Below are 140,217 nucleotides of genomic sequence, written 5' to 3' on the forward strand. Positions count from 1 at the left end.
TAATTCATGTGCATGAGGCGTCCTAGTCAAATTGAGGCAACACGTATGTGGTTTTACACATGATTCTTATACCCTTCAAACATTCAGGTACTACATGATTTGACTAATCACTAGCACTCAGACTATTGATTACTAATCACAGTAAAACTCTGCAAAGCAACTATAATTTTGCAGCATTGTTGCTGCTTATCTATTGATCCATATGTTTCTGGAGCCAGTCTTGCCATAGTTACTTATCTATGATGCCAGATGATGCTGGGAGGGTTTCAAAGATGTGGGCTAGGATGCTTCTTAGTTATCCAGGGGTATCCTTTATCTTTCATGGACAAAGCAAGCTTCCAAGAAGCAAAGTCCTTATTTTCAGGACTGGGCTGCCCTTAAGATTTTTTACTAAGGAACAATACTACCATCTTCAGTAAAGTTTCACTACCTCATGACAATACAGTGTATAATGTGAACTAATACATATATTAACAAAGTTAATACACTGTCATACTATAAAGAATGGTTGATATAATAGTTAAGAAAGGGAATTTTCATAACATCAGATACACATACTTAATAACATTAGTCATTAAAAATACAGGTGCATGCACATTCAGCTAATGTAGGTTGGGTTGGTTTTTTTTTTTCCCTCTCCGGTTTAATTTTCATTAAAGCTCAGGAAACAATAGTCTAAGCAGAAGTGAGTAATGGCAGAGAAGGACAAAACAGAGAACAAGCCTGTTCTGTAAGCAGAAACACTGCTTATTTCAAGGGAGAACTGAAACCTGTAAGAAGCCTCTTTACTTGTAGTAAATATTATTATTTGTGATAAAGATTAAAAAATAAACAAAAAAATGCATGACTTTGTACTAATGACTAGCAAGAGCCAGAGTAGAGAATGTGAATCTGCAGGGTCTGGTCTTTCACACTCCATCTTGGGCTGCTTCTCAGTCCTTTTGCACTTCTGAGCATCCCTAAATTATTTTCAGTTATCTCTTATAAATTTTCTGTAAGCTTCTTCTCTTTCTATAGTAGGCTTTCTTAGGGAGAAAATACCTTTATTCACCAAACACGTCAACAAACAAAACAGGGCCATAATACATGGTATCCAGAAGAGTATTATAAGGTTTTAATTTACTGATCCATATGATTATTTTTCAGAAATCTGGAAAGGAAAAATGTGCTATTTTATATTTTTGAAGTGATAAATCTGCCCTTGAGAAAATCTTCTTGAAGATTTTGTCCCCTGAAAATAGTTCTGCTTCAAAACTGCCTGTCAAACATGTCCTCTCATGTATAGTATAATAGTACCCTTCTTACTCTTTCCTCTGCTTGCTATTCTACTTGATATTCCCAGCTCCTCCCTTTCTTCTCCATATCCTGTTCTGTCCTTGTCTGTCTTTAATAGTTCATCTGTGTGTATCTTGCTTTCTCTACCTCCGTCTCCCACCTCTCTCTCTTACCCTCCTTTTTCTCTCTTTTTCCTTTGAAACTCTATTCCCCTTGTCTTAGCCTCACCCCTCCCTTTTATCTTCCTCAGCTATTCCCTCATGGGTGGTTTTCTTCTCTTTGGTTTGTGTGGTCTGCCCTGCACATTCCTACTCTCTTCTCTTCAAGACCTAACATGTTTCACACAGTGAAGAGGTTAGTTATGAAATGGATTATGTTTTGCTGTTCTGACCATTGTTTTAATAACTGCACCTTTTCTTGCTTTAATTATTACAAGATCTGTTTGTGTGTCTGGATACTTGCAACTCGCTATTGTGTGGAATTCTGTGTCTATAAAATGAATGTCTGTCTATGTAAATTGGAGCACATGATTGTCTGTATCAGTGGTCTCCAAGCTTTTTTTATCATGTACCCCTATTGATAAAAAACTTTAGCATACACCACCAATATATATATATATTTACTTATTTACAAAATACATAAATGTACTACTGAAGTTCTAATATTTTATTCCTGCAGCCCAATGGGTCATTTCACACACCCCTTGGGGTGCATGCACCTCACTTTGGAGACCACTGATCTATATCATGCAGCCACACTTTTGCATAAGGTATGGTAGTTTTGTCACATTTAAGACCGACCTGAGAATCTGATCTATCCATGGTAGGTTGGGATGGAGAGCTTTTGTTTCTCTGTTTCTGTCATGTCTAGGCTGTGATTGTTTACATTTTTGAGAGGGGTGAGTTTTGAGGTATGATAATCTGTCTAGTAGAGGAAGGTTTCAGAAACTGGAAAAGTTTTTGAAGACATAAACGCATACACTGCAAAATGCTGCAGCTTGAAGAAAGAACAGTTAACTGCCTTAAAATTAATCCCTAGTAATCCCTAGTTGTCTTGCCTTCCACCAAGAAAGATTTTAAACAGGGTTTGGATGTTGCACGTGCATGTGTGCCTCCTTGTAGCACAGGAACTTTTCCCAGACTTCTCCATTCAGAGTAGCAGCTCGCTTGTGCTTGGCTTTCCTTCTGTAAGGAGGAGGATGAGGTTTGGGGGGGAATATTCCATTACCATAAAGGGGAGGAAGTGTTTCTGCAGCTACTGAACAATGCGGCTACTTAACCTCTTTCCCAACCCCGGTACAATGGTACAGTCCCACTGCTCCTTTCTAGGAGCCAGATGCTCCTTATAGTACTAAAAGGAGGAAGAAAGGAAAATGTGTAAAAATTTACTACCGAACTAAGCAAGGGCCAGATTCCAAGAGGAGCTGAGTACCTGCAATTTCTCCAGAAGTCAATTTATTTTATAATCCGACCGAGGCGGAGAGGGGAGGATTGGGGCCAAGGAGGGAGTTGGAAGGAAAGAGATCTGTTGTAATTGGTGTCTAGAAACCCCCACAGAGAGGATTAGGAAAGAAACTATGCTGTCTGGGAAGAGGTAGGTATTTGTGTTATTCTGCATAAATACAGAACTACTAGAAAAGGCTGTGATGTGTGTAAACTAATCCTAGCTTTTTGAACTCAGAGATGTGGCACTATCTGCTGATAGTACTTCTCCTAAGCAGAAGTTTATACATTTTATCATGCAGTGAGGTGTCTAATGTGCATTTGTGCTTTTGTATGTGTACCAGTGTTTTACACTGAAGGGAATCATGGTCACTTTATATTGTCTGTAATGTGAAGCTTGTACTTCAAACCAAGTTACTTTGGCAGGAGAGGCCCAAAATTCTGCTCAGTGTTATCACAGAGGTATTTGTGAATTGTAAGCCACTGAGTTTTGATATATTTTTCCACTGAGTCCAAATAGGCACACTCTGCACTGTAGCTCACAGCATCCTCATTTTCTGCCAGCTGTCCGTGTAACTCACTGAACGGTAGGTATAATCAAAGGGTTATGCAGCATGCCTCATCCTCTAACATTTCTCTGTGTTCAGCCCAGTGACATTTGTAGATTGGGTAGGTATACTCTTTTTCTTGCACCAGCAGCTGATAAGAGTGACCCAGAAAGATGCTTCCAGTCCTTTCTCTCTACACTGGAAGTGGAGGTCCTTCTTTAGGAGAATTAAGGAACCCCGGTTGATTTATCCACCCCATTGCTTGTTGAGCTGAAGTTTGTTAGTACCTAGAATCAAGGACGCAGATAGCCTCTGTGACATTTGACCTTGAGCATTTGGAAGCAGAGTGCAAGTAAGCACCCCCGTGCTAACTTTAAGCTGGCTTGCCACAGTAGATGCCATACAGCAACACGGATTCCCACAGCCCAGAGAAACCGTCCAAGGATCGGCAATTGCTGCTGCTCCTCCAGCACTGCCACACCGCACCTTCTGGCACAAACCTAGCAGGGTCACGCACACCTCCAGTCACACCCGGGCAACCCCCCCCCCCCCAGAAAAAACCCTGGCCCGCAGCTCGGAGCCTCCGGCGAGGGAAGACCCACTTGGAAAATCCCCCCCCCACCTCTGGAAGACACCGGGTGGAGGAAGCGTGAGCAGCGGAGCGACCCGCGGACGGAACCCGGTGCCGCCCGGCGGAGCGGCTGTGAGGGGAGGCCTCGTCCGCACCGCGCTCCACCCCGGCCAGCCCCGGCTGCGGCAGCCGGCAGAGCCGAGAGCGCGGCGGCGGGGGCCGGGGGAGCCGGCGAGGCTGGCAGGGAGGACGGTGAACGCCGCGGAACTGACAAGCAGGAGCGGCCGCCGCCGCCTCAGAACGTGGGACCGCGCAGCGCCCGCGTTTGCCGCCGCGGGCCGCTGCGCGAGGCTGGGCCTCCGCGCGGGAGAGCAGGTCGGCGGGGGAGGGGCGGGAGGGGTGGGGGGTTGCGCTCGCTGATGAGGGGAGGAGGGGCAGGGCGAGGAGGGAAGGGGGGGAAGCGTGAGAGCCCGGGGAAAGGGGACAAGGCAGATCCTCCTCTGTAAGTGGGGGGGCGGCCTGGGCGGGGGGGGGGAGTGGAAAAAACGTTCACAGAGAAGGGCCTGGAGAGGAGCGCAGGGATCGGGACTGCTCGCAAGCATCCGACCTGCTGGAGGCATCGGTCGCGGGCCAAGGGCTGTGCCCGCGGCCGGGGGACAAAGCGGCGGCGGGTGCGGAGCGGGAGGGGTTTGGCGCTGAGCCCATCGAGGTGGTGGAACTCCGACGGTGAAAATGGTCTTTGTCCAACTTTTCTGATGCCGGTCGGGCACGGCTCTAGCAGGAAGGGGCTGCTGCGAAAACTGCTTGAGTAATGCTGGGAAGTGAAAGGGGTGTTGCTGGAGTCCTGCAAAAGGTATTGTGTCGGGCGAGCGGGCCGGCGGGGAAGGATGTTGTGAGCCTGGCCGGAGGGATCTGAGGAAGAGGGGCCGGGGCCGAGGATATCTTCAGGTCTATGCTGGCCGTGGCGGCGGGAGACGCAGAACAAACGAGTACTACTTATGAAAGGGATAAAAACTCCTCAGGTTTGTTTTTTTTTCTCCTTTCCTGGTATCTGCTGTTTAAAGGCTGTGTTACTGGGACTCGAAGTGCCCAGAAAGACACACACACACACACCCCCCGCCCAAGCGCCTCTCCTGTCAGGTGCCCGTGTGTGGTCAGGGAGAGAAAACCTGTATGAAATCGGGCCACGGTTTCTCTGCTCGCAGAAATCGCCATCAAAACCAGATGTCTTCCACACTTGCATGGTGTGTTTGGTGTGCTTCTATCCGTGTTGTTTCTCTCTAGCTCCTTGAAGAGCCGTAGCTAAATGCTGCCTTTGAAGACTGAAGCAGGAAGACTGGGGTAGATGCATGCTTGTATAGGTTTCTGATCCTCATGGAACGATACAAGGAAGGCTTTGTGGCCTGCTTTGTGGATAGGGTTGTTTAATGCTCTTACGGGGGACAAATGGCTGTATGAGTGCTTGTGGCAGAGAAGAGACACGTTAACCTATTTTTCAAGGAGATGAGGTAAGGTACTACTACTTCTGCTAAATAGATCTGTGAATATGGGAGTGGCTGTTTTGATGGGTAATTTAAATTTGGCTTTCATGTATCTGCTGAGATGATTTCACTTACTCTGAAGGTTCTCTTGCTGCCACCACACTCATTCAGTTGGGGATAAGAGTGAGTATCACCTGCTTCCCCCACAAATTCTAGAAATAAGAGAGTAGAGATAGGGAAGCAAATCCCCCCACGTGGCATCCTTTATTAGCAGTGATATCAAGTCATGCAGATTGATGAGGAAGGAGAGTGAGAGGGCAAATGGAAACAAGGTCAAGACAGTGGGAAGAGTATCTGGCACCAGACAAGTCTGTTACAGGGGCAGATCTGCAGCCTCAGCTGGGATGAACACGGAAGGCTCCCTTCTTCCTTGTTATGTAGGTTCTGACCAGAAACATGGAAACTGGGCATGGGGTGCACCTGTTTAGTCACAGCTGATCCACCTGCCCCAAGCCACTAACACAAGATCTAGTGACTATTTTGGGGTCTTTCTTCATTCCCAGTTTGAAATAATTCCAATGCTGAGGTTCATTTGGGAACCAGAAATAGATAATCCACAATCTAATAATCTTTTTTCTTTGACGATACTTGATTTCTGTGCTGAAAATAGGATCTGCTTTTTTCTAGAAGTTCATTCCCTAAATTTAACACCTTGCACCACTTCAGTTTATTTTGCTAGTGTTTTGGCAAGCCTCAGAAAACTGCACGTAGTTATATCCTTTCCCTTACTGCCTTTTGTGTGTATGCCCTCTTAGCCAAATTATACATGTGCAGTTTTTAATTCCTTGACATGTCTGTGTGCCCCTCTATCCACTAAACATTCTTTCTTGTCTTCTGAGTTCTATCCTAATTGACTTTCTTGTGCTTGCACTGAGCTACACAGTATTGTTTGTATGGTCATGTGTTTTGATACTTGGAAATACCATTATTTTTGGGCATTGGAGCTTGTATGCAACAGGTTTGTATCATCTCTAGTTTAATCACCAAAACCCTGCAGAAAGGCATGTTTTCTTGCTCTGTTCTGAGCTTCTCAGCTCTTCCAATCTGTTAGCTGTGGCAAGAACAGCTTGGGCTATAGAGACATTTTCTGGAGTGGGTTGGGGGAGAGATGTCTCCTCTCTTTTGCCCAAGGCTGCTACTGTCATTGCCTTCTGTATTAGACTTGCAGGCTGACCGATGGCACAACACTTTTTGGAGGAGAGGCAGCTGGTGGCTCCAAGGAGACAGCTGCTTATTCTCCAGCATGCTCCCATAGGCTGCCAGCAGATGTGTCTGACAGAGAGCTGATCCCTCAGTCCACTGAGAGTTGCCTTCTTTATGCTTATACAAATTCACTGTGTACATTCCTCTTTGTGTCCAGATGCAGATGTCTTCCCCATCTCCCCTTTGCTACTGCACGTGACACACGCAGAGTATCATGTAAGAAAGAGATCACTACAGTTTCTCACACCTTACCTTGTGTGCCTTCATTAACATAGAGTTGCTTCATGGTCAAATCTCCTTCCCTGGATACTTGCACTGTTATGAGATTTATGCATGCTTTTCCTCTGACTTAAGGAATGTTTCCCTCTATAGGTCTGCTCCCCCTAAATCCTGCTTTTTCTTGTTAGCCATGCATTATCCCTTGGCAGGCCCTGTGCGGAAGGTTCTCCTAAAGTCCCTACAAATGAGTGCAAAATACCTTTAGAGCACATTTAAGGTTGCACAGTTTATTTCTCATTTCTGCGGACATATTGTGTATGTTTACTGCAGACATGAACAGTAGAAGATGGAAGAAGAAGAAACTGGTATGTGTGATCAAGCTAGATCTTTATAATGTGGCTTAACCACCAAAAAGGATAGCAGTATCACCCAAGAAGGGCACTATTGTGAAAAAGTGTTTGTAAAGAATATTCCAAATCAGCTGTTCTTGGTCATAAACATACAGTGATTTTTTTCCAAAAGCTAAAAGGCTCATTTCTATAAAGATAAAAGTTGATTACAGCTATAGGAGGAAACTTAAAAGCCTCCTGTAGTTTTGTCATTATTTTCTCTTACATTTTTTCTTAAGCCTGCTTTAGTATTATATTACTGTTCTGTCCTACTGTTTCAAAAAAGCAAAATTTTTATTTTGTTAGGAAGTTTTATATCATCTTACAGCAATACAGTTAACATACTTTTTCCAATTACTGACTCCACAAATTCAGCAGAATTCCAGCTTCTTGCAACCTTATCATTTAGCTTCTGCCTGTTAAGTCTTGGACTTGTGAGAAACACGCTCATGCATACCAAAAAAATATTTTATTCAAAGTCAGTGGAGCAAAGAATACAGCACTGGGCGCAATGGCGTGCACTCCGCCCCAACAGGGGCTTCTTTTTATAGAGCAACCAGAAGATTTCATTGGTTGAGCGAAAATGGCGGGTTTTCTCCTCTTTACGCCTGCACAGACAGCTCCTTTTACTTTGTTTCTCCGAGGCTGTCTCTCTCAGAACTTTTCCACTGCCCTCGGGAAGGGGTGGGAGTTTCGGTGGATATGGGGGTGTTGGGATGGAAATGGGGGGGGGTTGGGGTGGAGATGGGGTGGGACGGCAAAGTCCAGGTTGCTCTTCATCAGGAGTTCTTCACTTAACCCTTTTCTGCCGGCTTCCATTCTTCCCCGGCCCCTCCCATCCAGGTTCCCCTTTCCATGACACCTAACCACAGACCACCCCCCCATCCTCTTGCTTGACCAGTTCCACACAATGCCCAACCATATGCCTAATTTTGTGATCAAAAAAGGCTTGCTTAACTTTTATAATTTTAACAATACTAATTTAATAACACCTTTAGCCTAACTCAATAAAAGTAATTGTTTAATTACTTTTAGAGAAAGCAAAATCCTTCTGTTATTTATAACAGACTGGACATCCCTCTTCTCTCCGTATTTTCTCTCTTTGGCAACCATGTAGTGTCATGGACATAACTTATGTGTATTTTGTAAATAATTTTGTAGGTGTTCTGCAGCAGCAAACTAGCTCTCTGTCTCGAGTGGTGCCAACTGTGCTATGTCAACAGACCCCAAAAAGGATAAGAACTCCTTAATGACTCATGTCAGCCATGATATTCTGATATGTGAGCAGCAAATCTGCTGAGTAAGAAAATGCCATTTCATGCTGTCACTCTTCTTACATTTGATTTATACAAACTTAACAGAGAACTACACCAGTACTTTGTGTTTTCAAGAAATATTCCTCTGCCACGAGGAACAGTATTTTATTTTAAGTATACTATTAATACATGTGGTATTAAAAAAAAAAAAAAAAAAAGAAAATTTAGAAGTATGTGCTTTATGGAGGTACTGGCACAATATTTTATATGGAAGATGCTGTCTTCCCTTTTAAAAAGTTACCATGGAGTAGGCTGATCATCCTGTCACAGACGTGGTACTTGAAGATTGTTCTCAAGACCACTTCTGAGAAAAGAAGCTGCTGTGGAAGACAAGGTCTTCTAGTTAGTGTTTTCAATTTTTCATGCCTCCAGAGGCCCCTGTGCATTCTGCTACTTACGGCTTGCTTGTTAAGCAAATGTTTGTTCAAACGTTTCACGTGCACACACACCCTCCCATATACATGCATACATGCACACAGCAACAGTTAAAGAGGAGAAAAAAAGTACTATCCTGGGAGTAGCTTGCCAACTAAGTGATTCCTCCGCTGATTCTGCGGTTTCCAAATGCAGTGTTTTTTCCTCTGTGCCATGTCTCTGGAAAATATCCAGTGTGTCTAAATCATGTAATTAAACCCTAGAAGCCAGAGGCTGAGGCCTACTGACTCTTTGTAACTTATTTCTGGTTTAGTATACTGATGTTCCTTCAAGTTACTGTAAAGCTTTCAAAGCTCCCTAAATGACCTGATCTGTCTCCTATTTACTGACATTCACATGATATGAATCTGTTTGGCCCAGCTGACCACTTCAGGGGCAGTGTGTAGGATACAGATGCCTGTGTGAAGGCATTTACCATAAGGCTTACCACAAGTTCTCTCAGATACTGAGGATGTCTACATACAGAAGCAGGATTCCTTGGCAGGACTCTTATCATCCTAACTATTATTTAAGAAGAAGGTAGGATGTCACAAGAGGGATATTGTTGCAGAGATTTCTGGGCAGGTTTTGAATAATTTCAATTTGGAAATTCAAACTGGACCGCTTTTAATATTATTTGAATTTCCAAATGTTAAGTTTCACTCACAGCTAGGATCAATTTAATTCCAGTAAGCAGAATTTGAAATGCTTTCTGCACCAGGAATATGTTTGAAATTACTCCTTCTTGATTTTGAGCCAGGAAGAAGCTGCTTGGAAGCACAGCTGGGTTGGGAAGCTTGTCTGCAGTTGTCTGTTGCTTGCTAATGTCAGTAGGTGCTGGTGCCAGCAACAATGGGAATGCAAATATGTACTTTCACTTTTCAGTGAGTTTGCTAATCCCTTTTGGAGTGTGTGTTGTTAATAAAGGGGCTACCTATCAGTAGTTATCACTGCCATTATCATGGTATCTGGAATGGAATAGTTCTGTTGAGAAATGTTAATTTAATTACTAGTGCAGAGAGGACCTTAGTGGCTGCCTCCTCCTCCAGTGTCTAAGCATGTTAGAAATGGATAAAGGTTCAGTACAGTGTGATTTCAGAACAAATTGTGCTGACCTGAGCATAAATCAGCTGTCTGTTAAAATCTAGAAGATAGAGGCTTGACGGAGGGAATTTTCTGTAGTTTGCATGTGTCTTGGTGTTGTTTTCTGCTGAGACACGTATGTGCAGTCAGATGCTGAAGAACAGTTAGTTTTCTTTTGAGCCTTACTGTAGCACCTTTTTTGGTCAGGGCCCCAGGCTGAACACCAGAAAGACATTTGGTGAAATAGCATAATGGGAATGATGCCTCACTTGTGCTCCTTGCTTCAGTTAAAAGTTGTCCTAATGCTGATTTGAATAATTGTGTTGGCAATTGAGTGTTTCTCATGGATAATTTTACCCATCTTGAATTAGAAGTGACTCTGGAGAGCTTCAGGTTTCTGCAACTAGGGAAATCAAATTAGTGACAAGATTCCTGTTACCTGAAGAGAATGGCTTAAGAAATTGTTTCTTAAATAGATCATTTTGATTCTGTCCAATGAATTAACCCCAACAGTGCGTGTGGTGACAGGGTGTAAAGAAAACAGATCAGTCTTTGGAAACAGAGTAAAAATAAAAATGTTAAGTTCTTTAAAGGTCATCGTGTCTCAATTTTACAGAGTTGTGTGGCTAGAAATCAGAGTGGGAAAGGGGAACATGACCTAAAACCTCATAAAGTTCTTTTAAAATTAGTTTTTATATGATTCTTCTGGAGTAGGCCTTGCTTTTTCCACCCCAGATCACTGCAGATCAGCCCAGTGTTTTCTATATTTTCTCCTGTGCCTCTGAACCTGTGGTGTTGAAATCCTTGACTTTATGGCAATAATGCAAATGCACGTGGGCTATTTGTATTTGTGAACTTCTCTGCCATGCACTGATTAACTGGGAGCTCAGTGAAGAGCAACAGCAGTGATGAGGAGACTATAGGGAATTTTTGACATGCTATTAGAAAGAACTAGCTTAATGATGGCTGGAAAAGGGTTCCTCTGGAGTATCTATAGTACCTGGGAGACTGTTGGCAGGATCCTAGGCAATGTGACTAAAGTAAAAGGGCTAGCTCAAATTGCACAAATTAGATGATTTTGGGTTCAGTATTAAGGCATGTTTTCTCCACCAAGGGTCTAAGTAGATTGCAGGGAGTCATGGAAGCTCTATTGCTTATGTCATTTAAAAATATAACTAGGAAAGCCTAAAGGAATACACAGACAAAAATCCTGCAGTTGACTGGGGACTGTAGGCTAGATGTTGAATAAATGAAGATGCTCATCCCCCTCTTTCAGTTTCTATTATTACAGCCTTACCAGCAACTGGGGGAGGGGCTACCTTCCTGACAGAAAATGCATCTTGGATCTACAGTGTTACAACCAAGACCAGTTGGTACCCAAGGAAAGGAAGTGGAGTGTTGTCTTTGCTCCATTTCAGGTGTAATCCTTTGGTTTGAAGTTGGACATGGCTGTAACAAGATCAGTGAGCTCCATCATTCACATTGAAATATAAATAAGCCTTTGAGACACAGAGAAGGCAGGATGAGCTCTGAGATATGTTATTGGTTTCATATCTGGCATGAAATATAATGCAAACATGCATTAGAAAGAGATGGTATGAGCCTGAAATATCTTTCTGCTGTATCCTGCTTGGCCTTCCGCTTCAGACTTTTTCTGTTTTGCTGAAGTGTTAGTGGCACATAATGTTCCTATTTCCTGCGGGTGGAAACAATGAACTGGAAATGCAGGATAGAGGAGGAGGGAAGGACTTGAGAATGGATGGAATTGGCTGCTCTGCAGGCTCTGCCAGTGGCAAGTTCAAATTTTGGTGGGGCTCTGTAACCCACTTTCACTACACATGGGCTCCCTACGATACTTCACTGAACTCAGCTAATTGTTCCACCCAGTGATTTCCTTTAAGGTCATCTCCCTCTTCTTTGCAGCCTTGATCTCACTTCTCTTGTTCAAGCTGCCTTTTCTGCCTCATTGCTCTCTCAGCTGTCTCTTAGACAAGAGCCAATTTGGGGCAAGCTGATTCCAGAATCAAAGTGAGAGCGTGGTCTAAGCCTTGAACCTGCATGAATCAATAATGTTGTCCTCTAAATAAGTAAATAAATAAATATAGATATCACTGACAAAAGGTAGAAGAAACTTAGTGTTAAAGAAAAGTCAGATGTTTCTGAAGTTGAATAGGAGAATTATATTGCCTGTTCTTGTTACTTAGTTCAGTCATTTTAACAGGAGACCAAGGTACTATGAGGGAAGGAGACTGAACGAAGATTATGGATTTGGAGGCTAGAACTGAAGAGAGCAAAACTGGTTAAATCATCTATTTTCTTAAAGTTTTCCCAGAATAAGTTCTAGATTTCATGGTTCCTGTCTCTGTGTTCGTGCTGTCTTGAGAGATTGCTACCAAGGTAGCTCCCTGGTTGCTTGCTACTGCACAGTGCAGTGACACCTCCTGCAAAGATGGTTATAGACAGACTATTGTTAGTGTTGATGTGCAGTTCTGTAGAGTGTGATCAGTGCAGCTGTAGGATTATTTTGTAGTGTTTTAGTGCCTAATGGAAACATGAGGCTGAAACTAATGGTGGAACAGATAGTGTTCCCATCTATGCAAACAGTGGTCATATGAGGATGAAAACTGTGGTAGAACTCTTCTCTGTGCCATTTCTCCCTCATAGCTTCCTAGTTCTGTGCATATATTTCCACATCAAATACTCTAATTTACATACTGGAGCCAAAGCTTGTGTATTGTATAGCCTGTTGGTGCAGTCAGCAAAATTTAAGAGAATCGTCTTGGCTGAAGATAATTTCTTATTCCCATTCCATTCAGGGAATATATCATGTCACAGGCCTCTGTTAGGGCAATCTTACGAAGTCAGAAACTTGTATTTGCAATAGATGTGGGGGTATAATTGGGTGGAAGCTAGCTGGTAATCAACTGCATGAAGAGTTTTGGACAGCAAGATCAAGGCAGTTAACAAGTCAGTAAAGTGATTCAGTGCTTTTCTTCCTTCTGTTTTACAAATAAATATTATTTCCTTGTTCTCTTAACAGGAATAAAAAAATATGATAAATAATGCTAATAATTCAATAGTTTTTTAAAACAAAAGTAGCATCTAACTGAAAATGCATGCAGCCAACAATTTGAGAACCAAGCTCTGTAACAGCCTAAGGCTGTGAAACTGATTAAAATGGAAGAAAGTATTTATAATTAACCCTTAAGTCAGGAAGGACATTCTCTGAAAACCCAAGTTGCTTCCTTGAAGCCAGAGAGGAGATTAATAGAAAGAGCAGCACTTACATGAAGATGTTTTAATATTCTTAGTTCTTTCTGTAGTCTGTTTTGAAATGTCAGTTTATCTCATGGAATGAAAGGCAATTTCAAAATGCAGGCATTTCTCATAGAAGAGGACCATTATCTTTTAACCGATTGCCAGTGCTGTCACTACCTCCTAATGGATAGCATAAGTTTGGATACTGTGAATATGAATAGCATGCATTTTCTGCTTATGCTAAATACTCCTTACTGTAAAGCCCTCATAAAGTCAAAAGCAAAATGTCCCAACCCAGGAAAATTCTGGTCAGGGGAGATTCATTGTTATTCCCACAGTGAGATTAAGACCAAACGAGGTCAAATGCCAAAAAGAAAAGAAGTTTATTAGTTACATCAATATTCGTGTAGATGCAAGAAAGAGAGAGAGAGAGAGAGAGAGAAGGAAGAGTTAAAAACAAAGGAAAGTAAAGATGCAGTAGCTACCACAACGGAGCTGGGGCAGTCCCATCAGTCCGAATTAACTTCACATCAGGTGGGGAATTCCATTTGATGCTGGTCGTCATGGCTCTTATATTGAAGTGTTGTCGCTCTTCCCGAGGATTGATTGACATATCCTAAAAGCTGTCTTGTTCGCATGCACTCATCACTCAGTGGTGGTGCACATGCCCAATACCGTCTCTAGGGGGGGGCGGTGTTTCAGGGTCTTTTTTCTGTCCCCAGGTCTGGGCGCGTGTGCAAGGGTAAGATTGTTGCAATTACCTTAATAAAATAGCTTGAATCCTAGAATACTGTTTTGATTTTAGTTTAAAATATTACTTTGATTTAAAATGAAACTATAGCAGCTATGAGAATATAAAGCACACTAAGGCTCTTAAGATTAGGTAGCTAGTATGCCATGTGCCTTGAACACTGTACGAATCGTTATGGACTCTGAATCAAACCAGTGGGTACTGGTTATGGATCTTGATTTGAAACAATAGGTACCAGAAGAAACTGGTCTTGGTTGGGAAGATCGGCCAAAGAAGAAATGAGCATTGGCCAAAGATGAAATGAGCGTGCGCAGGGATGGAGTTCAACCAGCGGACACAGGGAGGAAGACTATCGACGACCACCAGAGGACCCCCGTCCAACATAACCACGCATGCGTTAGGGACATTTGCATATGATAATGATTTCCAGGAAATAGCATGAATATGCTAATCATTACCCTCCCCCCATTCTATTCAAATCAATCAGTAAAGATGACCAATGATTTCTGTAGAATAGGAATAGAGGTCAGGTGAGGTAACTGAAAGCCAGTCATTAATAAGGTCAAACTAAACTTTATGAATTTTGTTGATCTTATGTAACCATGACTCTGCTGAAAAAGTGTATAAATATGTTGTGCTTTGTACCTGTCGGAGAACAAGTCTTTGGTGGAGCTATCCCCCATGTTCTCCAGCACTGGAATAAAGAAGTGCCTGCTTATCTGCTTGGTGTAGAAAAGTTCTATTTGCGATTGCGACCACTAACAAGGTTATCCATATGCATAGGTTTTCCGGGAAAGGTTTGGGGATTTCCAAGAAATCATTTACATGCTCTATCAAATGTGGTGGTGGTCGTGGGGTATCCTTTGGTGGTTGACTAATGAAGGCTCAGCATCTTCCTCCTGATTGAATGTTTGACTTTAACTGGATTTGCATCCCTAAGTGGTTCAGACTGGTCTAACAGGATTGATGCAAGCTCAGGGTCTCTCTATCTTATCTTCAAGGTTGTCTTGCTTCCTTTATCTTCAAGGATGTATTCTTCTTTGTAATGTTTTCTGGTTGTCTGGGCTTATGGGGGGTGTAGCAGTTTCTGTGACTATGTTTGCTAAAGCATTAGAAAGTAGCAGGTGGGTTGCTCCAGCAATGCTGAGGCAGACATCCATTGGTGGTTTCGACACAGTCCAGCAGTGTTGAGACAGACATTCATTTGTATAAACATCTTTTAGACACCGTCCTTTACACAAAGTTAGAGATGAAGACAGTAAGTATACTTGTACAAAAAAACATAAGGTTCTTTGCTGCAGCTGAAGAAAATCTTAATCCTTACTAAAGGGCTTTACAGACTTTTGTCCAGAGAGATAATTGTAAGAAAAATATCCTCAGTTTGCTTTTTGCCCTCCATCGTATGTTTTGAGTGTTTGTGCGGAGGTCTTGATTCATATATTTCTAGCCATGCTATGTAAGGCTACATTCTTAATTTAAAACAGGAAACAGCACTAGCATACAATATCCCTTTTCTTAGGCTTATCCATATCTTACTTTTGTAAGCCACTCTCACTTTTCCCCCCACTCAACCCTTCAGGCCCATGGTTTCTTTTCCAGTGTCCTGACAGTGCCTTTAAGGCCCTTTGGCAGCTCTGTGCTTGGTTTGTCTATGCATATTTGCAGATGCTCTCACAGACTGGGTCAGCATACGTCAGGGCTATTTGTCTGATTTGTGGTGTTGCTTGTCTAGCCGATGCTAACACTGTGCTCGGCCTCTGTATCATTTTCCATCCATCAGCAATCAGAACTTGATATATAATAAAGCTAATTTCAGATGAAAAAGAAGCAAGATCATCATTGCTGAGTAGGTGAGAACATGATTTTAGGCACATACGCTTTGTGTCACACATCCTTTGTTTAAATGCTGTTTGTGAAAAACTTTGATTTTCCTTCCCTTTCTTGATATTGAAATAGTATGAATCTTTTTCCTTGTTGTTTTCAAACTTGTTATATCATAAAATTACTGTGAAATTTGAAGTGTTTACTTAAACTTAGATATTGATAGTTGAAAAGAAAATGGCAATTTTCAAAGAATTTTACTACCACAGAATTTTTTCACTTAGAAATTAATAATGCAGCCATCTTTAGGGATACTTAAGTCAAATCCCCTAAACATAAAATTTCATGTTTAGGATTTTGGAAATACAACCTTTTACACAGTGCTTGAGGAAGGTTTGGTGCTGTGTCCTAGAGCTTGTAAATTACCTATTTTTTTCCTCTCTGATGCCTTATGCCTTCTTTTGTACAGATAAAAGTATCTTTGTTAAAGGTAAATCATTCTTGAAGTTGAAAACTTCATATTTATTTCTACATAGAAAAAAGTACATTGCAAGGATCTGTGCATAGCTGTACTGAGACAAGTTTTCTGAGTAATTAAAGTTGGTAAGATCACACCCTATAGGTACAGCTGTTACCTTCTCTGTCCATTAAAGAGGATAAATGTGTTGGCCACCTCTTGATTATTTTTCTCCCTCTTCTTTCTGCAGTCTCATTTATTTACTGTATGAAAATTCAAAGGGAGTAATTTCTGTATCACTCCAATAACTATTACTTTTAAGGAGGGTTTCTATCAGGCAAGTGTTGGCTAACATACTGTCCTGGGTTGAGTGAGTGGTGGAGTTTTTTGGTGGCAGGGGAGGGGGCTATCGGGGCGGCCCCCTGTGAGAAGCTTCTCGAAGCTCCCCCAGCTCCACGTCAGCTCCACTTCTGTTTGGGAAATTGAGCCAATCGGCTGCGCCTCTGCGATAATGTATTTAAGAAGGGACGTGGTGATGGGCAGTGGGACTTGTGAGGAGGAGTTGCTGCAGCTGCATGAACACCAAGGTCAGTGGAGGAACGGAGGAAGAAAGGAGGGAGGAGGTGTGCCGGAGCAGAGACCCCCCTGTATCCTGTGGGGAGACGGCAGGGCGGCCCCCCCCTGCCACCCACAAAGATCTACAGTGGAGCAGACATTGATTTATGGCCTGTGTTTTTCACGTGGATGATCAAGGTGCTGTGCCCGATGAAGGCCGGGGTCTTTTCGGAAAAGGTAGCCCCGCTGCTGTAGTTCAGCACTGGGAGGATGGAGCAGGGGGGAACAAGTTCTAGAAGCTCCCCCCACTGTAGATGGAAGAAATGGCAGCACTGACTGCACACCCCATTCCCTGCCCCTGCGCTGCTGCGGGGAGGAGGTAGAGATATCGGGAGCATCTCTAGCATCTAGCGAGAACTGAGCCCAGGAAGAAGGGAGGGGTGGGGGGAAGGTGTTCTCAAGATGTGGCAATGCTTCTCACTGTCCTACTCTGTTATGTGTTGTTAGTGTCTGTAATAAATGTATGTTCTTCTTTTTTCTTCCCCTAACAAGTCTGCCTTTTGCTTGTGACCATAATGGGTGATCTGTCCCTCCTGGTCCTATCTTGAACCCCAAGCCTGGCTCATCTGCCCCTTCTCATTGCCAGAAGAGAAGGGAGAGACAGTGGCTCCGTGGCTGCTGACCAGGCTCAAACCACGACACATATACAGCAATACATTTCTTCACATTTTTTCATGCTATAATGTTATTAATATTCTAGAGCTGGGATTTTTCTTCCAGGTGTTAATGTTAGAAACTTCAGTATAATTACCATTGTTTCTTTGAAAAGTACGTGAATCACTATAAAAATTGTCAATTAAGTCAAATCTTGTGAAGTGGGAAGAGATTTTATTTTGGAGCTTTGTTATGCTTAATATGCATGTAATTCAAGTACCTAATAAGCAGGTTGGAGAAAGATTCTGTATCTTTAATGAAAATTTTTTTTTTCTAAATTGCAAGTTTCAAGAGATCAGTGTCCCTCTTGTTAGTCATAGCAGAAACATAATGGGGAGGCGTTATGAGAGTCTGCAGAAACACAGAGCAGCGGTGAATGAATTTTTCGTTAGAAAGATAAACTAAAGTCACAAGCATAGTTGTGAGGCTTCTCTAGCCAGGCATGTGTGTCATGGCAGAGAAGAGAGACTTAAAGGAAAGCACTGTGGTTATCTAAAGAAATGCTGATGTGGACACCTGTATGTGTTGGAAGACAGCACAGAGGCTCAGAATCTCCCCAGATACCTTTAGGCTGCACCAAAGGAATCATATGGAGGTGGCTGTCTGGCAGTCCATAGCTCCCTTTTTTAATTAGCGCAGATCTTAGGTACCTACTGAAGATGATTCAGCTCAGTCCACTGACTGTAGAGGTTGTTTGAGTGATTATGCATCTAATTTGGACACCCTGTCTGGGACTCAAAGGCTTAATAAAAATTCAGGAAAATAAGCATCTCTTCCCTTTAAGGGCTATGGAATTTCTTAAGTTGGATCCCACTAGGAAATATATAATCAGTGTGGAAGATCAGCTTCAAGACTGTGGTGTTTCCATGGTAAACGAGGAAATAAATCCCTTTCTTTGGAGAGCATTCAGAATCAACCTTTGGATTGCCATTGTAAACTTAAAGAACCCCAAAAGGCACAGACACAACCCTATTTAGATAATCTGTAAGAAACAAATTATCAAGTCAGCTAGAGGAAATCTTTTAGGAAGTACATTGTTGAGGGAAAAAATCCTTTAAGGTTAGTTATACATTAGCACCTAGAGCCCTTCTCTCAAGATTAAATAATAAACTGAACAGAGCATAAGGACTCCACAAGGCTTTGTTACAAATTCCACTCTCTCAGATATTTTTAAAGTATTTTGGAGTAATTCAAAATAATCTCAAATATTATCAGAGGATAAAAGGATATACAACTACTAATGAAATTATTTATATATTTAATTAAACACTTCTCTTTGCTGCTATATGCCCCAGTGATAAATTTTTGAAGAAAAACACATTAACTTGATAATATTAAAACCCTAAGTGATAAATTATGTGTTGCTCTCCCCTCCATTCACTTCTTGTTTAGGATGTAGAAAGATTTGTATGAATAGCAGTTAATATAATTATAGTCTAAGAAAGAAGCTAGGCAGTATTATGTCATGCTCGAAGTGTTACCAAGCATTGAGTGACAGCTTTTCACAACAGCATTGTGAGGATTACCCTAGTGAGATGCATGACCATAGCTGCAAGGGCATCTCAGTGGCAAAGGAACATTTATAGTAGGAAGGAACTGGGGGGAAAGGAGGGGAAAAGGCCTCTTGCTTGATGGATAACACCATCATGGTTCCCTATTTATCATGAATGAGAAGAAGTATCAATTCCACTTTTTGTACTCTGCCTAAATGTGATGAATTAGTGTGCAGCACAGTTTAATTGGAATAGTAGTTTATTGACTCTCCTAGGTGTTGTGCTCATTTATCTTTTTTATGCTTCTGATAGATAATATTAAACTGTTATGATAGTGTAAAATGTGCAAAAAACCCCACCACTCACTCAAACCCAGGACAAACAGGAGAAAAGACTGTGCCTGCAAAGGTACAGCATTTTCTTTGCCCTGAAGATTTTTTGAGGTGCATTTATTTTGCATCTAGATGCTTTGTGTGAGGAAGTTATATGGCAAATATGAGGGGAATCTGTTGAATCAAGTGTAGCAGTGTGAAGCTATACCCATATGATTTCTACTGTGAAATAGGCCTAGAGGAGTCAGTTGACAATGAAGGAGGGGGAAGCATTGTTCCAGTGGGAGGAAACAAGATGATTTGGAAAAGTTCTTGGGACAGTTAGGAAGAATAAAAAGAGTAAAAATCTGGCATTATTACAATTTCAGCTTCTATTAGTAGAACAATTTAAAATACATAAAAGTACTTTGTTACACAGGGATAGATACCTTTTCAAATCTATTGCAAGTTCAAAACAGGGTTTAGATAAGTTCATAGTGATACTAAAGGAAATGAATTGGGGTATACTCTCTAGTAACCCTAGTCCTGTGTTTGTGAATGCTGGAGGAATAGTAGGGGAGTAGATGACATAGAGGCCAGGCTTGCAAGCTGTCTCCAAATAGCACCTCTTCCTGGCACTGGAGACACAGAGGAAACTTGGGTGAGATGGACACTGATCTACTTCAGTGTTCTTTCTTGTGTTTTGAAATATAGTTTGCACTAAAGCATGCAGAATTGTTATTCTCTTGACTGCACATTCAAAACCACAAATGTTCTTCCAGTAAGGAAGGCTGTCAGAAACTGTCGATTAAGAACTAACAATATTTATGTTGTGTTGACAGACCCATTGCTTCCATTTGCCTCCATGCCTCCTGGGAATGAGATACTTGGACAAATATTAGAGTTAGGATTTTTACAAAGTAGTGCAGGATGGAGCATCCTCTCTATAGTGGATCAAGCTCCTGTCAGCTTTTAGGGAATAACATATTAGAACTGCCCTTAGGTCTCCTGTAGGAACTGGGGTCTGGAACTAATAGTTCTTCCTGATGCATCTGGTTTGCTCTAATTTCACAGAACTCAAAGAAACAGCTACATTCCATTCATGGAGAGGAAGAAGCTGTCAGGCCCTCATCTTTTCTCCAGGAGGTTTGTGCAGTGCCTGAACAATCCTAGTTTTTATCTTAATCCTAAAGGCGTGCCTAAACTCCTCCTGCAGAACTCAGACAGGTGCATGGTTTGGATGAACGCTTAACTGCTATTTGATGTCAGGTTCTGCAGGTGGTATCTGTCAGAGGGGAGTAGGATCAATGTGCATTACTTTCTGACCTGTAGCTACATGCTGCCCGCATGCTAAGCTAAAACATGCTTCAGCAAAGGTCTGTCTAATGATTTATGGCTGGAATCAAAAGGATTAGAAAGCAAAAGGTTTTACTTGAAGCTTAGGTGCATCAGAGCCTGTGGCCAGCAGAGAATTAATACAGTTTATCTAGCTGTCACTGTTCTTGCTCAGTCTCAGAGTGCCATGCAAACCCAGAAGGAAAAAAGCAGTCCATTCTAAGGAGATCTCTCTTAGGTTTGTCATGTGCCTGACCACCTCCATCAAGACTCGAAGACATATGCCATTGATGTAGTCTAAAATAAGTGACTACACAAACCTAGTAGCAAAATGTATTTCCCTTCTAATAAAAGTACATGCAGTGATGTAAGAGAATTTTGAATCAATGCTGACCCATTTAGCAACACTAGTGTCCTGTGGCTCTTCAGGTGTTGTTGTTGACAGTGCTTGAACTTTGGGGCAATCCTTTATTTACATACGGAAACTGCTGCAGAGATACCAGCTGCATGAAATACTTAATTATTTGCCACAGTTTGGGTACAGGATGGGTGCACAGGAGCCCCCTTTGTGACAGAAATCTCATGAGCACAGACCTGAACAAGTGTCAGTTGTCCTAGTACATATGTGAGCGCTATCGCTATCTATCCTGTAGCACTGAGCATCATTTGCCTGGAGACTGTAGTAAAATGTTCCCACTTCAAGACTGAGTTCAGAAAAGAGAAATTACAGCACTGGCTGTCTGGTAAGAAGAAATAGGCTGTAAAAAGTGCCAGTGAAGCCAGGCATACTGTGTTTCACATTCAGGGCTTTCCAACTAAAATGGTTTGTGTTTGCAGTCTTGTGTAGAAGAAGCTTTGAGATGCTAGGCAAGAGCTGACTCTCCTCTGTTGAGATACACAACAAAAGAGAGCAGGGAAGACTCTGACTATATAAGGAAGAAAAAAAAAACCCAACCCAGCAGTAGTTCAGCACTAGAACAGATGCCCAAAGAAGCTGAGGAAGCTCCATTGCTTTGACAAGCTTCCTGAAAAACTCTTCTCCCTCACTGGTTGTTTAGCTAAGAAACCAGGATTCTTGAAAATACTGGTGATTTTATTAATCTATGTTATTGGGATCCTGAACAAAATTAAATTTTGGCAATCTAGCTAACACAGTGATGATGCCAAAGTAAACAATCGTGATAGCATTGGTGAATAATGTAAGCAGATAACCTGTAGACTTCTGTCTCCCATCTCTTGGAGCTTGGTACTAAAGCAAAGACAATATACAACTGGTCTTTTCTGACTGCTTGGAATTTTCACTGTTTTATAGGGTTGAATCATTAAAAAACATTTGGATCTTCGGGAACTGTCATGCTTTTCAGGTGCTTTGTGATTTTCAGGACTTCCAAGGAGTTGGAGATCATTCCACTAGCCAAGGAAGTGTATGCCCAAAAATTATTTAGAATCCTTTATGGAAGGGTTAACATAAGAAGGATTGACAGCTGGTACGTGGGTTGCAAGGTCTATGTAGCTGGCAGAGAGAAAGGATAAGAAGGGGTATTTAATGAGGTTTGTTAAAGGATCTTGTGCAGGGAAGGACTATGACTTTGCAGTTGGATTTGGAGGAAAATGGTAGATAATGGATTTTGTAGCAAGGAGAGGTAATCTGTCTGAAAGTGGTTTTGGAATAAGTAACAAGCTGAAAAGGCCATGGAAAGGTGCTTATGTGGACAAGAGAATAGGGTGGTTTAGAAGTTGGAATGGTTTGAGGTTTCTGTTGAAGTAATTTGGTGTAGGGAAGGAATAGTAGGAGAACTGAAGAATGAAAGATGAGTGTCTTTGGCTGTAGTCAGATTCTGCACACATCAAGTGCTGGGAGAAAGGGCAGGGCAGTGGTTAGCAATGTAGGGGCTTGGTACTCTTTAATTCAGAGAAGCTAGTGCTTCCATACTACTCACACTTAAATGCTTCCATAATGTTCTCCTATATCCTTCATTGTGCAGTAAGCATTTTTCATTGAGGTGTAGAAGAGGTAGAATCAAAAAAAAAAAAAAAAAAAAAAAGACAAATTTACCTTTTTTAAAAAGCTGGTTTTGATTTAGGAGTTGGTTTAGCCACAGTTTATTTCAGGGAAAAATAATTTTCCAGTCTAATCCAGACAAAGGCTGTATGATACCTCATGAAGAGCAGTGCAACAGTGCTGAGATACGGGATCTATCAGGATAAGATGAACAGATGTTGTGAGAGAGATGTGCAGGTAGGAAGGACAGGAGAATATTTGTTTTCCTTGGAGCCAGAAATTATTTTATGTCTGCTTCTTGGTAGCAGGGTTTTTCTAGTTCTGTTTTGTGGTAGCAAATTCATTTCCTCCGTACCTATTACCTCATAAGTTCAAGACTTTGTCCTGAGATCCAGCAGCCAGAGCATATTTGGGTTCTGTTTCCTGCTCTACCGCTCATAAGTTATGTGACATTGAAAAAGTCTGAACTGTGGGCTGTTTTCAAACCTTCTGTAATGAATGCAGTCCCATTGGCTGAAATGAAAGTTTTCTTCAGTTTATTTGACCTCTGTTCCTGCATTTATTTGCACTCAAAATGAACGTTTAAAAGTCCCCATCTCTCAGGAGTTGGCTGGCCTAGAAAGGCTTTTAGGTGTTATAACGTTATAGATTGACTGGCAAGACAAATGCTGAGTAATTATGTCTCTATGTAGAGTAGTCATGCAGGCTTGATTCTGGTATACCAAGTCTTGGTTTTGGTGGCTTGGGCAGTAGTCTTCAACCCCGTTCCTGGAGAGCACTTCCATGTGCTTGGATAGTTTTTTCTTTATAAAGAAGAGTTTTCTGAATTGTTCAGCCTGGAATTTTCTCCTTTTTACAGTTTCATCCAGTGGTGTCTTTCTTCTGTGGTATATACATGCTTCATAAACTAATATGCAGTACCTGTATTATATCCATCATCCCATTTAATTTTCATTTTTCCTCAGTTACACTTAACTGATTTTATTTTTCTCTTTCCTCATAAATCATGAATCAAAGTTTTTGCTTCTTCCTCAGCTCCCTTTAGTTTCCATACATTTTAGTGATGCTCAGGGTGCCTATGTTTTATCTGTGTTTGGTGCTGCAGGTTCTAATTAGGGGCAGTGTAAGAGACAACTATTCCATATTGTCCAGTAATTTCTCCCTTTCTTTAGTAAAGCAAATCAAGTTGAACTCCATTGCCTTTTCTCATACTCCCCAGGCTGCTTTTTTCTCTGCTACAGTGAACATACTCAAATCCTCCACTGCAAGATTTTCAGATAATTGCAGTGAAGTTGCCTCTTTTAATTACAACTCGTCTCTCCCCTATTTCATCCAGGTTACTGAGCCATTTCTCTATATTGCTTGAGACATTTTTCTTTCTGCTTAGCTACGCTTCACTGTCTCACAGAAGACATTGACGTGTTTTCAATGCTCTGTGCAAAGAGCACCTAAAGAAACAAAACATACTAGCTTTTTGCATGTAACCTACATATTACCACAATATTTCTCCGGTGGCCTGAGAACTGGGCAAATGGAGCCAGAAATACCACACTTAACAAAATTATTGTGCTGGATTGATATGGTGCTCCCTGACATGCTGCTCCCTGACTGTGAGATGAGCCTTTATGTCAGGTTCATAATGGTGGTGGTGGCATTTTGTTTGGATTTTTTCCCACTTAAGATAAAAAATTTGGACTTGTGTGCTTTTCCTGGCTGTAACGCAGTCTCCCTGTTTGACCTTAAATATCACAACATTTTCTTCCTCACCTTTGACAGATTAATGGGAAAAATACTGTCCCACTTCAGTAGTGTTGTACAGTCATATGCTTAAAGGGACAAATGCCTGCATCTGAATTACAGTTACAAGTGTATCAGCAGTGCAGATTTGTATTGTCATAAATGGTGAAAACTCTCCTGTCATGGCTACTGCCCTGCAGAGTCCTTAAAAAGCAAAGTATAATTTAGAATTTAAGAGACAGAATTTGGAAAGCATGCAGAGGAAATGGAATGGAGATCTTCCAAGAGGCGTTGTGAAAGATGCAAATGGTCAGGACTTAAAGTAAGAATACAGCCTATATTGTGGGACAGATTAACATTGATCTGGGAACACCATTCTCCCTGATGCCATGAATGTCTCAAAATCTGTGTGTACTGTCACAGTGTACAAAACAACTGGGACTGAAGTCTTGGGGAGTGGGTGTATGTTAAGTACTGGGTCTGCACTACACTTTTTCACCTGTATCTCAGAAGTAGTAAATGATGGAGTGGGTGTATAAAAACTGCCAATTCTGTATTATTGTGATCTGATTTCTGTTTCTACATTCTGTTTTCTCTTAACCAGTATTCCTGTGTGAAGGCCTCTGTGCTTTGATTTGGAAAGATATTAAAATACTCCAAGAAATCTTTGGCCATTACAAGGGAGTAGTGTGTGGTTTTTTGGAGATGGTGGTACCTACAGAGAATCTTCATGGATTCTAATGCTGGCATCAGTGCAAGAAAAGTGGCAGGAATGGGTTGGCTCTGGATCATCTGCTTCTTTCATCTGGCCACCTCGCTAGAAGGTAAGAACAGATTTTATATAATGCAACAGTATTGCAACAATACTGTTGAATTATATATACCGTATACCAGTATGCGTATCCTAGTCTAGATGAACATTGAGCACATCTTCCTGTCTGATAGTTGATCACTATCTCATGAGGTGTAAGAAGATACCTAGTATTGTTTCCAGCAGGACAAGCAAACCCACTTATGAAGGACCATGAGTGAACTACTAGCTATCTCAGAAGTGACAGTCTCAAAGCATAATTTTTTTTTTTTTTTTGCCTCAGGAATAAGCTCCTTGTTTATGCTTTGTCTGTATTTGATTCTTGTGCTCCTGTTCTTGTATCATGTTTTTTTTTGCGGAACGCTCTCTCAGTGTTTATGCTGTTCTGCAAGGCAGCATCCAGAGGGCTGAAATCAGGAATTTTTGTCCCTGTCATCTGAACAGCTTACCTCATGTAATAAAGATGGAGATAATACTTTGCATTAAAAAGAAGAGGCAGTTTGTATTCATCCAGCAGAGGCGAGGAGGGAGAGAGCAGTGAAGACAGGATAGAGAAAAGGTGGGCAGGGGACAAGAGAGGCCAAGAAAATGGGAGAAGAAAGGACAGATGGTAGGAGGGAGGGTGATGAGAACAGGAGATAAAATGAGAGCTACAGGAGAGAGTTAGAGAAGGGCAGAGGTATTGTAAACAATCCTCTTGTTTGTTCCAGGAAATATCCTTGCAGCTACATGTGCTCAATGAACTGCACTGCTTTGTGACGAATGTTCATCTCTTGCATATGTGAAAGCCTCTGAAAAAGGAGGGGAAGGAGAGAGGGAATCAGAGGGAAACAAGGAAGGAAAGACCTAGAGGAAGGGAAAGAAGAATAGGGTGAGATCTAAGAAAAAGAGAATACTGTTTTTTTCTTATTAATAATGAAGAGGAAAGCTTGTTAAAGGATTTCTTCTATTAATAGGAGGGGAATGAAATGGAAGGAAGTTCAGAGAGAAAATAATTGGTGTAAGATTATAATACAAATTCTTAAATCTCAACAACTTTGTTAATTGCTTATGTAAAAATGATTTTACAAAGTACTATGTTATTCCTTAGTGTAACTGGTAGAGGAACTGAGGTAGATAAGGGAGAGAAAATGTCCCTTGTCTGAAAATACAAAGTAATTCAGTGATGCCTGTAGGAACTGCCATTTCTGGAATTCAGTAATCACTCCTGTAAGTTTGTAGAGATAAAAGAATTTAGAAAACACTGTGTGGTACAGCTTCACAGATCACATGGTTGAATTGCCTGCATTAAAATAGGACAGAAAAATTCTGCCTATGGAGGTGAAGCAGTAAAGGCACCCGTGAGCTAAATTTCAACTCTCAATTAAGTGAGGGGAGTCAGCACTGTGCATTGTGACTGTACTACATGGTCCTAGGCTTGCACTCCAAAACTAACTTGCATCTCAGAGGTAAGTATTTTTGTTGTGGTCAAAGAAGAATTATGCATTAGGGGAAGGAAAGTTGGATGATAGTTATGTAGAATGCTTTGCTTCACTACAGTTATCCATCAGGGAGAAAAAAGGCCCATGGCCATTTTGTTGACTCATTATATATAGCAGAAACTTGAACTTAGGGTTTCAGTTTTAAGTTGAAAAATACAGGGAATATCCAATTTGGTCTTTAGTTTTTGTAAGGTTTCTTAGAAGTTTTATATGGTGTCTAAAATACATCTCACCTCTAATTGAAGAGGATTGACTGAGTGGGAAAATCAATCAAGGTAATTTTTCTTCCAGGTGTTTCTCAGGCATTGGAGTTCAGTTTAAACAGGCTGAATGTAAATTGCTTTCTGTCTCAAACTAATCTTTGTTTGAAATTTTCTACCAGGAGTAAACCAATATTGATAAAACCTTAATGTAAATTGTTAGGAAAAGAAGGAGAAGCTATAGAGAGGGGAAGAAAAATAGCCAAAGTATTCGAACTGTCTTTCTGTGCATTATGAAGAAAGCAGATAATTTTTTTGCATAATGATTTTCAAATAGAAGGAAAGTAAGTACCCTTTTACAGGGCCTAATGGGATCTTAAACCCCTTAATGAACCAGAAGTAAAGCAGATCTTGTAAGCAATTGAAAATATTTTTGCTGTTATTGTTGTTTTTAATGCATAAAAAATAATCATTAGGTTCAACTTACTTGATACAGATGTAGTATTTGGACACACTGATTTTAGGAATGAGAATGTCTGTCCAAAATTTTCCAGATACAATTTTTAGACTAAAAAAAACTGCATGGGAAGCATGAGGGAAAACTGTTTTGCTAATGGAAGATATTTGTAAACTTATTATTTTAGCTTTATAAAAGGAAACAAGCTTGGGTGAAAGTTTTAATTAAGACTGCATTTTCCAGTGTTTATAGCTCTGCGAGTTTCTGAGCTTTTAGTTTGGGGAGTGCTATTTTTGTGCTACATGCTGGCTGAAAGAAAATAATTTTTCATTTTTCTTAAAAATATGTAAAGAAATACAGAAATTTTATTTCTGTGAGTATCTATGCATGTATATAATTATTGTCTACAATTTACCATTTAACATTTTTGTAAGTTAACGCTTCTGATTGTAAAAGTTGGTGAAACATAGAATTTAAGAATGCCCGATGGGCTACATTAAAAATAGATGAGAGCAAGTGATAACTTGCTAATGAAATAGCTCTTGTGAGGGCACAGAGTTGATTTTTCTGTGGAATATTGGTTTTGCTTTGACTGAGTTATAAATATTTACAACTGTAAACACAAGATCATTTTGCAGAACTCAGAACAGTTTGTATTCAAGAAATACTGATTGCTCAGATTGTCTTGTCTTTGAAGTGAAGTGAGCTATACTTTCCTCAGAGGTAATCCTCAGAGTAAAAAATACCATTGCCTGTTGTTTTATTATATACAAAGGAAGTTTTAAATGGATGTTATTTTACTTCAGGGAAAAAAAAAAAAAAAAAAGTAAAATTAAGTTTTTACTTCAGTTTCTTGTGATTCATATGGGTTATTAAAATCCTAGCAAAGGTTTACTGTTGTATTTTTCCCAGTTCTTTTCTAAGACTTCCCTGCATGCCAGAATCTTTGCCACATGCTTGGAAAGCCCAGGCAGAGGATTATCCTGTTGTAGACATTCAAAATGTGAATGGAACTGGGCTGGATGTGCATCTTGTTTGTAAGAGAAGGGGTGTCTGGGTTATCCCTTTGGTCAGTCTTAGCAGCTCCACTTGATTTGTTTTCTCCCATAATAGATTACTCTGTAGGGCCTGTGGTAGGACATCCCCATTCCCAGGTATACACCATAGCCCTGTGATGAAGCTGTTCACAAGCTGCAGGCTAGCTCTTTCTGCTTGGAGGCCAGTAGGACAGTAAAGGCTATTCATGCTGCAACTAACACTGTTTATATTCAACGCTAATTAAAGCTTCAAAAATATATATATGGTATCTGGGACTTTCAATTTATCCTTCAGTCAAACCAGACCCAAGCTCACTTTTTAATGTTTATGCAAAAAAAAAATAATCAGGAAAGCATAGATAAACTTTCAAAATCACACTGTACTCTCATATAAAGTAGCCAGTTTGATGGCAGTAGCATTTGGGTGAGTTCTATACTCAGTAGTGGATGTTTGAAGAATGAATCCCTTAAGCCGTGTCAGAATACATATTGTATTGTATTACTAGGAAAGTTATAGATAATACTTTAACTTAATTGCATATGCAGAGTTGAAACTAAGCATTTAATGTAATTTAATTTATTTCCTGATGTTCGCATTTCCTGACATCAGCAGAGGAATTAGTACAACATGCTAATCCTGGCAGTTTCCCTAGAGCTTTCACAAAAGGATAGGGAAGGTAAAGAGAAAAACACACAGTCATTCGTAAAGCTTAAAAGCTGCGCTACCTTGCACATAGATGTGTATTTCCATATCCTAGACCATTTGGCTGTCATCTTTCACAGATGGTATGTAACTCCTGATTGGAGTTTGAGAATTCCTCCATGCGGATGACAGCTTTGATGTTTTGATAGTGTCAGCATTTTGCTCTGACATAGGAAGTAGTTAAAAAATACTATACTTCATGGAACTCCCTAACTGCATTATCTCATTGGCTCCAAATAGCTTCCTTTATTAATTGCAAATACAGAAGTAAACCAGGAACATTAATTGCAGGAGTGATAAAACTATAGGAGCGGTAAATCTATATTCACAATATAGATTTATCCAAGAAAAAAATCAAACTCATTTGTCTCATATAGGTTGCTTTTGTATATAAACTCATATATTAGGAGGTATATTTTACAACTTTGTAGCTTGTATTTTCATGTTAAGTCATAGCTGAACTGTAAAAAACACATTTTTTGTTAAAAAATAACATCAAATCTATTTTTGTTTGGTTTTTTGATTGTTTCATCCACTCATTCTTGAAAAATAAAATACTTGTTGCAGTTGCATATGTCACTAACCACTGATATATTATTTACTTCACCACAATAGCTGTTTAGTTTTAGAAGAAGTTCTAGTGTATTTACGGCTTCCCAAAGGTATCACTGTATTCAGTTGCCAAGTGATAGCCTCCGTATATAAATATATTTTTTTGGTTGCTTGATAAAAGGCTCTTCTCCCCACGCTAAGAGGAGCACAGAGGAACAATAACAGGCAGGGGAACCCAAATAACCTAACAGTAATAAGCACCCTGACCCAGCTTCTCCCAGGGCTATCACAGGAGTGTGGTCAGACCATTGAGTGGGAATGGAACTCATTAAGATAAGTCAGTGGAAGTGCTCTCTGGAACACCGTGAAGATTGAGCGGGATTACTACCAGCAGGGGCATGGGATTTATTATGGGGTGTAGGGAAGACCATCTGAGGCTTCTGCAAAATTACCATGGGTTGTTTAGGGGAGGAACCATAAGTGGACAAAATGAGGGATCGGGGTATATTTGGGGAGGATCAAGTGTGAGAAAATAGAGAGATAACGGGCCAGTCGTGGAAACAGGCTGCTGGTCATTACTCCTGTCAGGCCTTGACCTGCACCTGATCACCACAGTCTATCCTATCTTATTATAAAATTCGATTTTTCATTAGTTAACCTGGGTGAGAGGGCTTTATTTTGTGTGTATGTGAATGTTTAAATTCCAGCAATTGGATTTGAACCACAGATCATAGGGGCCGATGTGTCAGTTCTGCAGTAACTGGAGAGCCTAGAATGGATGAAAATCAAGTGCCAGGAACTCAAGTTGGACCATGAGTCATAGGATCTGTGCATCGGTGGTGCCAGCAACTGGAGTGAGTGAGCTTATATAAGTATAGAGAACAATATGATCTCTAGCAAATATCAAGTCAGACTAGCTGGTTAGTAAAGTAAGTGGGTTGGGAAGCCAGGGAGACACCACAGAGCCTGGGGGATGAACGAGACATTGCTGGGTAGGCTCAGTGTCTAAAGTAAGTTACGGGAGGGATCCATAGTGTGTGTGCCTCTGCATGTGTGTGTGTCTAAGTGGGGTTCTGTGGAGTGTGGTAGCACTGCAGCAACTGTCTGCAGACCTTGGGGGCTCACATGTCCAAGTGCCAGCAACCTAGGAGAATGGGAACCCAGGACAAACTACTGGGTAGACCTCATGTCTAAAAAGTAGAGGATTCATAGTGTGCCTGTGTATGTGTGTGTGAAGGGATGTATCGGTGAGTGAGGGTGTGTGGATACTAGGAATACTAGTGGGGCTGCAAGCTTCAGGTGCTTATTTGTGCAGGGGCCAGCAAATGGGTAGTCCACAGATGCAGGGGTCAGCGACTGGAGAATGAATGTTTAAGGACAGTTATTGTAGGGATCCACACTGTATATAAATACATATATATTTCCCGCAAACAGACCTTCATCCTGAACAGCCAGAAAGGAGATCAGGATGAGGCTGTTGGTGCTGTTTCTGTTTGCATGATTAGTGAGTGTTTCTGTCTGTGTTGATCTTTATGGCTGGCCGTTTGTGTATGTGTAGTGCCTATTGGGACTACCCCCTGTTGCTACTGATTGGTCCTGGGGACATGGAGCTGCAGCAGCCATACTTATGTAAGGTTACTGGATTTGGCAACCCCTAACAATATTTTTGCACAAGCCCAGAGAATGCTTTCTCTTTCCGGCCCTCTTAGAGAGCACTCACAGTCTTCCTACTTGTTCATGTTCAAGGCATGATCATACAAGGCAGAATAAGCTCAGTAATATTTAAGTTCTTTGCAAGAAGTCTGTTAAGCCAGAGAGCTTTGCTGCTTGAGGTATTCAGCTGCATAACAAAGAAAATTCTCTGAATGTTACATTTTACCCTAGTGCCCTTTTCCTTATCTGCTAAAGTATGTGTACATTTGGATATATTCAGAATCAAATTGGAGAAGGCCATGAGCAACCTGGAATTGAGAGGAGTGTTGATCAAGATGACCTCTATACTTTCCTTTCAGCTTGTTTCATTTTGTGATTCTATGGTCTGGTCATTCTTAGCACCAGCTTCTCATCCCACAGGTAAAACGATTCTTTCATTGGCTTCTCAGGGTCAACTTTCTTCTCAGTGGCTATAGTTTGCCTAGACTTGGGTTGTATAATTCCTATTGTACCACTCCACTGCTAGGACACTGAGGACAAGTGTTCTTCAATCCAGAGAGCTGTTATGCCATTTTTGCAACCTAGAATGCTGTTAGTCCATCTCTGCCTTCATGAAGGTTGTCAAAGGGCCAGTCATCCTTGGGTAAATTGTCATCCTCCTGCAACAGGGGAACATTTTGCCTGTAACACTAGCACTAGTGTCTTGCTTGAAAGTATAAGCTAACCAAAATCTGAAAATCATTAACATGCTTATTCTGAACAGCCCAATCTGTAATAACAATGTGTAATCACTTCCAACTTCTGCCCAGTTGATCTTGATGTTGATGGGTTTTTTGGTAGCAGAGGAGGGGGATACAGCGATGGACTTTGTGAGAAGTTTCTCGAAAGCTCCCCCAGCTCCAAATTGGACCTGCCTCTGGCCAAGGCCAAACGAATTAGCAGTGGTGCCTGTGCCTCTGCAATAATGTATTTAAGAAGGGGAACCTGAGAGGGGGTTGGTACTTGTGAGGAGGAATCGTACGAGGAGGACACCTATGTGAATACCCAGGTCAGTGGAAGGAAGGAGAAAGAAGTAGTGGAGGTGCAGAGCAGAGACCCCTGTATCCTGTGGTGAGATGGCAGGGCCGTCCCCCCTGCCACCCATGGAGGTCCATGGTGAAGTAGAGCCTGACCTGCATCTGTGGAGGAGCCCACACCAGGACAGGCATCTGTACTTAAAGGAAGCTGCAACTCTGAGGGGACAAGAAACCTCGCTGTTGTAATTGGGCACTGGGAAGACTGCAACACATGGGGGTGACCCATGATGGATCAGCACGGGAATGGCTGCATCCCATGGGAAGGACTCACACCAGAGAAGGGTCATGGAGGACTCTGTCCAGTTAGATGGGAGCCACATGGAACAGGGGAGGAATGTGCAGCGCTCACCCCACCTCCCGAGGAGGAAGAAGCAGCAAGCTGACTGTAACCCCAATCCTCTGCCCCCTGTACTGCTGGGGGAGGAGGTAGAGAGATTGTGAGCAGAGTTGAGCCCAGGAAGAAGGGAGGGGTGAGGGGAGGTGCTTTTGGATGTGGTGGCACTTCTTACTGTCCCACCTTGTTTGTTAAGTGTTGTCTTTGTTAGTGTTTGAATTAAAGCGATGTTCTTTTTTTCTTCCCCTAACGAGTTTGTCTTTTGCCTGTGACCACAATGGGTGAGCACCCGTCCCTGTCCTTATCTGGATTCCTGAGCCTTTTACTTTATTTTATCCTTCCCACTCCTGAGAGGGAGTGAATGGCTGCATGATGCTCAGTTGCCCTCTGGGCTCAAACCACGACAAATATGTATCAACACATGTAAATGCCTATTTGACAGAGTCTTTCTCTTCCGATGTGTCCTCACTATAAATGTGCACAGAAAAACACACATGCTTGCATACCAGTAACTTCCAGGGTGCTCTCAGACCTTGACATTCACTTCTGGAGAATAGTGTGTGTGTATAGCTGGCATTGTCACCATCTCTACTGTATTTCTTTGCACCTGAACAGAGAATAACATCTCCAAGAGCAGTGGAGCCTAGTACCTGTCTCCAGTGGTAGGTTCAGTAACAGTGGAAATGCAGACTAGTTCTGGGAATAAACTAGGCCTGTGAAATTCTACATGTACCCTACCCCTAAGCAGTATAATTCAAGAGACTATTTAATACTGTTTTTCTGATAAAACTGGGACTCGTACACAGGCTTGCAGCCTAATGCCCAGCTCCAGAACAAAGTGAATCCGTTACAGGATCAAACGGGTCATCATCCTAAACTCCCACAGAAATTTGGTTCCAGAGCTGGAAACAAAAAGTCTCTTGGCCTTGTGTCCACATTTACACCTGCAAATGAAATGGGCAACCATGGTCCTGAGGAGACTGGCATGCACGCATATAACTCATCTCTTTGTCCCATCCTTTCCTTTCCAAAAAGAGGGTGGCTTCATCTGTACTGCTGATTATGATAACTCCTATCCATGCTGTCAGTGTGCTTATGCTTTGCCTGGCAGTTTTCATCTGACCAGAATATTGCCAAACAACTTGCTAATCATGAATTAGCATTATTATGTGCCCAGTGCTTCTGCCTCTCTCATGGCCCTGCTTAATTTACTAGTATGGATGTAGCTTATCATATTTAATAGCAAAACATGAATGTACATTCTGGGTGTGTGGAAGCCCTCTACAAGACATGCTTTTGGGTGGGGTTTTTTTTTTTTTTTGCAGAGACAATCTGGTGAGAGCCATAAGATTTTAGCCTGACTTGGAGTACAAAATACTTTTTTTTTAATTTCATTTTTTAAAATATAAACAGAAATACTTCTGGATACAACTGGAGAGACCTCGGAGATTGGCTGGACCACTCACCCTTCTGATGGGGTAAGCATTTCCCTCGTCCTCTTCTTGACCACACCTCTGCTGGGGGGCATACATGCATCTGATGAAGAAAGGGAAACTGGAACCAATGAGACTTGTTTTATGGATATGTACATATGAACAATTTGAATGCGGTACGTTGTGCAAAGGCAGATTGTTGAGAGAGGAGGATACTGGGTGGGATACTATCACCACCTCCTTACTGTCTTCCTTCCACTCTCCTTCAGAAATACTCATGAGGTCTTCAGCCATCCCTCCACACAGATGGAATGGAATGGAATGGAATGGAATGGAATGGAATGGAATGGAATGGAATAGAATAGAATAGAATAGAATAGAATAGAATAGAATAGAATAGAATAGAATAGAATAGAATAGAATAGAATAGAATAGAATAGAATAGAATAGAATAGAATAGAATGGAATGGAATGGAATGGAATGGAATGGAATGGAATGGAATGGAATGGAATGGAATGGAATGGAATGGTTGAAAGTGGCCTACTATGATCATCTAGTACAACTGCCTGATCACGACTGATCAAAAGTTAAAGTATGTTATTAAGGACATTGCCCAAATATCTCTTCAACACTGACAGGCATGGGGCATCAACCACCTCTCTAGGAAGCCTGTTCCAGTGGTTGACCATCCTCTCAGTAAAGAAAAGTTTCCTAATGTCAATTCTGAACCTCTCCTGGATAGCAGGGAGAAGATCTGTCCGGTTCCCCTCCTCAGGAAGCTGCAGAGAGCAATGAGGTCACCCTTCAGCCTCCTTTTCTCCAAACTAGACGAGCCTAGATTCCTTAGCTGCTCCCCATTGGACATAACTTCCTGCCCTTCCATGAGCTTGGTTGCTCTCATCTTGACACATTCAAGGACCTTCACATTCTTCTTAAATTGTGGGGCCCAGAACTGCACACAGTACTCAAGGTGAGGCCACACCAACACTGTATATGGCAGATAATCACCGCTCTTGACCAGCTTGTTATGCTGTGTTTGATGAACCCCGGGATGCGATTTGCCCTCTTGTCTACCAGGGCACACTGCTGGCTTCTACTGAGCCTGCTGTCAACCAGCACCCCCAGATCCCTTTCTTCAGGGCTACTTTCCATTTGGACAACTTGTCCAGAATATTGCTGTGAGGGACAGTATCAATAACCTTACTAAAATCTAGAAAATCTACATCTACCACCTTCCCTTCATCCACTAGGCAGGTGACCTTATCATAGAAGGATATCAAATTAGTTAGATAGAGCTTTCCCTTTGTGAACCCATGTTGACTGTGCCTAATGATTGCATTGGTCTTTAAATGCCTTTCAGTAGTACCCACTATGATCTTCTCCACAATTTTTCCAGGTACTGAGGTTAGACTAACAGGCTTGCAGTTCCCTGGGTCTTCCCTCACATCTTGTAAATTGGAATAATACTGGCTATCTTCCAGTGAGCAGGGACCTCCCCAGACTACCAAGACTGTCGGTAGATCATCAAGAGTGGTCCTGCTGTAATATCAGCTACCTCCTTCAGTACTCAAGGATGAATCTCATCAGGCCCATGGACTTGTGAACATTCAGCTGATACAGCTGGTCCCTTTTGCCAATGTCCACAAATAGAAAATCACTGTTCCTGCATTCATGGTTCACCAACTCAGGGGACTGGGCAGCCCAAGGTCTATCACTGTTATTAAAGACTGAGGCAAAAAAAAAGCATTGAATGCCTCTGCTTCTTCTCTATCCCTATATGTCAGGTAACCATCTGGAAGAAGGTTTGGTCCAATGTTTTCTTTAGACCTCCTCTTGCTATTAATGTACTTTAAAAAGCCTTTCTTGTTGTCTGACACAACACTGGCCAATTTCAACTCTAATTGAGTTTTGACCTTTCATGTCTTCTCCCTGCATATACAAACCACAGCTCTGTAGTTTTCCTGTGAAGCCTGACCTTGCTTCCAGAGGTCATTTAATTTCTTTTTCCCCTTGAGCTCTGCAAGGAGGTCTCTATTCAGCCAAGATGGTCTTCTGCCCCACTTAGTTGAATTCTAACACATTGGAATTGCCTGCTTCTGTGCTTCTAAAAGGTGGTTCTTAAAAACTGACAAGCACTTATGGACTCCTAAGCTCTCAAAAGCAAATTCCCAAGGGACACTGCTGAGCGGCTCCCTGAATAGTTTAAAGTATGCTCTCTTGAAATCCAGGGTAGAAACTCTGCTTTCCTTTTCTTTCATTACACCAAAAACTTTAAACTCAACCATTTCCTGATCACTGTGACCAAGACAGCCACCTACCATCACAAGTCCTTTTCTAGTCACAACTAGCAAGTCTAGGAGGGCATCTTTTATAGTTATCTCACTGATGACTTGCGACAAGAAGTCTTCTTCCCCAAGCCAAGAATTGCCCAGACTTGCTTGCCACAGTAGTATGGTGTTCCCAGTTTTTGATGTCTGGGAAGTTAAGATCTCCCATAAGGACAAGTGCTGCTAATCCAGAGCTTTCTCCTAATTGTCTATAAAATAACTCATCAGTGTTAACATCCTGGCTGGGTGATCGGTAGTAAACACTACAACAATTCCATTGTTTTCCATCCCCCTAATCCTCACCCAGAGATTCTCAATCACATCATAGCTAACTGTAAGGGCTGTACAGTCAAACCTCTCCCATATATACACTGCAGCTCCTCTACCTCCCATGCTCTGCCTCTCCTTCCTGAACAGCCTGTAGACCTCCATCTCAGCACTCGCTTATGGGACTCATTCCACCAAGCCTCACTAATATCAATGATATAATAGCTCAGGGGACTGACCAATGCTTCCAGTTCATCCTGTTTGTTTCTCATACTGCATGTGTTGGTGTACAAGCATTTCAGATGTGCTCCTGAGCCTTCCATGCTCCCAGGAGCAGAGGAAATCTTCCCATTAGCATTACCACCCTCAGACGATGCTATGCCAACCCTTGGCTTACCTTCAGCTCACCTGTTGTATCCCCTGCCCCCATCGATTCTAGATTAAAGCCCTCTCAATCAGTCCCGCCATCTTATGAGCAAAGATGCATTTCCTGCATCAGGACAGGTGGATCCTGTCAGGACCCACCTTGTGCCTCAAAGACACCTCCATGGTTATAAACCCAAAAGTTTTGGTGGAGGTGCCGGATATTGATATCTCAGGATCATCTGTTTCATCCAGAGTTTCTCCCCATTACTGGAAGGATTGAGGAAGACAGTACCTGTGCTCCTGGATTTTTTAGCATTCTTCCCAGTGCCCTGAAATCTCTTTTGATTGACCCTAGGCTTTTTGTTGCAACATCATTAGTACCCACTTGAAAGAGCAAGAGTGGGTAATAGTCTGAAGGCTGTACTAAGCTCTTCCATCATCTGGTAACATCTCTAATCCAGGCCCCAGGGAGACAGCGAACTTCCTGAAAAGATGGTCCAGTCTGCAAATGGGTGCTTTTGTTTGAACAGGAGAGAGTCACCAAAGACCGTAACCTGCTGTCATGGTTTGAGCTGGGTCAGCAGCCAAACACCACGCAGCCGCTCACCCACCCTCCCCCACTTGGGAATGGGGAGGGAATTGGAGGGGAAAAGGGGGACTCACAGTTTGAGATAGAAACAGTTTAATAAGAGTAATAAAATAAAATGGTGACAGTATAAACAGTCAATGTACAATACAGTTGCACACCACCCACCAACCGACAGCCCACCCGCTCCCGGCTAGCGATCCTGAAACACAAAGACGCCGCAGCAACAATCCCGGAAGTGAGAGCACCTCTTCCCACCCACTCCTTCCCTTATATGGTGAGCATAATGTCACATGACATGGAATATCAGCCAATCTGGGCCCAGTGCTCCAGCTGTGTTCCCTCCCTGCTTCTTGCATACCTGCACACAGGCAGGGCACACGGAGCTGGAGAGTCCCTGAAATTTCAGTGTGCATCAGCACTCCTCCAGCTACCAAAACCAAACATGAACTCTATTCCAGCCTGAACCAGGACACGTGCCTTTGTTCCTCCTCAACACTGGTCTTAATGCAGGTCTTGTTACGAGGACTTGGTCAATGTGACCTTGGCAAGAGCTTTTGCACAGGTTCCTTCTCTTCTATCTCATTATGTGCTTCATCTGTCATACCCAGGGCCTTGTACCTATTCTGTAAAGCTAGTTGAGAGGGTGAGGAGGGGTTTCTCTTACACCTTTGTGCAGTAACCTGCTTCCACCCCTGCCCTACCCCTCCCCTTTGCCTTCCTCCTGGCACAAAACAGATACTGGGCTTGCCCCTGCAGTGGCCCTGCTGAGTTGGTTTGTGTGCAACAGAGATGGAATAGCACAGCTCCAACTGTGATAAAGTTGGGTAGAAGGGTCTTCTGCTTTAATGTTTTCTCCAAAGAACAGTCTTGTTTCTCTGTCTCATTTGTTTGTGTTGTGTGTTTTGTCTCTGGAGATAAGAGATGTGGAAATAGGAGGGTAGAAAGTGTGACTCTTTGATGTTAAGGTTCTCAATGCCATGCGACAGCTTTGCATGAATTATGTTTTCTGTCACAACAGTTTTTATTTGCAAGGTTCAAGAGTCCTTCTTTACAGGGTCATACTTTGTCCTGCCTAGAGTGCTGTGCTGCACATGCCATCAGCAGGTTCAGGTCTTGTCATAGACATGACAAGAAGGAAGGGGAAGAAGTACTGTCCTGTATTTTTGGTGCAGTTGAACACTGAAGCCATATTCTTTTCACTGTTTCTTCCTTTTCTTTCCCATATATCCATTACAGTGGGATGAGGTAAGTGTCCTGGATGACAAGAAGCGCCTGATCCGAACCTTTGAAGTCTGTAAAGTGGCTGAACCAGGTCAGAATAACTGGTTGCGTACTCACTTCATAGAGCGACACGGAGCCCACCGAGTCCATGTCCGCCTCTGTTTCTCAGTGAGAGACTGTGCCAGCATGCGCACTGTGGCTTCTTCTTGCAAGGAGACTTTCACGCTCTACTACCACCAGTCAGAGGCTGACATAGTTTCTCAGGAACTGCCAGAGTGGCGGGAGGGCCCCTGGACCAAAGTGGATACAATTGCAGCTGATGAAAGCTTTTCCCAGGTGGACAGCACTGGGAAGGTGGTAAAGATGAATGTTAAAGTACGTAGCTTTGGGCCACTCACCAAGCATGGCTTTTACCTGGCCTTCCAGGACTCAGGAGCCTGCATGTCCCTGGTGGCAGTCCAAGTCTTCTTCTACAAATGCCCAGCTATGGTTAAAGGATTTGCCTCCTTCCCTGAAACTTTTGCTGGAGGGGAGAGAACCTCACTAGTGGAGTCACCAGGGACATGTGTACCTAATGCAGAAGAGACAAGCGTAACTGGGTCTTCAGGTGTTCGGTTGCACTGCAATGGAGAAGGGGAGTGGATGGTGGCCATTGGACGATGCACCTGCAAGGCTGGCTACCAGCCTGTTGATGGTGAACGAGCCTGCCAAGGTGAGATACCCTTTTTCCCTACCCCTTAGGCAGACACTTCTTTGTTGGTTCTTTGTGTTAGTATTTGGTATTTGCCAAAAGTTCACAGAGCTAGGAGATGAAATCGTTTCTCACAGAGAATGCTTACTAGCAGCCTCCTCTGACAGCACTAGAGACAGACTGTTAGGCTACATATACAGAATTAGCAAGAGTTGCAACTAGCCATATCTAACATAGTTCTACTTCTTCACCAAGAGGCAACAGCATTAGAGGAGAGATGCCACATGGAGCAGAGCTGAGCCCAGAGCTAATACACTCTACCATCCTAACTAGTTTGGGCCCTTTTGCTAGTGCTGTTGGAACTAGGGATAGAGAAAGAAAGGAATGGCAGCAGCCTGGTCATGGGACAGGTAACGTGCAGCAGGGATCTATGAGCCTGGCTTGCTAAGAAAAAACAGTCATAATGTATTATTATTACCTCTAATGTGCTCTCTACCCTGGAGCTCATGGTATTTTCTGTGAAATGTTTCTAGGAGGAAGTATGTATCACCCAGTAATAGTATTGGACCAAAATCTGTCCAGGTTTGAACACCCAGTCTGATGTCATTACTGCCTTTCTATGTCAAGCTTAACACAGTCCATTAGACCAAATTGCTTACATTGGTTACATAATTTTGTGTATAATGTTCTTCTGGTGCTTCCTTGGTTTTAATGTGCATCTACTCAAGATATCGTAGCAATGTAAAATGTTGTTGCATCACACTTAGTACCCTAAAAAATAAATGTAATGTGGAACCCACTCAAATTGCTGTTTTATTAAGTGATTGGTGTCATGCAAAATAACTTTATTAAAAAACAGTTCATTGTGCTGGAGACTTACAGAGCAATTAAAATTGGTAAGTGCTTTTTATTTGTTTAAGTTTTTAGAATGATTAAAATGTGTGTGCCTTTTCATCTTGCTCATCCTGAAAGAAATGTAACTACATTCACTCCTGAGACAGAAAGCCCAAATGGACGTAGAGCAGCTCTATATGGCACTTAGCTTTGTGGTCTGCATCAGTAGCATGACTAGTTCACAATCCAGGTAAATTGACAGTCAGTTATTTAGTATTAGATAGTAGTTTTGAGCACTAAAAAGTCATGGAAATTAGGCTTGGCAAATAAAAGTAGGGATTTTTAAAAAATCTTATCTTCCCTTTTTTATAGCATTTAATGAAAGCTGATACTTCCTTGAAGCCCCATTATCACAGAAGCTGGAGACAGATGAAAATGGTAACTATTTTAAGGAGGAATAACTGAAATAATGATAGTCTATCAAACTACAAAACACTGTTCCTTTCATTTACTTCCTGAGATTTCATGAGCAGCTTAGAATGGCCAAAGACAACCAAATAATAAACCTTAATGTTAGAAGGTATTTTTTCTTCTCATGTTTCTTGTAAACTCCTCTGGCTTGTTCACCATTTTTGGTGTCTTCTTCTGCCTGGATGGAGTCAAATTCAGCTAGTGTAGTTTGTCCCCTTGCTTGGTGTTTCTTTGCATGGAGTCCTTTCCAGGACTGCTCTGTGTGTTCTCCCTTCCCAAGAACAGAATTACACTGTGATAGAATTGCTACAGTGTTCTTTATGAAATACAGAAGAAAAGCAATAGGCCAAGGGCAGATTTCTATTGATGCAGAGAGCTCTTCTTAATAAGATTGAAGAATGAACCAAAAATAGGAAGGAGAAGCAAGTTTCCTTCTTACACTTTAGTAGAAGAGTGTGTGGGCATTGCCTTCCCCCTCACCGTATGGAAGCCTGTGGAGTCCTTCCTGGACCAGCTGTTACCTCTTTATTTAGAAGAAAGAATCTGACAAGAACCATTTGGAGCAGACAGAGAGCCCCCCATCTCCCCCTTTTTTTTTTTTTTTTCCTGCCCCCTACCATGAATTAAGATACTTTCTTTCATTAATTTCATAAGACTGCCTGCTGTTTCTTACTATATAGCCAAATTCTCCAGCTAAATACGGGAATGAAACAACGTCCTTTAGTAAGCCCTCTAGGTAATGTGGGATGTGGTGTGTGTGGGATTCATTTTTGTCTATGTCCAAGTAGACATTTTCTCATGCTGAACACTAAGGTGAATGGCAGTTTACTGAGGAAAAAGGAAGGTCAGGACCTTAGCTCCTTATCTTTCTGTAGATGTATACACACAGGGTGCCTTGCCTTGCAAGGTTTCCTGCAACTCTAGGTGTTTTTCCACATAGAAGGCTAGAAATGGAAAGTTCTGGGTGATTAGGCCGTCCTAGGCTACTGGTTCACAAAATTCTGGACTGATTGGATGTTCTCCCAAATGTTCTCTCAGATCAACAGCTTCATTACTGAAAACAGTTGTTCCTGGATTTCATCCCCACAAACCATTTTACAATATAATGTGTTTATTGGGATTCGCTGCCCACAGCTTATCATTGACTTTTATCTAGAAGTTACATGGGATTTAAGTTACCAGACGCTTTTGAAATAGTGCGTAGAATTTGTGACAGAGACATCAGAAGTATTTCAAAAATGATAAAGTAGAGAACAGCGACATGCCTACTTGATAAAATGCTAAGCTGACTTCCAAATGAAGAAGTAAGGTCAAGTATTAACTGGAAAAATCACTGAAACAGAACTATTAATTTAATAACATGGAGTTTATCTTTTTTTTTTTTTTTTCAAGCCCAAATACATATTAATTCCAAGTCAGTTTTGCAAATCAAGTTCCATGTCTGTTTTTCTGCTCAGTCCCATAGCAGTGTCCAATAGGATGTTTGTCCCACATCACTGAAAATGTGCCATTACTGTATCAGTATACCTCTACATTTGCAATTACTCTCCATCTACCCACCTGCTGGTTTTGTAGCTCAGAGGACTGACTCTTCTTCCTTTATCCAGCTTTGACATCTGAGGGAGATAAGATCACGGGAGTATAGGAAAAAAACATGGATGAAACCATATTTAGAAAGGGATAGAGTGGAAGGAGCTATTTCAGTCATGAGATTGGGGGCAGGGCTTTGCATCCTTGTGAAGTCCCCTTGTTGGGCTTGGGCAGCTGATCCCCTTGTCAGCTATTGTAGTGTATTAGATTTATGTGGCAAGGTTGTGGTAGTGGTCGGGTCTGACTAGGTGACCTCTGTATCAAGAGGGTGCTTTTTGGTGCTTTTCAAGTAGTTTGCTGCTTTACCTATATCCACTGGTTGCTCACTACTCATATTCCATCCTTCCCTCGCCCAAATGTTACCTCTCTTGTTTTGCCTTTTTTTCTTCACGCAGCCCCTTCCCTGACAGTCCTCCCAATATATAACTACCTACTCATTGCTTCAGTTTCACCTCTTTTACCTAAAAATCCTTCTCAGATGATCTCCTATCAACAGTTCAGCAGGAAACAGTTTTTAGTCACTTAACTTATTTTATTCCCATTGATTTGATTGTCTTCTTTTCCATTTAAAAAACCCAAAAGCCACACTCTTCTTTCCTGTTTCTTTCATTTTCCACTATCTCTTCCCCACCTTAACAGTTCTAGAAACTATGAAACTAGATCAACCTGGGGCCCTTTCACTTCGCCATGCCTTGCTTCTAACTCTGGCTGATCCTACCTTATTCAGAACAAGATGCAAGATATACACAGTAAGAGTCACTGTGGAATAGCCTGCCCCAGTGGGAAATTAGTTCCTGACACCCTAAGCTAGTCATAGGCTTATTTCTGGGGAAAAAAATAAACCAGTATTTTATCTAAAAGTCACTTAGATTTTTCTTCTCTAGTATGCCTTTTGCATGCTAATTATGCCATCTTGCATTATAAGAGAGTAATGTCCAAGTCATATTTTTACAATATTATAAATTATTAAATCCTTTCCAACATACTGCCCTCTGTAACTGCCAAAGTTCATCCCTCTTTCCAATTGATTCAGCTCAGGGCTTATTCTACCAGTGCCTCCCATTATCTAGCTAAAGCAAGTGGCATGACCCATACCAGTCATCTCCTGTTTTAGACTCCGTGCTGATTCTGCTTTGCCTAGAGTCATTCTCATTTGAGGCCTTCTGTAGCACTGCACATCCAGTTTTCCCTAGTCCTCAAATTCAGCTATGTCCATTCATCCCTCTCGGTTTGACTCCAGTGCCGGCTTTGCCACTGTTAATTTTTGATACTCTCACATCTAGTATTCATTCTTGTTGCTCCACAGTACATCTGGGAGCAGAACTCCCACATAAGAAACAGATCACTTGTCTCAGTGAGGAAGAGAGCAATTTTATGCTCTTCTAAATGTCTCCCTATGTCCCAGCTCAATTCCAAATCATATCTGGGTACAAAAAGTCAGTGTCACCTGTATCATGTTTCCTAAAAGCACTGCTGGCGGTACATAAAGCTCTGCTGAAGTTTCTGACTGCCCTTCTTGGTCCCTCATCCCTTGCTGTATTTGGTTTTGCTCTCAGAATATTTCCTCTCTGCCCTTACTGTCCAAATGAGCTTTTCAGTGCCTCTTTCTCTGTCTTAACTTCTCTGATTCTTGGTCTGTCCCTTCCCCGTTTTCATTTTCTTCATTCCCCTCACACCCCACAATTCCAGCACTCTTCTCTGCTGGTTTTGATATTTTTTACTGTTAGAAGTCTCAGAAACTGCTCCTCTGGCCTCCTGGCTGGAACTTGTCTCTAGTGAGCAGCCAGGCAAATACAGGCAACACAGGGCCAAGTGTTGTACTGGGGAACTGCGGAAAATTAGGTCAGTGTCTCTGAGATGAGCTGTGCCCAGCTAAACTGCTGTGGCATTCTGACACTGTGCCAAGATATGAAAAATGACTGAGACAAGCTGAGAGTAAAGCGCTTGCGCACTCCGAAATCTGCCTTCTCCTTTCATAGTAAACTTGACATGATGGGAAGCTTGCACCCCCTGAGGTGCTAGCTCTGCGAAACCTCTGTCCATGCACTGAATATTGTCACTCAATGAGAGCTAAATCTTTGTTTTACTGGAAAGTACTGGGGAAAACATGGGGGATGATCAAGTTGTACTATCCCAGTGACAGGGCCTGTGGCTTGATTGGTGTTTTGTGTGAAGTTGTTCTGCAGGCACAGAGTGGAGGTGTTGCAGGAAAAAATGCTCTTTTTCAGGCTTTCTCAGGAATCGTCCTGAAACAGCAATGTTCACTGAAGGAAAACATGCTAGTCCTAGTGATGATGGGCTTGCTTCAGCCTGGATACTTGTTATGTCTGTCTCCAGTGAGCACAGTAGTCGTCTGCAGAGATTGTAGGACCACAGCAAGTGGACATGATGTCATGATCTGCAATAAGAAGGGAATGTAAGGTACATGAAAACTGAAAAATCTCATTGTGTGAAAAAAGGGATCCTTCAGAAACAAATGAGATATGGCTTCTGTCTGTGTGTGGGAAGATAAGCCTAGGCTCACTGTAACTGCTAGAATAAAAGGAAGTGGCTTTTGCCTATTTAGATTGCCAGGGGATTTTTTTCTCTTTCTTCCTTACGTGACCTTTGATATACTATTTATAGAGTCACTGGGCTGAGGTAATCCCAGGAAAAGCTCCATGTCATGGGAAAAAATATTGTTGCCGTCTGTGGGCTACGGTCCTGAGTGCAGTGAGCTAGCATATCTTAGGAAATTTTGGAAAGGGATAAAGGTGCTTGTGAAGGTAAGCAGCTCCCTGACTGGATGAAGAGATAAGGGTCACGGTTTAGACATATGTATCATAGCTAAAGTCCCTGCTTGTGGAGGCCATTCTTTAGCTACATGAAGGCCAGTTAGTGTCTACTGTAGTCAGTCCTGTCTTATTGGCCAAAATTGCAAATCTAATATATAAGTATGAAATGAGATGTAGCCTAGTATCAGGAACTTTCCATTCATTGTTGCCTGTCCACTCACAATCATGTATGTAGTGAAAAAGCTGGCAGTGAAGCAGCCAAGACCACAGGGACCTATCCACACGTTTTAATTTCCATATGTTTAAGACAAGTCACAAAATAGCTGATCTCTGGAGGACATCTTCTCAAACCCACCCTGCTCAAGCAGGGTCACCTCGAGCAGGTCACCCACGACCACGTCGAGAACACACTTGAATTTATTTGAGGAGGGAGACTCCACAACCGCTCTGGGTAACCGGCTCCACTGCTCAGTCACCCTCGAGGTAAAAAGTGTTCCCCTGTGTTCAGGGGGAACCTCCTGCTTTTCAGTGTGTGCCTGCTGCCCGTGGGCCTGTCACGGGGCACCACTGAAAAGAGCCTGTCTTTGTCCCGTTTGCATCCTCCCTTCTAATATTTGTGCACATTGATGAGATCCCTGCAAGCCTTCTCTTCTCCAGCCTGAACTGTCCCAGCTCTCTCAGCCTCCTCTCCTCCTCCAGCAGATATTAGGGTGGTTGAAGTCCCCCGTGAGGATCAGTGCCTCTGAACATGAGGCTACTTCCAGCTGTTAGCTCTCAGCTCCATTCAGTTTTTCACGTGTAAGCATCTAAGGCCGTCTGAGACACCCCGGTGTAGCCAAGGCATCTGTCTACTCAGGGCTAGCAGATACGACACAGGAACAGTAGAAGATCCAGCACCTACTGGAATGCCATCTGGGTGACAGAGAGGACAGATAGAGGAGGCCTCTCTAGTGCATGGACAAGTGAATTGCTCCTTGGGTCTTTGCTTTAGAGTGAGCCAAATTGCTTATTAATTTCCAGTGATTGTACTGACCGGGGATGGGATTCAGCTGCCTGACATGGGTATCTGCACAGAATATGGACTGAATGTCACATGCCAGAGACCTTCATGGTCTGCTGAGAATGGCACTTGGCTGTGCCCTGCATAAGTGGGGATCGCCATGTACTAGCCTCCTCTCAGTTTTTTTCTTACAGGTGGCCTTCTTAGCTCACTTCTATCTGTGATGTGGTAACTTAACATTTTAGGGTTCTTTTTTTCACACAGAAACTAAATTAGCCATCACAGTTGTTGTTTTTTTTTTATACTTGATTCATCTTGTAAAAATGATACATCTTAATGGAGATTTTAACTCACTGTTTGTACTCCTCTTTCATATGTTTCTTTGGATCACTGAGGAGGAACATGATATCCAAAACGGCAGAATTTCCACCTCTTCTCCGTGTGAGAATAGAAATATTACTTAAATTTGTTTTGTTGGTGAAACAGCTGCAGCGGAATTTCATTTGTCCAGTTTACTCAGGTATAGTGGAGTGCTTATAAATGAGCCTATGTGGCTGCTTCACACTCTGTTTATGTTAAATACAGGACAAGGAAGTATTGGACCTGGAGACATTGGGAGGGGGAGATATGTTTATATTAAGTCTGCTACTTTGCTCTCCATGGCAACTGTATCACAAAATCAATTCAGAAACAGGCAAGGTTCCTTCTTAAATATGGTTACGCTTTTTTTTTCTCCTGTGCTTGTATTGGGAGTTTTTCTCACAAGCTTCCTGCCTTAGCTTGTGGAAGCATTATTCTTGTTTAAATTTGTAATTTAATGTAAAGTTATCTGTTTTCGTGCCGACATTGCTCTTCAGCATAAAGAAACAATTCTTCATTCACTGACTTTCACAGTTCTGGGATTACATGCAAGAATAGGTGCTCCCTCAGTGAGTAACAGAGAGAATAGATAGCAAGAAACCACCAAAGTTTGACAGCACAAAAAGCATAACACACTGGGCAAATGCTAGGGGAGACAGCACTAACCTGCCCTTGCATACAGTGCAGCCATATAATGGCAAGCATAGTGCATGGATGAAGAAATTAGATTTTGTGAGGCAAATATGAAAGAATAGCTAAGTATTTGATCTCTAGTATTTGTTACAAGTACCTTTCCCAAAGTATTGTCTCTAGTATTGTACTATATCAGTAGTATGTGTAGATAGCATCATTATCCATTAGCAGACACCGTGTCCCTATATAAAGGTTTGTATTCTTGCTGCATTGGTTGGTTGGTTGGTTTTTGTAAGCAGCTGTTGAATGCTTCTGGTCACTTGGAGTCCATAGCATTAATGAAATCTTGCATGGCCTTTTAAGCAATAAAAATGCTCTACCTTATATAAGCTGGCTCTCTTTGCTGAGGTGGTAGTTCTGCTGGCATGTTCATTCCACTACGTAAAATCTACAACATTGCACTTCTGCTTAATACCTTTGTCTAACTCATCAACAGTGTACCATCCCTGCAGACCCAATCTCAACAGTGAGTTTCCAGTAGACTTCAAAGCAATGTGTAAAAATACATGTTTGTTTATTTTTAACACAACCATATTTATTTTAAAAGAAATTGTATTTACTAAATACCAGACAAATTCTTCTTCATTCACAGCTTTGTCTAGTTTTCCATATGATTTGCAATTGGACTAGAGATTAACCTACCTCAGTTCTCTTAGCACTACTCTTGTAGGGTAGATACATTTTTGAACTTCAGGGGTAAATTCTGTATCGTCTACAGATTTCCTTTAGCATTACATAGACTGCAGGCATTATCATTACCTGTTCATTTTCACTACTGTGACTAGCAGCAAGGTCATTTCCTACTTGATGTCAGGCTTTAGTACTGAATGAAGAAAAAGAACCATTCTCCAAGGGTCTACCTTGACAGGTGGAATGAATATGCCATTACTTCAAAGCCTTGACAAAATCTTGAGAAGGGGTTTGATGCAAGAAAAAACAGATGAGGTAAAATGACTTGTAAGAAAATAATAAAGAAATAAAGATCCCTGAAAGTGGTAAAATTTGGTTGAATGACTATTCAGTGAGTTGGATGAGAACTCCCCATTCATAATACTCATAGTTTTAGTACATGTGCATTTGCCAAGAAATGTGAAAATTCTATATCTGTGGCTGTTATCAGAACCCGAAACTGAATGAAAGGGATATAATTCATAAAGTGGACAAAATCTTGCTTACTTATTTGTCCACAGGAAGATAGGGACAAATCTTTCCATATAAAAATAATTTGATTTTTCTGCTGGATAAAGGCCAGAGGGCAAAGGCAGTTGCTCTTTTCTTACCATCAGTCATCATATGCAAAATTACAATCTCTTATTCCCTCTTCCTTTCTGTATGCCAATGTATCACACACTGAATATTGTTGTTTTCTGACTGCTGAGAAGCATCAGTGTTCTATCTAATAGCTATGATTCAGAGTTATTGAAGTCCCTTTTATGGTCTGACCTGTTCCAGGACTTCCCACTCTTATCACAGTACATGTGGAGATTACTCTGCAGCCAAGAAGACTTCTGACAGAGAAGATAATATAACAGGTGTAAATCTGATGGGCCTCCACAGATGTTATTGGCTGTTATGTCTCCTTTTCAACTTTGTTAAGGTTTGCATATCTGCAGTCAAACAGTATACATCAAAGTTCTACAGTGGGCTTTGAAAACCAAAAGCAAAGGCAGTTGAAAGCATATGAGAAGAAAATTAGATAAGCAAACTACTCTGTTTTTGTGGAGATGTTAAGAAATAGGCATCAGTGGCCACTCAGCACCTATGTGGATTAGAAACTTTTCCAAATAATTGCCACTGGAGGTGGAAGCCTGTAACTACAGCAAGTAGTAACCAGATGGTCTAACTCTGCAGCTTCTGGTGTGATGTTCCATTTTAGAACGTTCATTAGGTACCCTAACTTCATATTAACACCTGTATACAATATTCTTCTCTTACACATTTTTGGGGTTTTTTTTTATACAACTTTTTACTATTCACAATCCTTTGGAATGTTCTGATTATGGTAACCACTAGGACAGTTCTTCTCAAATGTGTTCCTTGAGTCTTTTTATATCAAACGCTCATCTGGGGTCTACCTGAAAGTTTCCCATTCCCTCTAAATGCTCTTTATTGTGAACTCAACTAATGAAATGTCAGTCCACAAATGAACTTTCACCTGAGTTTGCTGGTCCATATAATCTAAAAGAGCTGTATCTATTTATATAGAAAATCAGCATTAGAAGACTTACATAAAAATTGTAAAATCTCTGTTGTAGCACTTCCGTGTAAGATCCAAGCACCTTCTATAAGGTAAGTCAGCATAACATCTTTGCCAAATCTAGAATGTGCCATACTCCCATATTGTTAATAAGTTATTTTTTCTTTTTCTTTCCCTGTAGGATGGATTTCCATCCTTGTTTCAGCTTTTTGCATAGGCATGTTCCTATGCATTTGCAGATTAAATTTGACTAAATTAAGAGGCTTTCATCCAATATTGGGAATTTTCCAGACCTACAGGAAAACAAAAGGACTGCCAGTCTGAGTGCCTGCTCCTAATGTTGATGCAAAATCAGCCATGGTGGTTTATATTGGTTCAAGCAATTAAACTGTTGAAGGCAGCATAAAAATCCATTTTTGTGGCTGTGTCGGGTGGGAAGGAGGTGGTGTGTTTGGAAATGGTTGTTTCCAAACAGATCATGTGACTATGATCTTTGGCTTTTCCAACTGTCGTGGCTTGAGCCTGGTTGGCAGCCAACCACCATGCAGCCACTCACTCCTTCCTTCTCTTCCGGTGATGAGAAGGGGCAGATGAGCCAGGCTTGGGGTTCGAGGTAAGACTGGGAGGGGCAAATCACCCATTATAGTCACGGGCAGAAGACAGACTCGTTAGGGGAAGAAAAAAAAAGAACATACATTTATTACAGACACTAACAACAACACTTAACAGAGTAGGACAGTGAGAAGCATTGCCACATCTTGAGAACACCTTCCCCCCACCCCTCCCTTCTTCCCGGGCTCAGCTCTGCTCCTGATATCTCTACCTCCTCCCCCCAGCGGCGCAGGGGCAGGGAATGGGGAGTGCAGTCAGTGCTGCTGCTTTTTCCATCTTCAGTGGGGGGAGCTTCTGGAACTTCTCCCCCTGCTCCATTGTGGTCCCCCTCTCACAGCAGACAGTCCTCCACAAACTTTCTCTGACGTGAGTCCCTCCCACGGGCCGCAGCGTTTCCTTACACTGCTCTGCTGTGGGACACCAGCTTTCTCCGACTGGATTCCCTCCCACGGCTGCAGCCCTTCCCGAGCTGCTCCAGCGTGGGACACCCCCGCATGCTGCAATCCTCCCAGCGCTGAACTACAGCAGCGGGGCTGCCTTTTCCCACGAGAACCCAGCCTTCTTTGGGCACAGCACCTTGATTATTCCAAGAAGAAGCCACAGGCCATAAATCAATGTCTGCTCCACCGTAGATCTTCATGGCTGGGCGGGGGGGGGGGGGGGCTGCCCTGCCATCTCACCACAGGATACAGGGGGGTCTCTGCTCCGGCACACCTCTCCCCTCCTTTCTTCCTCCGTTCCTCCACTGACCTTGGTGTTCACGCAGCTGCCGCAGCTCCTCACAAGTCTGACTCCTCCTCACCACGTCCCTTCTTAAATATATTATTGCAGAGGCACAGCTGATGGGCTCAGTTTTGGTGCAGAGGTGGAGCTGACTTGGAGCTGGGGGAGCTTCGAGAAGCTTCTCACAGGGGGCCACCCCTATATCTCCCTCCCCTGCCACCAAAAAAACCCACCACTCACTGAAACCCAGAACACCAACACTAGAGCTCTTTGATTGAGTAATGAGAAGACAATTATTTCAGATGGCCAGAGTGGTCTCTGGAGTGTTTCTCTTTCATCTGCCAGTGAATCAATTTAATCAGCTATTGTATAGAATAAAATAAACTGTTCTGAAATTGCAACTTTAACTATACATGCTTCATAGAGCAATAAAACCAGTAGTAGCTACTCTATGTAGCAGCTACTTCCTACAGCAGCAGCAGCATGAGTTAAATGTAAATAAGATTGCGTTGTTTCTGGAATCTGAATTAATGAGTTTCCTGCTTTTGTCTCTTTCATTTTCCTCCTCTTAGCCTGTCCCCTTGGTTTCTTCAAAGTATCTGTGGGAGATGACCCCTGCCATCTATGCCCTGCCAACAGCCATGCTCCACTGACAGGTTCCAGTGAATGTGTGTGTCAGAACCACTACTATCGATCTGCTTCAGACAATCCTGATGCTCCCTGCACTGGTAGGTATTTGAATGGAGCATTTGAAAGCTTGGATGGACCAAGAAGGACAGTTAATGAGAGAGAATGTGCGTGAATGATTCCGGGGAGTTGCAATTCACGTCTTCTCATGACCTCTGAAATAACCCAAAACTTCCATTTGTTCCTCCATCTGACTCCAGGCTATATCCACTCACTGAATGTAGATGAGAAGGCAGAAGTGTTCCCACATGCTTTTTGCAATGTTGATACATTGGTAAAACTGTGTTTCGAGAATACTGGGATGTTGTAATACTAGATGCTCAGAAATTTTAAAAAAGTCAAATTTTAGATGACTCATTCAACCTTAACTAAGACCATTGCTAATATTTTCTTCCCTTTATCATAGAAAGTGTGAAGACCATATTTACAGCACAGATTTCAAATTCTGCAGTTTATTTATGGGAAAATAATTCATTTTTTCATTGGCATCTCTGTGGTTCCCATCAGTTATGACTTTGCACAGCCATTTATTATGAAAATTAATAAGTCACAAAAGAATAGTTAGGTGCAGAAAATGAAATAATATTGGTGCTTAGCACTCAAAAATATAGTTTAAATAGCACATGAAACATCACCCTTGAACTTTGTGAAAGTGACAGGGAAAAAAATTAAATTCCTAAATCATCTTCCAAACACTTTATGGCTCTGAAGTGAAACACTCAGAAATTAGGAAATGTGACTGTGGCTTTTTTTTCTGTAATTCCTTGCTTCTTATACTGCACAGAATCCATCTTCAGCAGCATCAAACAATCTTTACTTCACAGGGATTCTTCTTCCTGAGCAGTGGTCTATCCTTTGCATTGACTGTGATAAGAATCCTCAGGGAAAGCTAGTATGTGATCATACAATAAAATATCATATCACAGTGCAAATACTGAGTGGCCCAGTTAAGATCACAAAAGAAAATTACGTTCTGACGTTTCCTGATGCACAAATGCTTGCTTCATCTTGTTAGTTACACATTTTTTAAAGTCTTCTGTATGCAATTTTCCAGCATAATTTATTTTTTTTAACAACACTGCAAATGTGAGTCCCCAGGGAAATATAGCTATTGGAAATACTCAAATGCTCCAGCCATGAACTAGATTGCAGACAGAAAGATTCCCAGAAAAACCTCATCCACATGTACTAATAGAGGGTGTCATCCTTAATATCGATCAGCATTAGACAGAGAAAAGGCTTTGCCCATAGTTTTCATTAGTATTTCTTGACTATAGAGTGATGGTGAGAATACCTATTCTTCAATTTCATTACAGCCTTCGGATGGAAATGTTTGGTAAATCATGTTTCCCTTGCCCCTCCCTGTTACTGAGCTCAGCCTCCCTGTCCCTGCCCTTCCAGTCTTGCTTTGTGTCTATGCCCAGGTTTATCAGTGCAACACTGCTGCTTACTTTTACCCGTCTAATCTTTTCACTTTCTAGCTCCAGTGTATTGTCTCATTCTCATCCCCATGCCATCTTCTCACCCTCTGATTTTTCTTCCTCTTCACTGTCTCTGTGCCAGCAGGGGAGGTGGTAGATGCACAGAATGTGCAGTTTTTCAGCTGTCAGAGTTTGATCCCGATGCCATTCAGGAATCTGGCTGGCAGCAGGAATAATCATTGGGAAAATGGTGTTCAGTTCCTGCAATAGATGGAACAGGCTAACTGAAGTCTGAGAGAATTGAGAGGTACAGGGTGCCAAAGGAGAGAATTAGAGGTCTCAGTAAAGACAAATCTTAACTAAGCTTGTGCAAAATGTAAAATTTCAAAGGCTTGGAATTTTCCTAAACACTGGCTGCTCTTTTAGGGAAAAGTAAAAGTCACACCCATGAAAGAAAGACCCTTCTTCATAATTCTGTTTGTCTAAAATGTGATTGTATAGTTGCTCCTTCATGTATATAAGCATATGTTTGATACAGCAAAGAATATGTTTTTCTTAGCCTTGTTCAGAGAAACTACTAGAGAAGAGTAAGAATGAGAAGAAAAATCAACTTGTTCTTCTGTTCTTTTCCTCCCTGCTTTGTCTTCTTCCCTCCCCCACCTCTCACCTGTTCTTTCATGGGATTTTGATCTTTCATTCTGTCTTCCAGGCATCCCCTCTGCTCCCCGTGACCTTAGCTATGAAATTGTTGGCTCCAATGTGCTCCTGACCTGGCGACTCCCCAAGGACCTGGGTGGCCGCAAGGATGTTTTCTTCAATGTCATCTGCAAAGTATGCCCAGCAGGGTCCTCAGGGCCATGTGTGCGCTGTGGGGACAGTGTGCAATTTGAACCACGCCAGGTGGGCCTGACAGAAAGCCGCGTTCAAGTCTCCAATCTCTTGGCCCATGTGCAGTACACCTTTGAGATCCAAGCTGTCAACTTGGTGACTGAATTGAGTTCAGAAGCACCGCACTATGCCACCATCAATGTTAGCACCAGCCAGACAGGTGAGGAGATCCTGCATCTGAGCCCCAAAATTTTCACTTTTGACTCATTTGATTTGCTTTTATCTTCTGAATCCTGGAGCTTTCACTTCTTGTGTGTTGTGACTTTTTTTTATCTTGCCCAGTTCATTCCATGATTTCACTTCTGCCTTTCTCATCCTGCTTTCTCTGAATGGGCTTTCCTTTCTTCCTTCTTGGCAGAAAAACAGTTTAGCAGCTAACGTGGTTGTATATGGAGAAGAGTTGTTGGGGCAGAAGCTGCACTGGAGAAGATGGAAATGGGAGATGTAGTCCTGTGGGTCAGACAATGCATGTTACTTCATTGTGCAAGACAGGACACTATCAGGGTTTGACAGGGATTTTGTGAGCATCAGCTTGCCACAGCAGCTCTTAGTGAGCATTTCCTCTTCACCTTCTCTATCTCCTACTCTTCTCCATTTCATCTTCCTATACTTCAGTCAGTCTTTCCAGCATTTTTCACCTGTTCACTTTTTTGTCTTTCTGTGTTTTGAGATACACTTTTTCCATCCTTTCTTGTCCCTATACATCACTTTTCATTCCCCTCCTTTCACTTCATACTCTAGTGCACCTCTGCCTTGCTGCATATCAAAGTAAGGAAACTGGAAAATAGAGAGACAGGTAGGCACTGTCTAGAGATAAAGATACAGTTAAAGGTACAGATAGGCTCTGTACGACAAGAAAGAATGTATACATATTTGCTCATCACCTAAATATAAGTGTTACACTGTGCCATCTTGTGGGTCATAAAAGAATAGGAAAACTACAATTCTTACAATTCCTGGAGAGGTGTTAAATAGCATTTTGACAAAGGATCCATAAGCAGAATCACCATTCCTATTTTACTGAAATTGCTCTACCTTCTTCTGCGTTCCATGTATTTTCTTCTACCTTGTTTTGCCTTTTCAACCTTGCTGTTTTAATAAGTGGTCTTGGAATATTATTCTTCTGTCAATAGGAAACCAATATTATTCGATGTTTTTTTTGCCTTTTACACAGTAGAAATATTAAAATGTGTTGTACAGTCATATCAAAGGTGTTATGATCCTTGTAACTAGGAACTAAACTGCAGGCATGACTAAACTAAAATACTAATGGCTTGTGTAGTCAGTCAGAGGAAGGGGAGAGAGATTAAAGACTTGAAGAGTAGGTCAGACTGACGGATAGCATACAGAAGGCATATATATATATATGGAAGAAAATGGAGAACAGCATCAAGCAAATTCTGATTTTCTGTAAATATATACAAGCTACAGAGGGACACATGAATACAGGCATATAGTTCTGCTAAATGTCAGCAGTAAGAGACTGGGTATATGTTGTTCTTTACAATCATGTCTAAGCTAGTATGGAGAGGAATTGTACATAGCTTGGTTAAGAGGATAAAATGAGTAATGTGATGAGGAGGAGAAAGAGGGAGAACAATTTGAACTTAGTGACAGAAAATGTCTGTAAACATTTAGAGATGTGTAAGTATTAAACTCAAACAAAATCCTAATGATATTCCACAGTGTAGTCGTGGAAACCCCTGCATAACCAGGCTTCAATAAAGCTCAATAGAAATGCTGTGAAACCAGATGTGGCATTATGATCTTGGTTAAATCACATCTTGTCATTTCCGCTTTGATGCTGTGGAAAGGGAGGGCATATATATACACCCCAAGTAATTTCCTACTGGTAGCAAATGCCAGGGGTTTGACAACGTCTGTTTCTTCCCTTTGAAATGTTACCTGACATGCATTGTGTATCAGAGCGGGTATAGAATACCTGGTCCTCTTAAGAGGCTGGCTGCAAGTGGGCGATCAGTTCTTGTTTAAATAAAAAGATATGGATCAGTAATTTGTATGGTAATTCCAGGCAGTTCCTTTGGCTTCTGCTGAAGACAGGTTGGTCTTCTATTAACATCCTAAAGAATTTTCCTTCTTTTTCTCATCTCAGCCGTATTCATCTATATCTGAGGTACTTTAATTGAGTAGCTTCTTCCTTCTCCTGCCTGGAATCACTAAATCTACTCTCTTCTTTTGCTTCTGTTGGACTTTTCTGACCAGTCCTATTCCTCCAGGTGCTTTCTGGTCTCTTTGGGGGTGTTGGGCATGCACTGAAGCAGTTTCAAGGGAGGCCAACTTTCTTAAACATCAGTATGTACTGAATGGCTTCTTTCTGTGTTTGGGCTTGTTTTCTTTTTTTCCTTGCTCTTCCTCAAGATCTTTAGGAGTGAGCTTGAGATGAGCTGCCCTTGATTCATAGTGACAGCTCATACTAACGAGGCCCTGCTTCCTCCATCACGTGGCCTGTCTCATCCATACTTCCTCCCTCCCTTCAATCCCTTCAGCAGTTTTTCACTTTAGCATGGCTTATATTGTTCTTGTGTTGTTTTTGTTGTTATTATTATCATCATCATTATTATTATTGTTATCATTATTATTATTCCTATTCTTATTATACAAGCAGAGATGGACATTTCAGGGTCATATGTTCTGAAAGAGACAAAGAGGGGACAGGAAGGCATGAAAGGTATGAAAAAAGCAAACTGGAGAAAGATAAACTTTCAGAACAAATGATCATAGCAAAAATTATCTCTCTATTGAATTAAAGGTGACCAAAGAAAACCCTGAAAGTTTCTGAATATTCTGCTTATTCATATATCAGTTGGAGTTCTCTTCTTTGAGTTGCTGATCCAAAAAATCCTCCTCCCTACGTTCTGCTCCATTGTTAGAGGTATCTTAGGCAATATTCTGTGCTGAAACAGTTCTCCTTTTCTGTTTCCCCTGCTACCTCTTCATTCTTCATGTGTCTCTAAAACACTGTTCATCCAAGTTTGCTTGCCCTTAACAGTCTGCTAGCCCTGATTCAAAGTATAGTAGGATTCTTTTGTTATACAATCACATCTTTCCATGGAAGCCTCTTTATGATGTTCCTGCTCTTCAGGGACTATGTGTCTGAAGACATAATAAAAAGTACTGGTGCTGGAAAACTTCCGTTAATATATTAAATTAATCTGAATAATAGTAATTTAATCTGAAACCTGTTTGGATAGTAATTGTATGACATGCAAATATGATATGCAAATTACCAGAAGGAATAACAGTCCAGAGATGAAACAAGAGAGAAGGGAATTGCTCAGGTTTGAAGTGGTGAGGGTGAATACCTAAAGAAGTGAAAAGATGTGTGGAAAGATGTTGGGAAGCTGTTCTAGATAGCATGAACTACACGGGGAAAGTCTATTTATGTAACTGTAGTGGAATTACGGTTCTTTACAGAGGGGAGCCTGACACAAAGAAAACAAAGGACTTAAAATCCAACCATATTATTAAAACAAAAAAATTTAAACTGACTAAAATTTTAATGATTATTTTAACATCTTCGAGTGTACTTTTCAGAGTAAAAAAATACCTCTTCTCATGTCTTACAACAGAAGTCATGTTGTCATTTAAAGGACTGTGATAAAACTTTCTCTATGCACAGCTGTAACTACCTGTCCTTTTTTTTCTCCTACACCTTCCACTGAAGCATGTAGTAATGTCTGTTGCCAGAGACACGCTACTGAACTTACTCATTCAGGCAGTTGTTACATTCCCAGAAAGAAGAGGAAGAGATAAAGACCTCAGAGACTCAAATACTGGAACAAATCTATGTAGACTTTTAAAATCAAGTAGATTTTTTTTAACTGAATCCAGACATTATGAGAGCTAATGGAGATATGTGAGGATAAAGCTTATGTGACCAGGTTGCCTTGCACATGTGAAAAGATGTGTATCAGCCTTCTACAACAGTTGAATTCAAAGGAGTGGGACGTGGCAATACAAAAAAATTGTAGAACTGCAGAAATGAAAGCTAGACAGTCTGAAGGCTTCTGCGAGAGTCTGAATGGGGACAAGGACAGTTATGGGTTGTGCCAGGAAATTTAAGAGGACCTGACAGAAGATTTTTAGGTGAAATGGTGAGTGAAGAGGAAAAGAATTAAATGCTAAGTATGATTATGAAGGGAAGTGGATGAATTGCTTGAAAATGTTTGCTTCTCCAAGGACAGACAAAAGAGTTCAGTAGACTTAGTTGTCAAGAGCAGGGACAAGGGCAAGTCATTTTCTTGATCAAAACAGGAAAGAAATAAAAAGAGCTGTCATAGGCTACATACTACTGTATTTAGCCAGGCTAAAACTAGCAGGTAAAGGAAGTGGAGTGTGAACTCTGTGCATTGTCCTCCAAATGAACTACATTAATTTTCAAAGTAACAAGCTGTTTGTTTATTTGCAATCTAATTCCCAACTCTGAACACTTGACAAAAGTCCCTAGAAAAAATAGCTCTGTTGTTTTCTTCTTATGTAGGAACAACAAAAATACTCTTAAGGTTTAATTTTACTCATGGTGCCATTTGTCAGCTTTGCCAACTTCAGCAGATTTGCCCAGTTGTGACTGGGACTTAATACAAATTTTTATGGTCACTAAAATAAATTATTCCAGTTTCTCTCTTTACCATGCCCTATCTCTGCAGCATGAGCAGAGAATAATGTGCTTGTTTTCACATTTCAGATTTCAGCAACTCTTCAAATGAAGACAGAAACTTTTTCAAATAGAAATAGGAAGTGCATAATAAAGCATGACACCTTGTGGCATAAAGGATTTTTTCCTGTTTATTAGGCATAAATGAAACCCATACACAAAAACATAGTAATAATAGAGGTGAGGGAAGTGAAAATAACTAACAAATTTGCCATTCTAAAGCACTCTTTGTCCACAGGAAGTACAAGATTATGACAGAAGATAACCCAAGGTACTTTTAAAAGATTTTCAGCTATTTAGAGAAAATGTCAGAACTAAATTGAAGTCTGTGGAAAAGACATAGGACATTTTCAAAATAAAGATAATATATTAAACACATGAAGGTGGGAACTCCCATGCTGTATGCAGACTGATCATCCCTGAAGATAATATGTGGGAAGACGTGTGGAACAAAACGAGGGTCTTCATGGCATTTGCTTAGAATATGAAGATAATAGAATACTTGAAGAGGTAATGAATGAGAAAAAAGAATGTGAGAATGGTAGATTTGGGTCTACTATTAGAGAATATAGAGGCATATTAGAGAACATTAGAGGCATAGCTGAGCCTGATCAAACCATGTGGAATACGAGAGAAGTACTGGATGCTTTCAGAAGCTTATGAGGTGAGATGGAAGGGGAAGAAAAAAACATAAAAAACTAGAAAGAACACAGAGGCTCTGGCAGCGTTTAATTTGAATCCAGTTAACCTGTGAGCCAGCTGTGTGAGCTCCTGCTGTAGTCTGTGGATGTCCAGACAGTACTGCTGAATGAGTAGTTCAACTGCCTGGTCAGAATCAGAAATGGCTAAGCTTAGAAGAGATCTCTGGAGGACATCTTCCCAAACCCACCCTGCTCAAGCAGGGTCACCTCAAGCAGGTCACCCACGACCACGTCGAGAACACACTTGAATTTATTTGAGGAGGGAGACTCCACAACCGCTCTGGGTAACCGGCTCCACTGCTCAGTCACCCTCGAGGTAAAAAGTGTTCCCCTGTGTTCAGGGGGAACCTCCTGCTTTTCAGTGTGTGCCTGCTGCCCGTGGGCCTGTCACGGGGCACCACTGAAAAGAGCCTGTCTTTGTCCCGTTTGCATCCTCCCTTCTAATATTTGTGCACATTGATGAGATCCCTGCAAGCCTTCTCTTCTCCAGCCTGAACTGTCCCAGCTCTCTCAGCCTCCTCTCCTCCTCCAGCAGATATTAGGGTGGTTGAAGTCCCCCGTGAGGATCAGTGCCTCTGAACATGAGGCTACTTCCAGCTGTTAGCTCTCAGCTCCATTCAGTTTTTCACGTGTAAGCATCTAAGGCCGTCTGAGACACCCCGGTGTAGCCAAGGCATCTGTCTACTCAGGGCTAGCAGATACGACACAGGAACAGTAGAAGATCCAGCACCTACTGGAATGCCATCTGGGTGACAGAGAGGACAGATAGAGGAGGCCTCTCTAGTGCATGGACAAGTGAATTGCTCCTTGGGTCTTTGCTTTAGAGTGAGCCAAATTGCTTATTAATTTCCAGTGATTGTACTGACCGGGGATGGGATTCAGCTGCCTGTCATGGGTATCTGCACAGAATATGGACTGAATGTCACATGCCAGAGACCTTCATGGTCTGCTGAGAATGGCACTTGGCTGTGCCCTGCATAAGTGGGGATTGCATTTAGTGTTCTACTAGTCTGCAGTTCCTTCACATTCCTTCCTCACCTAGTTTGTTGATTTAGGTACATTTTCAGGCTTACAAGCATATGTTGCTCATATGAATAGATACTACAGTCAAGGACATCAGCTTTATTAGAAAACAGCAGAAACTTGTCAAACATTGTTAACTCGGAGAATGTAGTATTTTCAAGGTACTCAAAATATATTAAATCCACCCCTGTGTGCTAACAGGAAAAAATTTATCTCACCATGTAGAAGAGTTGCAACTGACAGCCCACAAAAAGTAGAATTTGGGGAGCTATATTTATCTGGTGTTTGGACTACTTTACAGCTTTAATTAGATTTTATATCTGCAACAATTTCCCATATATTTGCTATTTTATAAATAGTTTATAAAAAGCAGTCCTTTGTCAGTCCTTAGAGGTCTGATCACAAATGTTGCTTGCACTCAGTGAATAATAAGAATGGACTAGACTAGACTAGACTAGTTCAATTTGGTTGGAAGGGACCTACAACGATTATCTAGTCCAACTGTTCAGACTGAATTGAATCAGGCCCTGCGATTTCAGCTGTCATTAGACACATATGTAGCATCTGTCCATTTGTAAACCCCATGTAAAAAGAGCAAAATTAATAGAAGTGACAAATCAACATAGAACTGGACACTTGTGTACATGAAACAAGCTTTGATAGCTTAATAGTTGGCATGCGTACAAAGGAAAATACCCGTCTAGCCACTTCTGTGGCAGCAGAGGTTGAATAGTTTGGGTGTTGTCTTAAGACATAAAACCTTGAACTTTATACTCCCTAATTTATTAACACTGGGAAAGTAAGTTTATCATACACTTCTGACAGGAAATACGTACTTATTCCACCCAGAAATACGTTCACATTTCACATCACCTTAATATGAAATTTTTCAAAGGAGAAATCTAGATGCTTCTTTTACTTGGAATTGGTGGGAGAGCTCCCTGGCCAGTGTTTCCTAAGTTTTGTCCTTAAAAGAGAGGTGAACACATGTATCAAAGTCTGAATTCTTTCTTAGAGAGGTAGATTAAACATGGTATTGATTCATAGCTATTTTTATTACTGAGCATTTTTGCTGGTTTAGGCTTTTGCCTTAAGTAGTATATGCTTATTAGGTACATATCACTGAAATTACTATTTTTAATACAGCAGACTGCATTAGCCTGGGCATCCCTCCCACAATTACCCTCACTGATGGACATACATGGATAAGAGATTCTAGAATGTTGTGAAGCATGATTGAGAGAGATACACAGTTTAACTCTGGGTAAAGCCACACCAGTGATTTTTTTTTTTATGTTTCCTAGTATTTCTAATTCCAGTAGTTGTAGCCTGCTTATGCATACTGCCCATCTGTGTAAAGTACCATTTATCACCGTTGTTCTAGTACAGATTTTGCTTTGCTGTCCCTAAATATACTATGCACAGTGCCAGCTCAGGTCTTTGTACCATAGGCAAGAGAGAAGTTGGTGGTGGGTAGCTGAAAATTGACAGTACCTAATAAATCAAAATGGACATGTTTTAACTAAAATGCATGTCAAATGTTGTTAGTTGACTTTGAGTATTCCTTCCAGGTAGGGGAAAATTGTGGATTGGGAAGAAATGAGAAGGGTGGGAACAATAACTGTTGGAGGTGGGAAGGAGAGGAATGAAAAGAGGTGGTAGGGCAGGGATGGAGGGGAGATTTAATTCCAATAATCCTGCAAAATCTTCATTTGAAACTAGAAGCAAGTGAGCTCTTCCCTGGCAGTGTAGCTGTATATTTAGGTTTGTACCTCTCCCTGTGTGTGCTTTATGTCCTATAGAAGGAAGTTGTCTTCATCAAATGTTAACTAACCAGTTATCCCATTTTCCTCCCATTATAATTTGAATGCAGTCTTATTAATTTGTGTCTTAAATGCTATATCTGGTCTTTGTTAATTGCTGCTGTCTTCCATCCTTGTCGCAACATTGTCATTAGCAGATGAAGTAGTTGTGCAATCTTGTTTGAAAGACAATTGTTAGAAATAAAAGGAGTAAGGATGAGAGAAATAATTTTATGGTTTATACTCTTACATTTTTGTTTCATTTACATTTTTAACTGGTTCCCACTTGCCTGAGCTGTTTGGAGCCCATTTGAATTATATCTTTCAGAATAATTTTATCTTGCTATTAAAAATGATCCTTTTATCTTTTTCACAATTAATGAGGGAAGAAAATGCTATTCTGCAGTTTTTGATGATTTGCCAAATGTCTCTGCTTCATTCCTTGCATCAAGGAAGTTTATGTCCATTGTGTAAAATCAGTGAAATTAGGTCACAGCTTTTCATTGGCATGCTTTTTCAGGAAAGTTTAAATGTTGCTGAAAATGTTACTTCCAATAGGAAAATTAGGGTTCCCTAGCTGCCTATCTGGAGGTTTCTTGGCAACATAACATTTTTCTTGCTGAGAGAAAGCAAAACTTGGTAAGATCTTTGTGGACAGACAGCTGGCAGGCTGAAGGAACCACTTTCAATTATCCTGAGATTTTTGCTTGGGTATCTCTTCCTAAGAAGAAACTCATATTCTCTTAGCTTTTGCATGAACCTGGAGTGTGCATGTGTGTGTGTGTTTGTGTATGTATAAATTCATGGATGTTTTTGTAGAAGTGGATTTTCATTCTCCAGAAAGCTTTGCATGCAAGTGGCTTTAACAACCATTCATCTCCCTTCCTGCTCTGAGGACACTTTTTAGCAGAACTAACTACTTCAGGGAAGGGTCTGCTATTAAGTAGGTGTTCTGTACCTCTGTTGTCTTCAGAACATGTGAATGGTGCCTCTGGAATGACAGATAATACTAGTCCAAATAGTAGCTTGGATTGTTTCTCATTTTAATCTAATTTTAGTTCAGTGAACAGTGATTGAAATCATTAATCATATTATCTTAAAGATATTTTGCTTCCTTTCTACTGATTTAATGAGTTTCAGGTTATTGAGAAGTAATGGCGATTACACAAGTCTCAAATTCTTGAACTGAACTTCAAACTTTAAGAATAGCTGATCAAAAGTTTTCTAAAATTGCTAGAAACAAGTTCTTGCTTGCTTTCTGGTTTAGATTCATGCTTCCAAAACCCTCTTTTATGTTTGATGTTCAGATTCTTGCTTTCTACATAAAGGGGAGTAGACATTTTCCTATGGTATTTAATATCTGACACAGACTGTAAACAATATCATAATGGAATCAAGAGAGCTAGCAGCATCATCTGGGTAGTATACCAGACTGGCCTGTTCACCAAAAGACAGAAGCTTAGCAAGCTATTTAAGAACAGACAGAAAAAATATATGTGAAGCTTCCACACACGCACAGTTAAGAGTGACCTTTAGGTGGTGGTTACAGGCAGTAGTGCTAGCTAGAAGCCCATTCAAACTGGACTTCTATGATTCAGTGGCCTGCAGAGGGACTGAGAGTCTCAAATACGGTGGTAGTTTTGACATCTGGGCAACAGTCCTGACAAGGATTGGCCTGAGATCGAGGAGCTAGTCTGAACACAAGGCTGCATATCAGGCTGTGAAAATCAGTGGCTTTCATTCTCTATGATCTGTAACTGAAATGGGACCACTGAACTGAGGAATGCTTCAAAGTCTGTTCCTTAACACATCAATGTTCTCATCTGCCTCTGTCTTCTGGTTTGCAACTGTGATCTGGTAGTGAAAAGCCTCCATTACTCTGGTAGCCCATACTTGACTTTTTTCCCGAGGCAAAGAATCATGATCCGGGGGAGAAGCAGAAGAGAGGTAGTGTGCTCTGCTTTTGCTCAGACCACTGTCACATTGTCCAAGCATACTCCTAGGACAAGGCAGTGGCACTGAACATTTTCTCTTCTTGCATGTTAAAATGGCAAAATTGAAGATCAGAATAATGTTCCAGCTACAATATAGATAATTCCATAATTCCTGTGCATGATCAGTTGGATGTGGATTTCTTCATTTTCTTTCTGTCCAAGTTGTCAGTGACTGTATCTCCCAGTAGAGGAGAATTATACCTGGATTTTTTCTGGTTAGTTTATCAAGTACTTCATAATGCAAATTAAGGGAAATTAAAGGAAGAGCTGACCTGACTTATTGACTCATCATAATGGATATTCAATTATAGTTCATTGTTAAGCTTATCCCTTTGCAATGTCTCTTTCCTCTCTTTTATTCTAGTCCCCTCTGCTGTCCCTATGATGCATCAGGTGAGTTGTACTACTAGTAGCATCACACTATTATGGCCTCAGCCAGACCAGCCCAATGGGATCATCCTGGATTACCAGTTACGCTACTTTGACAAGGTGAGCAGAAAGTGATGCAGTGCAGTCTATCTGCATTTCCCAACTTGGAACCACCTAGGGATAAAGCAAATAAAAAAAGAGAAGACACTTATAGCTATGCTAAAAAACTGCGGCTAACAACCTGAGTTTAGCACTAGCTGACACAGATAACAGTGGAAGGAGCTGAAGTTTCCAGATGTATATATTGGAATTGAACTCACTGCAACATTCTGTCATGTGTTTGTGGAGGGACATCCCATGTCCCCGTTTATGCCTGGACAGACATCTCTAAGAAATTTTGGGAGGAGAAATGCACTCTCATTCACTGAGTGGTGGATATCAGCTACCTGTTTATGTGCTGGAACTACATGATGGCAAATAGAAACCTATTTCTCATCATTCTCATCTTCAGTGACTCCTATTCCAACTGGTTGGAGGGCAAGAGGTATACAGGGCTGTTCAAGACAAGCTCCCATTCTATATCCTTGGTTTTTCACATAAATATTTTTGCAAGATTGTGCAGGGCTACTGTTTTTCTAGCAGTAAAAGGGCCTGCTATTTGTAATAACATGTCTAGCAGCTTCCTGGATATAGCATTACATGTGTTATCGCTCTTGATTCACCTAGGTGAATACATGAATTTGAAGCTTATATAAAGTAAAATTTCAGTACAGGCTAGGGCTTTATTGTGGATATGCTTACCAAGAAACCACAGGACAGGGTAGTTTTGTCTCTCACTCTTGTCTAGGTCAGGACTGAGGGTCTTTCACAGAGCTTTGTGGGAAGCCCAGGCCTAAGAGAATGAAAAGCAGCAGTGAGGAGCAACAAGTAGCGTGTGAGGAAGTCAGGTCTGGAATAGAAGTTGTGGTTGGGAGGCTCTATAACAGATTCAAGGAATATTGGGCTGACACGGAAACTAGCATTCCTTGATGAGGAGAATGAGCATCGTGTGCAGAAGTCTCACATTCCTTTTGGTCACTGACATTCGCAGGCAGAAGATGAGGATAATTCGTTCACCTTGACAAGTGAAACCAACATGGCCACCATATCAAATCTGAGTCCAGGAAAGATCTATGTCTTCCAAATACGAGCTAGAACAGCAGTGGGCTATGGCCCATACAGTGGAAAGATGTATTTCCAGACTTTAATGGGAGGTAAGTGCTACCATTTGTACTTAGATCTGCACATGACCATCTTTCACTGGTGTGTGTCCCTGAGTGTATTAGCTTATCCTCTGGAGGGCTGCTACCAGACACTCCTACTCAACTTGTATTTCTGTATATCGTAATTTGAAGATACAAATTTGTTCACTCATATAAGCTTTATGCTGCCAAAGCACACTGTTTATACTACCACCATATCCCCCAGTCCTACTCCTTGTTGCTTCTGAGCCTCTGACCAGCAGGAACAGTGTGTCAGCAGTACTCTCTTTCGGAGGGTGTTACAGTACATAGCACTATACACTGCTGTAGTTTGGCCTCCAGCTGTCACAGGACATCTTACACCTGAATGCTCTGAGAAAGTCTGAAAGACAGGTGGGACGCAGGACATATACCCAGAAGCTTGCCTTCCAAGTGTATCACTCTATTCATGCAGAGAGCAACATACTACCTTGTGATGCTCTTTGGCCTGGATCAAAGGTACTCATGTTATGTCATCTACAAGCTAAATTAATAAGGGACAATGGGATCAAAGCCCAGGTGTAGAGATAGCCTGATATTTAGACAGCTAGTCAGGTGTCAGTGGACCATGGGAAGGAAAAGTGGCTTCAGAGGAAGCACTAATTTTCAGAAGTAGGAAGGAAGGCACTGAAGAAGCACAGTGACTGAAGGGGTAAAGGGATAACCAAGTCAAGCATTAGCCTGGGAAGCAAAGGGCTATTAGGGATGGAATTGTGGGTGAGACCTAGTTGAGTAGAAGAGAAACTCTAACAGTTCTTGTCCTCTGCATTTGTGTGTGTATGCATGTGTCTTCCTTGCTAGGGGAGCACTCGGAGATGGTGCAGGATCGACTGCCGCTTATCGTGGGCTCAGCGCTCAGTGGTCTAGCCTTCTTGGTAATTGCTGCCATTGCCATCCTCGCCATCATCTTCAAGAGGTGAATTCCTTGACCTGCTCATGTACACTGCAGACAGTGGAACTTTCTTACCCCCACTACATAACCCCATCCAAAGGGAAACAGCCTGGTCTACATTTTTCCGGATGTCCTTGAGATGCCATTTTCTAATTAAGGAAAGATCCTACCCCATTACTTCTATCTGAGGAGCCTCTCCTCTGGTGAACTGCTTGTGTACTTAGCTGATATTTAGCTAGTTAGCAACATGAACACAAGGGAAGCATTTTAAAGCTGGTGCTCAAAAGGTATTTAAATGCATCACTGTAAAGAAGGGACTGCAAATTTCATTTTAGGCAAGCAAGTGGAGAATGAAACAGTGTAGTGAAGAAAGACTGGTGGAATAAGTATTTAGATCCACTTATTTAGAAGGTGCTAAATACCCTTTAACCAAGAACAAAGAGGCAATAACTCCTTTGCTGAAGAATAAAATGTGTGCCACCCCAGTGGTTCCATGGAACACTAACTCATAAAATATAGGTTAAAGAAAGCAAACACTACTTTCCATTTTGGAAAGATAAAAGGGCAGATAAGTCAATAATACATTATGGCAAAAAAGGACAGGAATTTTAAAGAGCAAGAAAAGTTAAGGATCACTACTTTTGTAAAGGTACAAAGGTAACAATGGGGGTTTTGTTATTTGAAGAAAAGACACAGTCATTACCCACTCCTTGAATTTCTGAGGTTTGAACTTAATCCCCTAGATTGTCAGTAATGGATTTCTGTATCTTTGCTCTACTCTGCCTCTGCATAAGTGGTACTTCTTAGCTTTTTCTGTTGACTTAAAAAAATGTATATATTACTTAACTTTAGAAAGTGACATCTAGATTTAGTTATTTCTTTTTTGTTCTCCTCCCTTTTCTACATTTGTTTTCTCCTTCTGTGTATATTCTCTTTTAATATTTTTCCTTCTGGATAGAAAAGAATTATGAAATATTGTTATATTTGCAGTGTTCCCTCCTTTTGTAGCTTTGAACTGTTAAAAATTCAATTTCTTGTTACAGCTGGAAGTGTGATATTATGTGCACAACTCAATGAAGCGTATATTTTTCTAAAAAAAAAAATAAACCAAACCCAGAATAAATATTACCAAAACCGCATTGGGAAAGGACATTAGTGGGCTTCTGTAAATGCATCTACATAAAAAGAAGTATCATAAAAAATAGTTACATTTATACTTGAAGGCTTATGTCTGGTTAACAGACAGCTGTTCAGAAAAAGTGGAGATACCAAATTTCTGTTTTAAATTTGTCCTTGATAAGAAAGTTAAGTTTGAAGATGTAGGACATGAGGAATTCCACATGAAATGAATAGTTCCTTAAAAGGTTGAATATATGTAGAGTCAAATGCTATAACTTTAGCTTGTTTTTGTAAACTGTTGGTACACATTTGCCAGGCAATATACAATGTGAAACACCTATTTTAGCTGATTGGGTTTCTTTTTAATGATGGAAAACTATTAGTATGTCAGATAACCTATTAAAAAACCCATAAGTGTAGACCTGGCTTCCAGATGAAACAGCAGAGTTAGAGCTCTTAGGCATAGGCCCCCGGTAAAGCCAATTTCTTTCCACCACAGAACAGATTTTGAAGGTACAACTATTTGTGGTTTTGCAGTCTTAGCAGAATTGGAAGATATAAGCCTGACAAGTAATACACAAAGTTACCTGTTAGAATGACAAAATTAGTTATGTTAGTAAAGAGAATTTACATAATGTTTCATGATTCTGTGTCCTTAGAGGCTAATTGAATCATCATCTAGAAGGTCTTGGGCTGAAACAGCAAAGTATATGAATTGACACAAATCCATGCATACAGCAGGGATACTACAGGATACAACGAAGTTTGATTTACAATCTAGTCTAATTAATATGATTTAGAAAATATTGTAAATCAGCATGAATTGTACATTTTTGGAAAAAAAAAATATATTATCACTGTTGGGAACAAAAGAAGTGACTTGAAAATGGAAAATATGTTTAGAGCAAACCAAGAATAGGATGAAACTTATAAAACAGCCAGATCATGTGGGAAAAAATTGCCTGAATCACATACATTTAAGAGGAAAATGACTTCTAAGAAATGCTTATGCTGAGAAGGACCTATGTTTACTGGAAATTAGACGCATATATAGAATAAATATTACAGTAATAAAGACCGTATGTGTTTTGATCTGCACATGGAAAAATCACATCATGGAACAGATTTCTGTTCTGTGTGGTTGGTTTTGAGTACCATACTTGTGAAAAAACTTGTCAAAGTAAATGCTGTAAAGAGACCAGGAGGAAAAATAAAGAATTGATCTTTGGGGTAAAGTTGTACAAATTAAGCATTAGAGTAAATGGCTCTTAGAATGTTTTTGAAGAACTTAAAAGCCATCACAGGAGATGGTTTAGATTAGTATTGAATAATTTGTCACAATTGGATGGAATTAAAATGCAAAATTAGCCTGAATAGCAAGAAAACTTTCAAGACAGTAATGTTAAACTGTAATATTTTTCTTTCAGGATAAGGCTGGAGGCTCCATCATTTGTCGTATCTAAAGTGGGGATGCAAACAGTGGTGTAAAAACTACCACATAGAAAACAAGCATGCACTGCTTGCCAAGAGATGGGCAGGATATTAACGCCCATCTTCTATCCCTAAATTCAAGGATTCTCTGAGTCTTGCATTGAGAAGCCTACCCCAGCATCCTATGAGTGACTCTTGTGTGTAACTTTCCTTTCCTTTATGTCCTGCAGTAAAAGACGAGAGACTCCATATACAGACCATCTGCAGCAGTATATCAGTTCACGAGGTAAGAGTTCTTAAGCAACAGATGGCAAGGGCCAATCTCTTTTCAGGTCTTGTTAACACCCATGTCTCTCAGGGTTTGATTCTGGTGATGTTTTGGGCTGTCTCATCCACTGCAGGACTTGGAGTGAAATATTACATTGATCCGTCAACCTGTGAAGATCCCAATGAAGCTATTCGAGAATTTGCCAAGGAGATTGATGTGTCCTTCATCAAAATTGAGGAGGTCATTGGATCAGGTAGTGTGAGACTGCAGATTTTGAAGTGCCTTCTTTTTCACCTTGCAATCTGGCACTCTACTGACCTGAAATGGACTGAACCATGGTACATCAAGTGTCTCAGGATAGATAATCATAATTTTTACCAAAATTAATCTGCTGACCCTTAGATACTGGCTCCAAACCAACTTTAGAACACCCTTTGAAGATTCAGAACTCTTGATTTGAACCCTGAAGATGTAGTCTCCAATCTGAGCCTTCATCAAGAACTTTAATCTAATCCAAACAGTCCTAGTAACCCTATTTCCAAGCAGCACCTGGAGTCTTCCACAGTAGTATGTTTTAGTGCACCTGACCAAAATTCTTTCCTGTGTTTCCTTACTTGAGATGTGTTTCTTCCCTCCCTGACAGGAGAGTTTGGAGAGGTGTGCTTTGGGCGCCTAAAACACCCAGGGAGGCGTGAATACACAGTAGCTATTAAGACCCTGAAGTCAGGTTATACAGATGAACAGCGGCGGGAGTTCCTGAGTGAGGCCAGCATCATGGGGCAATTTGAGCATCCCAATGTCATCCACCTGGAGGGTGTGGTCACCAAGAGCCGACCAGTCATGATTGTCACAGAGTTCATGGAGAATGGATCCCTGGATTCCTTCCTCAGGGTACCACAACCAGAGTCTCCCACAACCGTTACCTCTTCGTCTTGCTGTGTACCAGCCTCAGATCTGATAATTTTGCCTGTCCTTCCTCTTCACTTAAGTCTCTTTAAGTCCTCAGTTGCCCTCTTCAGGTGCCATAGAAATAATAGCAAATTACCAGAGTAAGTGGGTTTGGGCTAACATGGCGAAAATACTCCAAAAGCTCATCCATCGTGTAAAATTTCTTCATTATTTTAGACTTCTCCAGATCAAATAATTAATGGTAAACAGTACTAAATTGTTTATCTTTGTGTTCATCCTCCCAAGTTTGCCTTTCTAATAATGTTTTTCAGACTTTATTCCACTGAATATTTTCAAGTTTCAACATTGCAACGAAGTAGTGAGACTTGCAGTTATTTTTGGACTCAGTTTCCAGTATTTTTTCTAGTAATGAAACAAATACAGACATTTTCGTAGTATAGATGCATCACTTCTTTTTTTTTTTTTACTGATTCATATGCTAATTCAACCATAAATGATTTAGCAGGTACATTTTGAAGACCACATGAACTCATTGTGTAGAATTGCATAGAACCCATTGTAAAGATGTTAAAACTGTAAGAGCAGATTTGTCTGCTGCATTCATTTAGCCATCTTAGTAGTTAATGAGACTAGGAGGATATGGCCACAAGGTGAGATTTATCTTCAGAAAAAGATCATCAGTGTCTGACTTCATTTGAGATTCATTGTTGTAAGCCCACCCTCCTTTCTTATTTGCTGTCTCTGAACCTTCAGGTTTTGGCTGAAGTTAAGCTGTATGTTCTTTAACTTCATAAATCTACCCTGTTACCTTGCTCTTTGTTAGTCTTCCCTGTTGGCGTCACGGTCTGTGGTCATAAAAGCCTGTTTGCCTCCTCACTTGCAGCAGAAGGAGGGACAGTTCAGTGTGTTACAGCTGGTGGGAATGCTACGGGGGATTGCAGCTGGCATGCGCTACCTTTCGGACATGAACTATGTGCATCGTGACCTGGCAGCACGTAACATCTTAGTCAACAGTAACCTTGTGTGCAAGGTGTCAGACTTTGGTTTGTCCCGTTTTCTGGAGGACGATGCTTCAAATCCCACCTATACTGGAGCTCCGGTGAGTTACTGCTATGGAGTGAGTTTCTGCAGTGCTGCCAGCTGTAAGTTCTTCCTGTGTTCCTGCTTGATTTGGTGTACCCTTTTTAGTTCATCTTGAGAGCAGAGAGACCAGTGGGGTAGCGCCTTCTATATTGTGGGCTATCTGTTCCAAACCAGTAAAAAAGAAAAATGACTGAATAGCTGATTCACTCTGCCGTGTGAAAGGGAGTCTCAGTGACATTCTTCGTGGAATGATATTGAATAGGACAAACCTCATAACCTGATGTAGGTGTTATCTTTCCCCTTTTATTAGCTTCTTACGGGAAGTATAAAGGACTGAAGGGGAGATTGAAGTTCTGTACTACCACCCTCTGAGGAAAGACTTGTTTTTTTCCTACCGAAAAGATAACCCGCAGAATTATATTTATGGGTTTACAAGCAACCATCAAATTAACTTATTGCCTGTGAAGTTCTGACACCTCTTACACATACTATAAAAGGGGTGGGAGTATAACAGGAGGGTTGAAACTGCCATTTGGTATGCAAGGGATGAACAAGAGTTCAGTCACTGGAAAAGGAAGCAAGTTTTAGATGTATGTGTTTTGAAGAACCAACACCTGAATGATAATTCATCTGGCAAGTCACACCTGCAGTCAGAGAGTTCAAGACGGAAAGAGGAAGGAGTTAATGCTAGGCAGTCAGTGTGTCTGTCCTTGGTGTTGCAGGTTGGAATTGTTTAAATGGCTTTAGATTTTCAAATGATTGTGACTTTCAGGAGGATTTTACTATCTGCCCCCTTTCAAATGCTGGAAAGAGCTATAAAAGCTAAAAATGTATTACATCATGGGATTTGTAGGAGCAAGGAGGCACAATTTTTTTCATTTTCATTTGTCAATAGAACAAGGGGGAAACCTTAAACATAGTTTGAATTTAAACAATGTATACAAGATGGCATCAACTGGACTGGCACTCCATGCTCAGAGTTGTGTCATGCTACTGGCATCTGATCAGTTCAGTGGTGTCATTTTCACAAACAGTTCTTATCTCATTAACATTCTGGTTGCTCTCTGGCTCCTTTCTAGGGCTGCAAAATCCCCATCCGTTGGACTGCCCCTGAAGCTATCCAGTATCGCAAGTTCACCTCCTCCAGCGATGTCTGGAGCTATGGCATTGTCATGTGGGAGGTGATGTCCTATGGTGAGAGGCCTTACTGGGACATGTCCAATCAGGATGTAAGTTTTAGAAGTGGTGAGAATGTACATCTGCCTCTCTGTCCTGTATCTGTTCAAGTAGAAGAGAGTTATACACCACCAACTGATTGAAACTTGTTTGTCTTTTATTTTCCCAGCTGTGATAAAGCTTTATTCTTCTTTTCCTGCAGGTAATTAATGCCATTGACCAGGACTATCGCCTGCCACCACCCCTGGACTGTCCAACTGTTTTGCACTTGCTGATGCTGGACTGCTGGCAGAAGGAATGGGTCCAGAGACCCAAATTTGAGCAAATAGTCAGTGCTCTGGATAAAATGATCCGCAAGCCATCTACCCTCAAAGCCACTGGCACTGGGAGCAGCAGGTGAGATGAGGATTTAATGCAAAGTGATAGGGCTTGTCTCTCGATAGGCATCATGAGGAAAAGAAAGCAGTAAATCAGACTATATAATATTTTTTCCAACCCTCTCTTCTGAGACTGGGAACAAATAGGAAGGAAAAAAAAAAAGCGGAAGAGTGTTGGAAGAACTGTATATCCTGATTCACTTAATGGGTGATGAGTTGTGAGTACTGAATGTGAAGGGGGATAAATCTCTTGATGAGGTGCACTGAGGATGAATGAGTGAGGGATCATAGGTAGTGAAGGGAGGGACACGTCTGGGTACAGCTACACAAGATATTCTGTGATAATGTGTGATCACAAGATAATATGAAAGAGAAGACCTTATCTTATGGAGGGAAGGAAATCCATAGTGAAGAGTAGAACTGCAATGCATCCCATATTTTCCCAACTGCATTTTGCAGCCTGGTAGAACCAGAGGTTGGCAAAGGATAAGTCTCTGGGGATATAAACAGCACCAAGATTAGATGGCTGTTGGGCTGATGACGGAATTACATCCTGCTGGTCTGGAGGGTTTTTCCGGTGGTTACAAACCTCGTCTCAGTGGAATGTACTCCATAGCTGTGGGAGGGTAAAAGTGCTTAGTCATGCCCAGTTTAGTAAAAACAGCACATGAACAGTTAGAGCTTTGGGGAAGATTCAGATGATAGGGGAAAGGGCAAATGCCATGTATAAACAGTAATTTCTTTGGCCTTTCACTGCTATGCTTTTATCTGATGAGTGTTGGAACTGAAACAACACACTCATTGTGTCATAGGTTACTTTCTCTTCCAAGGATCTAGGAGAGAGAGCTAGTCACAAAGGTAAAAAGGTATAAGATCTCATCTATGCCTCAGAAACCTCCTCACTGCAACTCGTTGCCCAGCTAATAGGTCTAGACCCAGAAAGTGTGGAAGGATCTGGGGCAACAAGAAGAGAATGTGCCTGATAGAGTATAAAATGGGAAGGGGAAATTTCTTGGGTTGGGTTGACTGTTTTCAGTCAGAAGAGGGAATATTATATAGGTAGTCTAGAAACAGGACATCAAGGCGGGACTTTAGGAATCAGGGCATGAAGAACAAATACCATGCTGTGCTCCTCAGAGGTTGCATTCTTGCCCTCTCACAAGTTACTAGTGTGGGCAGCTGATGTTGATAACTTGGGTTTTTAGAACCTGCCTCTTTTGCAGACCACCTCAGCCTCTCCTGAGCAACTGTTCTCCAGATTTCCCTTCACTCAGCAATGCCCATGAGTGGTTGGATGCTATCAAGATGAGCCGTTACAAAGAGAATTTTGACCAGGCTGGTCTGATTACATTTGATGTCATATCACGCATGACTCTCGAGTAAGTAGAAAGGCAGAGAGCAGAAGATACCAGAAACTGAGTTTTCCATGCAAAAAATGAAAACAGTCTGAGAAATATTTAGTAAGGTCTGTATGGAGAATATATACACATGAAAAAGGAAAGGGAAACCAGAGCAAAGTAGCTACTGCTTCTTACATCTTCTGTGGGCCTCTGGACACCCTCCATACCACTGTACATTTTTAATCTGTTTCTATAAGCATTAATATTGATCCTGTGTACACTCCAAAACATATTCTCAGTGTTGCAGAGAGACTGTTACATCAGAATGGTCATGACACCTGCCACAGGTAATAACCACTTTTAAAGAGGTGACTAGCCGTACCATATAGTGGGTTGAAGTGGAATGTAGAAGACAGGAGCCAGGAAAAGGAACATTCTTAGAATCACAGGATGGTTTGGATTGGAAGGGACTTTTAAAGATCATCTAGTCCAACTCTTCTGCTCTAAGCAGGGACATCTTTCAGTTAGATCAGGTTGCTTAAAGCCCTGTCCAACTTGAATTTGAATGCTTCCAGTGATGAGGCATCCACAACTTCTCCTGGCAGCCTGTTCCTGTGTCTCACCACACCTCCTTATGTTCAATCTAAACCTTTTGTTTCAGTTTAAAACTGTTGTCCCTTGTCCTGTCACTACAGGCCCTGATAAAAGCCATCTTTCTTGTAAGCCCCCTTTATATATTGAAAGGCTGGAAGAAGGCCTCCCCGGAGGCTTCTTTTCTCCAAGCTAAACAACCCAACTCTCTCAGCCTTTCTTCATGGGAGAGGTATTCCAGCCCTCTGTGATTGTTTCCATGGTCCATTTCCACTGCTTCTTTTTGTATCATAACCTACCAAGTTCTGCTGACACCCTCTCCACCCACCCACATTTGCCAAGCAAAAGCAGACACCTTGTCAGCTGTTTCTCAGCCAGAGATACACATGCACATATATCCATACACATTGATTTGGATCTACATGGAAATGGACTGGGACTGTTCAGAACAAGAAGCCCATTTTAACACCTTCCACTTCCTCTGTTCTCTTACAGAGATATTCAACGTATTGGCATCACCCTCATTGGTCACCAGAAAAAGATTCTAAACAGCATCCAGCTCATGCGAGTCCATTTGAATCAGCTTGAACCAGTTGAAGTGTGATGTTTACACCATCCTTGTTCCAGTAGTCTCAAACTCTGGAAAGGTCCTGGGGGAATTCAGGGGAATATTCACTGTATGAAAAAGAGATGTGAATACACTACCTGAGGATTTAATGCACCTAGAGAGTGCACACTACATGTCCTGTTCCATGAACAAAACAAAGCCTTGCCATGATTTGAAAGCACAGCTGAATAACTGGTGGCATTTAAATGTGGCTGACATCATACACTGGAAATGGGTTGGGGGAGGGAAATTACTATAATATGGGGAGGAGATGGAATAATAGCTTGAACAAATCACAAGCACCTGTTGCATCTTCTCTGACAACAAAAGGTATCAGATATCTTTACAAAGCCATCAGCAGGCTTTATCTGTGGCTGGGAGCCCAGCAAAGCTACAAAGACATAATGAAGGCAAGAAAAAATAAACAGTTTTTCCAAAAGAATGACATCATGGTGTGAGAGATTATTACTGAGATGGAGATGAGCATCAGGCTATCACTTGGTATGCCAGCTTGGTCTGGAACTCAAGTTCAAATTAGTGCACACTATGTGGTAAGAAATAAGACGTGTCACCTGGTAAAGAGTCTGAGAGTAAAGGGCTCCAAATCATTTTCTATTTCATGTACAGTTCTTGGGTCTGCTCCATGATCTAGGAGGGAGACCTACTAGTCCTTTGTGCTGATGCAAAGAACAGCAAATTCTTGGTGCTATACAACTCTATGGGACTACAACAGAATGGAAGCATAAGGTTTCCTAGAATCCATTCTGCTGGATCTGCAGGTGGAGAGGGAAACAAATAGGTTCTGGTCCTCACAAGCCCATTCTTGAGAGGAAAGGCATAAGTTGTGATATTCTGAAATCCTGAGAACCCAGAATTTGGGTTTTGTTCTCTTCTGATCCCCTTGCAGACATTAAAGAGTGTGACAAAAAAAAACCTGAAAGCCTTTGCTGTTGAAAAATACATGTTCTTTTTGACATCCTAACCAGCTACATCAGTGGGCTCAGCTGGTTGAATATTGTTTCTGAAGAAAATGCAGACCTGCAGTAGTCTACTCCAAATAGTCAATTGGAACAAGGGAGATGAAAATCTTTCACAAGTTCTGGTCAATAGTAATCAGGAAAGAGTACCAGTCCCACAAGTCTCTTCAGTTCTTAAAAAAGGAATAACATTATCCTTGGGTTCAACTATGTTGTCTGGTATAGGTGCATAAGAATGACCAGAATTACAAAGTTTATGTCTCCATTCATACAGAGAAGTACCACCTTAAGGAAAGATCTTTGAGGAGGAAGAGAGCTTCAGGACTGTGTCTCTGTATCTATCCCTATGCAGGAGTATGAAAACATGAAGCTGATCTTGAGAGGAAAACATAAACTACACACTTGTCCACCTCACCAACATATAGGAAAGGAAATGGAAATGGCCTTGTCAATCAAGACTCCAGTGAAGACATTATGTAAAAAGATACCTTCTTTGTGTCTAGAGAGGAAATAACCCAGCTGTTCCAATTGGTGCCCATCTGTTGGCTCATTTTGAACCAGTCATGAGCTTACAGCATTTCTCCAGCTGTCAAGGTTAGAATAGCACAACTTCTGCAGATACTACTCCTGTATGAATTTAAGGATTCCCCCAGTCAATCCAGCAATTGAAGACTGAGAAGCCACATTTAATAGTTATTGAAGAGTCCCATAATATGATAGGAGGTGCTCCAGAATAGTTGCACTGGAACAGCCAACACAGTTCAGGCTCCTCATTACACCAATTGAGCAATATGATTGTAATATTTTTCTTTTTAGTTGAAGAGGGAGAATAGCAGTGCATTCTTTCAAGATATAAAGAAAACAAGAATAAAACATTCACTGCAGTACAAAGAGAGTGTGAAGATAAAAAAAAAAACCACATCAGACTAGAGTGAGTCCAACCCTAGAAATGTTGAGTCGATTGCTTTTTAAGGGGTTTCTGCAAACTTGTAATAATCACAAATCCAGATACATGTATGCTGACTGTCAGCTCCACCTATAGCATCTGAGACTGAACAAGCGTTGTCCTCTTCAGAAAGTGTATTGAGCACAAAATGTTGAGGGGAATCTGTTCGCTAGCACCTTCCATATGTATTCACCAGAGGACAACAACGCACGTATGCATATTTATATATGAGCATATTCTCGAAGTTCTGTGGGCCATTTGGGGAAACCCAGCAACTTATGTTTTCATGCTTTGGGTAGTCCAGATTAGTGGAGAAATTTGTGATCTAGTTCAAATCATATGGTCTGTTTTCAGTCTAATGGAAACATATACAGAAAATACTTTCTGTCTCTTCATGCAATGGTAGACAAAATGGGAGCCTTTTCTGAATCTCATACCAATGACAATGAGGTTTAATATCCTGTTATGGGGTGGCTGCAGTGAAGTGAACTGCTTGGTAGTAGTTCAGGCAGTAGGACATTTACTTTTGCATATGGAGTTTATAGCAAAGTTTTCAGTCAGAGGAAAGAGATTTATGGATAACTTTTCTTTAACAAGTGTCTCTATTATCTTAATTACTGGGGTGTTCCCTATTTTCAGAGTACTTCACCTCTTTCATAATTTGGGATGCAAAGGCTCTCATGTTGCAATGCTTCCTCTGTTGTTTGTGATCTCATTGGTCCTCGAATCTGCAAGCATGGAGGAAAAGCAGTCATGACAAAAGCATTACAGATATCCTGATCTTACTTTTCTCAATTGTGTGAAAGCAGAAATCTTACATTCTGTTTCCACAGACATCATCTGGGATGTCCTGCAGTATGTTAGCACCCTCAGCAGGTAGGGATGAGAATCAGGAAGGAAAGGAGAGAGACACTCACCTAGGAACCTGATATCCATCCTTTGCCAGAAGAGTGAGAAACAGTGCAATGGCCTTCATGGGGCCATTAAGCACTTGTATGAAAACTCAGAAGAGTCATGCCTGCAGTTGAAACAAATATATTACAGAAACTAATAGCTCTTCTTCCTGAACACCAACTTTTCACTATCTGGAAAGAGGAAGAAAATTCACCTTAAGGCAAGCTGTTTTGTAATTATTCCTGATGAGGTTCCTTGCACCTGCCTTTTTGGTGCGTGTTGCTGGGCAGTCTCCTAGACAGACAACTGGGTCTGCACCAGTATGTTAGTTAATATATTTTGCTGCCAAAGAGCATGTCAGGCAATCAAGTTCCCACCTATTCTGCTTGGACAGCCAAGTGGAATTCTCAGCCAGGAGCTGCATGTCTGTGCACTCCCTGCCTCACTAAGTCATGGCATGTTTATGTCAAAGGCAGGCCCTGCTCACCCAGAGTATTTAAAGACAAGCACGTAAGCTAAGATTTTTGCATCCATGCCTGAAACTGTGTTGAGGAAATGCTCAGTGACAGTATGACTTACACAGTTGATTTCTGTGTTTAGCATCCAGGTATCCTGGGTGCATGTACAGATGATATGGCTTGCAGTTCCTATTTTTTGTTTCAATTGGTTGGTTTTTAAAATTCAAGAATGTAATCTTAGTGCATACTTTGACAACATTACATTAGGGCTTGTTGAAGGAGCACAAGCTGCTTAATGATACTGAAGCGGAGCTGAAAGAGTCTGTCTGTCTAGTATAAATATATTCAGCACCTGAGAGTATCTAGAAAGAAGGAAACTGCTCTAGGTTCCTTCGTACCAGACAATTCACATGTTATTAAGCTCAATGAAACCCCTGGGTGTGGTGGGAAATTATGAGCAATTTACCTTTAATAAGCAAACAAAGGTAGAGCTGTCCCTACCACCATACCTCCTTTGGTCAGGGATTCCAGACAAAAATCTACCTGGGGGCTAGGCTAAGTGAAGGTAACCAGCCTGAATAGATCCTGTCTTTGACACACTTTCTCAGCAGTCAACTATACAGGTCTTATGCATACAGATGCAACTTAGCAATAGATTTGCATTCGGGACAAAACCAATTCTTCCCCTTCCCTGAAACCAACTGATGCTAGAAGGGGAAATGCAATGAGCTGTTCAGATGTATTCCGTACTAACAACTATTCATTAATATCGAGCATCCTAAGGATTGTAGATCACATGTAAATTTGCATCTCTGAATATTGTTAAAAGACAGCATGGAAGAGCAAACCTCATGTCCTACTAAAAAGCTAGACTAATGCTTCACTTTTCAAATTATATGGAAAAAATGGCAACTCCCTCAGAATTTACATTCTGTTGCAGCATTCAAGATCATCATGGTCAGTGTATGAAGTTGTTCCACTTTCGCGTTACTGAAAGGACTGCGCTCAGCTAATGAGGAATCACTGCGTTTTCAAGAGTGTGCAACTCCGACGTGTTCAAAGAGGAATTACTCCCCCTGGTGTTCTGCTACCTGAAACACGGAATAGAAGGATTAACTGCCCTGAAAAGGCCTTGTAGCTTATATATTTTATCTTCCTTTTCTGAGATGATGAGAAAACTCTCTTCCTGAAACAGTCTCAGTTGTAACACGCAGATTCATGAAAACATATCAAGATTTCTTTCTAGTTTCTTCCGTTACCTTTGTTGCTTGAATTAACAAAGTAATGTGGTCTTTTAGTCAACTGCTGCAAGAGCAAGTCATGAGTACAATAGGTTGACATCTTGACAACTGTGGCTCAACTAGTTAATAGAGTTTGGTCTGTTATTTATGTCTCTTATATGAAACCAAGTGTGCTTAACTAACAGCGATAATGCTGTTTGCTCCTGAAAACTAATCCCTTCAATTCAGGCCATGCTAAGTAAGGTTGAATTCTTTTCTAGTTTACAGTGGCACTAGAAATTATATATGCTGCTGGCTAAAACTAGAATTTTAGTTACATCCGTGCAATTCTCTTTTGTTGCATTTTGGTAACTTTTATACAAACCTACTACTGTCCATGCATTTGGACAACTGTAGCTGATTGATGATTTATAAAAAAATCTGTTGTTGAGAACAGACTGTAGTGCTCTTTGAACCATATTAACTCTGCAAATGAACAGGAGATTAAAAATAAGAAAATCAGGTTTATTCAGAGAAGTCAGTTAGTTTGACAGATATGAATGAAAAGTCACTATCTGAAATAAGCTATTTAAAAATAGATCTATTAGTGTTGTTCTGTTAAAAAGGACAGTAATTAGCACCCTAATGTCTCTACTATAAGTTGCAAAAATTTTGCTATTTTAACCTGTCATCTCTGCAGAGTCGCAAGAACAGACCAGCAACAACAATAATAATGATCATGAAAAACACATGCATCCTTCCCCAATGAAGAGAACTACAGTTAAAATAGCAGTTAAGTCCAACAGCTAGGTTGCCTGCAATTTGTACTGAGACGCAATGTATTCTTGTGGCATACGAAATACATATTATTGTAAACTGAAAGATCAATCTTATCAAACCTACCAATTAGGAAACTAAATGTCATCTTAGGGACATACTTAGGATCATGTGAACAGCTGTTTAACTGCACGCACATAGAACTTAGTGAGGATGTAATATTTATTTTTAGGACTGCTAGACTGGTTTTATTCAAATTTAGGATGGTTTTTTAGACCTCTCTGGGAAACAGTACTGGTTATTAAGCTAACAGTGAGGATCTTAGGTTGAGTACCTTCACGTAAATATATATATCGTAAAATCAATGAACTGTTCTTGAGACTTCTCTTATCCAGCCACAATCAGAGTGCAGCACAGTTGGTACACTGAACTGTAAGTTCAGCTTTCAGTACCACAGATTTAGGTGTGGTCCCTTATGGATGTGACATGGTGCCTTCCCTTCCAAAAGGAATGTGCTATGCTTTTTGTGTGAGAGCAATACTATCTGTCCTTAATCTTTGATTGACAAAGTCAAACAATGTGAGGTAATTTCCTTGTCACTTGTGTATTTTTCCAAGACACTTAGGAGGTAGGATATAGGAATTGTTTAAAGGAGAGCATTTCAGGAATAGGAGTGAATGGAAGAGAACTGGATGATACTCAAGATTAAGTATGAAGAGACATTTTCTAGCAGTGATGGTTTATGGGGCTGTGACTATGCTGAGACATTTACTTAGGACCTCTGTAAGCTGTGTTCCTCGCTTCATAATGTGAGTATGTTCCTCATTTTGTTATGAACTGTAAATAAAAATTCTCTACTCGGGATATGGGAGTGGGACCTAATTTAATGTAACAAGTTTTAAGCTCTGATTCTGTCCTTTTCCTGGTTCTTGTCCAGCCTCAGATTTCAGAACTCCAGATCAGACCCCAGCAATTCCGTCCTGCATTGTGTGGTTTGTTTCACTGGATCTGACTTAGAACAAAATAGTCCTTCCTGATAGGTTTACACCAGTGAATTTATTTGTGTTTAGTTGTCTACTCCAACAGACATTACCTGAGATACCATCTGTCCCCTAGACCATGCTTCTGGCCAAAGATTCCAGAGAGAGGACAGAGACATCATGGAAACTTCCTCTCCAGCATGGCAGTAGTAGAAGCAACCTGCAGTAACTAGCTAACTAGATAGATAGATAAATAAATAAATAAATATTTGCAGGTATTGAGGGATGCAGAAACAGAGGAAATACAGTATTTCCATAGTTGCCTTGAGACCAATGTAGCAAAGATAAAATCCACACTTCTGATCACCTTTGAATTCACAAAACATTTAAATGTACTTCTCATCTAGCCCTACCTTTGCTTATAAGAATTTGGTTCTTCCCTCCATAAGAAAATCCACAACTCTTCTCAGCTGAACATGCCTCACTTGTCAATGGGATCCCAACTCTGCCCCTTCCAGGACTGGAAAGCAGTCTGTCCCTTCCAACACACTCTTCATAATTCACAACAAGGAGTTGCATAACTGGACAGTTTTCTCACCTGTGCTCTCCAAAGCTCGTCCTGCTCATGAGCCACTCTCCAGCAGATGCCACCCATCATGGCAATGAACAAGTTGAGTATAAGTAGCCACAGTAGCAAAGGATGAATAAGTGATGCCATACATGAAGGATAGGTCCACTTCATAGTTGGCAAGTCCATCAGTGATGGTGAGGAAGAGCTTAAAGGTGCTAAAAGTGCCATGGGCTAGTTGTGGAAGTGGCCCAACTCCTTGGGATCCTGGGTCTGGGAAATGATGTAAATACCAAAGAAAAAAGAGAGGAGGAAAAAGAAGACCAAAAGGAGAAAAAATGAAGACTGCTATCATGGTCTTGGCCAGCATAATCTGATTATCTCTGTAAACAACAACATCAGATTTTAGCCCAAACATTAGGACAAGACAGCTATATCTCCTATGTATGTCTATGTCTAAGTTTGTTTGATTGTAACTGCTTCGGATAACTCTTCTTATGGTCTTCAAGGCTCCCAAGTTCAGTATCCTATTATGTACTGATGGGCCAATATTCTGTCCTCATCTCCTGAGTTATCCACACAGATCAGAATGGAAGAAGTGTAATACATCATACAGACATTGTATCACAAGACAAACACAGTGCTTGGCTATGCTATATTTAATCATACACTTTGGGAAATTTTAGGGAACATATCAATAACAGCAGTAAATCCATACAACTTCTCAAGAAGAATGAGAAGAATGTAGATTCTCTCTTACTACAAGTATTGGAATTTTTCAGAAGTTGGATCAAATTCCAGCAGTCTTCTTCTCTTCCTCTGAATTCATATCCTGAATTTAGATCCTCTGAATAAGCCCTCCCTTTATGGACTCAGGTCTGCACATGAGATCTCCAAATATCATCTGCAGGTTAGACAAAGTAGTAGCAATAAGACCAAGTCTTCTTACAAATACCCATGAGCATTCTGCTTAAGGCAGCATGTTAAGCCAGAAGAGGGAATATTGATCATCTAGTCTGATCTCCTTTACTGTCCAGGACATTACATTTCACCTCTTTACCCACCGTTGAGTTTAACTTACACCTGACTGAAGAATCTTTGCTAGAAAAGCATCTAATCTAATATCTAATATTGATATTTTACAATGCTAAGCAATCTTTAATCAGTATTATCGATCTATTCTGCAAAACAATAGAACATTAAATGGTCTATAAGTCAGGTTTGGACCACATAAGGTCCATTTTATCAGAGCATTGCTATCCAAATCTCAAACCAAATACTCACAAGAACCACCTGAATTAAGGAAAATATATCAATATCTGCCACTTCTTCCCTAGATACAGTTTTCATATACTCATTCAGGACCTTGTCAGAAGAATCAGGCATCTAGCTCTTCCTGAATTGTAAACCCTTCTTAAATACAGTGAAAGCTGAAACGGTGCCTTCAATTTTCTGAAATTCCAAGGGCAGAGAAGTCCCAAGTCCTGGACCATACTGAATACATTTTTTTAATTACAGTTAGGGATTTACATAAAATGTCTAAACAAGGAAAGAAATCCAGAATTTTTTACTCCATCACATAAAAATATGATGACCTTATCAAAAATAGGCCTTACCACCTGCCAAATATTTGTTCTTTACTGCTGTTTTGTATTCTATCCATTTTTTCCATGCCTTCTTTGGTTTGTTAGCTATATTCAGAGAGTACCTATCAGATCAGGTTCCCTACAAGGTATAGTCATGAAGTGCGGAAACAAACTTTACAACTCACAAAGAGTTATAAAGCAGGTATGTTTATTGCAGCGCTGGGTGCAAGGGGAATTGCTCCTCCTAGCTTGCACACCAACAGCATATTTTGCCAAAAATTTATGCAGTGCAGGTGTACATATTCATAGAATTACACAACACAAACATACATATGCATAAGCAAGGCAGGGTTAGTTTGCGCAGACTCAGATCTGTCTCTGGTGGTTGATAACTTCCTCGGTGGTCTTATCTTCCTCTTCTTCTTTTGTCCTGTAGATTAACTTTAGTCATTCCCACATGCTGTCTTCATACTTGATGATCTCAGCAGCTTCTTAATGGGTTTTAACCAGTTTTATGATCAGACTGACACCATTATTCTTGTTATATCCCCCTGTGTCTGACACACAGTCCTTGATGAATACCAGTCCCTGATAAGCTTAGGCACCAATAAACAAGTTTCAAAAGAACATTCAAGGTGTCAAAATAACATTCAAGGTAAATAACATTGTAAAGAAACTGCAGAGCAGTTAGTTCCCTATATCAGTCACAGCAAAGCTAGACAAGATAAACTCTTAAATCACATATGTGCGATCTGATGGGTAAGCATAGGAGCAGTATGCTAGGATCTAATATAATTCAGTCAACAAAATCTTAAACAACTATATTCTCTTATCTAAATATATCAGGTGGAGGAAATATGGATCACACGCTTGGGCATTTAGGTGTTAAAGTATTTAAGTGGATCTGGATGCTCATGTTATAAAATTAGCCTGTCGTTTATTATATCACTCTAATGATACTGTGCTGTTTGGGTTGCACAGGACTGTAGTGTACGTTTTCCATCATAGCAACTCAATGTTTTGTCCACACACTGCTTGGGATCTGTGATCCCATTCACATGGGAATTTACCATGTGAATTATCTAGTCTTTTAATCTGATGATAGAAATAAAAAATAACCTGCACCTTTTCCAGTACTCTTTTCAAATCGATCCATCATGGTCAAGATCCCACAGTACTGAACTACTCTTAAGTTCTTAACTAATGGTATCCTTAATATCCTTGTAATTAATATCTACCCTGCTTTTTCATTTTTTGGTATACCAAGTCAAATCAAGGGTCCATTCTTGGATCTCCTCTGTCTTGTTTAATCATCTGGCTAGATGGCAGCACAGGCAAAACAAATTATAGATTTATCCGTAATCCCTTGAATGTAAACCAGAGAATGAATTTAATTTATTTAGGTTTGTAGTGTACCAGTGAATAAATTACTGAATATTTTTCACCCTGAGGATGAGAAGAACCATCCAAATGATCCAATGGGAGGACTCTATTATGCCGAGAGCAGAATGACTTGATGCTCTAAATCAACATGTTAAAGTGTCCGTAAGAGAAGGCTATAAAACAATACTGTTTCCTGCTTCATCAAATTGTTGTTCTATTTATGCCCTAAATCAGAAACATCAATAGCCGTATTATAACAATATCACAGTCAACTTTTTTATTTATGCAAACGCAGAACTTTTAAAGTGCTATTTTTAGTGTGTTTTTCCTAATAAAGGGGAAATGGCATGCTTTTCCAAAAATGTCACCTCTTGGTGTTACCTATGGGCAAGAAGCTAAAATATTCCACCAATATACAGACAAGAAAAACAGATCTGGCAGGCTGATACTCTATTCTACCTTAGTAACTCTCTCTGCTATGCTGACTGTTGAAAGTCATTGCCTTTAGCTTGTGCCATTTGAAGAACCTTACTTCTCCCTCACTGATAATGTTCTTTCTCTAATTCTACCACTGATGTTCCCAGTTCAAGAACTAACTCTGTTCCTTCAATTTCAAGCACTATATCAGAATTATAGACTCATACCTGCTTCAGCCCTCCTGCCATAAGTAGGAACATCTTTCACTAGATCAGGTTGTTCAAAAGCCCATCCAACTTGACTTTGAATACTTCCAGTGATGGGACATCCACAACTTCTCCTGACAACATGTTACAGTATCTCACTGCACTCATCATAACAAATTTCTTCTTTATATCTAATCTAAAGCTACCTTATATATCAATTTTAAACCATTGCCCCTAGTCCTGTCACTGCAGACCTTGGTAAAATGTCTCTATCTTTCTTATGAGCTTCCTTGTATATTGAAAGGCCACAAGAAGTCTTTCCCAGAGGCTTCTTTTCTCCAAGCTAAACAACCCCAACTCTCTCAGCCTTTCTTCATGGGAGAGATGTTCCAGCCCTCTGATCATTTTTGTGGCCCTCTTCTGAACCCGCTCAAACATGCCCATGTCTTCCTTGTGCTGGGGGCCCCCAGAACTGGATGCGGGGCTCCAGGGGGGGGTCACGTGAGAGCAGAGGGGCAGAGTCACCTCCCTCAACCTGCTGGCCACACTTCTTTTAATGCAGCCCAGGACACAACTGCCTGTCTGGACTGCAAGTGCACATGTCCAACTGACATACAATTTTTCATCCACCAGCATCCCCAAGACCTTCTCCACAGGGCTGCTCTCTAACCATTCATCCCCCCAGTCTGTACCGATCCTGGTGATTGCCTGGACCCCCAGGTGAAGGACTTTGCACTTGGCCTTGTTGAACTTCATGATGTTCACATGGGCCCATTTCTCAGGCGTTTCTGGGTCCCTCTGGATGGCATCCCTTCCCTCAAGCATATGTACAGTACCACTCATCTTGGTATCATCCACAAACCTAATAATGGTGCATTCAGCCCCACTATCAGTGACACACTGATGACGGTATTAAATGGTATCAGTCCCAGTACAGACCCTTGAGGACACCACTTACTAATGTTTTCCACCTGGACATCGACCCATTGACTGTAACTCCAGATGCGGACATGCAGCCAATAACTTTTCCATATAACAGTCCATCCATTAAACACATATCTCCAATTTAGCAGTAAGAATGCTGTGGGAGGACCATATCAAAGGCCTTACAGAAGTCCAGGTAGATGACATCTGTAGCTCTTCCCTTGTCTACTGATGCACTCACTCTATTGCAGAAAGCCACTAGATTAGTCAGGCAAACTTGCACTTGGTGAAGTTACGTTGGCTGTCTCTAATCACCTCCCTGTCTTCCATATGTTTCAACATATCTTCCAGGAAGATCTGTTCCTTAATTTTACTGGGTACAAAGGTAAGTCTGACTGGCTAGTACCTGTCAGGGTCCTCCTTCTTACCCTTATTTAAAATGGGGAGTAATGTTTCCATTTTTCCAGTCACTGGGGACTTCACCTGACTGCCATTACTTTTCAAATATGATGGAAAGTGGCTTGGCAACTACATCAGCCAATTCTCGCAGGACCCTGGGATGCATGTCATCAAGTCCCATGGACTTATGTGTGTTCAGGTTTCTTAGGTGGGCGTTACCCCAGTCTTCAATCACAATGGGTGGCACTTCATTCCCCTAATCCCTGTCTTGAGGTTCAGGGGCTTGAGAGATGTGGGAAGAGAGACTACCATTGAAAACTGAGGAAAAAAAAAAAAATGTTTAGTACCTCAGCCTTCTCCATGTCAGTTTTTACAGTTCTCCTGTATTATTTATTGGGGCAGAAGGTTACATTTTGTTTAATCTTCTTTTTCTGGGCCACTGTACCTGTAGGAGCCCTTCTTATTATTCTTTTCATCCTTTGCCAAATTCAGCTCCAGCTGTGCCTTAGCTTTCCTGGTCATATCCATACATATTTTAGGTAGTATCCCTGTATTCTTCCCAGGATATATGTTCCCAGTTCCACTGCCTGTGTATTTCCTTCTTACACTTTAGTTTGACCAGGAGGTTCTTACTGAGCCATGCTGGTGTCCTGTCCTTATCTGATTTCTTACAAATGGGAATCCAGAGCTTTTGAGCTCTAAGAAAAGTGTCCTTAAAGAGCTGCCAGTTCTGTTCAGCATCTTTAGACTTGGGGGCAGTTTCCCAGTGGTGACCAACACAAGCAAATCCTCCTCATGGTATAGCTTCTGGCATAATTCTCAGTGTTATGAAACTCTTCAGCCTAGAGAACTGAGCATGACTTAGTCTAAGGAAAAATCATTTAGGTCTCAACTGCTAACAAAAGATGGCTACCTAATCATCTCACGGTCAGATTCACAGTTGTTGACGAGTAGATAATTTTCAGAGGTTCTGGTCATTTGAATTGCCAAAGAGTTCACCTGGAATGGTAGATACCTATTCCACAGAATATGGCCATAGTTATTTCATAATGTTCATTGAACTAGGTCACCAAAAATATGAAGCAGTTTTAAAAGTGCTAGCTTCTTCTCTTCCATGACTCTCTTTCCTCATCCATAAAACAGAAATAAATCATCAGTTTCTGAGAGGTATTGGTAAGCAGAGCTGTCCATTAACACCTCTGTATACCTTTCACACACAAGATCAAGAATAGACTGAGGGAAGAGGTTTTTAATAAAAAAGGCAGACTAATACAGAATCACATAATAGCCACTTGTTTAGCTAGTCCACATAGTGGGGACCTGTCCTGTCTTGAATACATCGTGTAGCCTAAAACTGGAAGCAGCCAGATTTAGAACGCCTTAAAGTTTTGGACAGTGTTGTAGGATTTAAAGTGGGCTTCTCAGGAGGAAGTGCTACTTCTTCCTTTGTAGTGACAGACTATGACTATGGCAAATACTGCATAGATTGGCACAGGTGTGCCCATAACTGTTGCTCCCTAAATAACAGGCAAACTATTGCAGTGTCATGCTGAGTTTCAGTGCAGGCCATAAAATCTTATTTGGGAACTCCAAATATGCTTCTAGGACATACTGAAGCCTATACTGCCTTGTTATTTTGACCTGGGAAAGCTAGGGTGAAGCTCCTGAGTCACTGCATTATGTCTGCAGGGTGGAAGTCTTTGGCAGTCATTCCCAACCCTGGTGGCTGCCACTAAGGACTCCCTCTGTAGGCTTTGGGATACAAAGGGGACATGAAGAATCAGATACCTGCAGAACTTTCTCCACATATATATTATTATTTCTTTGATCTGTTTTGGTGTTGTCTTGAAGTTTCAGAGGTCCATAAATGCAGCATATCATGTAGAGTATTAGAACACAGCCAGAATATCCCAAATATCTCCTATAGTCCTCATGTCACATCACATCACATCATCTCATCTCACCTCACCTCATCTTTGAAGCATATAACAGCCACAGAGAGCAATTTTTCAAAAAAGTCTCTGAAAAGATAACAAAAACAAAGGATTGAAAATTGATAAGCAAAAGTGTAGGCTGAGTATCGAGAAATATTTGTGATAGTACAGAACTTGGGATACAAAGTATTAGGCAATTAGCAGACATTTCTAAGCACTGGGCACTTTAGAGTAGAAAAAGTAAAGAAGAGTTAAATGTTTGCTAACAGTCAGTAAGGCTCTCACTTGACACAAAACATCCATTTGTCTATCATTAGAAAAAACTCTGAAATGGTGAAACACTTCTGATAGAGAAGATGTGAGATCAGCATAAGCCTTGTTGCAGAAGGGAATCATCTTTTTATTGTACTGTTAATCTGAATTACCCCTGAAGAGCAGAAAATCTCTGCAGAACAGATTGAAAAGAATGCAAACCCAGAACTGTTTTAATTTGTCCAAATTCTATAACTAACTTGTCATATTTCTTCTCTCTATAAAGTTGGGGTTTTTCCTTAAAATCCTATTGGGCTGAATTGTCATTTGATAAAAACTGGAATAGTGCAATAGATGTTATTAATTGATTTGTGTTAGACAACTATCTGGCCACGGTATTTAGTAATTGTCAATGTCATGATCTATGAGTGTAAACAAATAAGTTTAGAAGACAAATTTACTACTAATTTTTATACTGACCCTTCAATTCTTTTTCAGTCAGACGTCTCTGTACATATGTAAATACCTGTGGTGTTTACATATGTACACTGTGTTTATATATGCATGTACATATGTATATATTAAACTTCTACTTTCATTTCTTTCCTGATAACATTAAAATCTACTCCTATTGAATCTAACGTCATAGATCTTTCCATCCCATTGGGTTTTCAATATTCTTTAAAACTGCTACTGGGCCATTATCTAATTTCAGATTGAGAAAGCATGAAAGCTTCCAGCAGAAAGCTTCCGAACTTGTCTCTCCACATACTTGCTTAATAAGAGCAACTTTTCAGGGAGTAAGATATTTTTTCAAGATCTTGTTGTCCTTCTCTCAGGACAAAATCCAGAATGTCTTCTACAAAGTCACTCCTAACATGCTTCTGTAATAGCTTCTATGTGAGTATCTCAAGCACTTGGAAATGTTACTTCACCAAATTTTACATCAGCTCTGAAATAATGATATTTTACAGATGGAGAAACTGAGGCACAGAGAAATGAAGAATCTTGTTCAGGGACAGGCTGATATCCATAACTATGTTTCCCACATAAATCACTATATTCCCTGCTTTTTTTCAGTCTTCTTCTGAAATAGCAGGATGAAATTCTCACACAGTACACAGAATTGCTATGGAAATGTTCTGAAAAAGTGACATCCTCCTTGAAAAATTCACAAAGTTAAATGTTCCCCCTGAAATTTAGGCAAAACAACAGAATAAATACTGCTGCTCCTGAGGACTACATGAATGTACAAGATCTTCAGATGCATTCTCCTCTCATTGAGTGTGTTTTCTCAGAGAGGAGGCTCCTCCCCAGGACTGCTTACATTGCTTCTTCTGGCATGTCTCGGTGTAGCAACATCTGTGAGAATGAGCTTCAGATAGGAAAAGCATCATCTTCTGAATCCATACTGCTTCTTTCATCACTGAAATATATCTACGGAAGCTATCAGAAAGTGCTCTTGCTCAGTTATCAATCCAGACAAATCAAATGGGAATGCGAAATTGGGAAAAAAGGGTTAAGAATGGGATATATTTCAAGGACAAAATTAACTTCTGGTTTTTTAGGTCAGCGTATGTGAACAGTTTAAGTACATAGGTTTTTTAGATCAGCATAGGTACACAGTTTACTTCTTGTATTGAAAGCCTAATATCCAAAGGTGTCAAGCAACTGAGTCACAAAACAATAAAATAGAACATCCTTGAGTAGGTCATTTTCACTGTCTGTTTGGGATTCTGAGTGAATCTCTAACATGGATCTGGACCATTATTGGATCATTTTGGACCATTTGGGTGTCCTGACACTGTCCTTTCAGCTCAGCATTTTTACCTGCTTGCAGCTCAGATGTCATTACTTCAGTGACAGTGAGTTGCAGATTTACTGTACTTGACTAGAGTAGTACAATGTGTCAAATTACCTTCACATCTTACACTGCCAGGCCTCAGCATTTTCTAGCTGCCACCATCTGAGATTCATGCAGAAATTGCACATATTCTCTGCATTATTTCTGGGTTTCTGTTTTCATTTCATCAGCCAGTCTCAAAGTAGGCTAGATCACTGATTCTTGTCATCATACAAAATTCAATAACCAAATCCTTTCTTTCCGACCAATGGAAATACACTGGCAGAACAAAAAACTGTCTGACTCCCATCTCACTGCTCTAACCAGGAAACTCAGAGACAAAAAGAATCCTAATTAGATATTCAAACCCTTCATTTTGCTCCATCCTAGCATGGGAGCTTCAGCTGAATACAATACATAATGATCACTCTGGAAAATATGAAAATAAAGACATCATTGTTAACAGAAATAAATAATTTTTAAGAAAAATAATGGTTGGCTGCATGCCCACTGTAATTATCTCTGATGCTGAGAGCCACAAGGGTTCTATCTGCATGTACTCAGCCAGCTTCATCTGACAAAATGAAAAAAAAAAAAAAAAAAGAAGCAGCTGATGCCTGATCATCTCATCATCTTATTAACTTCAGTAAAATAAGGGGATACCCTAAGAAAATGTGCTAACAACATGAAGCATCATGTTTTTCATAAGGAGAGGATGAAACCACTCCATTTGCTTTTAATGGAGTGGACTGTGCTTAAGGAAATGAGAAGTCAAGCCTGAAGTTACTGACAAATCTGCTGAAAGGGCAAGATATTGGGTAACAGAGATTCTTGTTAACAGGTATTACACCAGAGATATACAAGGTTGAAGAACTATATTAGGAAAAGGGCTATGTCTCTCTCCTGACCTGCATCTGTCAAATGGCATGCAGAAACCAAAGAAGAACAAGCAGAAATGATATAGAAGAGGACTGGAGAATGATTGGATATACAGTCAATATTTGTACAGCTATCACTGGCACTGCATAACACTAGGTAGTGCTGTCAGCTACTCATCTTTACCAACAGTGCAATACCTGATTTATTAAGAATAAAAATAAGATTAAATCATTATAATAGCTCCTTAAAGGTTCAGTGGGTAATATAAATATCTGCAGTTACAATCCAGGACCTCTGTTTCACTGCCTCTCAATGCACAAGAAAACAAAGGTATTATGTATGTGTATTTGGATGCCAGTCTCAATGAAACACTGAAAGAAGGCATAAGGCTCATCATTTATGCTAAATCGGTTGTGCAAAGTGGGCCCTCATCCTCTATCCCATAAAAAGATGGGGGAAATCCTTTTACCAAGTCTTGTATGTCCCCTTCATATGTTTCCCTTGGTTTCTGTGCACTTCATAAAAAAGGAAACGGCTCTGAATTCTTTACAGCTTCTCTCTGTACATGCAGACTATGATGTCTTCAGTGATTAGCACAAGACAGCAATGTAGACAGCAGAAACAAGCTCTCTCAGGAGCAACACAGAATAATAGTTCAATAAACAGAAAGCTTCATTCTTCAGTGAGTCGATGAAAATTCTGGGCTGACACTGAAGCTGTAGAAGGCAAGCAAAATATGCAGAGACTGAAAAAGAAACAGTTCTCCCACAAAACACAATTTTAGGATTCCCCTTCAACCTTTAGTTAATTGCCTAAGCTAACTGTAGAAGGAAAAGTTTGTTCACACAAGGCAGGTAACATGACATTTCTCATTACAAAATCTTTGAATGTTCCTCAGTTTATCAGGTTCCTCAGGAACACTGATGAAGTCTTCATGATCACCATCCATTCCCACCAGCTGTCACTCCTAGAGAAAGTAAAGAATGGACTAAAGGCATTGAACTTGAGTGTTTGCCAAAGCGTTGGTAGGTTGGAAATCTGCATTGTCTCTCTGTGCAATGTTTATTTAGGGGAGAGATTCCAGTCTCCTGGGTTCTCAGTTGGAGTTCAAGAGCTCAAAATAAAATATATCTAAAAGGAGTATGGTCAGTCTACAAAAGGAGAATGAAAGTCTTAAGAGTGAGTCTCCATATAGCAGCTGATCACCATATAGAATCTGCTCTGGACGGTTTCTGTTCAGGGAAATATCCACAACATTCTTGTATCCCAGACGCAATATGTATCCCATACAGCAGAATGACTGGGCAAAGCAAGACTTGAGCACATGAAACACCTTGAGGCTGTTGGCTGAAATCCAAGGGAGGGAGATGGCCCAAAGTACATGGTAGGTTACTATGCATCTAAAAGGTGAGAGTGAAAAGTTAAAGAGCTGACAACAGCTGGGTGGCTCTGTTGTGTAGGTTGCTTTTACGCTCTCTCCAGAATTGTCTCTGAGAAGTCTCTAAGAACATTGTAAAACTAACACAGTCCAAACCTAATTCATCTGAAAATGAACCCTCAGTCTTCACAACAGATCATATCATCTGCAATTTTCTGTGAAGACACAAGATAATGAGAAGAAAAGGCTTTCCTCTCTAGCTAATGTTCTCTAGACCCACTCAGCAGATGGTCTACTTTGCCATACTGAAGGAAAAAGTTGCTACCTCCAAAGGGGATTGTTGATGTTCTTCTGTCCCCCAGTAGTCAAAGAATAAGGTGAGAGGCCTGAATCTCATTACAGACTAATCAAGTTTTAGAAATGAAACTGGTAAATCTCTGAAATTAAAGTGGATTTGATGCCTTTATGGAAGGTTGTGGACTTGGATCTTGGCTGGGCCATGGGCGGCTTTGACCTTGACGAGACGCAGCTCTGCCTTGAGAGAAAAACGTAAACAACTGAGAGGAACTATCTTGAAAAAAGGAAAATAAGGAAGCAAAAAAAGAGGATGTCAGTGACTCATTCGGTGCGCGTGGACAAAAGGAAGTAACAAATCAGTGTATTAGCTTAAGTGTGTGAACAAGACACTAGTGCCAATAGAAAAGCTGTAACTGGCACGTGCATGATAAGGAAACATATAAAATAGCTGAAAGGATAGCAAGGGTGGGGTCTGCCTGTATAAAGAAATAAAAACAAAAGAACTCTCTGATTCGTTATTCTGGCTGCTACAGAAGATTAAGTCTGAACCATATATAAGATAAAGAAAGAAACTGGAAGCTGACTACAGAATAATTAAATATTTGAACATGGAGTTGAAGGAAATTAAAAAATGGTCAAAAGTCAAGCTTAAAAAAATCATTTTTCTCAGAAGAAAATATACATGAAAGTCTGGAATGTCCTTTCATTGTGGTCTACCTGGGGTGGTCTGAAATCACAATTTCTGTAATTTCTGAAGTCTAAGTTGTTTAGATTCCAAATTCTTGGGTTTTTGTGCTTGAGGTGAATGTTTCAGAGCCTTATAGATCTGTAACTGTGCATAAGGATCTCATATGACCCTACCTGAATCTTCTGGTTTTGCCTAATTGTTTTCTTTAGTTCTCTTGGATCTTTCAGGCCACCCTAAACAACTTCTATTTCTTTAAGGATAAGATCACTGTCTGTGTAACTCTAGATTTGTCTTAAAATTGTTTGTACTTGAGCCTAACGTTCTCTGTCTTTACTCTCAGCAAGGTTTTCATGGTGCTACAATTCTTAAAATGAATTTTCAAAGCCTACCATTAAAAATTTGTGAAGATGCAGTACATGTAATATCTCTTAATTAAAACATTAAAAAAACTTCTGTAAAATATATATAATTTGGAATAATTTTTAAAGCAGATTCTTTTCACCTGACTGGATATGTGCACGTACAGCTGGATAGCTATACAGATCTGATGAACTTGTCTAACAGGACTCTGGAAGAGTGTGTGTGTTGTACTACCTGTAAAGTGTCCAGAAATTAAGAAATTACTTTCTTCTATTATGGAAGCTTATTTTTATCATGCCAAAGTTTGCCCCAAAGGAATTAATCTATCCACAGGAAAATAGAAGTTCATGATTGGAAAAGGTAGAAGCACACGGTTTATGAGCTAGAGTTCTTCAGGGTTTCTATTCCCACAGTCATTTTAGAAGCAGCAGAAAGGCTGGTGAGAATTTACATTCTTCAGTGAGCAAGGAAAATTGCTCAATCAATCTTTAGACATGCAACTCTTCAGAAAAGTTGTTCTGCTAATGACAGGATTTCTTGCTGCTTCTTCCTCTGAGAAATGTGTATGTTATGAAAGCAAATGGCCTGTTTATTATTTATATGCTAAATAGCCCATTTTCACAATTTTCCTTCCCTTTGACACGGTGGTCTAATTCCAGTTAGGTTAAATAGCCTAGCAGTTCTAAATATGACTGTACATGTCGAGACAATTTTCAAGTACAAAGAAAAATACAAGCTTGAATCAGATATTATCTTCTCCACTCTAGACAACTAGGTAGAAATAATCCACTTTCTCAGTGAAGTGAACAGTTCTGAAACATTTTAAGTGAGAATTCTTTCTTCCTACTTATTGTCACATGTCTGAATAATGGTACGGGGAAAAAAAATAGAAGGGAAACTAAAAATGTGCCATTCAGGAATTCGAGGCTAAATCCCACATCTGGAATGGAACTAACCTATGACTTACTTCAAGCGAGGCACTGCAACAAGACTTCCAACCTGAACATGTGTCAGCAGTGTAGTGTGCTTTTGTGACAATGCCATTTAACTACTTATTGTGATGTATTAGGAAAAGCAGAGACATCAGTGCAAGACAACTGATTATTTGCCTCAGCACAGATGAGGTTCAATCTAGAAAAAATGTTTTGGGTTAGGCTCTGCAGTGCAAGAGAGACAATGATGAAGTAGAGTGATTACAGTTAACAATCACTATGATACGTAGGGTGTTGGGGCACAAGATATGCATGGAGAAGCTGAGGATGTCTAGTTCGTTCAGCTCAGGGAAGCCTGGGAGAGATATAATTACTATCTTCCAATATCCATGGAGGGAGGAGAAAATGGAGGAGTAAAACTCTTCTCAGAACAACACAGTGAAAGACAGAGACAACAGGAACAGGTTACATTGAGGGAAATTCTGATAAGACATAAGGAAAAATGTCTCCTCCTGAGGGTAGTTCAGGCTCAGGGCTAGAAAAAGTACCCAGAGAGCCTGGGGAAATGTAGATTCTTTGAGATGTTGAGAATTCACCTGAACAGCTTGATCTGGCTTTGGAGTTAATCATGCTGTGAGCAAGGGTTTGGAATAGAAAATTCCAGAGCAGAAACCACTAGAGGTCCCTTCCCACCTATATGCATTATATTTGCAGAATTGCATCTAGATGAAATTTTTTTAATTTCCTTTTTTTTTTTTTTTTTTTCCCTTGAATCTTGTCTCTAAAACAGTTATTTTTCCCAGGTAACAAAAGCCCAGTTATGAGAATGGTTTAAAAATTATAACTTCAGTAAGAAAACATTTATTTTGATTAAATATTTAACAAATAGTATCATAGTACCACTTGCCTGATACCTCCATGCTACTAATCTGTAGCGAAGTCAATGGAGGAAGAGAAGAGGCAGAAACTCCCTGCTTTTGTGTCCTTCCTGCCTTCCAAAAGAGGAATTAATTGCAGCTCATGCCTCACTAGACTTATTCTCATTCTTTCCAGACATCTTTAATTGATTAAGTTACTTGTCAATTATTCATATTAAAATGACTCAGGCAATGGGGTTCTGTCACTTCTCTTGGAAGCACATATCAGTATAAAGGCTTCTTATTGTTTCATCATTAATCCTTAAAGCCTGAAGGTTGGTCACTAATTATGATTTCAGTTTGTCTGTCAGATAGGCTTTCCAGATTTTGAGGCCATCATTCCATGTGTATTTGCTTAAATACTGTAACAATGTCACTGTATTTAAACAGCAACAGAACTTCAGGCCCTCAAAGTTGCACAGCCCAGCCTTGTTTTTATTTGAGGACAGAGGATCTACTCCCTTTGATAGAAAAGTTGCATCTTTCTACACAGCACTTCAGTGGTGGTCTTGGAAGTGGTGCCACTTCATTCACTCATCTCTTACCCAAACATCTGCCTAATGATATGCAGTTAGGGTTGGGTTGCCTGATAGTTTAGGTAAAAACAGTTCTGACAGGTGTGTTAGTGCCCTGCAAAAGATAAATATATAATTTTGTCCAGGACACAAAGCTGAGCATCATGAATTTTGCTGGGAGCGGCAGCATACATATACTGACCAGCTTATTACTGCAGTGCTTTAATTTGTTTGGGGTTTTTTGTTTGGTTGTTTGGTTGGTTTTTCCTCCTGAAGACTTAGCGATAGTGTGCCTGAGAAAACAAGCCCAACATTGAAATGGCACCAACTCTGATGCCAGATGGAAAAGGTACCAGATATAGACAGATGCGTGTGAATTTCTTAGGACTGCAAAACCTTAACTTGAGAATTTCACAGAAATACACTTACTTTGCACAGAACTTGTATTTCTTTCTTCACACTGGGCTGGGAAGACTCTATGGATAAGGTTGCCTCCATGCTAAAAAGGCAGAAAAACCATCCAGAACAACATAAGTGGACAGATTCAATGTCTTGTTGGCTGTAATGGGGAACCTGTTTACACAAATATCTACAAATGCAAAGATAGATGCAAAAATTAATATGATTTTAAATTATCCTAATACTAATAAATCCACCTATATTTTCTAACCATCCAGAAAGGAATCCAGCATGTTTCCATGCAAAGGCTCAAGATTTAGGTTTGGGGGTGATTTAGCTTTTGGAAATAAATGTAATGAATTTGGTCTGAGACAGGAACAATAATCTAGTCTATTGTATTTTTTAACACGAAAATCTGAAAAGAGTTTGCTGAGCTGAGAAACATCTAGCATGACTCAGCATAAAAATTCCTACCTTAGATGACTACCTCAAATAGTCTAAGATCCTAGACAGTGTTGTGAGAATACAATAGCCATTCTACTGCAGTGAACCCAAATGACCACAAGCTAGCAGCAGAGTTCTGAGTAGAAAACAGGAAGGGTTTTAGAACTTAATCTCTGTCTGAACTCAAGATATGAAGACTTGATCAGTATATATGTCTGTTTAGAGAAGATATATATGTGACAACCTCAATTATATGCAAACCATTTGAACTAGGTTTTAGTTCAAACTGCTACAAACATCAAACTAACCTCATCTAAAGTCTCATCTTTAGCTAAACCACTGACATCTGGGTGTAAATCAGACCCGAAGTATAAAATGTGCACTGGCTTTATGAGGCCAGTTTTACAACCTTTGAATGCAGCTGCTACCTCTAAATTTCAGGGAGTTTGTCTATAAAACTATAAACTTGTTCTCATTCCCAGGATTCATTCTAACCTGGCTCAGACAATGTCTCACTTGCTTAATTTGAAGATGCTACTTTATCAGCTAACAGAGCTCTTGTAATAGGAAAAAAACAAACAAACAAACAAAACATACAAAAAAAAAAAAAAACAAAAACAAAAACAAAACTCAAAACCAAACCAAACAAAACCCCCAAAAAAAAGCAAAAAAAAACCCAAACAAACAAACAAAAAAAACAAACTAAAACAAAAACCACAGCCTTCTTCCTCTGCCTGATTTTGTTGCATTTTCCTGTGACATACCTTTGGCTCTTGAACCCCACAGTACAAACCCCTTCCCTGAGTATTACAAACATCATATCCAGGTAATGAAGTATTGTGCCCTTCAGAACCAATGTTTAGTCAAACAAGAGCTGAGTCAAATGTGTTACTTCTTGCAGTCCATTCAAGTTCTCATTTTCAGTCTTACTTTATGTTTTTAACTAACCTTTCAACAAGATGCAGCTGCTGAAATGTTATATTCTCTGACAGAAAGACAACTGCCTGGCTTGCAAGAGCTATTACAAGGACTATGCAGGTGTCCATAGGCTGTTGTTTCTGTGTTTTGTTAAGACAAATCTTTATTTTTATTTACACAGCTTGGGTGGAGGACGTGCATGCTGCTTAGAGTTAAGTTATTTGCACGAAGAGAAAACTAGTAGCTATAATGCAAGTTTTGCATAAGAAGATCTGGAACATAACGATTCACCTTGGAAGAAAAGAATGTCCTGCTCTACATAATGATTTGCATTCCGAGGCATGGAAGGACCCTTTGAAAAGTTTTCAGTGAGGTCCCTCTGCCACTGCAAAAATCCTTTGGATAAAACATGTTACATTCTTAAAAAAATTCATGTACATAAATAAGTAGATGATTTGGGCTTGTTCTCAAGATTCTGAATCCACAGTAGAACTTCCCAGGCAGCAGCAGAAGGGAATGAAACAGGTGATTCAAACCAATGATGATACACATCAGCTGCTGCCTAACTTCTCTCCACTAACTTACAATGTGGTGAGTTATGGTTACCAGACATGTTCTTGTAAATAGTAAAAAGTTTTCTGTGGAGGTGATATCTATTGCTCTATGGCTAAGCCCTCCAGCAGAATTTATAGCAGTTTAGCTTTTCTGAAAATTAGATCATCTGGATATGAAGATAATTATTGTTGAAAATGCTCTGTCAAAGACAGAAAATTATTTCATCTAGAACATAGGAAAGTCCTGGTATCCATGTTCTACATACTTGCTGGACTGATGCTTTCCCCTGAAACATAGTTCTGCTTCAGAAATAATAACAGCACAACATGAACTGTTTTTTATTTTCTTAACCTGAGATGGTTACATGTTAGTGAATATAAAGCTTTGATGATTTATTAGACACTTCCAATTTTGTGACATTTTTTCTCAATACATTTACAAAAATCTGAAAAATTCCAGCAATTCTAAAATTAGAACTCCTGTGCTCAAATCAGAGGTCTGAGACCCCCATGAGAGGGTTTATATTTGCTGCATCACAGTCATGTTTCTGGTATAGAGTTCAGAAATTTTATTCTGTCCAAAAGAAAACCCATGTAGTCCAATCCCTCAGAGATTCTGGGGTGCAGTTACACTAATTTGTGTCAGAACCCTACTTCCCTGATTACCCATGACAAATGTATACAAGTTTGCAATCAGCTGTCACCCAGGTGAGACCCTTGAGATTTTGTATTATCTTACTGAAAGAGAGCATGGACCTGTCCAAGATGTCAAAAGCAAGGAATTAATGTGTTTAGCCCTCTTTCTTACACATCACAGAGGTATTCAAATCATGCCAGGAACTTGAAACCCACTGCATTCTGCCTTTTAGTGGGGATACAAAATGATCTTCAAAATACATCATGACTCTGAATACAGGCTGCAGAGTCCTAACACTTCCACATCTCTGCTCTGTGTTTATCACATTTTCAAACAGCTGAACTATTAAGTTGACAGCAAATACGGCTGTTTTTCTCTCAGTAGCTGAAAATGTTATCCTATTAGAGGATTTTAAACTGATGTCGCTGCTGTTTATTCCAGTTTATTTACCCAAGCTAACTTTAAATGCAACCAAAGCAGCACAGATATCACTACTGGTGGGAAAACCTGCTCAAAAAGCTGGGTAAATCCCGGCCGACTAACCTACCACAGACATTCCTATATAAAATGTTTTCCACCGGGATTTTCTTCATTCTTTCTTGTTCTATTGTCTTCATTATTTTTTTAACTACTACCCATCAAGGCTGATGCAGCATTTAGTACTTAGTTTAAAAAAAAAAAAAAAAAAAGATGATGAAACAGCTAACTACAAAAAACAGTGCAGTTTGACTAACCTTTGCCTTGAAATACAGGAAGGAAAAGATGGGATTTTACCCTTACAGATGAGAAAACATTTTGATAGGTTTTGAAATACTGAGAAGAATAAGCTGCTTGAGAAATGCTACAGCATCAAGATCCAATCAAAATTTGGGCTGTCTTGATTCCTTCTTTCTTCCTTATGCCAGTGCTGGTATTCATATATTTGTGCAGAGAACAGATCTCAGGAAAGAGTGACTAGTGACTATCTCAGTAGATGGTTCTATAGACTCCTGCACAAAAGAGAGCACAGGGCCCAGGCACTGCAGCAGCCTTCACTTCGTTTGTGCTCTTCTGCTGGTTTTGGCTGGGATAAAGTTATTTTTTTCCATATTAGCTTGTATGGAACTATGTTTTGGATTTGTGCTGGAAAGAGTGTTGATAATACAAGGATGTTTTTGTTATTGCTGTGCAGTGCTTACACAGCCTCAAGGCTTTTTCTGCTTCTCACACCACCCTGCCAGTGAGTCGGTTGGGGTTTGCACAAGAAGTTGGGAGGGGACACAGCCGGAACAGCTGACCTAACTGACCAAAGAGATATTCCATACCATAGGATGTCATGTTCAGCATATAAAGCTGGGGGAAGATGATAGAAGAGGGGGACATTTGGAGTAATGGTGTTTGTCTTCCCAAGTAACCGTTATGCGTGATGGAGCCCTGCTTTCCTGGGGATAGCTGAACACCTGCCTGCTGATGGAAAAGTAGTTAATGAATTCCTTATTTTGCTTTGCTTGAGTGTATGGATTTTGCTTTACCTATTAAATGGTCTTTAGCTCAAACCACAAGTTTTTCACTTTTACTCTTTCAATTCTCTCTCATATCCTGCTGTGGGGGCAGTGAGCAAGAAACTGGGTGGTGCTTAGTTGATGGCTGAGCTTAAACCACAACAGCTCTACAAGTATGGAACCCCAATGCCAGTCACAGCAGCAGATCACATCAAAATAACACTGATAGAAAAGGGAAAATCATCAAATATTATGGATCAGAAATTAGAAATATTATCTAAAATTAGCTTCTACTTTATCCTGAATAACGGAGTGGTTCCACTTTCTGATAAAACATAGGATGTTCTCTCTCTGTCATACATTCAGTTGCACCTAGAATCCTAAATTCTGTAACTTTCAAGGCAAAAACCTTTAACATGTGAGGTAAAGGAGCATGTAAGAATTATGGGACAGCAGACACTAATTGTCTTAACCCCAGACCCTAAAACTCAGGATGGTATTAGAATCCATTAGCCTATATTCAGAAATAATCAGGACAGAGGCCTGTGATGATGTGTATTTCAACCAGCTGTGTACTGTGTAAATAGTTGCTGCACAATATGTTATCTGAACAGAGACATTAAATTCTTCACTCAATTTGTTATCTTTTTAAAATGTAGGTTATCAAGGTTTGGTGCCATTTTATGTGAAATAACTTCAGATGTGATTATCAAGCCAGCAAAGTGCACATAAGTAATTCAAAGAAGCAAAGTATAAGCAAAACACCTCACATGACTTAAAATCTATGGTTATACCAGAGTTAACATACTAGATAAGAAACTAAACCTTGATTTAATCTGAACTAATGTTAGATGTCTTCTATAGAGTTGTAGAATAGGTGTAGATGAACTATATTTCTAGATTATCATTAACCTTTGTCACCAGGACCAGATGGGCTTTATCTCTTTATTACCATTTTGGCAGAAGTTGATGCTTGTACATGATAAATTGTGATCTTGGTTAAGTGTAGCTGCTCCTGCTTTAATTTTTTCTCCCAACCCTTCTCCTCCACCCCTATTCTCACTTATACTGAGTGTGTTCATTACTCGTTTGAAATAAAGGGGATTATTAGAATGTAAGGCCAGAAGCAACCCTAAAATCACCTAGTCTGACCTTCCATGTATCTTGGAGTCTTGTAATTCTCCACATATCAGGGATTTGGTTAAAAATGTTTAGATAGACCATGTCTTCCAGACAGTATTAGAAATGAAAATTTTACCATTTGTTGAGGAAACTTCTTCCCCAGTTAATCAATGTCACTGTTACAGAAAATATCACTTTTTCTGTTTAAAATTAACATTGGTTTAAGCTCCCAGCCACTGCTTCATGTTATGTCGTTCTCAGCTACTTTACAGAGCTGTTGCAAAGCTGGCATTTTATCCTCATGAAAGTACATATGCTTATAAAGTGGCACATATATGGGGGGTTTTATACCCGTACAGCCTGTACTTTTTAAGATTCTTGCTGTCAGGCATTTTTCTCCAATCATTAATACATTTTTAAAGTTCCCCTCAAGTTCTTTAACTTTTCAGATGCTTCAACAACTTACATATTAATTAACAATTTACATTCTCTCTCCTGAATAATGCTTTCAAAATACATGGCAAGAGTAGTGTTTTTTTTACAGTTTCATATTGACTCTCACATTGATTTCTTTGCATTCTACTACCCCAAAATGGTTTTCAGTGGCAATGCTTTCCCCCCACACCCAGTCTGTTGCTATTGATAGCTTGCTTCCTTAATAACTATAAAACTTTGGTTTCTTTGGCTGTATCATTAAAAATAAAAAGCCCCATCCAAGACATACATCTCTATGCAGGGATCCAGGTTTCCACAAAACCCCCAGTGTCTTATAAAACTGCTCTGTTTTAATCTTTAATTTATTTATTTACTGATGACATAGAACAGCAGTGATATGCCTCTTGTCTATTTTTACTAATCTCCATGTTACCCAGTTTCACATTAGGCTTGCAGCAAAACTTGGAAGAGAACCCTGAAGCAAAAGAAGATGGTCTCGTTTCCCATTCTCCCATCTTTCCAACAGATTGACTAAACAGTAATGGGAGCAATGCCCTGGTCCTAAAGTGTTCATCCACAGATACCATCTGCAGCCTTCTTACCTCACCTCCTGCTACAAGCAACCATTGCCCTAGCATTTTCTGTTTCCCTACATCACCAATTTGGCACTCCCCACTGTATGAAGCCACACCAGAAATGGTTCTCTGTCCCTCTGGAATAAAATAATTCATTCTAAAGAACAGCAGTTAGTGGGTGCTCTCAATTGGGAGCCCTATAATCTGTGTGTGTATATGGTCAATTATTGTATTAATACATAAGACTAATTCCTTCCTTTTCAGATACGTCACTATGTAGACTAAGCTGAATTTTAAGCCTTTTTTCTCCCCTATTTATAAAGATTTTGTGACAGAGTCTGGAAAGGTTTACACAAGCACAAAAACAGTGGCATTTCTTCAGCTTGGATGATTTCGGTTATTTAATTACACCCAAAGCAACCAGAGCAACCAATGGAACTGATGTGTCTGAAGTTCTGTTTGTTGACGCCCTTTTATTTAGCCAATAAAAAAATATTTCTGTGGACCTGTGGCAAAAGTTTTTAAGAAAAAGGAAGGAAGAAAGAAGGATGGAAGATAGGGAGGAAGGCAAGAAGGGAAAAAAGCCTTGAAACCTGATCACTAGAACAGACACTATTTTGGTGGTATGTCCATTAAATAATTCTGACAAAGTAAGATATGTATCCCTTCTACACATCATCATAATATCTTCAGATGGAGAAACTCATACATACAGAGGCATACAATGTGCCTAAAGCTATAGACATAACCATTGCATGTATTAGAACTTCACCATTTCTAAATATCAACACAGTGCCGCTTCCAGTCAACCACAGTGCCCAGGTCATGCCTCTCCAAGCCCAAGGGCATACAGTTATTCAGAATCAGAACTTACATGATAAAAATATGACTGATTCTTTATGACATTAGTTAAAAATCAATTTGGTGGTGTTTTCTTTTAGACTTGATTCTTAGGAATCAAATCAGATGAGCAGTTTGAAGAGCAGTGTGTAGAAGAGGAGCTCAGCATAGAACTTTTTTCTGGAGCAATTCTCTACTTCTGCTTCTGCATCTATGACTCTGACCAGGAATACAGCAATTCCAGAATGATAAAACAGCAGACGGATGGGTGTTTTCTTAATTTGTTCCCATTTCCTATCACTACCCCTTGCTACAGATCCACTCTCAAGGCAGAACTGAAGCCAGTGCTACCATATTTTGTATCTACCTGCTATTGCTACAATGCTTTTCAGCAAACACTCTGGGTGCACATGAGTCATAAACAAAGGCATTTTGTGACTTTACAGAGAATAATAGGGGGTGTCTGAACTCAGTGGCAATCAAAAATTTGCTGCTTTTCTAGAATTTTTGCCCTACATTTTCTTCTCTGGCATAGCACAATCCTGCTACTGTTCCATCTAAAAGGAGAGTCACTAGCAAAGGACAGTGAAGTCTACAAATGATAGCCTGGAATGGCACTGAGACACCTCGTGCACCCACTGTCATCCACCTTCACCCTCTCACACTATAGTCAGCAAGGTTCTCAAACAAGGACTTGGTACTTTCCACAACACACTGAATTTGGACAAGACCTGCGCCAGTTATAGAACTCTGTAGCTCTGGGCAGAACATTTTCTTTTGTGCATCAGATACTCAAGTAAGACTTGAAAAGCACTCTGATAATTTGGCATGAGAAACATTATGAAAATCATGTGTTCTCTTTTCAAATAAGCTCGTCTTTCTGCCAGTAATCTCGTTGTCACATGAATAGAATGAGGAAACAAAAAGCCCCAGTTTCTAGTTTGTGTCTAGCCTTGGACACAAAAAGGAACACAGCCCCCCTTGTTTCATTCCTACTATGCTGCCGGCATACCTGCTGTATTCCTCATGGTCACCAGGCCAGTCACAGGGTTCAAGAGCAATTTAACTGAATCGTATGGCTCTTACCTCAGAAGACTTACTACATATCTTAAACATGCCAGTAGCACCACACTATCAGCTATTCCTGCTGCTAGGGAATGTTCTGTGATCCACTAATCATTGGTGACTCTGTGACTTCTTGATATCCTGATTACCCAGAACACCAGGGGTTTTATCAGAGAATCCTTGGATGCATCCCACCTGTGATTCAGATGGGATTTCTGTCAATTCTTTTAAGTATATACAGAATAGCTTGCTCATTGATGTCAGCATAGTTGCAACTGTCCTGGAAGTTACAGGCTTCCATATGAATGATCCATTTGACTGAACATCAAAACAAAACAAAAACAAAAATAGGAAGACAGAAGTCTATATTACAGATGATTTCATATTTATGCTTCCTTTCAGAAAACAGAACTTCATAAAACTTCCAACGTTCCTGATACAAACTACAATAATATGCAGATAAAATATATTTGTTTTCAGATAGTTTGAGTATATATCTAAAGTATCTTTTGAATGAAATTAAGACATCCATCAAGAATTGTTCTGTTGGCCTGGGCAAATAAAAAGCTTGCTTATGGTTTCTTATTTCAGACCTATTTGATGAAAACAATTTTAAGGAGCAATACCAAATACCCCTCTAGTATGGTCATCAAAATTAAAAACTTGGAAAATTCCAAATAAAACTTGTGATCTTTCCTTACTAGACCAGAGTTGTTTTCCAAAATACAACTAGCACACCTCCAGGCTGGAAACATAATATCTATTACTCAATCTGTTCCAGGTATAGGTAACTCAGGAGATATGGAGTTCCTCTCCCCTGGAAGATCATCTCACCTCCAATATATATCAGTTTTAAAAGTCTTAATGGTTGAGTTCTTTGAGAAATGTGCTAAAAAGGAAGGACCTTCCTTAGAAGGTGTATAGATTGTATGACATTATAAGGTACTGATTCTCAGTAGCACCCAGTATTTTCTCCATAATTTTCTGGGTGCTGAGGTCAGACTAACAGGTCTGTTAACTCTTGAAATACTCCAGCAGATGTAGCTTTCAGAAGCACTTGCATCCTGAACTTCCGATGCATAAATGCAACGAAGTAGTGGATACTATTGAGATCCTAATCATGTTATTTTTAGTAAAGAAAACATCTGTGAACATAAAAAATGTCTATAGAGTAAATGACTATCAAAACAAAGAGTATCACTCTTGAGATATTTGATCTGGTACACTGGAGAGTTCATTCTTTTTTAAGAATAAATGTTAGTTCAGGTTAAGATTAGGACTTAATACTCTTGAAATTAGGACTCAATCTTATCTTAATTTTGGCCACATGGTACTTCTAAAGCAAATTTGTGACCACAAGAACCTAGAGTAGTTTTTCAAATTAAGAGAATAGCTTTGCAGTTATCTGTGATATCCATTTGTAGAACCTCTTGACTACATTAGTGCTGAGGCACATCAGACTTGAAATCTATCAGAACTTAAATACTCTGCATGTCTTAATATTCATACTTGAGTTTACTCCAGTTACTCTAATGGAATTGAGTATTTTTTGGGGATAGTTTTATAATCTTTAGCAAATACTTTATTTGCAGGAAAATGCAGTTTGGGTTATCTTAAGTCTATTCAGGAATTTGGAACTAATTTTACAACTAGTTTATAAGCAAAAAGTATGAATCAGTTATGGTTTTTGGATTGAGGCACAAATAAACAGAACTACCACACACAAAAATTTAAAAGAAAAGGAAAATAATATTTTATTGTGTGTTTCAATTAAGTCACCTACTCTGTAGCAGCACTGAATTTAAAACCTTATAATATATAATTCAGAGCAGGATTTGAATTAAACTCTCATTAAATGGCTCTGACTAGACTCATACCAGGTATTCCACATTAAACTGCTCTCAGTATCTCCAGGAGGAAGATAATTTCTCACTTTTTGGACTAATTATAAGGAAATGGTAAAAAGATAGAGAGCTGCTAATTCTAGGAAAATGCTATAGTTCAGTAATGTGAGCAGTCTGCTGCAAGGAAAGACTCATCCCTACTTTAAATCAAGGATAATGAATACCAGAACCTGCATTTCTCACATCACTGTGGCAGGCCATCTCCACTGTGGACACAAAGCCATCCCTCAGCTTTTGATAAAAAAGTAGACCTGCTAATGACACCTGTCATAAAAAACATAAAACTGTGTTTAATTAGATTTTTTTTCCCCATTTATTTAAAGTCACTGAACTTACTATGCATGTCTGTTTACCCAATCAAATCATCTACCAAAGGACTTGGGAGTCTGCAGAGGTCATCACTGACTGGAAGTTCATCACTAGCTAATGTTATTCCAATTTGAAAGAAGGGCATTAAGGAAGATCCAGGAAACTACAGACCTGTTAGTCTAGCCTCAGTTCCTGGAAAAATTATGGAGAAAATAATACTGGATGCTATTGAAATAATTTAAAGAATAATGCAATCATCAAGCACAGTCAATGTGTTCACCAAGGGGAAGGCCTATCTAACTAATCTGATATCCTTCTACTATAATTTTGCGTACCTAGTGGATGAAGGGAAGGCAGTAGATGTATTTTTTTCTGGATTTTAGTAAGTCTTTTAATAGTGTTCTTCACAGTATCTTCCTGAAGTTGTCCATCTGTGAGACAAACAGGTACATGGTACACCGGGTGCAGAACTGGGTGAACAGCAGAGTTCAAAGGGTTGTAGTGAATGGAGCTACATCTGGCTGATGACTGGTTACCAGCACTGATCCTCAGGGTTCAATTCTAGGGCCAGTTCTGTTCAATATTTTTATCAATGATCTGGATGCAGGAGTTGAGTGAACCCTTAGCAACTTTGCTGATGACACCAAACTGGGAGGTGTTGTTGACTCTTTGAGGGACAAGAGGTCTTGCAGATTAGAGCATTGGGCAACCATCAGTGGCATGAAAGAACAAATGCCACATTCTGTACCTGGGACAGAGGAATGCCAGACACAAGTGTAAACTGGTCAAGGAGTGGCTGTAGAGCAGTCCTGCAAAGAGGGATCTGGGAGTGCTGATTGACAGTGGCTCAGTAGAAGTCAGCAGCATTCCCTGGCAGCCCAGGGGGCAAGCCGCACTCCAGAGTGCATCAAACATGGAATGACCAGCCAGTCAAAACAGGTGATTATCCCGCTGTATTGAGCAGTGGCGTGGCCTCACCTTGGGTACTGTGTGCAGTTCTAGGTCCTGCAATTTAAGAAGGATGTGAAAGTCCTTGAATGTGTCCAAATGAGAGCAACAAAGCTGGTGGAAGGGCTGGAAAGCATGTCCTGTGAAGAGCAGCTAAGGATTTTGGCCTTGTCTAGTTTGAAGAAAAGGAGGCTGAGGGGTGACCTCATTGCTCTACAGCTTCCTGAGGAGGGGAAGTGGACGGAGACGTGCTGATCTCTTCTCCCTGGGACCCAGTGGGATTGAGTGGATGAGTGGGATTTGTTCAAAGCTGCATCAGAGGAAGTTCAGAACTGACATTAGGAAACATTTCTTTACCAAGAGGATAGTCAAACACTGGAAGACACTTCCTAGAGAGGTGGTCGATGCCCCAAGCCTGTCAGTGTTGAAAAGATATTTGGGCAATGTCCTTAATAACATGCTTTAACTTTTGGTCAGCCTGAAGTGGTCAGGAAATTGTACTAGATGATCATTTTAGGTCCCTTCTAACTAGAACTATACCTTTCTAGTCTATTGTAAAAGAAAATTAAACTGGATTTCAAACATTAAAAAAAAACGCTTAAACTATTTGTGTAGCAGCCTTATGAAATAAGAGAGGAGGAGGTGCATACTGGTCAAAAGGTTCTTGGACCCACTTGAACAGGCTAATTGAGGTCAATGGGGTTGGACAGTGTCACTAAGAGTAGGATTTAGCTCATAAAAATGCAACAGCTGTGGGCTGTTTGTGTTACATAATAAACCTTTAGATAAACCTGTTAGAAAAAGTCACTCTTAAAAATACAGTCATTTATGGTAATGACTACTTTCCTAATACTCTATTAACAGTGCTGCATTCCTCAGCATGTTATCTGTGTAATTATCTAGAAGAATGTCCCAGACAGTTATACATGAAATTCCAGTTCCTGCTAGGTAGTGGGGTGCTTTTTAGATCTCTGAATAAACAACACTGGTGTAACATGAAACGTGAACACACCACTGATAGCCCTTGGCCTTACCTACATCAGGAATGCATATATTGTTGAAAAATGTTATGCATTTTCTAATTATATATGCATAACGTAATGATATATAATACTTTTTAAATGTATAATCAAAATATAAATAATAATTTAAATAAATAAAAACCTCGGTCTTATTTTTAATGCAACTTAGAATTACAATATGTTACCCCTTAAGATATAGTCAAAGTTTTTAATCAGCATTGATCTGGGAGACATGAGTTAACCAGACGGGAAGCTCTACCCTGCAGATTGTAAGGTTGAAAATGGGAAGAGGTAATACAAGTTAACCAAGGCCATGCCCCAAAATTAAACTTCAGGGTTACATGATGTTTGCAACAATTTTCCTTTTTATTATATTAAATTAGGGTAACATAGCCTTGGCCATACTGTGACACAGTGGCAGCTCATTAACTCAATGTTCTTGTCAGAGAACATGGCTAGTAACACATATGATGCAGAAAGATGCCAGAGGTTTTTTAAATGCTACTACAGGATCAGATCCACTCATGAAGTATATAAGATAGTTAAGTGTGCCTGTTGGGGGGGGGGAGGGAAGGGGTGGCGTGCAGTGTCATATAAATTAGCATAACAGCATTGATGATGGGAGAATCTGAAGTACATTTAACTGTCACTTTCCTGGAAGAATGCCTGGTGGAACACTTTGATGATGTCGCTAAACACGTGTCTTGCATCTCCAACTGCATACAGTGTATTTATGCTACTAGCCATGGTATGAATGTACTCTGCCTTAAGGAAACCTCAAACTCTGGATTCTCTACACTTCATTTTTTTTGTTTGTGCTGTGCTTTTTACCTTGCTATATCCTGTTCCAGAAGTAAAGTAGACTTTCTATAAAAAGTACTTTTTTTCCCAGTTGTCAACATCTCTTATTTCTTCCATTATATGAAGGACAGGATCATCGTCATCTTTCTCATTCATTGTTTTAGGAATACTTCCTTCTATGAACATACCCTCCCACTCAGTAATCTTTCTAAACTAAACAATTTCAAATTTGTCTTACACCATAATTTCTTCATGTTTAAATTAGTTTTTCTACCTGTTCCTACACTCCCCTCACTTTTCTGAGATAGGATAACCAAGGCTGAACACATGATTCCAGGAGAAAGTTGTCTCACTCATCTACAGAATGGGACAGGAGCAGGTCTTCTGAAGGATGTTGGCTCTGTGACTGTTTACTTCCGTTATTCAGCTTGTGGCTGCTTCTAACCCTAAACATTTCAATATTCTCATTGTTATTCTCTTCATACTTTTAAATAGGCTAAAATTTTTAAAATAAAGTCACTAACAGTGAGAATATTCTAACGTCTCACCCCTTTCCTGTTTTCAGACTTGTTCCACTAATTTCATTATTTGCTTTAAACAGTTCATTAATTCAGAGGATTGGGAATAGAGCACAGGGTCCATTTGCTAACCTTCTAGTTATTGTACAATTACTGGCCCTCTGGACTTCAGTTCTCAAGCCAGGTTTTTTTGCCTTCAAGTTCATGAATTCCTTAGGTGCAAGCCATCATGATTAAGCCAGATAGAATTACAATATGCACACTCTAAGACCTAATAAAATAAAGCAAGCCAGCCCTGTGATTCACCTATGTGGCCACTCACAGGCAATAATTACCCACATTGCAGTACTCAGTTTCCCCAAATACCTCGCAATGTCAGAATCCACAGCAGCTACTATGTTAGCATCGTGAAAGTTTTTAACCCCACATTTTTTTTTTCTCTTGCTGTATTCTGACTGCCCAGCTATAGAGCAGCAGGTCACCTTGATCACCCCCTCCCTCTCCTAAATACCATTTAAGTAACACTGATGATACAGCCCGTATGCTATGGATCCTGAAAGTTAGTAACAATGGTGATTGTTATATGTAGCTACCTGCAAGTAAGGATGAGATACTTCTCAGCTGAACTCAGAGGAACTAGTTTGCTACTTATTCACCAAACACATTTCACTGTTAAAGTGGTAGTCCCTTTGCCAGACTGATTTCAGACTGTTTGGCTATCCCCCACTGCACTGGAGGTCACTGTCAGAAGAGGAGGCTCAGCAGCTGGTATGTTGTGTCTCAGGTTGCAGCTGCACAACCATTTGGGTGAGGAGGGGAGAGCGGAGATGGGATTTAGCTCTACCCTTGTCTCGGCTCCAGCTATGCATTGCCTCGTACCTCCCTGCACTGGGGTTAATGTTCACAACACATCAAGAACCCATCCGGCTGAAAACAAACCTTTTTCTCAGGTTTCTAGTCTGCAACAAGACCACTGCTCTGCTCTGGCTCACAGCATAACTACATAGCATTAGTTCTGGCACAAAGAAGGTGGTAGAGTAGCTGTAGAAGGTTTTGGATGCAGGGAGAAAAGTTCTGCTTTCAGTGGCTGCCAAAACACATAACATCAGTTTACTGTGACCACATAAATTCAGCCTCACTGAAGAAGCTATGAAATTTCTCATAGGCTGACTTTTCCCCTAGGACTTTGCATGTGAATGGTAGAAGATTCATGTAATCTCTCTTTCATTCTTCTCTACAGTAACACAGTTTTAAAATGCTTTTAATATTTGTTTGTGCATCTCCACAAATATTTCATCAGAGAAGAGACATATCAGAGAGAATATGTAATAAACATGAGTGTGATGCATTAAATTTCTGGTTGCAATTGGGCCAAAGGTCCGAGTATGGCTCCCTCAGGAGCACAAACTATGATCTTTGTTGTGCTTTTCCTGACAATTTGGAGCTTCTGAATTCTCAGTTGTCAAATCATCTATGCCATTGTTTTGTAGTGTCCTTTAATTTCTCCCTAGTGTCTTTGGAATATCCATTTCTTAACACCCAATGGTATATGAAAGGAAGAAATTTTCCAGGCTGCCTGGAGACAGCAGCTATTCTCTGTATTTGAGTCTAGGGAAGAAAATAGGTAAACCCCAGGTAGAGACAGAGGACAAGAAAATAACTCTGAAGCAAAAGGCAGAAGGGAACAGTAGGTCTTGAGCATAAGTTTTTTTGCTACGGTAGGTTGATTTCATCCACACACCTAGCCTGAGTGCTTTCACCCTGTAAGCTGTACAAAAAAAGATCTCCAGAGCCAGAGGAGCAACCCATGATCCTTAGGCAAGACCATCCCTATGGTTCTGTGTCCTCCTCAGCTGAACTCAAACCATCATCTCCATCTCTTTCTCCCTCTACTGTGTAAATGGCACTTCCTCCCTTTGTTCCACCTGGGAGAGGACAATCCAAGTGGGAAACAGGTGTTTCTGCAGCAAAGGTCAGTGCAAATGAGTGTCAGAGAGTTGCAACACTTGGCTAAGGCAGGTAACTTGGCTGAGTTTCAGCGACAGCCTACTGGAGAGCTGCTGAGTGAAAGACAGCAAGAACACACCTCTATTCCAAACTACTTTGTGATTTAGAGAGGCAGCATTCTTCAGAAGCTGTAAGAGGTCTGCTGTGTTCCCCAGATAGTCTTGTATATACTCCTCATAGGACTTCCAGCACATATTTTCATGAACAGATTTTTAAGAGAAACAGCACAGTTATAAGAAGTTCCAAAGGTTGTCAGGGGCTCCATTTTACCTCCTCTCCTTTTCACTTTCTTTCTCTTTCAGGTATATTTTGTCCCTGCCTGTAGAAGAGGGAACAATGATACTGACAATAGACCAAATAAGAAGGTCTGCTTGAAGATCTTCTGCTTTAAATTCCAGACAAACTTCTCTCTTCTGCCTCTTTCCTCCACAAGCAAGCCCACATGCATATGCTTAAAACCCCACCCTGGGTAACAGCTACCCATGCCCTTTGGCTATCCTAAGATGTTCTTTTCCCCCCTGTGTGAGTCATTAAACGGAAAGTATATCAGCAAAGGGACTAAAAAGGAGACAACTCCATAAGTTCTCTTTAATGCAGACCTCTGTTGCATCTACAAAACTATCCTTGCAGATACTTGATATCCCTGAATGAAAATTTCACCATGCTAGATTGGCAATAAAAAAATGTGAGGGCCCAGGAATCAGGCTGTCACTTCTTCTCTCTCATGCCTCTCAACAGAATGAGCATGAAAAGAACACCAACCCAAAACTGATATGTGAGGCTGAGTTAGGTCACAAGTCTCTTGTTAAACAGACATAACAAAGCCACAATATCACCTAGCTGTCACCATAAACCAAGGATGACAGCCTCATTCTCTAATCATGTCCAGAAATCAAAGAAAACTTGTTTTGTCCCATAAAGCATGAGTTGGAATGATTGTCATCTGCTGCAGGTTTGCCAGGCTGGCTTCAGCCAGGTTTCTGGATACAGTCTGTCTGCTGAACTGCATGACGATAAACCCTGTGAACTCAGAGAGCATCACCACGCTGGTGGATGTAAAATTGCTGCTTTCTTTTCAAATAAATGTTGGAGTGGCAAGAGGGGAGTGGAGGGTGTACATGGACAAGTGTGAAAACCTTAGTGACTGTAACATAAACCTCTTGCCTCCTAGCATCAGAGGCAGTCAGGATGAGAGATCTGTCTTCATGCAAACAGATTAATGTCTTTAAAGGGGTGGGGGAAACATATGCAACTCAGTCTGTATAGCTGCCTATCATCTTTCTCACATGAGGGTCTTTGTAAATGGGTTCAGGTTAGACAGGAACTGGTTCGCATCAGCAAATTTATTTTACATGGAACTGCTCTACTGATGGTTGTGACCAGCCTTTCCTTTAAGGACAACAGTGAGTCTTGTGTTCTCAGGAACATTTGTTAGAAATATCAAACATAATTTGTTCTACTTGTCTTAGCTGAAGAATGATCTCCTGAAAAGTGATTAAATATCAGGGGCCTGACTTTTTGCAAGGAAAAGGCCTAGAAGGGGTAAAATCCTGTCCTGCCCTCTCAGAACAAACTCTCACTCTCTATCAACCATTTAGGTGCTTTGAAAGAGCTGGTCCATTGTGTTCACTCAGAGAAGTCAAATCAAACACAGCAGATAGATAGATAGAATTTGTTTTTCTCACAGTTCAGTAGCCAGCAAAATAAGGTACAAGCCTATCTACAAGAGGACATAGACAGTTTGAATGCCACAGCATTCACATTGGTTCATATACCAAGGGGAAATTCCTACAGACCAGTGATGGGGTTGAAGTAAGTTACAACACAGCAGCCAAACTGAGAATTATTGGTTTAAATGCAGTTACTCTAATACACATGCAGGAAAATGGAAAATAGTCCAGACAAAAAAAATATTATGTAACAAATGCTCAAGAGACTGCCTGATTGTCTGAATTTCCTAAAGTTTATGGGGAAAATATTCTGGAATATAAAAATATTTTTCTAGGGTTTTCAAAGAGCATTTTGATTATTTGAGTGCAGAAAGGCTTTTGTCTTTATAATTTAAAATTCATCCTTTTCCTCCAAATTTCAGACAATTTTTATATGCTTGATGAGGTACTTTTATTTCTGCCAGCTATTTCTCATCTTAGAAAATTCAGATTTACAGCAACCTGATACATTGATTTGACTGAGTAAGTAGGCATTGTTTTTATCAAGAATTTTGGTGTTTGGAGTTAGAAGGAAGTCCTAGCAGGAGTGAAATCAAGCTGTAAAATTCTAGTAAAATCAAATGACCTATATCTATACAATACTATTGCTGGTCATCTAAAATATGTTCCCCCTCACACCTGTGGGTCTCAAAAGTATAGATAACTGAGATAGACTTCTGATTCATATCAAAGTTTGGATTTAAGTGGTTCTTGTGTATCTTTAGCACCAATCCCATCAATGGTACTGAAAAATATAAAAAGATCACAGAATCACAGAATGGTTGATGTTGGAAGGGACCTCTGGAGGTCATCTGGTCCAACCTCCTTTCTCAAGCAGGGTCACCTAGAACAGACTGTCCAGGACCACATCCAGACTGGTTTTGACTATCTTCAAGGATGGAAACTCTGCAAACTCTCTGGGAAATGTGCTCCCGTGCTCAGTCACCCTCCCCAAAAAAATGATTTCTGAAATTCAAACAGAGTCTCCTGTATTTCAGTTTGTGCCTGCTGCCTCTTATCCTGTCACTGGGCACCACTGAGAAGAGCCTGTCTCTGTCCTCTTTTCATCCTCCCTTCAAATATTTATGCAGACTGATGGATCCCCTCTGAACTTCCTCTTCTCTAGGCTGAACAGTCCCAGTTCTCTCAGCCTCTCCTCATACCAGCAATTCTCCAGTCCCTTAATCATCTTAATGTCCCTTTGCTGGACACTGTCCAATATGTCCACATCTCTCTTGTACTGTGGAGCACAGAACTGGACAAAAGACTCCAGATGTGGCCTCACCAGAGCTGAGCAGAATGAAAAGATCATCTCCCTCAACATGCTGGTAATACTTTGTCTAATGCAGCTCAGGATGCCATTAGCCTTCTTTGTGTCAAGGGCACACTGCTGTTTCATGGTCAACTTGGTGTTCAACAGGGCCTTGAGATCCTTTTCTGCCAAGCTGCTTTCCACATGGGTGGCCCTGAGCATAGGTTGGTGCATGAGGTTGCTCCTCCCCAGGGGCAGGACTTTGCACTTCCCCTTGTTGAATTTCATGAGGTCCCCATCAGTTCATTTCTCCAGCTTGCTGAGGTCCCTCTGGATGGCTACATGCCACTGAAGTTGATCTGAGCCCATTCAGTACCTATTATATATATCCATTAGGATGGATTGAGGAAAAGATGTTTCTTTTACTTACTACACTATATTTATCTATATTACTATATATCTATATTACTATATTTATCTCAGGTATATGATAAAGTGACATTAATGTGACAACAGCTGTGCTAACAAGCACTTTTATTTCCTTGGGAAGCTCAACACTATATCTCAATTTCATCATATACAAAATGGAAGCAATAATGCTGAATTTTATTTGTCTTTATGTGACCAACTAGCTCCCAATCTTCAATGATAATCTCAAATACTACTATGGTAAATGGCTTTTATCTCCTTAATATTTGTAACTCTCTGAAGGCAAGAGATGATAGGAAATGCTTAAGAGTCATTGTGCAAAACACAGAGTATCACATACAGAATTTGCTGTGCTGATGGTAAGAACTATTACAGGGAGTAGGGAGAAGGGAGTATGTAGTCTTGTGGAGGTTAAAGTTTGCACTTGAGTTAGTAAAGCAAGTTTAAGCTTAAGTGGGCTATGGTAGTCTAACAACCTTCTCTCCATTAGGACTTTATCATGAGTTAGCTAACTTTAGGTGAGAATTTGTTCCCACATTTCCATTTCATAGAATCATACGATGGTTAGGGATGGAAGTGACCTTAAAGATCATCTAGTTCCAACCTTTCTGCCATGGTCAGTGACACCTACTCAGTCAGGTTACTCAAAGCCTCATCCAACCTGAGACTGAACACTTCCAGGGAAGGGGCACCCACAACTTTTCTGGACAACCTGTTCCAGTGTCTCACTAGCTTCACAGTCAAGAATTTATTCTTTACATCTAATCTAAATCTATCCTCTTTCAGTTTAAAACTGTTACCCCTTGTCCTATCACTATACTCCCTGATAAAGAGTCCCTCCCCTTCTTTCCTGTAAGCCCCCTTTTAGTACTGGAAGCCTGCTATAAGGTCTTCCTGGAGGCTTCTATTCTCTAGGCTGAAGAACCCCACTCTCTCAGTCTATCCCCATAAGGAAGGTGCTCCAGCGTCCTGATCATCTTTGTGGCCTCCTCTGGACCTGCTCATGGAGATGTATGTCCTTCTTATAGTGGAGGCCCCAGAGCTGGACACGGTACTACAGGCAGGGTCTCATGAGAGCTCCCTTGACCTGCTATCCACATTTCTCTTGATGCAGCCAAGGATACAGTTGGCTTTCTGGTCTGTGAGCACACCCTGTTGGCTCATAGTCACTTTTCCATCCAGTACTACTCCCAAATCCTTCTCTGTAATGCTGCTCTCAATCCACTCATTGCCCAGCCTGTATTTGTGCATGGGATTGACTCAGCCCACTTTTGAATTTCATGAGTTTTACACAAGCTCACTTCTCAAGACTGTCAAAGTCCTTCCAGCATATCGACTGAACCACATAGTTTGGTGTCATTGGTGGACTTGCTAGGGGTGCATTCAATCCCACTATCCATGTCTCCAACATGTCTGCAACAGCATATTTAAGAAGGGACATGGGAAGAAGAGTTGGACTTGTGAGGAGGAGTTGTGACATCTGCGTGAACACCAAGGTCAGTGGAGGAATGGAGGAATAAAGGACGGGGGGACGTATGCCAGAGCACAATCCCCTCTGTATCCTGTGGTGAGATGGCAGGGTGGACACCCCCCGGCACCCATGGATGCCTACAGTGGAGCAGACACTGATTTATGGCCTGTGTTTTTCACACGGATGATCAAGGTGCTGTGCCCAAAGAGGGCTGGGGTCTTGTGAGAAAAGGTAGCCCCTGCTGTTGTAGTTCAGCACTGGGAGGATTGCAGCATGCAGGGGGTGTCCCACGCTGGAGCAGCTCAGGAAGGGCTGCAGCCGTGGGAGGGACTCCAGTTGGAGAAAGTTGGTGTCCCATGCCAGAGCAGCTCAGGAAGAGCTGCAGCCCCTGGAGACGATTAAAGTTGAAGAAAAGTTGTGGAGGACTGTCTCCTGGGAGAGGGGGACCACGATGGAGCAGAGAGAGGAAGTTCCAGAAATTCCCCCCACCAAAGGTGGAAGAAGTGGCAGCACTGACTGCACCCCCATTCCCTGCCCCTGAACCACTGGGAGGAGGAGGTAAAGGTATCGGGAGCAAAGTTGAGCCTGGGAAGGAGGGAGGGGTGGAAGGAAGGTGTTTTCAAGATGTGGCAATGCTTCTCACTGTCCTACTCTGTTAAGTGTTGTTGTTAGTGTCTGTAATAAATTTATGGATTTTTTTGCTTCCTCTAACAAATCTACCCTTTGCCTGTGACCATAATGGATTTTTTATCCCCTCCTGTCCTATCTCAAATCCCAAGCTTGTCTTATTCTCCTTCTCAGCGCTGGATGGAAAGAGGGAAGTGAGCAGCTGCGTGGTGCTCAATGCCCTCTGAGCTCAAACCACAACTTCTCAGTAGTTTTAGTTGGAATCAAGTAGATGACTTTGTATACAGAAATACATCTATGTTTTCCACTGCAATTGTTTGTTATGTTTTCCATAATCTTGTATTTCTTGATGAGATTTCTTTATTTTTTACTGTTTGTGTTATTTATTTAAAGCTTGTTAAGTTTGTGAAAGGGATTATATGGTCATATGGTCTTGTGATAATGAGGAATCAAACTTGATGACCCTTCCTGGCACACAGTACATATAGTTTTGCACCATGGAAGCATCATTAGCATCATTAGGCTCATAGAGCTAGAAGCAGATAATCATCAGTTAAGTGGCTGGTGTCCGAACTTCTGCTACTATTAAAACATAAGATCTGTCAATAGAAGACTATAGAAGACTAATGCCTTTAAGATTCCATGTAGACAGAGTTGTTGTCTGTATGAGAAACAGGTTTAGAGTGTTCTTATATGGGTAGCAGCACTATCAATCCCCTACGTGTCCAATAGGAAAAACAATCTTCAGCATAAGGCTGTTGTAAATTCCTTGAAGGTTTATGGACTGAAGAGAGCAATGCATTGTCAGCATGGAAAATTGTCATTAAGCAACTTAACCCCTACCTGCTGTTCTTGGAAAGCAAGTGCTAAATTGCTGTGTTAAGTCAGATGCTGTGGTACAGAAAATGTTCATTTGTAATGAGTATGCTAGTCAGCTAGTCAGTCTTATTGTAGATCAGCTTAGCTCTCCATAAAGAGCCAAATTAAAAATCTCAGTAAAACTGGGCCACAAGACATTACCATAGAAGGTCATGACAGGAAGACAATTCTGTGGTTGAAACATGTAAGAACAAAGAGAAGAGCAATATTCTGTGTTGAGGTCTAATAGTAATTATTTCTCATGCAATTCTGGACAGCATTTACATTGAACACTCAGGGATCTTCGTATCTTGTATGCCTGATTTGATAGACCTAGTAACAAAGCTCCCTCTAAACTGTGGCAATTTTAAATGTGTCTTCTTTTCAGTTCCTTAAATTTTACTATTGCTAGAATGAATAATTATGTTTCACTTCATAGGATATTTCAAGTATTATTGACAACACTCAAGATAAAGTTACAAGAAAGCAGGTGAAAGCCTGCTATATATTACACACTCCAGAAACAAAACACAGAGAAAGGTTTTGAGCTGAACCAGTCGTGAGATTTGGTTTTACAGAGCAAGATGAAATTAGAAACTGGGAGCATATGTCCAGTATTATAAATCTGAACTCTTCTCTCCTCAACCTGCATCCACTCTCCATGGGCAGCCTACTTATTTATTAAAGCCTTTACCAGAATGGGCACCAAGTGTCTAGGATTACTACAACACATGCACTAGTTCCAAAAAGACTGAGTAGTTTATTCTATTATTGTAACCTCCTTTGAGATCCAGAGAATATGAGCTCTATAGTATAAGACTTTTGATGACATTAACCTGTTGCCTGAAAGTACTGATTCTGCCACTGTTTTCTTACAGATACTGCAGAAGAGATATCTGTAAAGAGAAAATTCTCCATGTTTTCAAGACATTGATTTACATGTACAAGGCAAATTCTATCAAAGATACTGAAGAAATTGCACATAAAAGGTGTGAATTATAGAGAAACTTAAACTCATTGTCTTGTCTAGTACATTCTTCAGCTACCCCTCTAATAGCTCCTGTAAAGCAGAGGAGTATCCTGTTGTTTGTCAATATGGAAGGTCAAGAAGATCTAGCATACTGGTAAGGTCACATCAGAAGGACATTATTTTCATTATAAAACCAAACTTTCAGGACTTCTCCTTCTTCATGTGAAAACACTAGTGTCCTGGAATTAATTGTCTTATTTCAGTTCATACCTTACCAAGGAAGCGGTAGCTTAACTTGGTAAAGTTATATTTTATAAGCACTGAGTTTTTTCAATGCTCTGGAAAATATATTTATAAAGGCAAAACCAGGGACCAGTGTAAGTGATCAGCATGCAACTGGATTTACATGAAAAGAAGGATGATTAGTGCTGCTTTTGTTACAAAGATCCTCACATGCAAAATCCATGGTATCACTGGAAACACTTCATATGATGTATTACAGATAACCATGTGAATAGCTTCAAATATGAAGACACACAAATATCTAAAATGCTGCCTGGATTTTCCTCTTTCTTACATGAAGGAATGATAATTTAACTTTCTGGACTGTTACATACATAATTATTATAAATTAGTTTTAATATTTTAATTAATTTTTAATGCAACTTTTAAAAAATTGAATTGAGACTTACTCTTCTGTCATTGAGGGCTGAGAGAAAAAACTGTTAGAAATCACATCTGTCATTGGCAAAATTTAAATGCCTATTCCATAATCCTAATCATCATTGATTTCTGTGATACTGTAACAAGTTTTTGTATTTCTTTAATGGTTTTAGGTATAAGGCAAATGAATATTCTGTTACAATGTCCCTCCATTTGATAGGTTTTACCATCCCAATACAGTTAGTGACTCTAGGCTAAAAGCACTATACAAGCATAAAACTGAAGCTGTTATGACAAGTATTTTATTTGGATGGTTACCTTATTTTGAATATTGAATTTTGCATAAGGTCTTCAGTTATGATGCTGATAGTTTCTGAAAAATGTTTATACTCTATGGCAAATTTGGAAGGAGATTTTCTAGTACAAAGCCTTGTTTATGGAAAGATTTTTACAGTGTAAGCAAGAAGACAAAAATAAGATATACTATTAATTTAAAGAAGGAGGTATGAAGACATTGTTCCTGGGGAGCAGAAACAAACAATATTCTTCAAGAAAGTAGAGAGGGAAGCTGCCTGCTGGTGAGAAGAAAGATTGTTTGTCTTATCAGATATACTAACAATCAAGTCCAGTCTGAAAATGACATCAAATATTTGAGTATCACTTCGGATTGTATCTGAGGATGATTCACTGAGCATGATTTGCTTAAATTTGTGTAAACAGAATTGTGACTTTTGGTCGTTTTTTGAAAAAAGGAGATAAGATAATTCTGTATATAAGGTTCATCTACACTAAGAACAGCTGTAGATTTCCTGCACATTTATTTAAAATTTTATTTTCCAGTGGCCTTTATTGTAAAAAAGGAAAATCTGTTTTTAATCTTTACTTTTGTCATTGTTTTAATTAGAGCAATCAGCAGCCTCCAACATATATACATACATGCATAAATTCTGCTCTTTTTTCCCTTGCTTACCTTCAAGTTTGACTTTGCAGTTCTAAGTCGTAATTTACTGGATATAGCAAACGCATTGAAGTAGTCTTTTGGGACTGGTTTTGTTTTGTTGGTTTGGGTTTTTTGGGGGGGCTGTTGTTTTGGGTTTTTTTTTTTTTTTTTCCACTTCTACTTATTCATTATCATTTTGTAACATTCATATTTTCCTCGGACTAAAAGCTTGACACATATATGGTTGTTTCTCTTTGAAGCATGGAAGTCTGAATACTAACATGACCCAACATGAACAGGTAATGAAATTGACAACTGTAATGTAACAGTTTATTAAATAAATTTGGCAGCTGTTATGAGAAAAAAAAATTTAATATGACACCACTCATCTAAAAACATCACTGAGATATAAATGTGTCCCTAATAGACTGCCATCAGACTGACATTCACCTTCTACAAGTAGTGAAGAAAAAATCATGACAGAAGCCAAAAGCAAATTCATACACATAAGTCTGCACACATGAATATTCACAATGTCACAGGCAGAGAGGTATGAATGAGGCCAAAGCTCAGCTTCCTTTATATGCTTATCTAAAGGATAACATTTTTTATTTTAATCTTCTGTAATTAAATTGCTGTCCCTGGTAAGCACTGTGGGAACATCCAGACAGCCAGGAGTCACTGGCTCTATGAATAGTCAATAGTTTTTCTAGTTTACTCTTCTCTATTTCATTCCATGTCCTCATAGCCACTCCTCTGTCTGTAATGAGAAGTCAGAGCTATTTTCTAATTCTACCTTCTTCAGTCTACACAGGATTTTTTCACATCTGCATTCTTTGGAGTCACTGAGTTCATAGGGAGAAATATAAATAGTTGTCATGGTCTGAGCTCAGAGGCCATCTGAGCAGCACACAGTTGCTCACTTCCCCTTCCCACCCAGTGCTAAGAAGGAGAAAATAAGCTAAGCTTGGGATTCAAGATAGGACAGGAAGAGATAAATCACCCATTATGGTCACAGGCAAAAGGAAGACTCGTTAGGGGAAGAAAAAAAGAATATAGATTTACTACAGACAACACAATGAAGTAGGGCAATGGGAAGCATTACCAGATCTTGAAACCACCTTCTGTCCACTCCTCCCTTCTTCCTGGACTTAGCTTTGCTCCGGATATCTCTACCTCCTCCCCATGGCAGCGCAGGGGCAGGGAATGGGGGATGTAGACAGTGCTGCCACATCTTCCATCTTCAGTGGGACAAGCTTCTAGAACTTCCTCCCCCTGCTCCAGTGTGGTCCCCCTCTCACAGGAGACAGTCCTCCATAACTTTTCTCAGACTTGAGTCCCTCTCATGGGCTGCAGCCCTTCCTGAGCTGCTCCAAGCATAGGACACCCCCACATGTTGCAAACCTCCCAGTGCCAAACTACAACAGTGGGGACTGCTTCTTCCCATAGGGTCCCGGACTCCTTTAGGTGCAGTCACCTGCTCCGATGTGCGGGCCCCCACAGACTGCAGGTTGGCATCTGTGCCACTGTAGACCTCCATGGGTGGCATGGTGGGGTGGCCCCTGTCATCTCATCACGGGCTGCAGGGGAGTCTCAGCTCCAGCACATCTCCCACCTCCCTCTCAGTGTTCACATTGATGTTGTAACTCCTTCTCACAACTCTATCTCCTCCTCCCTGGTGCCCTACTTAAATACGTTATTGCAGAAGCGCAGTTAATTGGCTTGGCCTTGTGGCTGAGATGTTGTGCAGAAGTGGGGCTGACTTGGAGCTGGGGGAGCTTCAAGAAGCTTCTCACAGGGGGCCACTACTGTAGCCCCCTCTTCTGCTACCAAAACCCCCACCACTTGCACAAACCCAGCATGCTTTTAATCTTGATTCACTTAGATCTCTGCTGTGCAAGGATTTCAATATATGTTAAGGAAAATAATTCACACTCCCAATCTAGAAAATATGAGCAATGTTGGACTTAGCAAATTATGGATTCTCTCCTCTCTTTACAACCTACTCTTTTTGAGATGTAGCTTGAAAGAATACTTAGTGCCTTTATTTTCTAAGTACTCAGTACTTATCATGAAGCTTGGAAGTCTTATAAACACCCCCAAAGTTTTTCTATTGTCTTGTCTATTGTCTTGACAAATAGAAGAAGAAGAAAGTTACTGGAAAGGAAAACTGTCTTAGCAAAGAGGATACCACGTAGCAGTAGAGGAACAGGTATAATTGAATCCACATCTTCAGATGGAATGATTCATGTGTTTTTTCAAATAAAAAATAAATCATACACACAGCTCTGGAGCAAGCTTAAGAGACGCTAAAACAAACTCCTCCAAGCTGTCCTGTCATAAAGAAAATACTTCAGATCTTTGTTATTGCTTTGATGAGGAAGAATGAACACTGGAAGTTAGCAATGTTCTGTTGCCCATAGCAGGAGCACATCCTCACTCTGTTGGAACGTCTACAGATGTTTCCCTTTTTGTGACCCTCAAGTCAAGGCTGTATGAACTGAAGTCCTGCATCACCATTCCAATGGCAGTTCAACCAGTGATGTAGAGCAGAATTTCACTTGTTTATGCATAAACATCCTATGGAAGTCATGGCTCCTCCAAGACTAATATTAATTTATATCCATGATACCCTCCACCTACTTCAAGGCTATATTCTGCTTTGTCCCAAGATTAAGGCAAAATGCACGATGAACCACAGATGCTTTCTGTCTCAGACTGTGATGTTTTACTAGTTGCAGTTAGATGTTACTGTAGTCATATGCTCCATTCTTACAAAATGAAAGAAGGAAACCCGATATAATATATGTATTGTTTCTTTTTTACCTCTGAAGTTATAACTGCAGATCACAATATCATTGGGTAGAATCCCTACCCCTTCATCTTCAGTGGAAATACTCATCACTACTCCCTGTAGATCTGTGATCACATGGGTGGTATGTAAACAGGGTTCAAGCTGAGTTTTACAGGGAGCATTCACTTCCTGTGATTGATGTTAGAGAATACTTCCTTATTTTCATTTTGGCATAAAATCTCATAGATCTGATCAAAACCTTTTGGGGAATTACTTAACATTTGTATTTTTCTCTTTTTTCTCTCTCTTGTCTTTTTATCTGTCCTCCATTTCTGGACCTAATGTTGTCCCAAAAATCAAGATTCTTTTATCTGTTGTGCAGTGAGCCGAAAAAACCACAGAGTCAAGATACTTGTTTAATCCATATCTGCACAGAGATGGATGCTTAGGTGGTAATTCCACAAAGCTCGCACAGCTTGGTTAACACACAGCATTTATATGATCCAAGCGAAAGTTATCAGTGCTTTTTCCTGATAAATTGGTCACTCATTCTCATTGGTCCTTGCAATGTCTCGTCTCTTAAAATCACAGTATCTTCTTTTAACAGTGCATGTTCAGTGAGGAAAGGGATTTTCTTGGTAGTGTCTTTTTCCTACTCAAACAAGAGTTTTTGCTATGTTAATGAGGAAAGCTCACTTATAGTTCAAGTAGTTCCCTCCTTGGTTATATCAGAAGCTTTTGTTCCTGTGAGCTTATCTTCGTATTTCCCTGCTTTATCGTCTTATGCTGTCATCCCTCACACATCTCACAATTTCATTGTTTTAATCACAGTGTTGCTTCTTCAGGGTCACTCTGTCAACTTTCCCAGTTCCTTTATCAATTCCTGGCATTCTTTCACAGCCATCCTTTGGTCATTTTATCGATTAAGGTGCAACACTATCTTTTTCCCTTTTTTCTTCCCCTCTTCTTCTCCCACATGAAGAAGCATGTTTATTAGAACTGTAGATTGCAAGAAAATAGAAAGACAGAATGGAGAAAGTTTAATTGTTATAGTCAGACAGTACTCTGAATCTACAGTTGTCCTCTTATAGATAAAAATTGCATTTCTGCTGTCTTACACCTAACCCTCCAATTTTGAACCCAGTTTCTAGACTGGAAGATTGGAGATCAATTGCCTAGTCTTCCAGACTTCCTCTATGATATCAAAATTCTTGACCAAAGTGACCTACCTTAAGTTATTCAGGAGTCTGCTTTTAAGGGAGGGCTCTTTTGGAATCTGCCTGAACAATGGGCATTACATATCTCACAGGAAGTTGAGAGGACAAGTGAACATGAACGTGAGCTCCAGTCTTTAAAACATCCAACAAGGTGGACATTTCTTTATAGATTTTAGAAAAGGATAAGATCAAAATGTTTTCTTAGGTTTAACTTTAACTCCATAAAATAACCTTGATGAAATGCACTGAAATTAACTAGATGAAAACAATAATTTAAAGATTGTCTCAGTCTTGTCTTCTCAAATGTAGGTCTGAGCTTAGCAGAAAATCTTACTTTACAATCAAAATGATTGTATGTCCAGTTCCACAGTCACAAAGACTTCTGAAAATATCCAGGTAGTATTAACACTGTGGAGAACAAGGTTGTTCTCAAATATAGCAATTTCTGAACAAAGCAATTACAGTACTGGGTCCAATTTTAAACTACATTATTACTAAGTTAACAGAAGTTAAATGAATCCTCAAATGGAGGAGCCTCTGACAACTTCATGAAGTTTTGATGATAAAAATCTTCCCTCATTTACTTGCTAAAAGTTATTTCTAACATTTTTTTTCTCATAACTCAGTTTTTTCTCTGACGCGTTTCTAGTTTGTTGGTAGAAATGTAAAAATGTAATAAAATTATGGACTTGTCAAACGACACTTTACATAAGTTCCTCATTTCTAGAGGCAAGTGTTTTGACTTACTGAGCTGGCATAACGCTGAACATCTAGGTTAATGTCAGAGGCCCAGAGTCTAACCTTCTTTATGTTACTATTAGGGAATTAACTTTAGTTAAATGCAATTAGGAAGACACTATGAAAAAAAAAAAAAAAAAAACACGTAACAGCCAGAAGGAAAACTTATACAAGAATATTTGTCTGGATACTTGCCATAACAGTCAAGAAGCAGCAGCTTGAAGCAGTTCACCAACAAGAAAAGATCAAACTATTTGGAAGATACTCTCCAGCTCATAGAAAAGATCCACCTCGGTGCAAAGTGGGACAGTACAACCCTACCATCATGTGACATCTGACTATGGAGGATCTCCAGGGACACCTGGGACCCAGCCTGACCTGACATGGTTAACACTCTAGGTCCTCCCAGCTACTGACAATTGCCATTGTGATTATTTGAGAAACTGGAAAATAGTGACTGAGTAAGCCCTAACAAATAGGTGTTAGCATCAATATTTAAAGTCTAACATTAATATTAAGACTTTCACAGCTGGGAAGTTGTCATGGTTTGAGCCTGGTCAGCAGCCAAACACCACACAGCCGCTCACTCTTCCCTTCTCTTTTAGTGTTGAGAAGGGACAAATAAGACAAGCTTGGGATTTGAGATAGGACCAGGAGGGGCAGACCACCCATTATGGTCATGGGTAAAAGGCAGACTCATTGGGGGAAGAAAAAAAAGAACATAAATTTATTACAGACACTAACAACAACACTTAACAGAGTAGGACAGTGAGAAGCATTGCCACATCTTGAAAACACCTTCCTTCCACCCCTCCCTCCTTCCCAGGCTCAACTTTACTCCCGATACCTTTACCTCCTCCTCCCAGTGGTTCAGGGGCAGGGAATGGGGGTGCAGTCAGTGCTGCCACTTCTTCCACCTTTGGTGGGGGGAATTTCTGGAACTTCCTCTCTCTGCTCCATTGTGGTCCCCCTCTCCCAGGAGACAGTCCTCCACAACTTTTCTTCAACTTTAATCGTCCCCAGGGGCTGCAGCTCTTCCTGAGCTGCTCTGGCATGGGACACCAACTTTCTCCAACTGGAGTCCCTCCCACGGCTGCAGCCCTTCCCGAGCTGCTCCAGCGTGGGACACCCCCGCATGCTGCAATCCTCCCAGTGCTGAACTACAACAGCAGGGGATACCTTTTCTCACAAGACCCCAGGCCCTCTTTGGGCACAGCACCTTGATCATCCGTGTGAAAAACACAGGCCATAAATCAGTGTCTGCTCCACTGTAGGCATCCATGGGTGCCGGGGGGTGTCCACCCTGCCATCTCACCACAGGATACAGAGGGGATTGTGCTCTGGCATACGTCCCCCCGTCCTTTATTCCTCCATTCCTCCACTGACCTTGGTGTTCACGCAGATGTCACAACTCCTCCTCACAAGTCTCGCTCCTCACAAGTCTCACTCCTCCTCACCAAATCCCTTCTTAAATACAATATCACAGAGGTGCAGCTGATTGACTCAGTTTTGGTGAAGAGGTGGAGCTGACTTGGAGCTGAGGGAGCTTCGAGAAGCTTCTCACAGTCGACCACCCCTATATCTCTCACCCTTGCCACCAGAAAACCCCACCACTCACTCAAACCCAGGACGGAAGTTCATTTAGCCTTGTGAAATACTTGGGGCTGATACTCCTGGATTATTTACTTTATTTCTCACCTATCTTGAAAACAATTTCCTCATCATAATATTTAGAAAGCCAGAAAGTGGTGAAGTTTTAAAGAACCAAGAGCTGCCAAGGAGTCTTGTGCCAGTCTGGAAAGCATAAATTCAAATTCAAACAGGGTATGTGATGTAAGAGCTGTAGTATTGTGTCCCCACAATGTGAAGGCTTAACACTGCCATTTAGCACACCCTAAGAACATACCTAGAGGATCACATTTCACGCATGAGATTTCCAGGGGAAGCTGAGAGTCCCTTCAGGGTTTCAATACTTTATAAATCAGCTTTCCCGGGATTTGGACAGTTGACTGCATGTCTTGTCAAAGAAATGCTGGCAATCGGGGTACCTCATGTGCAGAAACATGGAGTCAAGAGTATTTCAGCATCTTCAGTATTAAACTGCACCTGTGCACAGGATTCTGCCTAGAGGAATGAGCAGTTTCTTTATTACCATTTTCAGATCTAAATAAATCATTACTTTCATCTTGTTTTCCTCATAATTTTTGGCTGCCTTTTTTTCTTTTTTTACTTTAGTGATACTTAGACCTGATCTGACAAGACTTAATGTCAATTAAAAGCAATTACATGGTAACTTTGATGTTATAATTCGAGATTTTTCCAGCATCTGTGTGAATAAAAGAGGAAGGATTTGCTTCCCAACATGACAGATCACTGAAGTTTCCATTGCTCTATATGTGAACTACCATATAATACTTCTTTTTAAATTCTGCAGCAGAGCTGTACGTCATAAAAACAGTACCACGTTCTTCCTCAGCCTCAAGTGTAAAAGGACCTGTACCTCTTCCTGTTCTTTCTTAAGAAATATTTCTAATACAGCAGCACATGGTATTTTCACCGTGTAAAGCCACTTCCATTAATAGGATCTGAAGTCATCATGGGCTCTTTTCCAGCTACTGTGTAAAACCAAATTACTAGGAAACCACAGTCACTTACTGCATTGCCTGTGATTGTGTTTTCTGCACTCAGTAATATGTGGAAAACACCTCATTTTCCTCAAGTCATTTGGAAAAAACAGTTGTTTTCAGTGAAGTTCTCATTGCTTTGATTTACTTATGCATGCCTGACACAGCGTTACATCTGCAGACAATCTAGCATGAGATTTTTTCCACTTTTGTCCAAGGAATCTCTTCCTGCTCTAATGCAGAGGGTGTATAGCTCTTACAGTCTGCAATTACCTTTGACTGCATAATGGCTTCTAAATCACCTGGATCTTACTAAAGTAAACTGAGTTTCTAAATATTATTTTTTATTTTAGCTCTGGATCCAAACCATTATATGTAGCCACACTTCTTTATGCTAATCACTTCAACTCAAGTAGCTGCTGTAATTAGTGAAAAGTGAATAGAGTCTTATAGCTTCAAACTCTAACAAAGCCCTACGTCTGTCATAGTCTGAATAGTAAGTGCAATGCTTTCATCTACTAGCTATACTAAACGTAATTTTGTCTATGAACTGCTTGGCAACTCTCCTCTTTACAGCTTTAACAGAACAGATTCTTAGTCTGCTTTTTTATTATTATTTTTAGTATTTTACAAGCAGATGTTCAGTCATGGGTAAATATTCCCATGATACTATGCTAAATTTCACTCTGAAGCACTTCAAGATCATAGAGGATGTTGATAAAAAGCTTCAGCTTTCTTCCTTTGTTTATGCCTTCATTATTCGTGTACTGGTAACCTGAATTTAACTCAGATGTGCACTTCCATTAGATAAGCATAAAGTAAGAGTACATTTATGTGCTGAAGGAAGATGAAGTGTGCACTCACCCTTTAGTGACCAAGCAGAACAAAGTTGCACATGCATGTACCATGATGATGCTGCAATTGCTGAAGGAGCATCTTTCAGATTTTTCTTGTCAGTCAGACATATGTTTGCTGTGGATAGGTTAATACAGGATTTAAGGAAGAGATGAACATCAACTTATTTACCCCCATTTCCAGAGGTGGAGTCTCAGATAAACACTAGTAATAGCTGGATCTGACCTTCTTTCAGAGCATAGGCCTATTTATACTCAGACACAGACTTACTTCATATGCATTCAGACTGTTTGCATAAAAGATTATGCACCAGCAAGGACATGGGCAAGGGGATAAAGACAGACAATGTAGAATGAAACATGGAATTGTTTAGAGTATGGATAGGTCAGACACATTCACTCATCTTTTGTTGAAGTCTAGCACCAAGTGTATCTTGTAACAGTTTGTCCATGCTCAGCACCGGGTAATAAATAGTGCATGGCTATTGTGGATGCTCCCTCCTAGATGCCATATGCAGCAAAGAACAATGAGGTAGACAGGACAGCATGAATTTAGCAAGGGTAGGCTGTACTTCACATAGAATCGTAGAATCGTTTAGGTTGGAAAAGAACTTTAAGATAACGAAGTCCAACCATTAACCTAGCCCTGCCAAGTCCACTATTAAACTATGCCCCTAAGTGCCACATCTACATGTCTTTTAAATACCTCCAAGGATGACAAGTCAACCACTTCCCTAAGCATCCTGTTCCAATGGTTAACAAACCTCTTACTGAAGAAATCTTTTCTAATGTCCAATCTAAACCTCCCCTGGCACAACTTGAAACCATTTCCTCTTGTCCTGTCATTTGCTACTTGAGAGAAAAGACTGACACCCACCTTGCTACAGCCTCCTTTCAGGTAGTTGTAGAGAGCAATAAAGTCTCCACTCAGCCTCCTTTTCTCGAGGCTAAACAATCCCAATTTCCTCAGCTACTCCTCATAAGACTTGTTCTCTAGACTCTTCACCAGCTTCATTGCTCTTTGGATGCCCTCCAGCACCTCAATGTCTTTCGTGTAACAAGGGGCCCAAAACTGAACACAGTACTCAAGGTGCAGCCTCATCAGTGATGAGTACAGGGGGACAATCACTTCCCTAGGCCTGGTGGCCACACTATTTCTGATACAAGCCAGGATGCTACTGCCCTTCTTTGCCACCTAGGCACACTGCTGGCTCATACTGAGCCAGCTGTCAACCAACACCCCCAGGTCCTTTTCCCCCAGACAGCTTTCCAGCCACTCTTCTCCACGCCTGTAGCATTGCATGGGGTTGTTTTGACCCAAGTACAGGACTCAGTACTAATCACTTCCCCTTGGATTATGAGGGTTTAATTCTGTTCCCCATCCCTGTCTTCCAGCTCAATGGGCTGAGTACACAGAGAACAAGGCTCAGCTGGCCTTCCAAGGGACAAGCCACCTTTTAGGTCATCACACACAGCCAAGATGGCCTATCAAAATGAACTTAGGAAGCCCTCAGCAGGAATAAAATACACCAGTTTTCATCACGCAATGCTTCTGTTGGTATTCTAGTATATCTGATGGATACATTCAGTATGTTTTCATTGTTATTATGGTACAATACCTGAACGTAAGTGGATAACAAGTTTCTTCTGAGAACACCATTGCATCATTCCTCTCCTCTAACAGGGGTAGATTTTAAGGAGAGTGAAAGAATGCTGTTTGGAGACAGAACAAAAAGATTATTGTCAGGCTGTCTTGACTTGTGTCACCAACTTGTGTTGATTCATTTTGCTTGATATATCAACCCCTTGAATCACTTAGATAACTAAGCACGCAATTTGTTATATATATTTTAAGATTACATTACAGGATGTATTACATTGAAAGATGACAGCATCTATTCTTAGGACTTACTTTGCATATCTTTTCCAAATTAAGGCACATTCATTCCAGCACAAAATGTTTCACTCTTCTTGCCACTAGTAGTGAAATGTTAACAAACACGGAGTACCAAGCACTGACTAGGCAAGGATTTTCAAGGATTCAAACATCTCCATGTGACCTAAGGAACACAGACCCTACTTATTGTATAGATCAGTATGGGAATTTACATAAAGCCTGGCCCTACAGGCTAGCAGCAAAACCACATCCAGGAGCACAGAAAAATTGAGAGTGGAAAGGCGACCTAAGCCCAGTGCTGTCCACATGAAAAAAAAACCAAACTGAACCGAACCAAACCAAACCAAGCCAAACCAAACTAAAACAAAACAAAACAAACAAACAAACAAACAAAACAAAACAAAACAAAACAAAACAAAACAAACAAAAAAAAAAAAAACAAAAAAAAAACCAAACCAAATGATGCTGTTGTTTTGTCATATTAAATCAGTGAATCTTCGGGTGAACTCTTGTTGAATTATGAAGCTATAAGGAAAATGTTCTCAGAAGGACTTGATAAGCAGAAAGAACTGGTTGCAGATGTGATAATCAGTGGCATGCTTGAAACAGGGGAGTTCAAGATACTGAAGTGTGTGAGGAAGGAGAGTAGCAAAGTACAGACCCTGGATTTCAGATGAGCAGATTTTAATTTCTCCAGGAAACTGGTGAGTAGGATTCCACAGGATGAAGCTCTAAAGTGAACTCTAAAGGAAGATTTTTCTTAGGAAAACCTGGAGGTCTTTAAGGACAGCATCCTCCAAGTGCAAGAAGAGCCCGTACCAGTACTCAGGAACACAAATAGATGTCTCAGGATATTGGTTTGGCTAAGCAGGGAATTCATGATGGAGCTCCAATGCAAAAAGACAACATCCAGAAGGGGAAGCAAGCTCAGATTACAAAGGAGAAATATCCTGTAAACATGGAGGAATGGTCTTAGGAAAGCCAGAGCTCGACTAGAGCAAGGGCAAGGGCATCAATATCAATGCTTCTATTGCCATGTTAGTAGTAAAAGCTGGAACGAAGAAAATGATGACCTATTGTTGAATGGGCAAGTAATTTAGAGTCAGTGGACATAGAAAAGGCTGAGGTATACAATGTCTTCTTTGTTCAGTCTTCACCAACAAGTTCTCTTAGGCCTCTGTGATTGGCAGGAGAGTTCAATGAGGAGAACTACCTGTGGAAGACTGAGTCGATGATCACAGGCTGGGGAACTTCAAGCTGAATATCTTAACTTTAGTCACTGGACAAAATCATGGAGCCAGTCCTCTGGGGACATGTGGAAAAGGTTATTTGGAACAGTCAGCATGGATTTGCCAAGGTTAAATCATGCCTGATCAACTTGATTGCTTTCTGTGATAAAATTATTTGATTTGTGGATATGGGCAGAGCAACAGATGTTATTGACATCAAATTTGGCAAAGCCCTCAATGCTTTCTTGATCAGTGTTCTTGTATTCAAGTTAGGACATTGTGGTCTAGATGGGTAAACAAGCACATGCATAAAACCTGATTGAAAAAATAATAAAAGCAGGCTCAGAGAGGACTGGTTAATTGATCACTAGACTGTGTTATGCCTGGAGACCAGTAACCAGTATGTTATGGGAGGGCTTATTCCTGTAGCCTGTCTTTTTCAACATCTTTATCAATGACCTGGAGGATGTGCCAGAGTGCTTGCTCCTGAACTTTACAGATGATGCCAAATTGAGAGGACCGGTTGATACATGTGGTAGCAGAACTGCCATCCAAAGTGACCTAGACGAGCTGGAAGAATGGACCAAAAGGAAACTTCTGAAATTCAGGAAGTACATATTCAAAGTCTGCATTGCAACAGTGCAGACTGGGAACTGATTGGCTGGGGAACATCTCTGATGAAAAAGATCAGGAGAGTCTTGGGAGACAGCAAGCTGAATATGAATCAGTAGTGTACCCTGAGAGAAAAGGAGGCAAACAATATCCTGGCCTGTATTCAAAGGCACATAACAAGTAGATAGGGAGAAGTGATTTTTTTTTTCCCTCTACGCAGCAGTTTTTAGACCACATCTGGAGTACCGCATCCAGTTTTTGGTTCCCAAATATGAGGAAGACAAACTGAATGCCACAAATGAGAGGAAGGCCACAAAGACAGAGGAATGAAACATTTGTTCTGTGAGCAGACTCTGGAGAAACTGAGCTTATTCAACTTGATCAAAGGAAGGCTTCAAGCAGACCTAATAGTAGCCTTCAAGTATATATGAAGAAGCTATTGAGAAAGTGGAGTCAGGTTCTTCATAGCAGTGCACAGTGGGAGCACAAGAGGCAAGAGACAAAGTTAGAACAAGAGATGCTCCAACTGGATATAAGAAAAAAGCTTTTTACTATGAGGACTGTTCAACATTGAAACAGGTTTCTTGGAGGGTTTGTGCAATTTTTTTCCTCAGAAGCTTTCAGGGTCAGATTGGAGAAAGCCCTGAGCAACCTTGTCAAACCTCACAGATGACCCTTCTTTGATGTCCCCTCCAACCTGAATTAATTAATGATCTGATGATCCTAGTTCTCTAAGCATAGGAACTTGCCCCAGTGGAGACTATGTCAAGCAAAATAGGTTGTATCCTGTTTGAGTAAGATGGTTAGAGAAAGGCTTCTCAGTTTTATCCATAGGCTTCCCTAGTTAGCTCTTTTTGAGCTCATAAGGCAACAAGGAGCTAAACTGGAAAACTAAGTCATCTCTTATCTGGTAGCCTTGTGATCCAATAGTGAGGAGCTATTCCACACTAAACAGCTCTACCTGGTTAAATTTCTTTTCTTCTGACTTTTTAGTGCCAAGATAATGGATGAAAAATCACCCACAGAAAGGTCAAATATTGGTTCATCACTTCTGGATTTGTTTCACACATTCACTTGCCTTCCAAACACTTTTTAAAAACTTTCCTGTCCTTAATGAATTTTGTTTTGTTTAGTCACATGTAGAACCAGTCAAACAGCAATCTCACCATTGTTGACTTTACTTTTTTTTTGTGTGACAGGACTTCCCCAGTCTCAAAGGTGGATATACAAGTGGGTGGCAAATACAAACAGGAAAGGGTTACTTGTATGTACACGGAAGTTTGTAAGTGAAGAAAAAGCTCAATGATTTCAAACAAGCAATTCCCACTTTCGTGTATGTGGGTGTGTGCTTGATGTGATCAAAATGAATAAAAATAGACTAACCAAGTGCCTCCAAAGGTTCAGAAATCTTATTTCAAAAGGATGCAGCTCATGTAACAAACATAATAATTTGAAAATGAAAAAAAAAAAAAAAAAAGAGGTAGAAATTGAAGAAATTGAAGATAGATTGCAGATAATAGAACAGGACTGAAACAACATGACTAAGGAGCACCCTGAAAACATATGAATCTTAACTAATGGAGACTGTAAAGATAAATGGGAACAATGAGTCAATAGTAATGAGCTACCTGAAATACTCAGAAGAAAAAAAAAAAAATTAAAAAGGCAAAGACTGCAGGAATTCAGGTACTGTTATTCAAGAGAACAAAAACTACTGTAACTGCTGTAATATTGGTAATATTGCACTTCTCTTTACTAGATCTTATAGTATTTTATAAATAATGATGAATTTAATTAAAATCAGAATAGAGTACAAGTAAAACATTAGTAGATTTACTCTGTATTTTTGTTTTTTAAGGCACTTATTTAGTATTCAGATGGTCAAATCCACATCTTCTTTTCAGTTACTACAAAAAGTTGAGCAGCTTCATGAGGACAGGCTGAAAGAACCATAGCCTGGATGTGATGTCTGTGTATTCTGGGTTTGTATCTTGAAAATAAGTTGAACCATTTTTAGACCCCTAAATCCAAGGAGGTTTTGAGAACTGCTGAGATACCTCCCATTGATTTGAGATTATCTGCTAAGAATATTCAGGTCTGTCCAGTCCTCTCTCCTCCCTTAAGCATTTCTTATTTGCTGTCTCAGATGGTTTCTCAACAAAGTTTCTGTGTAGTATGGATTTACTTTTTTGTGTATTTCACCGTTGTGGGTTAACCCCAGTAGGCAGTTCAGCCCCACACAGACACAGATGCTTGCTCGCTCCACCCCTAGTGGGATTGAAGAGGGAATTGGAAGGTTAAAAGTGAGAAAACTTGCGGGCTGAGATAAAGACAGCTTAATAGGTAAAGAAGGACCTGAATGCACAAGCGAAGTAAAATAAAGAATTCCTTCACTACTTTCCATCAGCAGGCAGGTGTTTAGCCAATTCTGGGAAAGCAGGGCTTCAGTGTGTGTAACAGTTTCTTGGGAAGATAAACATCCCACCTTTCTTCCTTCTTCCCCCAACTTTTATTTCTGAGCACAACATTATATCATATGGAAAATCCCTTTGGTCTGTTGGGTCAGCTGTCCCAGCTGTGTCCCCTCCCAATTTCTTGTGCACCCCCAACCTACTTGCTGGAGGGGCAGTGTAAGAAACAGAAAAGGCCTTGACGCTGTGCAAGCACTGCTCTCCAATAACTTACACATCCCTGTGTTAACAACACTGTTTTAATCACAAATCTAAACCACAGCACCGTACAAGCTATTATGAAGAATATTAACTCTATCCCAAACAAAATCAGTACATTAATTTAATGTTCTTTATAAATTATTGTGCAGAAAGCCCAGATGGCTAAATGACAGCAGAAGATATTGGTGTGTGAGAAACTCCCAAATTAGTCGGTACTATAATGATGGAAGAGAAGACCCCAGACCCCAAACCTCCAAACTCAGCCCAGATGCTTAATGAAGTAATGTGAAGCCCCAGGAGAATGATTTAAAACATCCTGCATTACATATCCAGTTATCTTATGTACTTCTATATCCTGTTTCCATTTTCTTCAGGCATGCTTATAGAAAAGAAAATACTGTGGAAATTGCCTGAAGTTTTCTGTAAGTCTTATGTTACTCTGTAGTTCTCAAAATGCTTTTGAAGCTGCTACACAATTACCACTAAAAAATAAAGATACTAATAACAATAAAGCATTCATGTCTGACCATAAAGACAAGTTCAAGAGTAAAACTCTGCAGTTCCTGGTAAGAAAACAAATATGCTTTGCATAAACAGAGGAGTACTTGGGTATAGGTGTCTTGTAAAAGTGTTAGTTATGTATGGATAGACTTTTTAATGGATTTCAGCAATTAGGACTCTGCAAAGATGATAATGAAAAACTGTTTTATAAATTGGTAATCTCTCTCATTTCTGACCTTCAGCAATGTCACTTTGAATGAGAAGTGCATTATGAGGAGGGACATGGTATCTATTTTCCCATTGGAGTGGAAAATATGTTTATGTCTTTGTTCCCATGGGCCCCATTTGTTTTAGTACATTATTGTACACAATCAGCACTATAACTGGTGCAGTTATGTTTCTCTTTATTTCATATTTTTGAATTAGATTCATTTTTTATTATGAGCATATAATGAATAGGCTAGCTTGCGTACCTTTTGCGTAGGTCTCATTGGACAAGTGGAGGTACCCCACAGACAAATACAATTCTAGACTTCCTTGAATTATATGTTATTCCAGAAGCAGCTTGTATTTGATGATGAAACTGGTGTGATTAAGAGGTAGACAAGATTAGGAGAAGGCCCAGGGAAAAGTATACATGTAAGGAATAATTCAGAAGGTTGAGATTTTTTCTGTATTTTTGCCCTGGGATAAGATTCTCCTATAAAATCTGATTTTCTAACAGGCTATGCACATTATTTTTAGTATCAGGTTGCATGTCATATTCAAAAGTGAGCTTTTATTTGCCACAGAGCTGCAAAACCCTCTAAAGCAGCTTGTAAATCTCCCATAATAAAACTAGGGAAAATCTTGATCATACCTTTTCTTGTCAGGGAGTGGACTCAGCATTACTGATTGACAAAAGGCATTTGAGATAAAAATAGAGTTTTAAAAGACAAGCTGGCAGATTATTCCATACTGAAAGAATCATATGGAAACATATAAGGAAGGAGCTGCTGAAATAGTGAACAGAGAGGACAGGAGAACAGAAACAAGAAAATACTTCTTCCTTCCTACTAAAGAAAATCCAGACATACAGGAGGTGAAAATATGAAGACAAACACACACCTAGAGGAAGTATTTCTTAGCATAGATCATCAAAAGGGGTGTCAGAACCACTTATCACCAACAACACAGATACAACTGTTGTAAATGAAAAGATTTCTTTAATTAGCGATTAGCAGTATCTTCTGACTAGTCAATAGGAGAGCTAGTGTCACATAGGCAGACACACTTAAATATAAAGATTTTATTACTTTAGCATTAAATCATATCCTGAATATTTGGAAAGCATTGGTGAGATAAGATTTTAGAAAAGATCTTCCCAAGAAAATAGAGTTCTGACTACATTGCTTTACCCTTTGCTTTTAATAGCAAAGAGTTGTGCTATAGTTAGAAAATGCCCTTACTTTTCAGCATTCGTATATATTTAAGTTTAAATAGGTCACCTATTTTATATTATGACTAGGTAGTTCTGACACTAGATCATCTGGTCTGTGATGATTGTTCTGCCAACAAGATAAGCACCATCATGTCTGCATTTGTACTTTTCTAAGGGAGTGCTCCTTCCTAGCACCCAGTTCACCATCTACTGATATTGGAAAGCCCTCTTAAAAATGCTCAAAAATAACTTCTAATGATCTTTACCTGAACAGTGTTCAAGGCTATAGGTCAAATAATCATGATGGAAAAATATTGAACAATGCCATAAATGGCAACTCCTGTTTGGAGTGATGAAGAGGGGGAAATACATTGTTGTCATATGTAAAAGGCATTTCAAAATATCCTTTGTCCTTCACAAAGAATAGGAGGAGAAGGAGAACATCCAGGCTTGTTGTGAAAAGGTGGTGGCTAAAGATCATAGCACAACCAAATAACCTGGACTGACCACATGCCTTCTTTCAGCATGGATTCCACTAGACCATGCGTCTGATGAAACTGTTATGCTCTAAGGCCAGCTAGGATCCCTGTCTGTAAACTGGTGAGCCACTCCTTCCATCAGCCCCTCCCTGGCGAGATTAGTTTGTTAAAGGTCAGTTGCTTTAGAATTATGATTGGCACCCAGATATGTATGTGCAGGCTGTCCAGAGCCAGTGTTAGCTGTTGACACAATGCCATGAAGATGACCTTTTGCACATTGACATTTATGATCCATTCCTGATTATTTCATATGTGGAATAGTTGGTGAGGCCCATCCCAAACATTGAGACATAAGAGGAATAAGCATGTCAGTGTTCTCAAGCACCTCAGCTACATCCCCAGTGCATCAATACTCTATTGCTTCAACAGTCTGTACCCAGGAGACTAAGCAAGCTAACAGTACCATAAGCCTAAATAAAGAACTAGCTCTTGTCTGAATCCATTAAACTCTGTATTGTGTTTGTCAAAAAGGATAACATGGGGAAACAGTACATACATCTGTGTGCAGAAGCAGCATAGGTGGAGTTCTGAGAAAATGATGAGCAGCTGTGATCTCATTACTTTGTGAAAAAAAAAAAAAAAAAGGAAACAGAATCATAGTTCAAATTCTTCTGTTTGCATTTGCCTTGTACCTCCTTAAAGTCTATTCTTGCCATTTTATTATATTTTGGTTCAAGTGCAAGAAACTTAATGATATCCCACTTAATCTTTTAATCTTTGAAATGTTTGGATTCGTCACATTTAGTTCACATTCTAGAATTTACTATGTAAGTCATCTTCATCTACAGCTAAAAGCTTATACCAGGTTTCTTCAGAAATGTAGTCTAAACTCAGTTCATAACCAGTTTAAACAAATAGTTGAAGAGAAATCTTTCAGCCTATAATGCACACTTCTTATTGATTTACTGTAAAAATTGCATCAGGAATTGGATTTCTGTGATTCTGTTCTCCTTTTCTGACTATAGCAGTAC

At 40.4% G+C, this 140,217-nt stretch overlaps 1 protein-coding gene across 6 annotated transcripts; it reads left to right on the top strand.

The window, feature by feature from the left end:
* Positions 1-1,592: 1,592 nt before the first annotated feature.
* On the top strand, positions 1,593-75,963 carry LOC104366087 (ephrin type-B receptor 5). 6 transcript variants are annotated; one of them, XM_042788806.1, is made up of 17 exons: positions 1,593-1,629; positions 25,040-25,259; positions 34,153-34,217; positions 38,959-39,655; positions 51,461-51,616; positions 53,706-54,044; positions 64,444-64,568; positions 65,539-65,701; positions 66,530-66,644; positions 69,401-69,456; positions 69,572-69,691; positions 70,082-70,329; positions 71,231-71,446; positions 72,510-72,659; positions 72,809-73,002; positions 74,207-74,362; positions 75,410-75,963. In XM_042788806.1, exons 2-17 carry the CDS (start codon positions 25,166-25,168, stop codon positions 75,516-75,518), a joined length of 3,003 nt encoding a protein of 1,000 aa, XP_042644740.1. In that variant the 5' UTR covers positions 1,593-1,629; positions 25,040-25,165; the 3' UTR covers positions 75,519-75,963. The 6 variants fall into 6 exon arrangements, with proteins under 6 accessions (XP_042644740.1, XP_032853424.2, XP_042644739.1 ...); XM_032997533.2 differs by lacking the exon at positions 1,593-1,629 and adding an exon at positions 2,650-2,868; XM_042788805.1 differs by lacking the exon at positions 1,593-1,629 and adding an exon at positions 3,868-4,211.
* Positions 75,964-140,217: the final 64,254 nt, after the last annotated feature.

The sequence above is a fragment of the Tyto alba genome, unplaced genomic scaffold, assembly GCF_018691265.1.
Source record: "Tyto alba isolate M040663 unplaced genomic scaffold, T.alba_DEE_v4.0 Super-Scaffold_14, whole genome shotgun sequence".
Classification (NCBI taxonomy): domain Eukaryota; kingdom Metazoa; phylum Chordata; class Aves; order Strigiformes; family Tytonidae; genus Tyto; species Tyto alba.

Coding starts and splice junctions, on each gene's coding strand:
- LOC104366087 (XM_042788806.1), top strand. CDS start 25,166: ATGGATTCTAATGCTGGCATCAGTGCAAGAAAAGTGGCAGGAATGGGT. Junction 39,656..51,460: donor TGGTGAACGAGCCTGCCAAG/GTGAGATACCCT, acceptor TCCTCCTCTTAG/CCTGTCCCCTTGGTTTCTTC. Junction 71,447..72,509: donor CCACCTATACTGGAGCTCCG/GTGAGTTACTGC, acceptor GCTCCTTTCTAG/GGCTGCAAAATCCCCATCCG.